A 144179-nucleotide genomic window follows, 5' to 3' on the forward strand; every position below is an offset into this window, starting at 1 on the left:
CTGCATGGTCGTACCACCATTCCAAGAGTCCCCCAGATGTCTCAGTCCATTCCAGAGGAACCTCTTTGCCCTGCACTGGCTCATCTTTCGCGCCGAGGATCGACTCACACCACGGTGGCACGTGGGACAGCCCTGTGGGAAAGCCTCGAGGGAAAGCCTCGAGGGAAAAACACAGATCCTTTGATCCACGCGACGGGAAGCGTGACATTGCTGCTACAGCCTGGAAGGAAAGCGCTCGTGCATGCCCCCACTCGAGACGAGGCCTGACTCCCCTGGGGAGACTCCAGAAGTACCCAAAGATCCATGTCAGCCCCTGAGAGGAATCCTCGGTTCTGGCCCTGACTCCACACAAGGTTTTTGGCCCCGGTATCGACGGGAGAGGAATCCCGAGAGGCCCCCTAGCAACTCGCATAGGGACTGGCCTCTCCTGAGGCCACCAGGGCGGGTCCCTGAGGTCCCCGTCGTAACTCGAAAACACCTGCCGCAACTCGAGAAAATCCAGGAAGTTCTCCCTTCCAGGCGAGATGAGGCCTATTTCCGATGAGGCGTCTGGAGACTAATGACACCTAACCTCTGGAACTTCGAAAGGGTCTTTCACACCCTTGCTGCAACTCAAGAAGTTTACCGCCATAACCGTCTCCACACGAGAGAAAGCACGATGGTCCCGCCCACATCCAGAGGAGCCCCGTTTCCCCCTCGTAGCTCGAGATGAGGGATCCTTTCCCTGCTTTCAACGGGAAAGAATTCCCGGCGTTCCCGTCACAACTCAAGAGGAGGCACTCTCAACAGGAAAGGCGAAAGGAACTCCATGGTCGTACCACCATTCCAAGAGTCCCCCAGATGTCTCAGTCCATTCCAGAGGAACCTCTTTGCCCTGCACTGGCTCATCTTTCACGCCGAGGATCGACTCACACCACGGTGGCACGTGGGACTGCCCTGTGGGAAAGCCTCGAGGGAAAGCCTCGAGGGAAAATCACAGATCCTTTGATCCACGCGACGGGAAGCGTGACATTGCTGCTACAGCCTGGAAGGAAAGCGCACGTGCATGCCCCCACTCGAGACGAGGCCTGACTCCCCTGGGGAGACTCCAGAAGTACACAAAGATCCATGTCAGCCCCTGAGAGGAATCCTCGGTTCTGGCCCTGACTCCACACAAGGTTTTTGGCCCCGGTATCGACGGGAGAGGAATCCCGAGAGGCCCCCTAGCAACTCCCATGGGGACTGGCCTCTCCTGAGGCCATCAGGGCGGGTCCCTGTGGTACCCGTCGTAACTCGAAAACACCTGCCGCACCTCGAGAAAATCCAGGAAGTTCTCCCTTCCAGGCGAGATGAGGCCTATTTCCGATGAGGCGTCTGGAGACTAATGACACCTAACCTCTGGAACTTCGAAAGGGTCTTTCACACCCTTGCTGCAACTCAAGAAGTTCACCGACATACCGGTGTCCACTCGAGAGGAAGCACGATGGTCCCGCCCACATCCCAAGGAGCCCCGTTTCCCCCTCGTAGCTCGAGATGAGGGATCCTTTCCCTGCTTTCAACGGGAAAGAATTCCCGGCGTTCCCGTCGCATCTCAAGAGGAGGCACTCTCAACAGGAAAGGCGAGAGGAACTCCATGGTCGTACCACCATTCCAAGAGTCCCCCAGATGTCTCAGTCCATTCCAGAGGAACCTCTTTGCCCTGCACTGGCTCATCTTTCGCGCCGAGGATCGACTCACACCACGGTGGCACGTGGGACAGCCCTGTGGGAAAGCCTCGAGGGAAAACCACAGATCCTTTGATCCACGCGACGGGAAGCGTGACATTGCTGCTACAGCCTGGAAGGAAAGCGCACGTGCATGCCCCCACTCGAGACGAGGCCTGACTCCCCTGGGGAGACTCCAGAAATACCCAAAGTTCCATGTCACCCCTGAGAGAAAACCTCGGTTCCGGCCCTGACTCCACACAAGGTTTTTGGCCCCGGTATCGACGGGAGAGGAATCCTGAGAGGCCCCCTAGCAACTCGCATGGGGACTGGCCTTTCCTGAGGCCACTATGGCGGGTCCCTGAGGTCCCCGTCGTAACTCGAGAACACCTGCCGCAACTCGAGAAAATCCAGGAAGTTCTCCCTTCCAGGCGAGATGAGGCCTATTTCCTATGAGGCGTCTGGAGACTAATGACACCTAACCTCTGGAACTTCGAAAGGGTCTTTCACACCCTTGCTGCAACTCAAGAAGTTCACCGCCATACCCGTCTCCACTCGAGAGGAAGCACGATGGTCCCGCCCACATCCAGAGGAGCCCCGTTTCCCCCTCGTTGCTCGAGATGAGGGATCCTTTCCCTGCTTTCAACGGGAAAGAATTCCCGGCATTCCCGTCGCATCTCAAGAGGAGGCACTCTCAACAGGAAAGGCGAGAGGAACTCTATGGTCGTACCACCATTCCAAGAATCCCCCAGATGTCTCAGTCCATTCCATAGGAACCTCTTTGCCCTGCACTGGCTCATCTTTCACGCCGAGGATCGACTCACACCACGGTGGCAAGTGGGACAGCCCTGTGGGAAAGCCTCGAGGGAAAGCCTCGAGGGAAAACCACAGATCCTCTGATCCACGCGAAGGTAAGCGTGACATTGCTGCTACAGCCTGGAAGAAAAGCGCTCGTGCATGCCCCCACTCGAAACGAGGCCTGACTCCATTGGGGAGACTCCAGAAGTACCCAAAGATCCATGTCAGCCCCTGAGAGGAATCCTCGGTTCCGGCCCTGACTCCAAACAAGGTTTTTGGCCCCGGTATCGACAGGAGAGGAATCCTGAGAGGCCCCCTAGCAACTCGCATGGGGACTGGCTTTTCCTGAGTCCACCAGGGCGGTTCCCTGAGGTCCCCGTCGTAACTCGAGAACACCTGCCGCAACTCGAGAAAATCCAGGAAGTTCTCCCTTCCAGGCGAGATGAGGCCTATTTCCAATGAGGCGTCTGGAGACTAATGACACCTAACCTCTGGAACTTCGAAAGGGTCTTTCACACCCTTGCTGCAACACAAGAAGTTCACCGCCATACCCGTCTCCACTCGAGAGGAAGCACGATGGTCCCGCCCACATCCAGAGGATCCCCGTTTCCCCTCGTAGCTCGAGATGAGGGATCCTTTCCCTGCTTTTAACGGGAAAGAATTCCCTGCATTTCTGTCGCATCTCAAGAGGAGGCACTCTCAACAGGAAAGGCGAGAGGAACTCCATGGTCGTACCACCATTCCAAGAGTCCCCCAGATGTCTCAGTCCATTCCAGAGGAACCTCTTTGCCCTGCACTGGCTAATCTTTCACGCCGAGGATCGACTCACACCACGGCGGCACGTGGGACAACCCTGTGGGAAAGCCTCGAGGGAAAGCCTCGAGGGAAAACCACAGATCCTTTGATCCACGCGACGAGACGCGTGACATTGCTGCTACAGCCTGGAAGGAAAGCGCACGTGCATGCCCCCACTCGAGACGAGGCCTCACTCCCCTGGGGACACTCCAGAAGTACCCAAAGATCCATGTCAGCCCCTGAGAGGAATCCCCGGTTCCGGCCCTGACTTCACAGAAGGTTTTTGGCCCCGGTATCGACGGGAGAGGAATCCTGAGAGGCCCCCTAGCAACTCGCATGGGGACTGGCCTTTCCTGAGGCCACCATGGCGGGTCCCTGAGGTCCCCGTCGTAACTCGAGAACACCTGCCGCAACTCGAGAAAATCCGGGAAGTTCTCCCTTCCAGGCGAGATGAGGCCTATTTCCGATGAGGCGTCTGGAGACTAATGACACCTAACCTCTGGAACTTCGAAAGGGTCTTTCACACCCTTGCTGCAACTCAAGAAGTTTACCGCCATACCCGTCTCCACACGAGAGAAAGCACGATGGTCCCGCCCACATCCAGAGGAGCCCCGTTTCCCCCTCGGAGTTCGAGATGAGGGATCCTTTCCCTGCTTTCAACGGGAAATAATTCCCGGCATTCCCGTCGCATCTCAAGAGGAGGCACTCTCAACAGGAAAGGCGAGAGGAACTCCATGGTCGTACCACCATTCCAAGAGTCCCCCAGATGTCTCAGTCCATTCCAGAGGAACCTCTTTGCCCTGCACTGGCTCATCTTTCACGCCGAGGATCGACTCACACCACGGTGGCACGTGGGACAGCCCTGTGGGAAAGCCTCGAGGGAAAGCCTCGAGGGAAAACCACAGATCCTTTGATCCACAAGACGGGAAGCGTGACATTGCTGCTACAGCCTGGAAGGAAAGCGCACGTGCATGCCCCCACTCGAGACGAGGCCTGACTCCCCTGGGGAGACTCTAGAAGTACCCAAAGATCCATGTCAGCACCTGAGAGGAATCCTCGGTTCCGGCCCTGACTCCACACAAGGTTTTTGGCCCCGGTATCGACGAGAGAGGAATCCCGAGAGGCCCCCTAGCAACTCGAATGGGGACTGGCCTCTCCTGAGGCCACCAGGGCGGGTCCCTGAGGTCCCCGTCGTAACTCGAGAACACCTGCCGCAACTCGAGAAAATCCAGGAAGTTCTCCCTTCCAGGCGAGATGAGGCCTATTTCCGATGAGGCGTCTGGAGACTAATGACACCTAACCTCTGGAACTTCGAAAGGGTCTTTCACACCCTTGCTGCAACTCAAGAAGTTCACCGCCATACCCGTCTCCACACGAGAGAAAGCACGATGGTCCCGCCCACATCCAGAGGAGCCCCGTTTCCCCCTCGTAGCTCGAGATGAGGGATCCTTTCCCTGCTTTCAACGGGAAAGAATTCCCGGCATTCCCGTCGCATCTCAAGAGGAGGCACTCTCAACAGGAAAGGCGAGAGGAACTCCATGGTCGTACCACCATTCCAAGAGTCCCCCAGATGTCTCAGTCCATTCCAGAGGAACCTCTTTGCCCTGCACTGGCTCATCTTTCACGCCGAGAATCGACTCACACCACGGTGGCACGTGGGACAGCCCTGTGGGAAAGCCTCGAGGGAAAGCCTAGAGGGAAAACCACAGATACTTTGATCCACGCGACGGGAAGCGTGACATTGCTGCTACAGCCTGGAAGGAAAGCGCACGTGCATGCCCCCACTCGAGACGAGGCCTGACTCCCCTGGGGAGACTCCAGAAGTACCCAAAGATCCATGTCAGCCCCTGAGAGGAATCCTCGGTTCCGGCCCTGACTCCACACAAGGTATTTGGCCCCAGTATCGACGGGAGAGGAATCCCGAGAGGCCCCCTAGCAACTCGCATGGGGACTGGCCTCTCCTGAGGCCATCAGGGCGGGTCCCTGTGGTACCAGTCGTAACTCGAGAACACCTGCCGCACCTCGAGAAAATCCAGGAAGTTCTCCCTTCCAGGCGAGATGAGGTCTATTTCCGATGAGACGTCTGGAGACTGACACGTAACCTCTGGAACTTCGAAAGGGTCTTTCACACCCTTGCTGCAACTCAAGAAGTTCACCGCCATACCCGTCTCCACTCGAGAGGAAGCACGATGGTCCCGCCCACATCCAGAGGAGCCCCGTTTCCCCCTCGTAGCTCGAGATGAGGGATCCTTTCCCTGCTTTCAACGGGAAAGAATTCCCAGCGTTCCCGTCGCATCTCAAGAGGAGGCACTCTCAACAGGAAAGGCGAGAGGAACTCCATGGTCGTACCACCATTCCAAGAGTCCCCCAGATGTCTCAGTCCATTCCAGAGGAACCTCTTTGCCCTGCACTGGCTCATCTTTCACTCCGAGGATCGACTCACACCACGGTGGCACATGGGACAGCCCTGTGGGAAAGCCTCGAGGGAAAGCCTCGAGGGAAAACCACAGATCATTTGATCCACGCGACGGGAAGCGTGACATTGCTGCTACAGCCTGGAAGGAAAGCGCACGTGCATGCCCCCACTCGAGACGAGGCCTGACTCCCCTGGGGAGACTCTAGAAGTACCCAAAGATCCATGTCAGCTCCTGAGAGGAATCCTCGGTTCTGGCCCTGACTCCACACAAGGTTTTTGGCCCCGGTATCGACTGGAGAGGAATCCCGGGAGGCCCCCTAGCAACTCGCATGGGGACTGGCCTCTCCTGAGGCCATAAGGGCGGGTCCCTGTGGTACCCGTCGTAACTCGAGAACACCTGCCGCACCTCGAGAAAATCCAGGAAGTTCTCCCTTCCAGGCTAGATGAGGCCTATTTCCGATGAGGCGTCTGGAGACTAATGACACCTACCCTCTGGAACTTCGAAAGTGTCTTTCACACCCTTGCTGCAACTCAAGAAGTTCACCGACAAACCCGTGTCCACTCGAGAGGAAGCACGATGGTCCCGCCCACATCCCGAGGAGCCCCGTTTCCCCCTCGTAGCTCGAGATGAGGGATCCTTTCCCTGCTTTCAACGGGAAAGAATTCCCGGCGTTCCCGTCACAACTCAAGAGGAGGCACTCTCAACAGGAAAGGCGAAAGGAACTCCATGGTCGTACCACCATTCCAAGAGTCCCCCAGATGTCTCAGTCCATTCCAGAGGAACCTCTTTGCCCTGCACTGGCTCATCTTTCACGCCGAGGATCGACTCACACCACGGTGGCACGTGGGACTGCCCTGTGGGAAAGCCTCGAGGGAAAGCCTCGAGGGAAAATCACAGATCCTTTGATCCACGCGACGGGAAGCGTGACATTGCTGCTACAGCCTGGAAGGAAAGCGCACGTGCATGCCCCCACTCGAGACGAGGCCTGACTCCCCTGGGGAGACTCCAGAAGTACACAAAGATCCATGTCAGCCCCTGAGAGGAATCCTCGGTTCTGGCCCTGACTCCACACAAGGTTTTTGGCCCCGGTATCGACGGGAGAGGAATCCCGAGAGGCCCCCTAGCAACTCCCATGGGGACTGGCCTCTCCTGAGGCCATCAGGGCGGGTCCCTGTGGTACCCGTCGTAACTCGAAAACACCTGCCGCACCTCGAGAAAATCCAGGAAGTTCTCCCTTCCAGGCGAGATGAGGCCTATTTCCGATGAGGCGTCTGGAGACTAATGACACCTAACCTCTGGAACTTCGAAAGGGTCTTTCACACCCTTGCTGCAACTCAAGAAGTTCACCGACATACCGGTGTCCACTCGAGAGGAAGCACGATGGTCCCGCCCACATCCCGAGGAGCCCCGTTTCCCCCTCGTAGCTCGAGATGAGGGATCCTTTCCCTGCTTTCAACGGGAAAGAATTCCCGGCGTTCCCGTCGCATCTCAAGAGGAGGCACTCTCAACAGGAAAGGCGAGAGGAACTCCATGGTCGTACCACCATTCCAAGAGTCCCCCAGATGTCTCAGTCCATTCCAGAGGAACCTCTTTGCCCTGCACTGGCTCATCTTTCACGCCGAGGATCGACTCACACCACGGTGGCACGTGGGACAGGCCTGTGGGAAAGCCTCGAGGGAAAGCCTCGAGGGAAAACCACAGATCCTTTGATCCACGCGACGGGAAGCGTGACATTGCTGCTACAGCCTGGAAGGAAAGCACACGTGCATGCCCCCACTCGAGACGAGGCCTGACTCCCCTGGGGAGACTCCAGAAGTACCCAAAGATCCATGTCAGCCCCTGAGAGGAATCCTCGGTTCCGGCCGTGACTCCACACAAGGTTTTTGGCCCCGGTATCGACGGGAGAGGAATCCCGAGAGGCCCCCTAGCAACTCGCATGGGGACTGGCCTCTCCTGAGGCCACCAGGGCGGGTCCCTGAGGTCCCCGTCGTAACTCGAGAACACCTGCCGCAACTCGAGAAAATCCAGGAAGTTCTCCCTTCCAGGCGAGATGAGGCCTATTTCCGATGAGGCGTCTGCAGACTAATGACACCTAAACTCTGGAACTTCGAAAGGGTCTTTCACACCCTTGCTGCAACTCAAGAAGTTCACCGCCATACGGGTGTCCACTCGGGAGGAACCACGATGGTCCCGCCCACATCCAGAGGAGCCCCATTTCCCCCTCGGAGCTCGAGATGAGGGATCCGTTCCCTGCTTTCAACGGGAAAGAATTCCCGGCGTTCCCGTCGCATCTCAAGAGGAGGCACTCTCAACAGGAAAGGCGAGAGGAACTCCATGGTCGTACCACCATTCCAAGAGTCCCCCAGATGTCTCAGTCCATTCCAGAGGAACCTCTTTGCCCTGCACTGGCTCATCTTTCACGCCGAGGATCGACTCACACCACGGTGGCACGTGGGACAGCCCTGTGGGAAAGCCTCGAGGGAAAACCACAGATCCTTTGATCCACGCGACGGGAAGCGTGACATTGCTGCTACAGCCTGGAAGGAAAGCACACGTGCATGCCCCTAATCGAGAAGAGGACTGACTCCCCTGGTGGGACTCCAGAAGTACCCAAAGATCCATGTCAGCTCCTGAGAGGAATCCTCGGTTCCAGCCCTGACTCCACACAAGGTTTTTGGCCCCGGTATCGACGGGAGAGGAATCCCGAGAGGCCCCCTAGCAACTCGCATGGGGACTGGCCTCTCCTGAGGCCACCAGGGCGGGTCCCTGAGGTCCCCGTCGTAACTCGAGAACACCGGCCGCACCTCGAGAAAATCCGGGAAGTTCTCCCTTCCAGGCGAGATGAGGCCTATTTCCGATGAGGCGTCTGGAGACTAATGACACCTAACCTCTGGAACTTCGAAAGGGTCTTTCACACCCTTGCTGCAACTCAAGAAGTTTACCGCCATACCCGTCTCCACACGAGAGAAAGCACGATGGTCCCGCCCACATCCAGAGGAGCCCCGTTTCCCCCTCGTAGCTAGAGATGAGGGATTCTTTCCCTGCTTTCAACGGGAAAGAATTCCCGGCATTCCCGTCGCATCTCAAGAGGAGGCACTCTCAACAGGAAAGGCGAGAGGAACTCCATGGTCGTACCACCATTCCAAGAGTCCCCCAGATGTCTCAGTCCATTCCAGAGGAACCTCTTTGCCCTGCACTGGCTCATCTTTCACGCCGAGGATCGACTCACACCACGGTGGCACGTGGGACAGCCCTGCGGGAAAGCCTCGAGGGAAAGCCTCGAGGGAAAACCACAGATCCTTTGATGCACGCGACGGGAAGCGTGACATTGCTGCTACAGCCTGGAAGGAAAGCGCACGTGCATGTCCCCACTCGAGACGAGGCCTGACTCCCCTGGGGAGACTCCAGAAGTGCCCAAAGATCCATGTCACCCCTGAGAGGAATCCTCGGTTCCGGCCCTGACTGCACACAAGGTTTTTGGCCCCGGTATCGACGGGAGAGGATTCCCGAGAGGCCCCCTAGCAACTCGCATGGGGACTGGCCTCTCCTGAGGCCACCAGGGCGGGTCCCTGAGGTCCCCGTCATAACTCGAGAACACCTGCCGCAAATTGAGAATATCCAGGAAGTTCTCCCTTCCAGGCGAGATGAGGCCTATTTCCGATGAGGCGTCTGGAGACTAATGACACCTAACCTCTGGAATTTCGAAAGGGTCTTTCACACCCTTGCTGCAACTCAAGAAGTTCACCGCCATACCCGTGTCCACTCGAGAGGAAGCACGATGGTCCCGCCCACATCCAGAGGAGCCCCGTTTCCCCCTCGTAGCTCGAGATGAGGGATCCTTTCCCTGCTTTCAACGGGAAAGAATTCCCGGCGTTCCCGTCGCATCCAAAGAGGAGGCACTCTCAACAGGAAAGGCGAGAGGAACTCCATGGTCGTACCACCATTCCAAGAGTCCCCCAGATGTCTCAGTCCATTCCAGAGGAACCTCTTTGCCCTGCACTGGCTCATCTTTCACGACGAGGATCGACTCACACCACGGTGGCACGTGGGACAGCCCTGTGGGAAAGCCTCGAGGGAAAGCCTCGAGGGAAAACCACAGATCCTTTGATGCACGCCACGGGAAGCGTGACATTGCTGCTACAGCCTGGAAGGAAAGCGCACGTGCATGCCCCCACTCGAGACGAGGCCTGACTCCCCTGGGGAGACTCCAGAAGTACCCAAAGATCCATGTCAGCCCCTGAGAGGAATCCTCGGTTCCGGCCCTGACTCCACACAAGGTTTTTGGCGCCGGTATCGACGGGAGAGGAATCCCGAGAGGCCCCCTAGCAATTCGCATGGGGACTGGCCTCTCCTGAGGCCACCAGGGCGGGTCCCTGAGGTCCCCGTCGTAACTCGGGAACACCTGCCGCAACTCGAGAAAATCCAGGAAGTTCTCCCTTCCTGGCGAGATGAGGTCTATTTCCGATGAGGCGTCTGGAGACTGACACGTAACCTCTGGAACTTCGAAAGGGTCTTTCACACCCTTGCTGCAACTCAAGAAGTTCACCGCCATACCCGTCTCCACTCGAGAGGAAGCACGATAGTCCCGCCCACATCCAGAGGAGCCCCGTTTCCCCCTCGTAGCTCGAGATGTGGGATCCTTTCCCTGCTTTCAACGGGAAAGTATTCCCAGCGATCCCGTCGCATCTCAAGAGGAGGCACTCTCAACAGGAAAGGCGAGAGTAACTCCATGGTCGTACCACCATTCCAAGAGTCCCTCAGATGTCTCAGTCCATTCCAGAGGAACCTCTTTGTCCTGCACTGGCTCATCTTTCACTCCGAGGATCGACTCACACCACGGTGGCACGTGGGACAGCCCTGTGGGAAAGCCTCGAGAGAAAACCACAGATCATTTGATCCACGCGACGGGAAGCGTGACATTGCTGCTATAGCCTGGAAGGAAAGCGCACGTCCATGCCCCCACTCGAGACCAGGCCTGACTCCCCTGGGGAGATTCTAGAAGTACCCAAAGATCCATGTCAGCCCCTGAGAGGAATCCTCGGTTCTGGCCCTGACTCCACACAAGGTTTTTGGCCCCGGTATGGACGGGAGAGGAATCCCGAGAGGCCCCCTAGCAACTCGCATGGGGACTGGCCTCTCCTGAGGCCATCAGGGCGGGTCCCTGTGGTACCCGTCGTAACTCGAGAACACCTGCCGCACCTCGAGAAAATCCAGGAAGTTCTCCCTTCCAGGCGAGATGAGGCCTATTTCCGATGAGGCGTCTTGAGACTAACGACACCTAACCTCTGGAACTTCGAATGGGTCTTTCACACCCTTGCTGCAACTCAAGAAGTTCACCGCCATACCCGTGTCCACTCGAGAGGAAGCACGATGGTCCCGCCCACATCCAGAGGAGCCCCGTTTCCCCCTCGTAGCTCGAGATGAGGGATCCTTTCCCTGCTTTCAACGGGAAAGAATTCCCGGCTTTCCCGTCGCATCTCAAGAGGAGGCACTCTCAACAGGTAAGGCGAGAGGAACTCCATGGTCGTACCACCATTCCAAGAGTCCCCCAGATGTCTCAGTCCATTCCAGAGGAACCTCTTTGCCCTGCACTGGCTCATCTTTCACGCCGAGGATCGACTCACACCACGGTGGCACGTGGGACAGCCCTGTGGGAAAGCCTCGAGGGAAAACCACAGATCCTTTGATCCACGCGACGGGAAGCGTGACATTGCTGCTACAGCCTGGAAGGAAAGCGCACGTGCATGCCCCCACTCGAGACGAGGCCTGACTCCCCTGGGGAGACTCCAGAAATACCCAAAGTTCCATGTCACCCCTGAGAGAAAACCTCGGTTCCGGCCCTGACTCCACACAAGGTTTTTGGCCCCGGTATCGACGGGAGAGGAATCCTGAGAGGCCCCCTAGCAACTCGCATGGGGACTGGCCTTTCCTGAGGCCACTATGGCGGGTCCCTGAGGTCCCCGTCGTAACTCGAGAACACCTGCCGCAACTCGAGAAAATCCAGGAAGTTCTCCCTTCCAGGCGAGATGAGGCCTATTTCCTATGAGGCGTCTGGAGACTAATGACACCTAACCTCTGGAACTTCGAAAGGGTCTTTCACACCCTTGCTGCAACTCAAGAAGTTCACCGCCATACCCGTCTCCACTCGAGAGGAAGCACGATGGTCCCGCCCACATCCAGAGGAGCCCCGTTTCCCCCTCGTTGCTCGAGATGAGGGATCCTTTCCCTGCTTTCAACGGGAAAGAATTCCCGGCATTCCCGTCGCATCTCAAGAGGAGGCACTCTCAACAGGAAAGGCGAGAGGAACTCTATGGTCGTACCACCATTCCAAGAATCCCCCAGATGTCTCAGTCCATTCCATAGGAACCTCTTTGCCCTGCACTGGCTCATCTTTCACGCCGAGGATCGACTCACACCACAGTGGCAAGTGGGACAGCCCTGTGGGAAAGCCTCGAGGGAAAGCCTCGAGGGAAAACCACAGATCCTCTGATCCACGCGAAGGTAATCGTGACATTGCTGCTACAGCCTGGAAGAAAAGCGCTCGTGCATGCCCCCACTCGAAACGAGGCCTGACTCCATTGGGGAGACTCCAGAAGTACCCAAAGATCCATGTCAGCCCCTGAGAGGAATCCTCGGTTCCGGCCCTGACTCCAAACAAGGTTTTTGGCCCCGGTATCGACAGGAGAGGAATCCTGAGAGGCCCCCTAGCAACTCGCATGGGGACTGGCTTTTCCTGAGTCCACCAGGGCGGTTCCCTGAGGTCCCCGTCGTAACTCGAGAACACCTGCCGCAACTCGAGAAAATCCAGGAAGTTCTCCCTTCCAGGCGAGATGAGGCCTATTTCCAATGAGGCGTCTGGAGACTAATGACACCTAACCTCTGGAACTTCGAAAGGGTCTTTCACACCCTTGCTGCAACACAAGAAGTTCACCGCCATACCCGTCTCCACTCGAGAGGAAGCACGATGGTCCCGCCCACATCCAGAGGATCCCCGTTTCCCCTCGTAGCTCGAGATGAGGGATCCTTTCCCTGCTTTTAACGGGAAAGAATTCCCTGCATTTCTGTCGCATCTCAAGAGGAGGCACTCTCAACAGGAAAGGCGAGAGGAACTCCATGGTCGTACCACCATTCCAAGAGTCCCCCAGATGTCTCAGTCCATTCCAGAGGAACCTCTTTGCCCTGCACTGGCTAATCTTTCACGCCGAGGATCGACTCACACCACGGCGGCACGTGGGACAACCCTGTGGGAAAGCCTCGAGGGAAAGCCTCGAGGGAAAACCACAGATCCTTTGATCCACGCGACGAGACGCGTGACATTGCTGCTACAGCCTGGAAGGAAAGCGCACGTGCATGCCCCCACTCGAGACGAGGCCTCACTCCCCTGGGGACACTCCAGAAGTACCCAAAGATCCATGTCAGCCCCTGAGAGGAATCCCCGGTTCCGGCCCTGACTTCACAGAAGGTTTTTGGCCCCGGTATCGACGGGAGAGGAATCCTGAGAGGCCCCCTAGCAACTCGCATGGGGACTGGCCTTTCCTGAGGCCACCATGGCGGGTCCCTGAGGTCCCCGTCGTAACTCGAGAACACCTGCCGCAACTCGAGAAAATCCAGGAAGTTCTCCCTTCCAGGCGAGATGAGGCCTACTTCCAATGAGACGTCTGGAGACTAATGACACCTAACCTCTGGAACTTCGAAAGGGTCTTTCACACCCTTGCTGCAACTCAAGAAGTTCACCGCCATACCCGTCTCCACTCGAGAGGAAGCACGATGGTCCCGCCCACATCCAGAGGAGCCCCGTTTCCCCCTCGTAGCTCGAGATGAGGGATCCTTTCCCTGCTTTCAACGGGAAAGAATTCCCGGCGTTCCCGTCGCATCTCAAGAGGAGGCACTCTCAACAGGAAAGGCGAGAGGAACTCCATGGTCCTACCACCATTCCAAGAGTCCCCCAGATGTCTCAGTCCATTCCAGAGGAACCTCTTTGCCCTGCACTGGCTCATCTTTCACGCCAAGGTTCGACTCACACCACGGTGGCACGTGGGACAGCCCTGTGGGAAAGCCCGAGGGAAAACCACAGATCCTTTGATCCACGCGACGGGAAGCGTGACATTGCTGCTACAGCCTGGAAGGAAAGCGCACGTGCATGCCCCCACTCGAGACGAGGCCTGACTCCCCTGGGGAGACTCCAGAAATACCCAAAGTTCCATGTCACCCCTGAGAGAAAACCTCGGTTCCGGCCCTGACTCCACACAAGGTTTTTGGCCCCGGTATCGACGGGAGAGAAATCCTGAGAGGCCCCCTAGCAACTCGCATGGGGACTGGCCTTTCCTGAGGCCACCATGGCGGGTCCTGAGGTCCCCGTCGTAACTCGAGAACTCCTGCCGCAACTCGAGAAAATCCAGGAAGTTCTCCCTTCCAGGCGAGATGAGGCCTATTTCCGATGAGGCGTCTGGAGACTAATGACACCTAACCTCTGGAACTTCGAAAGGGTCTTTCACACCCTTGCTGCAACTCAAGAAGTTCACCGCCATACCCGTCTCCACTCGAGAGGAAGCACGATGGTCCCGCCCACATACAGAGGAGCCCCGTTTCCCCCTCGGAGGTCGAGATGAGGAATCCTTTCCCTGCTTTCAACGGGAAAGAATTCCCGGCGTTCCCGTCGCATCTCAAGAGGAGGCACTCTCAACAGGAAAGGCGAGAGGAACTCCATGGTCGTACCACCATTCCAAGAGTCCCCCAGATGTCTCAGTCCATTCCAGAGGAACCTCTCTGCCCTGCACTGGCTCATTTTTCACGCCGAGGATCGACTCACACCACGGTGGCACGTGGGACAGCCCTGTGGGAAAGCCTCGAGGGAAAACCTCGAGGGAAAACCACAGATCCTTTGATCCACGCGACGGGAAGCGTGACATTGCTGCTACAGCCTGGAAGAAAAGCGCTCGTGCATGCCCCCACTCGAAACGAGGCCTGACTCCATTGGGGAGACTCCAGAAGTACCCAAAGATCCATGTCAGCCCCTGAGAGGAATCCTCGGTTCCGGCCCTGACTCCAAACAAGGTTTTTGGCCCCGGTATCGACAGGAGAGGAATCCTGAGAGGCCCCCTAGCAACTCGCATGGGGACTGGCTTTTCCTGAGTCCACCAGGGCGGTTCCCTGAGGTCCCCGTCGTAACTCGAGAACACCTGCCGCAACTCGAGAAAATCCAGGAAGTTCTCCCTTCCAGGCGAGATGAGGCCTATTTCCGATGAGGCGTCTGGAGACTAATGACACCTAACCTCTGGAACTTCGAAAGGGTCTTTCACACCCTTGCTGCAACTCAAGAAGTTCACCGCCATACCCGTCTCCACTCGAGAGGAAGCACGATGGTCCCGCCCACATCCAGAGGAGCCCCGTTTCCCCCTCGTAGCTCGAGATGAGGGATCCTTTCCCTGCTTTCAACGGGAAAGAATTCCCAGCGTTCCCGTCGCATCTCAAGAGGAAGCACTCTCAACAGGAAAGGCGAGAGGAACTCCATGGTCGTACCACCATTCCAAGAGTCCCCCAGATGTCTCAGTCCATTCCAGAGGAACCTCTTTGCCCTGCACTGGCTCATCTTTCACGCCGAGGATCGACTCACACCACGGTGGCACGTGGGACAGCCTTGTGGGAAAGCCTCGAGGGAAAGCCTCGAGGGAAAACCACAGATCCTCTGATCCACGCGAAGGTAAGCGTGACATTGCTGCTACAGCCTGGAAGAAAAGCGCTCGTGCATGCCCCCACTCGAAACGAGGCCTGACTCCATTGGGGAGACTCCAGAAGTACCCAAAGATCCATGTCAGCCCCTGAGAGGAATCCTCGGTTCCGGCCCTGACTCCAAACAAGGTTTTTGGCCCCGGTATCGACAGGAGAGGAATCCTGAGAGGCCCCCTAGCAACTCGCATGGGGACTGGCTTTTCCTGAGTCCACCAGGGCGGTTCCCTGAGGTCCCCGTCGTAACTCGAGAACACCTGCCGCAACTCGAGAAAATCCAGGAAGTTCTCCCTTCCAGGCGAGATGAGGCCTATTTCCAATGAGGCGTCTGGAGACTAATGACACCTAACCTCTGGAACTTCGAAAGGGTCTTTCACACCCTTGCTGCAACACAAGAAGTTCACCGCCATACCCGTCTCCACTCGAGAGGAAGCACGATGGTCCCGCCCACATCCAGAGGATCCCCGTTTCCCCTCGTAGCTCGAGATGAGGGATCCTTTCCCTGCTTTTAACGGGAAAGAATTCCCTGCATTTCTGTCGCATCTCAAGAGGAGGCACTCTCAACAGGAAAGGCGAGAGGAACTCCATGGTCGTACCACCATTCCAAGAGTCCCCCAGATGTCTCAGTCCATTCCAGAGGAACCTCTTTGCCCTGCACTGGCTAATCTTTCACGCCGAGGATCGACTCACACCACGGCGGCACGTGGGACAACCCTGTGGGAAAGCCTCGAGGGAAAGCCTCGAGGGAAAACCACAGATCCTTTGATCCACGCGACGAGACGCGTGACATTGCTGCTACAGCCTGGAAGGAAAGCGCACGTGCATGCCCCCACTCGAGACGAGGCCTCACTCCCCTGGGGACACTCCAGAAGTACCCAAAGATCCATGTCAGCCCCTGAGAGGAATCCCCGGTTCCGGCCCTGACTTCACAGAAGGTTTTTGGCCCCGGTATCGACGGGAGAGGAATCCTGAGAGGCCCCCTAGCAACTCGCATGGGGACTGGCCTTTCCTGAGGCCACCATGGCGGGTCCCTGAGGTCCCCGTCGTAACTCGAGAACACCTGCCACAACTCGAGAAAATCCAGGAAGTTCTCCCTTCCAGGCGAGATGAGGCCTACTTCCAATGAGACGTCTGGAGACTAATGACACCTAACCTCTGGAACTTCGAAAGGGTCTTTCACACCCTTGCTGCAACTCAAGAAGTTCACCGCCATACCCGTCTCCACTCGAGAGGAAGCACGATGGTCCCGCCCACATCCAGAGGAGCCCCGTTTCCCCCTCGTAGCTCGAGATGAGGGATCCTTTCCCTGCTTTCAACGGGAAAGAATTCCCGGCGTTCCCGTCGCATCTCAAGAGGAGGCACTCTCAACAGGAAAGGCGAGAGGAACTCCATGGTCCTACCACCATTCCAAGAGTCCCCCAGATGTCTCAGTCCATTCCAGAGGAACCTCTTTGCCCTGCACTGGCTCATCTTTCACGCCAAGGTTCGACTCACACCACGGTGGCACGTGGGACAGCCCTGTGGGAAAGCCCGAGGGAAAACCACTGATCCTTTGATCCACGCGACGGGAAGCGTGACATTGCTGCTACAGCCTGGAAGGAAAGCGCACGTGCATGCCCCCACTCGAGACGAGGCCTGACTCCCCTGGGGAGACTCCAGAAATACCCAAAGTTCCATGTCACCCCTGAGAGAAAACCTCGGTTCCGGCCCTGACTCCACACAAGGTTTTTGGCCCCGGTATCGACGGGAGAGAAATCCTGAGAGGCCCCCTAGCAACTCGCATGGGGACTGGCCTTTCCTGAGGCCACCATGGCGGGTCCTGAGGTCCCCGTCGTAACTCGAGAACTCCTGCCGCAACTCGAGAAAATCCAGGAAGTTCTCCCTTCCAGGCGAGATGAGGCCTATTTCCGATGAGGCGTCTGGAGACTAATGACACCTAACCTCTGGAACTTCGAAAGGGTCTTTCACACCCTTGCTGCAACTCAAGAAGTTCACCGCCATACCCGTCTCCACTCGAGAGGAAGCACGATGGTCCCGCCCACATACAGAGGAGCCCCGTTTCCCCCTCGGAGGTCGAGATGAGGAATCCTTTCCCTGCTTTCAACGGGAAAGAATTCCCGGCGTTCCCGTCGCATCTCAAGAGGAGGCACTCTCAACAGGAAAGGCGAGAGGAACTCCATGGTCGTACCACCATTCCAAGAGTCCCCCAGATGTCTCAGTCCATTCCAGAGGAACCTCTCTGCCCTGCACTGGCTCATTTTTCACGCCGAGGATCGACTCACACCACGGTGGCACGTGGGACAGCCCTGTGGGAAAGCCTCGAGGGAAAACCTCGAGGGAAAACCACAGATCCTTTGATCCACGCGACGGGAAGCGTGACATTGCTGCTACAGCCTGGAAGGAAAGCACACGTGCATGCCCCCACTCGAGACGAGGCCTGACTCCCCTGGGGAGACTCCAGAAGTACCCAAAGATACATGTCACCCCTGAGAGGAATCCTCGGTTCCGGCCCTGACTCCACACAAGGTTTTTGGCCCCGGTATCGACGGGAGAGGAATCCCGAGAGGCCCCCTAGCAACTCGCATGGGGACTGGCCTCTCCTGAGGCCACCAGGGCGGGTCCCTGAGGTCCCCGTCGTAACTCGAGAACACCTGCCGCAACTCGAGAAAATCCAGGAAGTTCTCCCTTCCAGGCGAGATGAGGCCTATTTCCGATGAGGCGTCTGGAGACTAATGACACCTAACCTCTGGAACTTCGAAAGGGTCTTTCACACCCTTGCTGCAACTCAAGAAGTTCACCGCCATACCCGTCTCCACTCGAGAGGAAGCACGATGGTCCCGCCCACATCCAGAGGAGCCCCGTTTCCCCCTCGGAGCTCGAGATGAGGAATCCTTTCCCTGCTTTCAACGGGAAAGAATTCCCGGCGTTCCCGTCGCATCTCAAGAGGAGGCACTCTCAACAGGAAAGGCGAGAGGAACTCCATGGTCGTACCACCATTCCAAGAGTCCCCCAGATGTCTCAGTCCATTCCAGAGGAACCTCTCTGCCCTGCACTGGCTCATTTTTCACGCCGAGGATCGACTCACACCACGGTGGCACGTGGGACAGCCCTGTGGGAAAGCCTCGAGGGAAAACCTCGAGGGAAAACCACAGATCCTTTGATCCACGCGACGGGAAGCGTGACATTGCTGCTACAGCCTGGAAGGAAAGCACACGTGCATGCCCCCACTCGAGACGAGGCCTGACTCCCCAGGGGAGACTCCAGAAGTACCCAAAGATCCATGTCAGCCCCTGAGAGGAATCCTCGGTTCGGGCCCTGACTCCACACAAGGTTCTTGGCCCCGGTATCGACGGGAGAGGAATCCCGAGAGGCCCCCTAGCAACTCGCATGGGGACTGGCCTCTCCTGAGGCCACCAGGGCGGGTCCCTGAGGTCCCCGTCGTAACTCGAGAACACCTGCCGCAACTCGAGAAAATCCAGGAAGTTCTCCCTTCCAGGTGAGATGAGGCCTATTTCCGATGAGGCGTCTGGAGACTAATGACACCTAACCTCTGGAATTTCGAAAGGGTCTTTCACACCCTTACTGCAACTCAAGAAGTACACCGCCATTCCCGTCTCCACTCGAGAGGAAGCACGATGGTCCCGCCCACATCCAGAGGAGCCCCGTTTCCTCCTCGTAGCTCGAGATGAGGGATCCTTTCCCTGCTTTCAACGGGAAAGAATTCCCAGCGTTCCCGTCGCATCTCAAGAGGAAGCACTCTCAACAGGAAAGGCGAGAGGAACTCCATGGTCGTACCACCATTCCAAGAGTCCCCCAGATGTCTCAGTCCATTCCAGAGGAACCTCTTTGCCCTGCACTGGCTCATCTTTCACGCCGAGGATCGACTCACACCACGGTGGCACGTGGGACAGCCTTGTGGGAAAGCCTCGAGGGAAAGCCTTGAGGGAAAACCACAGATCCTTTGATCCACTCGACGGGAAGCGTGACATTGCTGCTACAGCCTGGAAGGAAAGCGCACGTGCATGCCCCCACTCGAGACGAGGCCTGACTCCCCTGGGGAGACTCCAGAAGTACCCAAAGATACATGTCACCCCTGAGAGGAATCCTCGGTTCCGGCCCTGACTCCACACAAGGTTTTTGGCCCCGGTATCGACGGGAGAGGAATCCCGAGAGGCCCCCTAGCAACTCGCATGGGCCTGGCCTCTCCTGAGGCAACCAGGGCGGGTCCCTGTGGTCCCCGTCGTAACTCGAGAACACCTGCCGCAACTCGAGAAAATCCAGGAAGTTCTCCCTTCCAGGCGAGATGAGGCCTATTTCCGATGAGGCGTCTGGAGACTAATGACACCTAACCTCTGGAACTTCGAAAGGGTCTTTCACACCCTTGCTGCAACTCAAGAAGTTCACCGCCATACCCGTCTCCACTCGAGAGGAAGCACGATGGTCCCGCCCACATCCAGAGGAGCCCCGTTTCCCCCTCGGAGCTCGAGATGAGGAATCCTTTCCCTGCTTTCAACGGGAAAGAATTCCCGGCGTTCCCGTCGCATCTCAAGAGGAGGCACTCTCAACAGGAAAGGCGAGAGGAACTCCATGGTCGTACCACCATTCCAAGAGTCCCCCAGATGTCTCAGTCCATTCCAGAGGAACCTCTCTGCCCTGCACTGGCTCATTTTTCACGCCGAGGATCGACTCACACCACGGTGGCACGTGGGACAGCCCTGTGGGAAAGCCTCGAGGGAAAACCTCGAGGGAAAACCACAGATCCTTTGATCCACGCGACGGGAAGCGTGACATTGCTGCTACAGCCTGGAAGGAAAGCACACGTGCATGCCCCCACTCGAGACGAGGCCTGACTCCCCTGGGGAGACTCCAGAAGTACCCAAAGATCCATGTCAGCCCCTGAGAGGAATCCTCGGTTCGGGCCCTGACTCCACACAAGGTTCTTGGCCCCGGTATCGACGGGAGAGGAATCACGAGAGGCCCCCTAGCAACTCGCATGGGGACTGGCCTCTCCTGAGGCCACCAGGGCGGGTCCCTGAGGTCCCCGTCGTAACTCGAGAACACCTGCCGTAACTCGAGAAAATCCAGGAAGTTCTCCCTTCCAGGCGAAATGAGGCCTATTTCCGATGAGGCGTCTGGAGACTAATGACACCTAACCTCTGGAATTTAGAAAGGGTCTTTCACAACCTTGCTGCAACTCAAGAAGTTCACCGCCATACCCGTCTCCACTCGAGAGGAAGCACGATGGTCCCGCCCACATCCAGAGGAGCCCCGTTTCTCCCTCGTAGCTCGAGATGAGGGATCCTTTCCCTGCTTTCAACGGGAAAGAATTCCCGGCGTTCCCGTCGCATCTCAAGAGGAGGCACTCTCAACAGGAAAGGCGAGAGGAACTCCATGGTCGTACCACCATTCCAAGAGTCCCCCAGATGTCTCAGTCCATTCCAGAGGAACCTCTTTGCCCTGCACTGGCTCATCTTTCACGCCGAGGATCGACTCACACCACCGTGGCACGTGGGACAGCCCTGTGGGAAAGCCTCGAGGGAAAGCCTCGAGGGAAAACCACAGATCCTTTGATCCACGCGACGGGAAGTGTGACATTGCTGCTACAGCCTGGAAGGAAAGCGCACGTGCATGCCCCCACTCGAGACGAGGCCTGACTCCCCTGGGGAGACTCCAGAAGTACCCAAAGATACATGTCACCCCTGAGAGGAATCCTCGGTTCCGGCCCTGAATCCACACAAGGTTTTTGGCCCCGGTATCGACGGGAGAGGAATCCCGAGAGGCCCCCTAGCAACTCGCATGGGGACTGGCCTCTCCTGAGGCAACCAGGGCGGGTCCCTGAGGTCCCCGTCGTAACTCGAGAACACCTGCCGCAACTCGAGAAAATCCAGGAAGTTCTCCCTTCCAGGCGAGATGAGGCCTATTTCCGATGAGGCGTCTGGAGACTAATGACACCTAACCTCTGGAACTTCGAAAGGGTCTTTCACACCCTTGCTGCAACTCAAGAAGTTCACCGCCATACCCGTCTCCACTCGAGAGGAAGCACGATGGTCCCGCCCACATCCAGAGGAGCCCCGTTTCCCCCTCGGAGCTCGAGATGAGGAATCCTTTCCCTGCTTTCAACGGGAAAGAATTCCCGGCGTTCCCGTCGCATCTCAAGAGGAGGCACTCTCAACAGGAAAGGCGAGAGGAACTCCATGGTCGTACCACCATTCCAAGAGTCCCCCAGATGTCTCAGTCCATTCCAGAGGAACCTCTTTGCCCTGCACTGGCTCATCTTTCACGCCGAGGATCGACTCACACCACGGTGGCACGTGGGACAGCCTTGTGGGAAAGCCTCGAGGGAAAGCCTCGAGGGAAAACCACAGATCCTTTGATCCACTCGACGGGAAGCGTGACATTGCTGCTACAGCCTGGAAGGAAAGCGCACGTGCATGCCCCCACTCGAGACGAGGCCTGACTCCCCTGGGGAGACTCCAGAAGTACCCAAAGATACATGTCACCCCTGAGAGGAATCCTCGGTTCCGGCCCTGACTCCACACAAGGTTTTTGGCCCCGGTATCGACGGGAGAGGAATCCCGAGAGGCCCCCTAGCAACTCGCATGGGGACTGGCCTCTCCTGAGGCAACCAGGGCGGGTCCCTGAGGTCTCCGTCATAACTCGAGAACACCTGCCGCAACTCGAGAAAATCCAGGAAGTTCTCCCTTCCAGGCGAGATGAGGCCTATTTCCGATGAGGCGTCTGGAGATTAATGACACCTAACCTCTGGAACTTCGAAAGGGTCTTTCACACCCTTGCTGCAACTCAAGAAGTTCACCGCCATACCCGTCTCCACTCGAGAGGAAGCACGATGGTCCCGCCCACATCCAGAGGAGCCCCGTTTCCCCCTCGGAGCTCGAGATGAGGAATCCTTTCCCTGCTTTCAACGGGAAAGAATTCCCGGCGTTCCCGTCGCATCTCAAGAGGAGGCACTCTCAACAGGAAAGGCGAGAGGAACTCCATGGTCGTACCACCATTCCAAGAGTCCCCCAGATGTCTCAGTCCATTCCAGAGGAACCTCTTTGCCCTGCACTGGCTCATCTTTCACGCCGAGGATCGACTCACACCACGGTGGCACGTGGGACAGCCCTGTGGGAAAGCCTCGAGGGAAAGCCTCAAGGGAAAACCACAGATCCTTTGATCCACGCGACGGGAAGTGTGACATTGCTGCTACAGTCTGGAAGGAAAGCGCACGTGCATGCCCCCACTCGAGACGAGGCCTGACTCCCCTGGGGAGACTCCAGAAGTACTCAAAGATCCATGTCAGCCCCTGAGAGGAATCCTCGGTACGGGCCCTGACTCCACACAAGGTTATTGGCCCCGGTATCGACGGGAGAGGAATCCCGAGAGGCCCCCTAGCAACTCGCATGGGGACTGGCCTCTCCTGAGGCCACCAGGGCGGGTCCCTGAGGTCCCCGTCGTAACTCGAGAACACCTGCCGCAACTCGAGAAAATCCAGGAAGTTCTCCCTTCCAGGCGAGATGAGGCCTATTTCCGATGAGGCGTCTGGAGACTAATGACACCTAACCTCTGGAATTTCGAAAGGGTCTTTCACACCCTTGCTGCAACTCAAGAAGTACACCGCCATACCCGTCTCCACTCGAGAGGAAGCACGATGGTCCCGCCCACATCCAGAGGAGCCCCGTTTCCCCCTCGTAGCTCGAGATGAGGGATCCTTTCCCTGCTTTCAACGGGAAAGAATTCCCAGCGTTCCCGTCGCATCTCAAGAGGAGGCACTCTCAACAGGAAAGGCGAGAGGAACTCCATGGTCGTACCACCATTCCAAGAGTCCCCCAGATGTCTCAGTCCATTCAAGAGGAACCTCTTTGCCCTGCACTGGCTCATCTTTCACGCCGAGGATCGACTCACACCACGGTGGCACGTGGGACAGCCTTGTGGGAAAGCCTCGAGGGAAAACCACAGATCCTTTGATCCACTCGACGGGAAGCGTGACATTGCTGCTACAGCCTGGAAGGAAAGCGCACGTGCATGCCCCCACTCGAGACGAGGCCTGACTCCCCTGGGGAGACTCCAGAAGTACCCAAAGATACATGTCACCCCTGAGAGGAATCCTCGGTTCCGGCCCTGACTCCACACAAGGTTTTTGGCCCCGGTATCGACGGAAGAGGAATCCCGAGAGGCCGCCTAGCAACTCGCACGGGGAGTGGCCTCTCCTGAGGCCAGAAGGGCGGGTCCCTGACGTCCCCGTCGTAACTCGAGAACACCTGCCGCAACTCGAGAAAATCCAGGAAGTTCTCCCTTCCAGGCGAGATGAGGCCTATTTCCGATGAGGCGTCTGGAGTCTAATGACACCTAACCTCTGGAACTTCGAAAGGGTCTTTCACACCCTTGCTGCAACTCAAGAAGTTCACCGCCATACCCGTCTCCACTCTAGAGGAAGCACGATGGTCCCCCCACATCCAGAGGAGCCCCGTTTCCCCCTCGTAGCTCGAGATGAGGGATCCTTTCCCTGCTTTCAAAGGGAAAGAATTCCCGGCGTTCCCGTCGCATCTCAAGAGGAGGCACTCTCAACAGGAAAGGCGAGAGGAACTCCATGGTCGTACCACCATTCCAAGACTCCCCCAGATGTCTCAGTCCATTCCAGAGGAAACTCTTTGCCCTGCACTGGCTCATCTTTCACGCCGAGGATCGACTCACACCACGGTGGCACGTGGGACAGCCCTGTGGGAAAGCCTCGAGGGAAAACCTCGAGGGAAAACCACAGATCCTTTGATCCACGCGACGGGAAGCGTGACATTGCTGCTACAGCCTGGAAGGAAAGCACACGTGCATGCCCCCACTCGAGACGAGGCCTGACTCCCCTGGGGAGACTCCAGAAGTACCCAAAGATCCATGTCAGCCCCTGAGAGGAATCCTCGGTTCGGGCCCTGACTCCACACAAGGTTCTTGGCCCCGGTATCGACGGGAGAGGAATCCCGAGAGGCCCCCTAGCAACTAGCATGGGGACTGGCCTCTCCTGAGGCCACCAGGGCGGGTCCCTGAGGTCCCCGTCGTAACTCGAGAACACTTGCCGCAACTCGAGAAAATCCAGGAAGTTCTCCCTTCCAGGTGAGATGAGGCCTATTTCCGATGAGGCGTCTGGAGACTAATGACACCTAACCTCTGGAATTTCGAAAGGGTCTTTCACACCCTTACTGCAACTCAAGAAGTACACCGCCATTCCCGTCTCCACTCGAGAGGAAGCACGATGGTCCCGCCCACATCCAGAGGAGCCCCGTTTCCCCCTCGTAGCTCGAGATGAGGGATCCTTTCCCTGCTTTCAACGGGAAAGAATTCCCAGCGTTCCCGTCGCATCTCAAGAGGAAGCACTCTCAACAGGAAAGGCGAGAGGAACTCCATGGTCGTACCACCATTCCAAGAGTCCCCCAGATGTCTCAGTCCATTCCAGAGGAACCTCTTTGCCCTGCACTGGCTCATCTTTCACGCCGAGGATCGACTCACACCACGGTGGCACGTGGGACAGCCTTGTGGGAAAGCCTCGAGGGAAAGCCTCGAGGGAAAACCACAGATCCTTTGATCCACTCGACGGGAAGCGTGACATTGCTGCTACAGCCTGGAAGGAAAGCGCACGTGCATGCCCCCACTCGAGACGAGGCCTGACTCCCCTGGGGAGACTCCAGAAGTACCCAAAGATACATGTCACCCCTGAGAGGAATCCTCGGTTCCGGCCCTGACTCCACACAAGGTTTTTGGCCCCGGTATCGACGGGAGAGGAATCCCGAGAGGCCCCCTAGCAACTCGCATGGGGACTGGCCTCTCCTGAGGCAACCAGGGCGGGTCCCTGAGGTCCCCGTCGTAACTCGAGAACACCTGCCGCAACTCGAGAAAATCCAGGAAGTTCTGCCTTCCAGGCGAGATGAGGCCTATTTCCGATGAGGCGTCTGGAGACTAATGACACCTAACCTCTGGAACTTCGAAAGGGTCTTTCACACCCTTGCTGCAACTCAAGAAGTTCACCGCCATACCCGTCTCCACTCGAGAGGAAGCACGATGATCCCGCCCACATCCAGAGGAGCCCCGTTTCCCCCTCGGAGCTCGAGATGAGGAATCCTTTCCCTGCTTTCAACGGGAAAGAATTCCCGGCGTTCCCGTCGCATCTCAAGAGGAGGCACTCTCAACAGGAAAGGCGAGAGGAACTCCATGGTCGTACCACCATTCCAAGAGTCCCCCAGATGTCTCAGTCCATTCCAGAGGAACCTCTTTGCCCTGCACTGGCTCATCTTTCACGCCGAGGATCGACTCACACCACGGTGGCACGTGGGACAGCCCTGTGGGAAAGCCTCGAGGGAAAACCTCGAGGGAAAACCACAGATCCTTTGATCCACGCGACGGGAAGCGTGACATTGCTGCTACAGCCTGGAAGGAAAGCACACGTGCATGCCCCCACTCGAGACGAGGCCTGACTCCCCTGGGGAGACTCCAGAAGTACCCAAAGATCCATGTCAGCCCCTGAGAGGAATCCTCGGTTCGGGCCCTGACTCCACACAAAGTTTTTGGCCCCGGTATCGACGGGAGAGGAATCCCGAGAGGCCCCCTAGCAACTCGCATGGGGACTGGCCTCTCCTGAGGCCACCAGGGCGGGTCCCTGAGGTCCCCGTCGTAACTCGAGAACACCTGCCGCAACTCGAGAAAATCCAGGAAGTTCTCCCTTCCAGGTGAGATGAGGCCTATTTCCGATGAGGCGTCTGGAGACTAATGACACCTAACCTCTGGAATTTCGAAAGGGTCTTTCACACCCTTACTGCAACTCAAGAAGTACACCGCCATTCCCGTCTCCACTCGAGAGGAAGCACGATGGTCCCGCCCACATCCAGAGGAGCCCCGTTTCCCCCTCGTAGCTCGAGATGAGGGATCCTTTCCCTGCTTTCAACGGGAAAGAATTCCCAGCGTTCCCGTCGCATCTCAAGAGGAAGCACTCTCAACAGGAAAGGCGAGAGGAACTCCATGGTCGTACCACCATTCCAAGAGTCCCCCAGATGTCTCAGTCCATTCCAGAGGAACCTCTTTGCCCTGCACTGGCTCATCTTTCACGCCGAGGATCGACTCACACCACGGTGGCACGTGGGACAGCCTTGTGGGAAAGCCTCGAGGGAAAGCCTCGAGGGAAAACCACAGATCCTTTGATCCACTCGACGGGAAGCGTGACATTGCTGCTACAGCCTGGAAGGAAAGCGCACGTGCATGCCCCCACTCGAGACGAGGCCTGACTCCCCTGGGGAGACTCCAGAAATACCCAAAGATACATGTCACCCCTGAAAGGAATCCTCGGTTCCGGCCCTGACTCCACACAAGGTTTTTGGCCCCGGTATCGACGGGAGAGGAATCCCGAGAGGCCCCCTAGCAACTCGCATGGGGACTGGCCTCTCCTGAGGCAACCAGGGCGGGTCCCTGAGGTCCCCGTCGTAACTCGAGAACACCTGCCGCAACTCGAGAAAATCCAGGAGGTTCTGCCTTCCAGGCGAGATGAGGCCTATTTCCGATGAGGCGTCTGGAGACTAATGACACCTAACCTCTGGAACTTCGAAAGGGTCTTTCACACCCTTGCTGCAACTCAAGAAGTTCACCGCCATACCCGTCTCCACTCGAGAGGAAGCACGATGGTCCCGCCCACATCCAGAGGAGCCCCGTTTCCCCCTCGTAGCTCGAGATGAGGGATCCTTTCCCTGCTTTCAACGGGAAAGAATTCCCAGCATTCCCGTCGCATCTCAAGAGGAAGCACTCTCAACAGGAAAGGCGAGAGGAACTCCATGGTCGTACCACCATTCCAAGAGTCCCCCAGATGTCTCAGTCCATTCCAGAGGAACCTCTTTGCCCTGCACTGGCTCATCTTTCACGCCGAGGATCGACTCACACCACGGTGGCACGTGGGACAGCCTTGTGGGAAAGCCTCGAGGGAAAGCCTCGAGGGAAAACCACAGATCCTTTGATCCACTCGACGGGAAGCGTGACATTGCTGCTACAGCCTGGAAGGAAAGCGCACGTGCATGCCCCCACTCGAGACGAGGCCTGACTCCCCTGGGGAGACTCCAGAAGTACCCAAAGATACATGTCACCCCTGAGAGGAATCCTCGGTTCCGGCCCTGACTCCACACAAGGTTTTTGGCCCCGGTATCGACGGGAGAGGAATCCCGAGAGGCCCCCTAGCAACTCGCATGGGGACTGGCCTCTCCTGAGGCAACCAGGGCGGGTCCCTGAGGTCCCCGTCGTAACTCGAGAACACCTGCCGCAACTCGAGAAAATCCAGGAAGTTCTGCCTTCCAGGCGAGATGAGGCCTATTTCCGATGAGGCGTCTGGAGACTAATGACACCTAACCTCTGGAACTTCGAAAGGGTCTTTCACACCCTTGCTGCAACTCAAGAAGTTCACCGCCATACCCGTCTCCACTCGAGAGGAAGCACGATGATCCCGCCCACATCCAGAGGAGCCCCGTTTCCCCCTCGGAGCTCGAGATGAGGAATCCTTTCCCTGCTTTCAACGGGAAAGAATTCCCGGCGTTCCCGTCGCATCTCAAGAGGAGGCACTCTCAACAGGAAAGGCGAGAGGAACTCCATGGTCGTACCACCATTCCAAGAGTCCCCCAGATGTCTCAGTCCATTCCAGAGGAACCTCTTTGCCCTGCACTGGCTCATTTTTCACGCCGAGGATCGACTCACACCACGGTGGCACGTGGGACAGCCCTGTGGGAAAGCCTCGAGGGAAAACCTCGAGGGAAAACCACAGATCCTTTGATCCACGCGACGGGAAGCGTGACATTGCTGCTACAGCCTGGAAGGAAAGCACACGTGCATGCCCCCACTCGAGAGGAGGCCTGACTCCCCTGGGGAGACTCCAGAAGTACCCAAAGATCCATGTCAGCCCCTGAGAGGAATCCTCGGTTCGGGCCCTGACTCCACACAAGGTTCTTGGCCCCGGTATCGTCGGGAGAGGAATCCCGAGAGGCCCCCTAGCAACTCGCATGGGGACTGGCCTCTCCTGAGGCCACCAGGGCGGGTCCCTGAGGTCCCCGTCGTAACTCGAGAACACCTGCCGTAACTCGAGAAAATCCAGGAAGTTCTCCCTTCCAGGCGAGATGAGGCCTATTTCCGATGAGGCGTCTGGAGACTAATGACACCTAACCTCTGGAACTTCGAAAGGGTCTTTCACACCCTTGCTGCAACTCAAGAAGTTCACCGCCATACCCGTCTCCACTCGAGAGGAAGCACGATGGTCCCGCCCACATCCAGAGGAGCCCCGTTTCCCCCTCGTAGCTCGAGATGAGGGATCCTTTCCCTGCTTTCAACGGGAAAGAATTCCCAGCGTTCCCGTCGCATCTCAAGAGGAGGCACTCTCAACAGGAAAGGCGAGAGGAACTCCATGGTCGTACCACCATTCCAAGAGTCCCCCAGATGTCTCAGTCCATTCCAGAGGAACCTCTTTGCCCTGCACTGGCTCATCTTTCACGCCGAGGATCGACTCACACCACGGTGGCACGTGGGACAGCCCTGTGGGAAAGCCTCGAGGAAAAGCCTCGAGGGAAAACCACAGATCCTTTGATCCACGCGACGGGAAGTGTGACATTGCTGCTACAGTCTGGAAGGAAAGCGCACGTGCATGCCCCCACTCGAGACGAGGCCTGACTCCCCTGGGGAGACTCCAGAAGTACTCAAAGATCCATGTCAGCCCCTGAGAGGAATCCTCGGTTCGGGCCCTGACTCCACACAAGGTTATTGGCCCCGGTATCGACGGGAGAGGAATCCCGAGAGGCCCCCTAGCAACTCGCATGGGGACTGGCCTCTCCTGAGGCCACCAGGGCGGGTCCCTGAGGTCCCCGTCGTAACTCGAGAACACCTGCCGCAACTCGAGAAAATCCAGGAAGTTCTCCCTTCCAGGTGAGATGAGGCATATTTCCGATGAGGCGTCTGGAGACTAATGACACCTAACCTCTGGAATTTCGAAAGGGTCTTTCACACCCTTGCTGCAACTCAAGAAGTACACCGCCATACCCGTCTCCACTCGAGAGGAAGCACGATGGTCCCGCCCACATCCAGAGGAGCCCCGTTTCCCCCTCGTAGCTCGAGATGAGGGATCCTTTCCCTGCTTTCAACGGGAAAGAATTCCCAGCGTTCCCGTCGCATCTCAAGAGGAGGCACTCTCAACAGGAAAGGCGAGAGGAACTCCATGGTCGTACCACCATTCCAAGAGTCCCCCAGATGTCTCAGTCCATTCCAGAGGAACCTCTTTGCCCTGCACTGGCTCATCTTTCACGCCGAGGATCGACTCACACCACGGTGGCACGTGGGACAGCCTTGTGGGAAAGCCTCGAGGGAAAGCCTCGAGGGAAAAGCACAGATCCTTTGATCCACTCGACGGGAAGCGTGACATTGCTGCTACAGCCTGGAAGGAAAGCGCACGTGCATGCTCCCACTCGAGACGAGGCCTGACTCCCCTGCGGAGACTCCAGAAGTACCCAAAGATACATGTCACCCCTGAGAGGAATCCTCGGTTCCGGCCCTGACTCCACACAAGGTTTTTGGCCCCGGTATCGACGGGAGAGGAATCCCGAGAGGCCCCTTAGCAACTCGCATGGGGACTGGCCTCTCCTGAGGCAACCAGGGCGGGTCCCTGAGGTCCCCGTCGTAACTCGAGAACACCTGCCGCAACTCGAGAAAATCCAGGAAGTTCTCCCTTGCAGGCGAGATGAGGCCTATTTCCGATTAGGCGTCTGGAGACTAATGACACCTAACCTCTGGAACTTCGAAAGGGTCTTTCACACCCTTGCTGCAACTCAAGAAGTTCACCGCCATACCCGTCTCCACTCGAGAGGAAGCACGATGGTCCCGCCCACATCCAGAGGAGCCCCGTTTCCCCCTCGTACCTCGAGATGAGGGATCCTTTCCCTGCTTTCAACGGGAAAGAATTCCCGGCGTTCCCGTCGCATCTCAAGAGGAGGCACTCTCAACAGGAAAGGCGAGAGGAACTCCATGGTCGTACCACCATTCCAAGAGTCCCCCAGATGACTCAGTCCATTCCAGAGGAAACTCTTTGCCCTGCACTGGCTCATCTTTCACGCCGAGGATCGACTCACACCACCGTGGCACGTGGGACAGCCCTGTGGGAAAGCCTCGAGGGAAAGCCTCGAGGGAAAACCACAGATCCTTTGATCCACGCGACGGGAAGCGTGACATTGCTGCTACAGCCTGGAAGGAAAGCGCACGTGCATGCCCCCACTCGAGAGGAGGCCTGACTCCCCTGGGGAGACTCCAGAAGTACCCAAAGATCCTTGTCACCCCTGAGAGGAATCCTCGGTCCCGGCCCTGACACCACACAAGGTTTTTGGCCCCGGTATCGACGGGAGAGGAATCCAGAGAGGCCCCCTAGCAACTCGCATGGGGACTGGCCTCTCTTGAGGCCACCCGGGCGGGTCCCTGAGGTCCCCGTCGTAACTCGAGAACACCTGCCGCAACTCGAGAAAATCCAGGAAGTTCTCCCTTCCAGGCGAGATGAGGCCTATTTCCGATGAGGCGTCTGGAGACTAATGACACCTAACCTCTGGAACTTCGAAAGGGTCTTTCACACCCTTGCTGCAACTCAAGAAGTTCACCGCCATACCCGTCTCCACTCGAGAGGAAGTACGATGGTCCCGCCCACATCCAGAGGAGCCCCGTTTCCCCATCGGAGCTCGAGATGAGGGATCCTTTCCCTGCTTTCAACGGGAAAGAATTCCCGGCGTTCCCGTCGCATCTCAAGAGGAGGCACTCTCAACAGGAAAGGCGAGAGGAACTCCATGGTCGTATCACCATTCCAAGACTCCCCCAGATGTCTCAGTCCATTCCAGAGGAACCTCTTTGCCCTGCACTGGCTCATCTTTCACGCCGAGGATCGACTCACACCACGGTGGCACGTGGGACAGCCCTGTGGGAAAGCCTCGAGGGAAAGCCTCGAGGGAAAACCACAGATCCTTTGATTCACGCGACGGGAAGCGTGACATTGCTGCTACAGCCTGGAAGGAAAGCGCACGTGCATGCCCCCACTCGAGAGGAGGCCTGACTCCCCTGGGGAGACTCCAGAAGTACCCAAAGATCCATGTCACCCCTGAGAGGAATCCTCGGTCCCGGCCCTGACTACACACAAGGTTTTTGGCCCCGGTATCGACGGGAGAGGAATCCCGAGAGGCCCCCTAGCAACTCGCATGGGGACTGGCCTCACCTGAGGCCACCAGGGCGGGTCCCTGAGGTCCCCGTCGTAACTCGAGAACACCTGCCGCAACTCGAGTAAATCCAGGAAGTTCTCCCTTCCAGGCGAGATGAGGCCTATTTCCGATGAGGCGTCTGGAGACTAATGACACCTAACCTCTGGAACTTCGAAAGGGTCTTTCACACCCTTGCTGCAACTCAAGAAGTTCACCGCCATACCCGTCTCCACTCGAGAGGAAGCACGATGGTCCCGCCCACATCCAGAGGAGCCCCGTTTCCCCCTCGGAGCTCGAGATGAGGGATCCTTTCCCTGCTTTCAACGGGAAAGAATTCCCGGCGTTCCCGTCGCATCTCAAGAGGAGGCAGTCTCAACAGGAAAGGCGAGAGGAACTCCATGGTCGTACCACCATTCCAAGAGTCCCCCAGATGTCTCAGTCCATTCCAGAGGAACCTATTTGCCCTGCACTGGCTCATTTTTCACGCCGAGGATCGACTCACACCACGGTGGCACGTGGGACAGCCCTGTGGGAAAGCCTCGAGGGAAAGCCTCGAGGGAAAACCACAGATCCTTTGATCCACGCGACGGGAAGCGTGACATTGATGCTACAGCCTGGAAGGAAAGCACACGTGCATGCCCCCACTCGAGACGAGGCCTGACTCCCCTGGGGAGACTCCAGAAGTACCCAAAGATCCATGTCAGCCCCTGAGAGGAATCCTCGGTTCGGGCCCTGACTCCACACAAGGTTCTTGGCCCCGGTATCGACGGGAGAGGAATCCCGAGAGGCCCCCTAGCAACTCGCATGGGGACTGGCCTCTCCTGAGGCCAACAGGGCGGGTCCCTGAGGTCCCCGTCGTAACTCGAGAACACCTGCCGTAACTCGAGAAAATCCAGGAAGTTCTCCCTTCCAGGCGAGATGAGGCCTATTTCCGATGAGGCGTCTGGAGACTAATGACACCTAACCTCTGGAATTTCGAAAGGGTCTTTCACACCCTTGCTGCAACTCAAGAAGTTCACCGCCATACCCGTCTCCACTCGAGAGGAAGCACGATGGTCCCGCCCACATCCAGAGGAGCCCCGTTTCCCCCTCGGAGCTCGAGATGAGGGATCCTTTCCCTGCTTTCAACGGGAAAGAATTCCCGGCGTTCCCGTCGCATCTCAAGAGGAGGCACTCTCAACAGGAAAGGCGAGAGGAACTCCATGGTCGTACCACCATTCCAAGAGTCCCCCAGATGTCTCAGTCCATTCCAGAGTAACCTCTTTACCCTGCACTGGCTCATCTTTCACGCCGAGGATCGACTCACACCACGGTGGCACGTGGGACAGCCCTGTGGGAAAGCCTCGAGGGAAAGCCTCGAGGGAAAACCACAGATCCTTTGATCCACGCGACGGGAAGTGTGACATTGCTGCTACAGTCTGGAAGGAAAGCGCACGTGCATGCCCTCACTCGAGACGAGGCCTGACTCCCCTGGGGAGACTCCAGAAGTACTCAAAGATCCATGTCAGCCCCTGAGAGGAATCCTCGGTTCGGGCCCTGACTCCACACAAGGTTATTGGCCCCGGTATTGACGGGAGAGGAATCCCGAGAGGCCCCCTAGCAAATTGCATGGGGACTGGCCTCTCCTGAGGCCACCAGGGCGGGTCCCTAAGGTCCCCGTCGTAACTCGAGAACACCTGCCGCAACTCGAGAAAATCCAGGAAGTTCTCCCTTCCAGGTGAGATGAGGCCTATTTCCGATGAGGCGTCTGGAGACTAATGACACCTAACCTCTGGAATTTCGAAAGGGTCTTTCACACCCTTACTGCAACTCAAGAAGTACACCGCCATACCCGTCTCCACTCGAGAGGAAGCACGATGGTCCCGCCCACATCCAGAGGAGCCCCGTTTCCCCCTCGTAGCTCGAGATGAGGGATCCTTTCCCTGCTTTCAACGGGAAAGAATTCCCAGCGTTCCCGTCGCATCTCAAGAGGAGGCACTCTCAACAGGAAAGGCGAGAGGAACTCCATGGTCGTACCACCATTCCAAGAGTCCCCCAGATGTCTCAGTCCATTCCAGAGGAACCTCTTTGCCCTGCACTGGCTCATCTTTCACGCCGAGGATCGACTCACACCACGGTGGCACGTGGGACAGCCTTGTGGGAAAGCCTCGAGGGAAAGCCTCGAGGGAAAACCACAGATCCTTTGATCCACTCGACGGGAAGCGTGACATTGCTGCTACAGCCTGGAAGGAAAGCGCACGTGCATGCCCCCACTCGAGACGAGGCCTGACTCCCCTGGGGAGACTCCAGAAGTACCCAAAGATACATGTCACCCCTGAGAGGAATCCTCGGTTCCGGCCCTGACTCCACACAAGGTTTTTGGCCCCGGTATCGACGGAAGAGGAATCCCGAGAGGCCGCCTAGCAACTCGCACGGGGAGTGGCCTCTCCTGAGGCCAGAAGGGCGGGTCCCTGACGTCCCCGTCGTAACTCGAGAACACCTGCCACAACTCGAGAAAATCCAGGAAGTTCTCCCTTCCAGGCGAGATGAGGCCTATTTCCGATGAGGCGTCTGGAGTCTAATGACACCTAACCTCTGGAACTTCGAAAGGGTCTTTCACACCCTTGCTGCAACTCAAGAAGTTCACCGCCATACCCGTCTCCACTCTAGAGGAAGCACGAAGGTCCCCCCACATCCAGAGGAGCCCCGTTTCCCCCTCGGAGCTCGAGATGAGGGATCCTTTCCCTGCTTTCAACGGGAAAGAATTCCCGGCGTTCCCGTCGCATCTCAAGAGGAGGCACTCTCAACAGGAAAGGCGAGAGGAACTCCATGGTCGTACCACCATTCCAAGACTCCCCCAGATGTCTCAGTCCATTCCAGAGGAAACTCTTTGCCCTGCACTGGCTCATCTTTCACGCCGAGGATCGACTCACAACACGGTGGCACGTGGGACAGCCCTGTGGGAAAGCCTCGAGGGAAAGCCTCGAGGGAAAGCCACAGATCCTTTGATAAATGCGACGGGAATCGTGACATTGCTGCTACAGCCTGGAAGGAAAGCGCACGTGCATGCCCCCACTCGAGACGAGGCCTGACTCCCGTGGGGAGACTCCAGAAGTACCCAAAGATCCATGTCAGCCCCTGAGAGGAATCCTCGGTCCCGGCCCTGACTCCACACAAGGTTTTTGGCCCCGGTATCGACGGGAGAGGAATCCCGAGAGGCCCCCTAGCAACACGCATGGGGACTAGCCTCTCCTGAGGCCACCAGGGCGGGTCCCTGAGGTCCCCGTCGTAACTCGAGAACACCTGCCGCAACTCGAGAAAATCCAGGAAGTTCTCCCTTCCAGGCGAGATGAGGCCTATTTCCGATGAGGCGTCTGGAGCCTAATGACACCTAACCTCTGGAACTTCGAAAGGGTCTTTCACACCCTTGCTGCAACTCAAGAAGTTCACCGCCATACCCGTCTCCACTCGAGAGGAAGCACGATGGTCCCGCCCACATCCAGAGGAGCCCCGTTTCCCCCTCGTAGCTCGAGATGAGGGATCCTTTCCCTGCTTTCAACGGGAAAGAATTCCCGGCGTTCCCGTCGCATCTCAAGAGGAGGCACTCTCAACAGGAAAGGCGAGAGGAACTCCATGGTCGTACCACCATTCCAAGAGTCCCCCAGATGTCTCAGTCCATTCCAGAGGAACCTTTTGACCTGCACTGGCTCATCTTTCACGCCGAGGATCGACTCACACCACGGTGGCACGTGGGAAAGCCTTGTGGGAAAGCCTCGAGGGAAAGCCTCGAGGGAAAACCACAGATCCTTTGATCCACGCGACGGGAAGCGTGACATTGCTGCTGCAGCCTAGAAGGAAAGCGCACGTGCATGCCCCCACTCGAGACGAGTCCTGACTCCCCTGGGGAGACTCCAGAAGTACCCAAAGATACATGTCACCCCTGAGAGTAATCCTCGGTTCCGGCACTGACTCCACACAAGGTTTTTGGCCCCGGTATCGACGGGAGAGGAATCCCGAGAGGCCCCCTAGCAAATTGCATGGGGACTGGCCTCTCCTGAGGCCACCAGGGCGGTTCCCTGAGGTCCCCGTCGTAACTCGAGAACACCTGCCGCAACTCGAGAAAATCCAGGAAGTTCTCCCTTCCAGGCGACATGTGGCCTATTTCCGATGAGGCGTCTGGAGACTAATGACACCTAAACTCTGGAACTTCGAAAGGGTCTTTCACACCCTTGCTGCAACTCAAGAAGTTCACCGCCATACCCGTCTCCACTCGAGAGGAAGCACGATGGTCCCGCCCACATCCAGAGGAGCCCCGTTTCCCCCTCGTAGCTCGAGATGAGGGATCCTTTCCCTGCTTTCAACGGGAAAGAATTCCCAGTGTTCCCGTCGCATCTCAAGAGGAGGCACTCTCAACAGGAAAGGCGAGAGGAACTCCATGGTCGTACCACCATTCCAGGATTGCCCAGATGTCTCAGTCCATTCCAGAGGAACCTCTTTGCCCTGCACTGGCTCATCTTTCACGCCGAGGATCGACTCACACCACGGTGGCACGTGGGACAGCCCTGTGGGAAAGCCGCGAGGGAAAGACTCGAGGGAAAGCCACAGACCCTTTGATAAATGCGACGGGAATCGTGACATTGCTGCTACAGCCTGGAAGGAAAGCGCACGTGCATGCCCCCACTCGAGACGAGGCCTGACTCCCCTGGGGAGACTCCAGAAGTACCCAAAGATCCATGTCAGCCCCTGAAAGGAATCCTCGGTTCCGGCCCTGACTCCACACAAGGTTTCTGGCCCCGATATCGACGGGAGAGGAATCCCGAGAGGACGCCTAGCAACTCGCACGGGGAGTGGCCTCTCCTGAGACCACCAGGGCGGGTCCCTGACGTCCCCGTCGTAACTCGAGAACACCTGCCGCAACTCGAGAAAATCCAGGAAGTTCTCCCTTCCAGGCGAGATGAGGCCTATTTCCGATGAGGCGTCTGGAGACTAATGACACCTAACCTCTGGAACTTCGAAAGGGTCTTTCACACCCTTGCTGCAACTCAAGAAGTTCACCGCCATACCCGTCTCCACTCGAGAGGAAGCACGATGGTCCCGCCCACATCCAGAGGAGCCCCGTTTCCCCCTCGTAGCTCGAGATGAGGGATCCCTTCCCTGCTTTCAACGGGAAAGAATTCCCGGCGTTCCCGTCGCATCTCAAGAGGAGGCACTCACAACAGGAAAGGCGAGAGGAACTCCATGGTCGTACCACCATTCCAAGAGTCCCCCAGATGTCTCAGTCCATTCCAGAGGAACCTCTTTGCCCTGCACTGGCTCATCTTTCACGCCGAGGATCGACTCACACCACGGTGGCACGTGGGCCAGCCCTGTGGGAAAGCCTCGAGGGAAAGCCTCGAGGGAAAACCACAGATCCTTTGATCCACCCGACGGGAAGCGTGACATTGCTGCTACAGCCTGGAAGGAAAGCGCAAGTTCATGCCACCACTCGAGACGAGGCCTGACTCCCCTGGGGAGACTCCAGAAGTACCCAAAGATCCATGTCAGCCCCTGAGAGGAATCCTCGGTTCCGGCCCTGACTCCACACAAGGTTTTTGGCCCCGATATCAACGGGAGAGGAATCCCGAGAGGCCGCCTAGCAACTCGCACGGGGAGTGGCCTCTCCTGAGGCCACCAGGGCGGGTCCCTGACGTCCCCGTCGTAACTCGAGAACACCTGCCGCAACTCGAGAAAATCCAGGAAGTTCTCCCTTCCAGGCGAGATGAGGCCTATTTCCGATGAGGCGTCTGGAGTCTAATGACACCTAACCTCTGGAACTTCGAAAGGGTCTTTCACAGCCTTGCTGCAACTCAAGAAGTTCACCGCCATACCCGTCTCCACTCGAGAGGAAGCACGATGGTCCCGCCCACATCCAGAGGAGCCCCGTTTCCCCCTCGTAGCTCGAGACGAGGGATCCTTTCCCTGCTTTCAACGGGAAAGAATTCCTGGCGTTCCCGTCGCATCTCAAGAGGAGGCACTCTCAACAGGAAAGGCGAGAGGAACTCCATGGTCGTACCACCATTCCAGGACTCCCCCAGATGTCTCAGTCCATTCCAGAGGAAACTCTTTGCCCTGCACTGGCTCATCTTTCACGCCGAGGATCGACTCACAACACGGTGGCACGTGGGACAGCCCTGTGGGAAAGCCTCGAGGGAAAGCCTCGAGGGAAAGCCACAGATCCTTTGATAAATGCGACGGGAATCGTGACATTGCTGCTACAGCCTGGAAGGAAAGCGCACGTGCATGCCCCCACTCGAGACGAGGCCTGACTCCCGTGGGGAGACTCCAGAAGTACCCTAAGATCCATGTCAGCCCATGAGAGGAATCCTCGGTCCCGGCCCTGACTCCACACAAGGTTTTTGGCCCCGGTATCGACGGGAGAGGAATCCCGAGAGGCCCCCTAGCAACTCGCATGGGGACTGGCCTCTCCTGAGGCCACCAGGGCGGGTCCCTGAGGTCCCCGTCGTAACTCGAGAACACCTGCCGCAACTCGAGAAAATCCAGGAAGTTCTCCCTTCCAGGCGAGATGAGGCCTATTTCCGATGAGGCGTCTGGAGACTAATGACACCTAAACTCTGGAACTTCGAAAGGGTCTTTCACACCCTTGCTGCAACTCAAGAAGTTCACCGCCATACCCGTCTCCACTCGAGAGGAAGCACGATGGTCCCGCCCACATCCAGAGGAGCCCCGTTTCCCCCTCGTAGCTCGAGATGAGGGATCCTTTCCCTGCTTTCAACGGGAAAGAATTCCCAGCGTTCCCGTCGCATCTCAAGAGGAGGCACTCTCAACAGGAAAGGCGAGAGGAACTCCATGGTCGTACCACCATTCCAAGAGTCCCCCAGATGTCTCAGTCCATTCCAGAGGAACCTTTTGCCCTGCACTGGCTCATCTTTCACGACGAGGATCGACTCACACCACGGTGGCACGTGGGAAAGCCTTGTGGGAAAGCCTCGAGGGAAAGCCTCGAGGGAAAACCACAGATCCTTTGATCCACGCGACGGGAAGCGTGACATTGCTGCTGCAGCCTGGAAGGAAAGCGCACGTGCATGCCCCCACTCGAGACGAGTCCTGACTCCCCTGGGGAGACTCCAGAAGTACCCAAAGATACATGTCACCCCTGAGAGTAATCCTCGGTTCCGGCCCTGACTCCACACAAGGTTTTTGGCCCCGGTATCGACGGGAGAGGAATCCGAGAGGCCCCCTAGCAACTCGCATGGGGACTGGCCTCTCCTGAGGCAACCAGGGCGGGTCCCTGAGGTCCCCGTCGTAACTCAAGAACACCTGCCGCAACTCGAGAAAATCCAGGAAGTTCTCCCTTCCAGGCGAGATGAGGCCTATTTCCGATGAGGCGTCTGGAGACTAATGACACCTAACCTCTGGAACTTCGAAAGGGTCTTTCACACCCTTGCTGCAACTCAAGAAGTTCACCGCCATACCCGTCTCCACTCGAGAGGAAGCACGATGGTCCCGCCCACATCCAGAGGAGCCCCGTTTCCCCCTCATAGCTCGAGATGAGGGATCCTTTCCCTGCTTTCAACGGGAAAGAATTCCCGGCGTTCCCGTCGCATCTCAAGAGGAGGCACTCTCAACAGGAAAGGCGAGAGGAACTCCATGGTCGTACCACCATTCCAAGAGTCCCCCAGATGTCTCAGTCCATTCCAGAGGAACCTCTTTGCCCTGCACTGGCTCATCTTTCACGCCGAGGATCGACTCACACCACGGTGGCACGTGGGACAGCCCTGTGGGAAAGCCTCGAGGGAAAGCCTCGAGGGAAAACCACAGATCCTTTGATCCACGCGACGGGAAGCGTGACATTGCTGCTTCAGCCTGGAAGGAAAGCGCACGTGCATGCCGCCACTCGAGACGAGGCCTGACTCCCCTGGGGAGACTCCAGAAGTACCCAAAGATCCATGTCAGCCCCTGAGAGGAATCCTCGGTTCCGGGCCTGACTCCACACAAGGTTTTTGGCCCCGGTATCGACGGGAGAGGAATCCCGAGAGGCCCCCTATCAACTCGCATGGGGACTGGCCTCTCCTGAGGCCACCAGGGCGGTTCCCTGAGGTCCCCGTCGTAACTCGAGAACACCTGCCGCAACTCGAGAAAATCCAGGAAGTTCTCCCTTCCAGGCGACATGTGGCCTATTTCCGATGAGGCGTCTGGAGACTAATGACACCTAACCTCTGGAACTTCGAAAGGGTCTTTCACACCCTTGCTGCAACTCAAGAAGTTCACCGCCATACCCGTCTCCACTCGAGAGGAAGCACGATGGTCCCGCCCACATCCAGAGGAGCCCCGTTTCCCCCTCGTAGCTCGAGATGAGGGATCCTTTCCCTGCTTTCAACGGGAAAGAATTCCCAGTGTTCCCGTCGCATCTCAAGAGGAGGCATTCTCAACAGGAAAGGCGAGAGGAACTCCATGGTCGTACCACCATTCCAGGATTGCCCAGATGTCTCAGTCCATTCCAGAGGAACCTCTTTGCCCTGCACTGGCTCATCTTTCACGCCGAGGATCGATTCACACCACGGTGGCACGTGGGACAGCCCTGTGGGAAAGCCTCGAGGGAAAGACTCGAGGGAAAGCCACAGACCCTTTGATAAATGCGACGGGAATCGTGACATTGCTGCTACAGCCTGGAAGGAAAGCGCACGTGCATGCCCCCACTCGAGACGAGGCCTGACTCCCCTGGGGAGACTCCAGAAGTACCCAAAGATACATGTCACCCCTGAGAGGAATCCTCGGTTCCGGCCCTGACTCCACACAAGGTTTTTGTCCCCGGTATCGACGGCAGAGGAATCCCGAGAGGCCCCCTATCAACTCGCATGGGGACTGGCCTCTCCTGAGGCCACCAGGGCGGGTCCCTGAGGTCCCCGTCGTAACTCGAGAACACCTGCCGCAACTCGAGAAAATCCAGGAAGTTCTCCCTTCCAGGCGAGATGAGGCCTATTTCCGATGAGGCGTCTGGAGACTAATGACACCTAACCTCTGGAACTTCGAAAGGGTCTTTCACACCCTTGCTGCAACTCAAGAAGTTCACCGGCATACCCGTCTCCACTCGAGAGGAAGCACGATGGTCCCGCCCACATCCAGAGGAGCCCCGTTTCCCCCTCGCAGCTCGAGATGAGGGATCCTTTCCCTGCTTTCAACGGGAAAGAATTCCCGGCGTTCCTGTCGCATCTCAAGAAGAGGCACTCTCAACAGGAAAGGCGAGAGGAACTCAATGGTCGTACCACCATTCCTAGAGTCCCCTAGATGTCTCAGTCCATTCCAGAGGAACCTCTTTGACCTGCACTGGCTCATCTTTCACGCCGAGGATCGATTCACACCACGGTGGCACGTGGGACAGCCCTGTGGGAAAGCCTCGAGGGAAAGACTCGAGGGAAAGCCACAGATCCTTTGATAAATGCGACGGGAATCGTGACATTGATGCTACAGCCTGGAAGGAAAGCGCACGTGCATGCCCCCACTCGAGACGAGGCCTGACTCCCCTTTGGAGACTCCAGAAGTACCCAAAGATACATGTCACCCCTGAGAGGAATCCTCGGTTCCGGCCCTGACTCCACACAAGGTTTTTGGCCCCGGTATCGACGGGAGAGGAATCCCGAGAGGCCCCCTATCAACTCGCATGGGGACTGGCCTCTCCTGAGGCCACCAGGGCGGGTCCCTGAGGTCCCCGTCGTAACTCGAGAACACCTGCCGCAACTCGAGAAAATCCAGGAAGTTCTCCCTTGCAGGCGAGATGAGGCCTATTTCCGATGAGGCGTCTGGAAACTAATGACACCTAACCTCTGGAACTTCGAAAGGGTCTTTCACACCCTTGCTGCAACTCAAGAAGTTCACCGCCATACCCGTCTCCACTCGAGAGGAAGCACGATGGTCCCGCCCACATCCAGAGGAGCCCCGTTTCCCCCTCGTAGCTCGAGATGAGGGATCCTTTCCCTGCTTTCAACGGGAAAGAATTCCCAGTGTTCCCGTCGCATCTCAAGAGGAGGCATTCTCAACAGGAAAGGCGAGAGGAACTCCATGGTCGTACCACCATTCCAGGATTGCCCAGATGTCTCAGTCCATTCCAGAGGAACCTCTTTGCCCTGCACTGGCTCATCTTTCACGCCGAAGATCGACTCACACCACGGTGGCACGTGGGACAGCCCTGTGGGAAAGCCTCGAATGAAAGCCTCGAGGGAAAACCACAGATCCTTTGATCCACGCGACGGGAAGCGTGACATTGCTGCTACAGCCTGGAAGGAAAGCGCACGTGCATGCCCCCAATCGAGACGAGGCCTGACTCCCCTTTGGAGACTCCAGAAGTACCCAAAGATACATGTCACCCCTGAGAGGAATCCTCGGTTCCGGCCCTGACTCCACACAAGGTTTTTGTCCCCGGTATCGACGGGAGAGGAATCCCGAAAGGCCCCCTATCAACTCGCATGGGGACTGGCCTCTCCTGAGGCCACCAGGGCGGGTCCCTGAGGTCCCCGTCGTAACTCTAGAACACCTGCCGCAACTCGAGAAAATCCAGGAAGTTCTCCCTTGCAGGCGAGATGAGGCCTATTTCCGATGAGGCGTCTGGAGACTAATGACACCTAACCTCTGGAACTTCGAAAGGGTCTTTCACACCCTTGCTGCAACTCAAGAAGTTCACCGGCATACCCGTCTCCACTCGAGAGGAAGCACGATGGTCCCGCCCACATCCAGAGGAGCCCCGTTTCCCCCTCGTAGCTCGAGATGAGGGATCCTTTCCCTGCTTTCAACGGGAAAGAATTCCCGGCGTTCCTGTCGCATCTCAAGAAGAGGCACTCTCAACAGGAAAGGCGAGATGAACTCCATGGTCGTACCACCATTCCTAGAGTCCCCTAGATGTCTCAGTCCATTCCAGAGGAACCTCTTTGCCCTGCACTGGCTCATCTTTCACGCCGAGGATCGATTCACACCACGGTGGCACGTGGGACAGCCCTGTGGGAAAGCCTCGAGGGAAAGCCTCGAGGGAAAGCCACAGACCCTTTGATAAATGCGACGGGAATCGTGACATTGCTGCTACAGCCTGGAAGGAAAGCGCACGTGCATGCCCCCACTCGAGACGAGGCCTGACTCCCCTTTGGAGACTCCAGAAGTACCCAAAGATACATGTCACCCCTGAGAGGAATCCTCGGTTCCGGCCCTGACTCCACACAAGGTTTTTGTCCCCGGTATCGACGGGAGAGGAATCCCGAGAGGCCCCCTATCAACTCGCATGGGGACTGGCCTCTCCTGAGGCCACCAGGGCGGGTCCCTGAGGTCCCCGTCGTAACTCGAGAACACCTGCCGCAACTCGAGAAAATCCAGGAAGTTCTCCCTTCCAGGCGAGATGAGGCCTATTTCCGATGAGGCGTCTGGAGACTAATGACACCTAACCTCTGGAACTTCGAAAGGGTCTTTCACACCCTTGCTGCAACTCAAGAAGTTCACCGGCATACCCGTCTCCACTCGAGAGGAAGCACGATGGTCCCGCCCACATCCAGAGGAGCCCCGTTTCCCCCTCGTAGCTCGAGATGAGGGATCCTTTCCCTGCTTTCAAGGGGAAAGAATTCCCGGCGTTCCTGTCGCATCTCAAGAAGAGGCACTCTCAACAGGAAAGGCGAGAGGAACTCAATGGTCGTACCACCATTCCTAGAGTCCCCTAGATGTCTCAGTCCATTCCAGAGGAACCTCTTTGACCTGCACTGGCTCATCTTTCACGCTGAGGATCGATTCACACCACGGTGGCACGTGGGACAGCCCTGTGGGAAAGCCTCGAGGGAAAGACTCGAGGGAAAGCCACAGATCCTTTGATAAATGCGACGGGAATCGTGACATTGCTGCTACAGCCTGGAAGGAAAGCGCACGTGCATGCCCCCACTCGAGAGGAGGCCTGACTCCCCTTTGGAGACTCCAGAAGTACCCAAAGATACATGTCACCCCTGAGAGGAATCCTCGGTTCCGGCCCTGACTCCACACAAGGTTTTTGTCCCCGGTATCGACGGGAGAGGAATCCCGACAGGCCCCCTATCAACTCGCATGGGGACTGGCCTCTCCTGAGGCAACCAGGGCGGGTCCCTGAGGTCCCCGTCGTAACTCGAGAACACCTGCCGCAACTCGAGAAAATCCAGGAAGTTCTCCCTTGCAGGCGAGATGAGGCCTATTTCCGATGAGGCGTCTGGAGACTAATGACACCTAACCTCTGGAACTTCGAAAGGGTCTTTCACACCCTTGCTGCAACTCAAGAAGTTCACCGGCATACCCGTCTCCACTCGAGAGGAAGCACGATGGTCCCGCCCACATCCAGAGGAGCCCCGTTTCCCCCTCGTAGCTCGAGATGAGGGATCCTTTCCCTGCTTTCAACGGGAAAGAATTCCCGGCGTTCCTGTCGCATCTCAAGAAGAGGCACTCTCAACAGGAAAGGCGAGAGGAACTCCATGGTCGTACCACCATTCCTAGAGTCCCCTAGATGTCTCAGTCCATTCCAGAGGAACCTCTTTGACCTGCACTGGCTCATCTTTCACGCCGAGGATCGATTCACACCACGGTGGCACGTGGGACAGCCCTGTGGGAAAGCCTCGAGGGAAAGACTCGGGGGAAAGCCACAGACCCTTTGATAAATGCGACGGGAATCGTGACATTGCTGCTACAGCCTGGAAGGAAAGCGCACGTGCATGCCCCAACTCGAGACGAAGCCTGACTCCCCTTTGGAGACTCCAGAAGTACCCAAAGATACATGTCACCCCTGAGAGGAATCCTCGGTTCCGGCCCTGACTCCACACAAGGTTTTTGTCCCCGATATCGACGGGAGAGGAATCCCGAGAGGCCCCCTATCAACTCGTATGGGGACTGGCCTCTTCTGAGGCAACCAGGGCGGGTCCCTGAGGTCCCCGTCGTAACTCGAGAACACCTGCCGCAACTCGAGAAAATCCAGGAAGTTCTCCCTTGCAGGCGAGATGAGGCCTATTTCCGATCAGGCGTCTGGAGACTAATGACACCTAACCTCTGGAACTTCGAAAGGGTCTTTCACACCCTTGCTGCAACTCAAGAAGTTCACCGCCATGGCCGTCTCCACTCGAGAGGAAGCACGATGGTCCCGCCCACATCCAGAGGAGCCCCGTTTCCCCCTCGTAGCTCGAGATGAGGGATCCCTTCCCTGCTTTCAACGGGAAAGAATTCCCGGCGTTCCCGTCGCATCTCAAGAGGAGGCACTCTCAACAGGAAAGGCGAGAGGAACTCCATGGTCGTACCACCATTCCAAGAGTCCCCCAGATGTCTCAGTCCATTCCAGAGGAACCTCTTTGCCCTGCACTGGCTCATCTTTCACGCCGAGGATCGACTCACACCACGGTGGCACGTGGGCCAGCCCTGTGGGAAAGCCTCGAGGGAAAGCCTCGAGGGAAAACCACAGATCCTTTGATCCACCCGACGGGAAGCGTGACATTGCTGCTACAGCCTGGAAGGAAAGCGCAAGTTCATGCCCCCACTCGAGACGAGGCCTGACTCCCCTGGGGAGACTCCAGAAGTACCCAAAGATCCATGTCAGCCCCTGAGAGGAATCCTCGGTTCCGGCCCTGACTCCACACAAGGTTTTTGGCCCCGGTATCGACGGGAGAGGAATCCCGAGAGGCCGCCTAGCAACTCGCACGGGGAGTGGCCTCTCCTGAGGCCACCAGGGCGGGTCCCTGACGTCCCCGTCGTAACTCGAGAACACCTGCCGCAACTCGAGAAAATCCAGGAAGTTCTCCCTTCCAGGCGAGATGAGGCCTATTTCCGATGAGGCGTCTGGAGACTAATGACACCTAACCTCTGGAACTTCGAAAGGGTCTTTCACACCCTTGCTGCAACTCAAGAAGTTCACCGCCATACCCGTCTCCACTCGAGAGGAAGCACGATGGTCCCGCCCACATCCAGAGGAGCCCCGTTTCCCCCTCATAGCTCGAGATGAGGGATCCTTTCCCTGCTTTCAACGGGAAAGAATTCCCGGCGTTCCCGTCGCATCTCAAGAGGAGGCACTCTCAACAGGAAAGGCGAGAGGAACTCCATGGTCGTACCACCATTCCAAGAGTCCCCCAGATGTCTCAGTCCATTCCAGAGGAACCTCTTTGCCCTGCACTGGCTCATCTTTCACGCCGAGGATCGACTCACACCACGGTGGAACGTGGGACAGCCCTGTGGGAAAGCCTCGAGGGAAAGCCTCGAGGTAAAACCACAGATCCTTTGATCCACGCGACGGGAAGCGTGACATTGCTGCTACAGCCTGGAAGGAAAGCGCACGTGCATGCCCCCACTCGAGACGAGGCCTGACTCCCCTGGGGAGACTCCAGAAGTACCCAAAGATCCATGTCAGCCCCTGAGAGGAATCCTCGGTTCCGGGCCTGACTCCACACAAGGTTTTTGGCCCCGGTATCGACGGGAGAGGAATCCCGAGAGGCCCCCTATCAACTCGCATGGGGACTGGCCTCTCCTGAGGCCACCAGGGCGGTTCCCTGAGGTCCCCGTCGTAACTCGAGAACACCTGCCGCAACTCGAGAAAATCCAGGAAGTTCTCCCTTCCAGGCGACATGTGGCCTATTTCCGATGAGGCGTCTGGAGACTAATGACACCTAACCTCTGGAACTTCGAAAGGGTCTTTCACACCCTTGCTGCAACTCAAGAAGTTCACCGCCATACCCGTCTCCACTCGAGAGGAAGCACGATGGTCCCGCCCACATCCAGAGGAGCCCCGTTTCCCCCTCGTAGCTCGAGATGAGGGATCCTTTCCCTGCTTTCAACGGGAAAGAATTCCCAGTGTTCCCGTCGCATCTCAAGAGGAGGCATTCTCAACAGGAAAGGCGAGAGGAACTCCATGGTCGTACCACCATTCCAGGATTGCCCAGATGTCTCAGTCCATTCCAGAGGAACCTCTTTGCCCTGCACTGGCTCATCTTTCATGCCGAAGATCGACTCACACCACGGTGGCACGTGGGACAGCCCTGTGGGAAAGCCTCGAATGAAAGCCTCGAGGGAAAACCACAGATCCTTTGATCCACGCGACGGGAAGCGTGACATTGCTGCTACAGCCTGGAAGGAAAGCGCACGTGCATGCCCCCACTCGAGACGAGGCCTGACTCCCCTTTGGAGACTCCAGAAGTACCCAAAGATACATGTCACCCCTGAGAGGAATCCTCGGTTCCGGCCCTGACTCCACACAAGGTTTTTGTCCCCGGTATCGACGGGAGAGGAATCCCGAGAGGCCCCCTATCAACTCGCATGGGGACTGGCCTCTCCTGAGGCCACCAGGGCGGGTCCCTGAGGTCCCCGTCGTAACTCGAGAACACCTGCCGCAACTCGAGAAAATCCAGGAAGTTCTCCCTTCCAGGCGAGATGAGGCCTATTTCCGATGAGGCGTCTGGAGACTAATGACACCTAACCTCTGGAACTTCGAAAGGGTCTTTCACACCCTTGCTGCAACTCAAGAAGTTCACCGCCATACCCGTCTCCACTCGAGAGGAAGCACGATGGTCCCGCCCACATCCAGAGGAGCCCCGTTTCCCCCTCGCAGCTCGAGATGAGGGATCCTTTCCCTGCTTTCAACGGGAAAGAATTCCCGGCGTTCCTGTCGCATCTCAAGAAGAGGCACTCTCAACAGGAAAGGCGAGAGGAACTCAATGGTCGTACCACCATTCCTAGAGTCCCCTAGATGTCTCAGTCCATTCCAGAGGAACCTCTTTGACCTGCACTGGCTCATCTTTCACGCCGAGGATCGATTCACACCACGGTGGCACGTGGGACAGCCCTGTGGGAAAGCCTCGAGGGAAAGACTCGAGGGAAAGCCACAGATCCTTTGATAAATGCGACGGGAATCGTGACATTGATGCTACAGCCTGGAAGGAAAGCGCACGTGCATGCCCCCACTCGAGACGAGGCCTGACTCCCCTTTGGAGACTCCAGAAGTACCCAAAGATACATGTCACCCCTGAGAGGAATCCTCGGTTCCGGCCCTGACTCCACACAAGGTTTTTGGCCCCGGTATCGACGGGAGAGGAATCCCGAGAGGCCCCCTATCAACTCGCATGGGGACTGGCCTCTCCTGAGGCCACCAGGGCGGGTCCCTGAGGTCCCCGTCGTAACTCGAGAACACCTGCCGCAACTCGAGAAAATCCAGGAAGTTCTCCCTTGCAGGCGAGATGAGGCCTATTTCCGATGAGGCGTCTGGAATCTAATGACACCTAACCTCTGGAACTTCGAAAGGGTCTTTCACACCCTTGCTGCAACTCAAGAAGTTCACCGCCATACCCGTCTCCACTCGAGAGGAAGCACGATGGTCCCGCCCACATCCAGAGGAGCCCCGTTTCCCCCTCGTAGCTCGAGATGAGGGATCCTTTCCCTGCTTTCAACGGGAAAGAATTCCCAGTGTTCCCGTCGCATCTCAAGAGGAGGCATTCTCAACAGGAAAGGCGAGAGGAACTCCATGGTCGTACCACCATTCCAGGATTGCCCAGATGTCTCAGTCCATTCCAGAGGAACCTCTTTGCCCTGCACTGGCTCATCTTTCACGCCGAAGATCGACTCACACCACGGTGGCACGTGGGACAGCCCTGTGGGAAAGCCTCGAATGAAAGCCTCGAGGGAAAACCACAGATCCTTTGATCCACGCGACGGGAAGCGTGACATTGCTGCTACAGCCTGGAAGGAAAGCGCACGTGCATGCCCCCAATCGAGACGAGGCCTGACTCCCCTTTGGAGACTCCAGAAGTACCCAAAGATACATGTCACCCCTGAGAGGAATCCTCGGTTCCGGCCCTGACTCCACACAAGGTTTTTGTCCCCGGTATCGACGGGAGAGGAATCCCGAAAGGCCCCCTATCAACTCGCATGGGGACTGGCCTCTCCTGAGGCCACCAGGGCGGGTCCCTGAGGTCCCCGTCGTAACTCTAGAACACCTGCCGCAACTCGAGAAAATCCAGGAAGTTCTCCCTTGCAGGCGAGATGAGGCCTATTTCCGATGAGGCGTCTGGAGACTAATGACACCTAACCTCTGGAACTTCGAAAGGGTCTTTCACACCCTTGCTGCAACTCAAGAAGTTCACCGGCATACCCGTCTCCACTCGAGAGGAAGCACGATGGTCCCGCCCACATCCAGAGGAGCCCCGTTTCCCCCTCGTAGCTCGAGATGAGGGATCCTTTCCCTGCTTTCAACGGGAAAGAATTCCCGGCGTTCCTGTCGCATCTCAAGAAGAGGCACTCTCAACAGGAAAGGCGAGATGAACTCCATGGTCGTACCACCATTCCTAGAGTCCCCTAGATGTCTCAGTCCATTCCAGAGGAACCTCTTTGCCCTGCACTGGCTCATCTTTCACGCCGAGGATCGATTCACACCACGGTGGCACGTGGGACAGCCCTGTGGGAAAGCCTCGAGGGAAAGACTCGAGGGAAAGCCACAGACCCTTTGATAAATGCGACGGGAATCGTGACATTGCTGCTACAGCCTGGAAGGAAAGCGCACGTGCATGCCCCCACTCGAGACGAGGCCTGACTCCCCTTTGGAGACTCCAGAAGTACCCAAAGATACATGTCACCCCTGAGAGGAATCCTCGGTTCCGGCCCTGACTCCACACAAGGTTTTTGTCCCCGGTATCGACGGGAGAGGAATCCCGAGAGGCCCCCTATCAACTCGCATGGGGACTGGCCTCTCCTGAGGCCACCAGGGCGGGTCCCTGAGGTCCCCGTCGTAACTCGAGAACACCTGCCGCAACTCGAGAAAATCCAGGAAGTTCTCCCTTCCAGGCGAGATGAGGCCTATTTCCGATGAGGCGTCTGGAGACTAATGACACCTAACCTCTGGAACTTCGAAAGGGTCTTTCACACCCTTGCTGCAACTCAAGAAGTTCACCGGCATACCCGTCTCCACTCGAGAGGAAGCACGATGGTCCCGCCCACATCCAGAGGAGCCCCGTTTCCCCCTCGTAGCTCGAGATGAGGGATCCTTTCCCTGCTTTCAACGGGAAAGAATTCCCGGCGTTCCTGTCGCATCTCAAGAAGAGGCACTCTCAACAGGAAAGGCGAGAGGAACTCAATGGTCGTACCACCATTCCTAGAGTCCCCTAGATGTCTCAGTCCATTCCAGAGGAACCTCTTTGACCTGCACTGGCTCATCTTTCACGCTGAGGATCGATTCACACCACGGTGGCACGTGGGACAGCCCTGTGGGAAAGCCTCGAGGGAAAGACTCGAGGGAAAGCCACAGATCCTTTGATAAATGCGACGGGAATCGTGACATTGCTGCTACAGCCTGGAAGGAAAGCGCACGTGCATGCCCCCACTCGAGACGAGGCCTGACTCCCCTTTGGAGACTCCAGAAGTACCCAAAGATACATGTCACCCCTGAGAGGAATCCTCGGTTCCGGCCCTGACTCCACACAAGGTTTTTGGCCCCGGTATCGACGGGAGAGGAATCCCGAGAGGCCCCCTAGCAACTCGCATGGGGACTGGCCTCTCCTGAGGCAACCAGGGCGGGTCCCTGAGGTCCCCGTCGTAACTCTAGAACACCTGCCGCAACTCGAGAAAATCCAGGAAGTTCTCCCTTGCAGGCGAGATGAGGCCTATTTCCGATGAGGCGTCTGGAGACTAATGACACCTAACCTCTGGAACTTCGAAAGGGTCTTTCACACCCTTGCTGCAACTCAAGAAGTTCACCGGCATACCCGTCTCCACTCGAGAGGAAGCACGATGGTCCCGCCCACATCCAGAGGAGCCCCGTTTCCCCCTCGTAGCTCGAGATGAGGGATCCTTTCCCTGCTTTCAACGGGAAAGAATTCCCGGCGTTCCTGTCGCATCTCAAGAAGAGGCACTCTCAACAGGAAAGGCGAGAGGAACTCCATGGTCGTACCACCATTCCTAGAGTCCCCTAGATGTCTCAGTCCATTCCAGAGGAACCTCTTTGCCCTGCACTGGCTCATCTTTCACGCCGAGGATCGATTCACACCACGGTGGCACGTGGGACAGCCCTGTGGGAAAGCCTCGAGGGAAAGACTCGAGGGAAAGCCACAGACCCTTTGATAAATGCGACGGGAATCGTGACATTGCTGCTACAGCCTGGAAGGAAAGCGCACGTGCATGCCCCCACTCGAGACGAGGCCTGACTCCCCTTTGGAGACTCCAGAAGTACCCAAAGATACATGTCACCCCTGAGAGGAATCCTCGGTTCCGGCCCTGACTCCACACAAGGTTTTTGTCCCCGGTATCGACGGGAGAGGAATCCCGAGAGGCCCCCTATCAACTCGCATGGGGACTGGCCTCTCCTGAGGCCACCAGGGCGGGTCCCTGAGGTCCCCGTCGTAACTCGAGAACACCTGCCGCAACTCGAGAAAATCCAGGAAGTTCTCCCTTCCAGGCGAGATGAGGCCTATTTCCGATGAGGCGTCTGGAGACTAATGACACCTAACCTCTGGAACTTCGAAAGGGTCTTTCACACCCTTGCTGCAACTCAAGAAGTTCACCGGCATACCCGTCTCCACTCGAGAGGAAGCACGATGGTCCCGCCCACATCCAGAGGAGCCCCGTTTCCCCCTCGTAGCTCGAGATGAGGGATCCTTTCCCTGCTTTCAACGGGAAAGAATTCCCGGCGTTCCTGTCGCATCTCAAGAAGAGGCACTCTCAACAGGAAAGGCGAGAGGAACTCAATGGTCGTACCACCATTCCTAGAGTCCCCTAGATGTCTCAGTCCATTCCAGAGGAACCTCTTTGACCTGCACTGGCTCATCTTTCACGCCGAGGATCGATTCACACCACGGTGGCACGTGGGACAGCCCTGTGGGAAAGCCTCGAGGGAAAGACTCGAGGGAAAGCCACAGATCCTTTGATAAATGCGACGGGAATCGTGACATTGCTGCTACAGCCTGGAAGGAAAGCGCACGTGCATGCCCCCACTCGAGACGAGGCCTGACTCCCCTTTGGAGACTCCAGAAGTACCCAAAGATACATGTCACCCCTGAGAGGAATCCTCGGTTCCGGCCCTGACTCCACACAAGGTTTTTGTCCCCGGTATCGACGGGAGAGGAATCCCGAGAGGCCCCCTATCAACTCGCATGGGGACTGGCCTCTCCTGAGGCAACCAGGGCGGGTCCCTGAGGTCCCCGTCGTAACTCGAGAACACCTGCCGCAACTCGAGAAAATCCAGGAAGTTCTCCCTTGCAGGCGAGATGAGGCCTATTTCCGATGAGGCGTCTGGAAACTAATGACACCTAACCTCTGGAACTTCGAAAGGGTCTTTCACACCCTTGCTGCAACTCAAGAAGTTCACCGCCATACCCGTCTCCACCCGAGAGGAAGCACGATGGTCCCGCCCACATCCAGAGGAGCCCCGTTTACCCCTCGTAGCTCGAGATGAGGGATCCCTTCCCTGCTTTCAACGGGAAAGAATTCCCGGCGTTCCCGTCGCATCTCAAGAGGAGGCACTCTCAACAGGAAAGGCGAGAGGAACTCCATGGTCGTACCACCATTCCAAGAGTCCCCCAGTTGTCTCAGTCCATTCCAGAGGAACCTCTTTGCCCTGCACTGGCTCATCTTTCACGCCGAGGATCGACTCACACCACGGTGGCACGTGGGCCAGCCCTGTGGGAAAGCCTCGAGGGAAAGCCTCGAGGGAAAACCACAGATCCTTTGATCCACCCGACGGGAAGCGTGACATTGCTGCTACAGCCTGGAAGGAAAGCGCAAGTTCATGCCACCACTCGAGACGAGGCCTGACTCCCCTGGGGAGACTCCAGAAGTACCCAAAGATCCATGTCAGCCCCTGAGAGGAATCCTCGGTTCCGGCCCTGACTCCACACAAGGTTTTTGGCCCCGGTATCGACGGGAGAGGAATCCCGAGAGGCCGCCTAGCAACTCGCACGGGGAGTGGCCTCTCCTGAGGCCACCAGGGCGGGTCCCTGACGTCCCCGTCGTAACTCGAGAACACCTGCCGCAACTCGAGAAAATCCAGGAAGTTCTCCCTTCCAGGCGAGATGAGGCCTATTTCCGATGAGGCGTCTGGAGTCTAATGACACCTAACCTCTGGAACTTCGAAAGGGTCTTTCACACCCTTGCTGCAACTCAAGAAGTTCACCGCCATACCCGTCTCCACTCGAGAGGAAGCACGATGGTCCCGCCCACATCCAGAGGAGCCCCGTTTCCCCCTCGTAGCTCGTGATGAGGGATCCTTTCCCTGCTTTCAACGGGAAAGAATTCCCGGCGTTCCCGTCGCATCTCAAGAGGAGGCAGTCTCAACAGGAAAGGCGAGAGGAACTCCATGGTCGTACCACCATTCCAAGAGTCCCCCAGATGTCTCAGTCCATTCCAGAGGAACCTCTTTGCCCTGCACTGGCTCATCTTTCACGCCGAGGATCGACTCACACCACGGTGGCACGTGGGACAGCCCTGTGGGAAAGCCTCGAGGGAAAGCCTCGAGGGAAAACCACAGATCCTTTGATCCACGCGACGGGAAGCGTGACATTGCTGCTACAGCCTGGAAGGAAAGCGCACGTGCATGCCCCGACTCGAGACGAGGCCTGACTCCCCTGGGGAGACTCCAGAAGTACCCAAAGATCCATGTCAGCCCCTGAGAGGAATCCTCGGTTCCGGGCCTGACTCCACACAAGGTTTTTGGCCCCGGTATCGACGGGAGAGGAATCCCGAGAGGCCCCCTAGCAAATTGCATGGGGACTGGCCTCTCCTGAGGCCACCAGGGCGGTTCCCTGAGGTCCCCGTCGTAACTCGAGAACACCTGCCGCAACTCGAGAAAATCCAGGAAGTTCTCCCTTCCAGGCGACATGTGGCCTATTTCCGATGAGGCGTCTGGAGACTAATGACACCTAACCTCTGGAACTTCGAAAGGGTCTTTCACACCCTTGCTGCAACTCAAGAAGTTCACCGCCATACCCGTCTCCACTCGAGAGGAAGCACGATGGTCCCGCCCACATCCAGAGGAGCCCCGTTTCCCCCTCGTAGCTCGAGATGAGGGATCCTTTCCCTGCTTTCAACGGGAAAGAATTCCCAGTGTTCCCGTCGCATCTCAAGAGGAGGCATTCTCAACAGGAAAGGCGAGAGGAACTCCATGGTCGTACCACCATTCCAGGATTGCCCAGATGTCTTAGTCCATTCCAGAGGAACCTCTTTGCCCTGCACTGGCTCATCTTTCACGCCGAGGATCGACTCACACCACGGTGGCACGTGGGACAGCCCTGTGGGAAAGCCTCGAATGAAAGCCTCGAGGGAAAACCACAGATCCTTTGATCCACGCGACGGGAAGCGTGACATTGCTGCTACAGCCTGGAAGGAAAGCGCACGTGCATGCCCCCACTCGAGACGAGGCCTGACTCCCCTTTGGAGACTCCAGAAGTACCCAAAAATACATGTCACCCCTGAGAGGAATCCTCGGTTCCGGCCCTGACTCCACACAAGGTTTTAGTCCCCGGTATCGACGGGAGAGGAATCCCGAGAGGCCCCCTATCAACTCGCATGGGGACTGGCCTCTCCTGAGGCAACCAGGGCGGGTCCCTGAGGTCCCCGTCGTAACTCGAGAACACCTGCCGCAACTCGAGAAAATCCAGGAAGTTCTCCCTTGCAGGCGAGATGAGGCCTATTTCCGATGAGGCGTCTGGAGACTAATGACACCTAACCTCTGGAACTTCGAAAGGGTCTTTCACACCCTTGCTGTAACTCAAGAAGTTCACCGCCATACCCGTCTCCACTCGAGAGGAAGCACGATGGTCCCGCCCACATCCAGAGGAGCCCCGTTTCCCCCTCGTAGCTCGAGATGAGGGATCCCTTCCCTGCTTTCAACGGGAAAGAATTCCCGGCGTTCCCGTCGCATCTCAAGAGGAGGCACTCTCAACAGGAAAGGCGAGAGGAACTCCATGGTCGTACCACCATTCCAAGAGTCCCCCAGATGTCTCAGTCCATTCCAGAGGAACCGCTTTGCCCTGCACTGGCTCATCTTTCACGCCGAGGATCGACTCACACCACGGTGGCACGTGGGCCAGCCCTGTGGGAAAGCCTCGAGGGAAAGCCTCGAGGGAAAACCACAGATCCTTTGATCCACCCGACGGGAAGCGTGACATTGCTGCTACAGCCTGGAAGGAAAGCGCAAGTTCATGCCACCACTCGAGACGAGGCCTGACTCCCCTGGGGAGACTCCAGAAGTACCCAAAGATCCATGTCAGCCCCTGAGAGGAATCCTCGGTTCCGGCCCTGACTCCACACAAGGTTTTTGGCCCCGGTATCGACGGGAGAGGAATCCCGAGAGGCCGCCTAGCAACTCGCACGGGGAGTGGCCTCTCCTGAGGCCACCAGGGCGGGTCCCTGACGTCCCCGTCGTAACTCGAGAACACCTGCCGCAACTCGAGAAAATCCAGGAAGTTCTCCCTTCCAGGCGAGATGAGGCCTATTTCCGATGAGGCGTCTGGAGTCTAATGACACCTAACCTCTGGAACTTCGAAAGGGTCTTTCACACCCTTGCTGCAACTCAAGAAGTTCACCGCCATACCCGTCTCCACTCGAGAGGAAGCACGATGGTCCCACCCACATCCAGAGGAGCCCCGTTTCCCCCTCGTAGCTCGAGATGAGGGATCCTTTCCCTGCTTTCAACGGCAAAGAATTCCCGGCGTTCCCGTCGCATCTCAAGAGGAGGCACTCTCAACAGGAAAGGCGAGAGGAACTCCATGGTCGTACCACCATTCCAAGAGTCCCCCAGATGTCTCAGTCCATTCCAGAGGAACCTTTTGCCCTGCACTGGCTCATCTTTCACGCCGAGGATCGACTCACACCACGGTGGCACGTGGGAAAGCCTTGTGGGAAAGCCTCGAGGGAAAGCCTCGAGGGAAAACCACAGATCCTTTGATCCACGCGACGGGAAGCGTGACATTGCTGCTGCAGCCTGGAAGGAAGGCGCACGTGCATGCCCCCACTCGAGACGAGTCCTGACTCCCCTGGGGAGACTCCAGAAGTACCCAAAGATACATGTCACCCCTGAGAGTAATCCTCGGTTCCGGCCCTGACTCCACACAAGGTTTTTGGCCCCGGTATCGACGGGAGAGGAATCCCGAGAGGCCCCCTAGCAACTCGCATGGGGACTGGCCTCTCCTGAGGCAACCAGGGCGGGTCCCTGAGGTCCCCGTCGTAACTCGAGAACACCTGCCGCAACTCGAGAAAATCCAGGAAGTTCTCCCTTCCAGGCGAGATGAGGCCTATTTCCGATGAGGCCTCTGGAGACTAATGACACCTAACCTCTGGAACTTCGAAAGGGTCTTTCACACCCTTGCTGCAACTCAAGAAGTTCACCGCCATACCCGTCTCCACTCAAGAGGAAGCACGATGGTCCCGCCCACATCCAGAGGAGCCCCGTTTCCCCCTCGTAGCTCGTGATGAGGGATCCTTTCCCTGCTTTCAACGGGAAAGAATTCCCGGCGTTCCCGTCGCATCTCAAGAGGAGGCACTCTCAACAGGAAAGGCGAGAGGAACTCCATGGTCGTACCACCATTCCAAGAGTCCCCCAGATGTCTCAGTCCATTCCAGAGGAAACTCTTTGCCCTGCACTGGCTCATCTTTCACGCCGAGGATCGACTCACACCACGGTGGCACGTGGGACAGCCCTGTGGGAAAGCCTCGAGGGAAAGCCTCGAGGGAAAACCACAGATCCTTTGATCCACGCGACGGGAAGCGTGACATTGCTGCTACAGCCTGGAAGGAAAGCGCACGTGCATGCCCCGACTCGAGACGAGGCCTGACTCCCCTGGGGAGACTCCAGAAGTACCCAAAGATCCATGTCAGCCCCTGAGAGGAATCCTCGGTTCCGGGCCTGACTCCACACAAGGTTTTTGGCCCCGGTATCGACGGGAGAGGAATCCCGAGAGGCCCCCTAGCAAATTGCATGGGGACTGGCCTCTCCTGAGGCCACCAGGGCGGTTCCCTGAGGTCCCCGTCGTAACTCGAGAACACCTGCCGCAACTCGAGAAAATCCAGGAAGTTCTCCCTTCCAGGCGAGATGAGGCCTATTTCCGATGAGGCGTCTGGAGACTAATGACACCTAACCTCTGGAACTTCGAAAGGGTCTTTCACACCCTTGCTGCAACTCAAGAAGTTCACCGCCATACCCGTCTCCACTCGAGAGGAAGCACGATGGTCCCGCCCACATCCAGAGGAGCCCCGTTTCCCCCTCATAGCTCGAGATGAGGGATCCTTTCCCTGCTTTCAACGGGAAAGAATTCCCAGTGTTCCCGTCGCATCTCAAGAGGAGGCATTCTCAACAGGAAAGGCGAGAGGAACTCCATGGTCGTACCACCATTCCAGGATTGCCCAGATGTCTCAGTCCATTCCAGAGGAACCTCTTTGCCCTGCACTGGCTCATCTTTCACGCCGAGGATCGACTCACACCACGGTGGCACGTGGGACAGCCCTGTGGGAAAGCCTCGAGGGAAAGCCTCGAGGGAAAACCACAGATCCTTTGATCCACGCCACGGAAAGCGTGACATTGCTGCTACAGCCTGGAAGGAAAGCGCACGTGCATGCCCCCACTCGAGACGAGGCCTGACTCCCCTGGGGAGACTCCAGAAGTACCCAAAGATCCATGTCAGCCCCTGAGAGGAATCCTCGGTTCCGGCCCTGACTCCACACAATGTTTTTGGCCCCAGTATTGATGGGAGAGGAATCCCGAGAGGCCCCCTAGCAACTCGCATGGGGACTGGCCGTTCCTGAGGCCACCAGGGCGGGTCCCTGAGGTCCCCGTCGTAACTCGAGAACTCCTGCCGCAACTCGAGAAAATCCAGGAAGTTCTCCCTTCCAGGCGAGATGAGGCCTATTTCCGATGAGGCGTCTGGAGACTAATGACACCTAACCTCTGGAACTTCGAAAGGGTCTTTCACACCCTTGCTGCAACTCAAGAAGTTCACCGCCATACCCGTCTCCACTCGAGAGGAAGCACGATGGTCCCGCCCACATCCAGAGGAGCCCCGTTTCCCCCTCGGAGCTCGAGATGAGGGATCGTTTCCCTGCTTTCAACAGGAAAAAATTCCCAGCATTCCCGTCGCATCTCAAGAGGAGGCACTCTCAACAGGAAAGGCGAGAGGAACTCAATGGTCCTACCACCATTCCTAGAGTCCCCTAGATGTCTCAGTCCATTCCAGAGGAACCTCTTTGACCTGCACTGGCTCATCTTTCACGCCGAGGATCGACTCACACCACGGTGGCACGTGGGACAGCCCTGTGGGAAAGCCTCGAGGGAAAGCCTCGAGGGAAAGCCACAGATCCTTTGATAAATGCGACGGGAAGAATGACATTGCTGCTACAGCCTGGAAGGAAAGCGCACGTGCATGCCCCCACTCGAGACGAGGCCTGACTCCCCTGGGGAGACTCCAGAAGTACCCAAAGATCCATGTCAGCCCCTGAGAGGAATCCTCGGTTCCGGCCCTGACTCCACACAAGGTTTTTGGCCCCGGTATCGACGGGAGAGGAATCCTGAGTGGCCCCCTAGCAACTAGCATGGGGACTGGCCTCTCCTGAGGCCACCAGGGCGGGTCCCTGAGGTCCCCGTCGTAACTCGAGAACACCTGCCGCAACTCGAGCAAATCCAGGAAGTTCTCCCTTCCAGGCGAGATGAGGCCTATTTCCGATGAGGCGTCTGGAGCCTAATGACACCTAACCTCTGGAACTTCGAAAGGGTCATTCACAACCTTGCTGCAACTCAAGAATTTCACCGCCATACCCGTCTCCACTCGGGAGGAAGCACGATGGTCCCGCCCACATCCATAGGAGCCCCGTTTCCCCCTCGGAGCTCGAGATGAGGGATCCTTTCCCTGCTTTCAACGGAAAAGAATTCCTGGCGTTCCCGTTGCATCTCAAGAGCAGGCACTCTCAACAGGAAAGGCGAGAGGAACTCCATGGTCGTACCACCATTCAAAGAGTCCCCCAGATGTCTCAGTCCATTCCAGAGGAACCTCTTTGCCCTGCACTGGCTCATCTTTCACGCCGAGGATTGACTCACACCACAGTGGCACGTGGGACAGCCCTGTGGGAAAGCCTCGAGGGAAAGCCTCGAGGGAAAACCACAGATCCTTTAATCCACGCGACATGAAACGTGACATTGCTGCTACAGCCTGGAAGGAAAGCGCACGTGCATGCCCCCACTGGAGACGAGGCCTGACTCCCCTGGGGAGACTCCAGAAGTACCCAAAGATCCATGTCAGCCCCTGAGAGGAATCCTCGGTTCCGGCCCTGACTCCACACAAGGTTTTTGGCCCCAGTATCGATAGGAGAGGAATCCCGAGAGGACCCCTAGCAACTCGCATGGGGACTCTCCGTTCCTTAGGCCACCAGGGCGGGTCCCTGAGGTCCCCGTCGTAACTCGAGAACACCTGCCGCAACTCGAGAACATCCAGGAAGTTCTCCCTTCCAGGCGAGATGAGGCCTATTTCCGATGAGGCGTCTGGAGACTAATGACACCTAACCTCTGGAACTTCGAAAGGGTCTTTCACACCCTTGCTACAACTCAAGAAGTTCACCGCCATACCAGTCTCCACTCGAGAGGAAGCACGATGGTCCCGCCCACATCCAGAGGAGCCCCGTTTCCCCCTCGGAGCTCGAGATGAGGGATCGTTTCCCTGCTTTCAACGGGAAAAAATTCCCAGCATTCCCGTCGCATCTCAAGAGGAGGCAATCTCAACAGGAAAGGCGAGAGGAACTCCATGGTCGTACCACCATTCCTAGAGTCCCCTAGATGTCTCAGTCCATTCCAGAGGAACCTCTTTGACCTGCACTGGCTCATCTTTCACGCCGAGGATCGACTCACACCACGGTGCCACGTGGGACAGCCCTGTGGGAAAGCCTCGAGGGAAAGCCTCGAGGGAAAGCCACAGATCCTTTCATAAATGCGACGGGAAGAATGACATTGCTGCTACAGCCTGGAAGGAAAGCGCACGTGCATGCCCCCACTCGAGACGAGGCCTGACTCCCCTGGGGAGACTCCAGAAGTACCCAAAGATCCATGTCAGCCCCTGAGAGGAATCCTCGGTTCCGGCCCTGACTCCACACAAGTTTTTTGGCCCCGGTATCGACGGGAGAAGAATCACGAGAGGCCACCTAGCAAGACGCATGGGGACTGTTCTCTATTGAGGCCACCAGGGCGGGTCCCTGAGGTCCCCGTCTTAACTCTAGAACACCTCCCGCAACTCGAGAAAATCCAGAAAGTTCTCCCTTCCAGGCGAGATGAGGCCTATTTCCGATGAGGCGTCTGGAGACTAATGACACCTAACCTCTGGAACTTCGAAAGGGTCTTTCACACCCTTGCTGCAACTCAAGAAGTTCACCGCCATACCCGTCTCCACTCGAGAGGAAGCACGATGGTCCCGCCCACATCCAGAGGAGCCCCGTTTCCCCCTCGTAGCTCGAGATGAGGGATCCTTTCCCTGCTTTCAACGGGAAAGAATTCCCGGCGTTCCCGTCGCATCTCAAGAGGAGGCACTCTCAACAGAAAAGGCGAGAGGAACTCCATGGTCGTACCACCATTTCAAGAGTCCCCCAGATGTCTCAGTCCATTCAAGAGGAACCTCTTTGACCTGCACTGGCTCATCTTTCACGCCGAGGATCGATTCACACCACGGTGGCACGTGGGACAGCCCTGTGGGAAAGCCTCGAGGGAAAGACTCGAGGGAAAGCCACAGATCCTTTGATAAATGCGACGGGAATCGTGACATTGCTGCTACAGCCTGGAAGGAAAGCGCACGTGCATGCCCCCACTCGAGACGAGGCCTGACTCCCCTTTGGAGACTCCAGAAGTACCCAAAGATACATGTCACCCCTGAGAGGAATCCTCGGTTCCGGCCCTGACTCCACACAAGGTTTTTGTCCCCGGTATCGACGGGAGAGGAATCCCGAGAGGCCCCCTATCAACTCGCATGGGGACTGGCCTCTCCTGAGGCAACCAGGGCGGGTCCCTGAGGTCCCCGTCGTAACTCGAGAACACCTGCCGCAACTCGAGAAAATCCAGGAAGTTCTCCCTTGCAGGCGAGATGAGGCCTATTTCCGATGAGGCGTCTGGAAACTAATGACACCTAACCTCTGGAACTTCGAAAGGGTCTTTCACACCCTTGCTGCAACTCAAGAAGTTCACCGCCATACCCGTCTCCACCCGAGAGGAAGCACGATGGTCCCGCCCACATCCAGAGGAGCCCCGTTTACCCCTCGTAGCTCGAGATGAGGGATCCCTTCCCTGCTTTCAACGGGAAAGAATTCCCGGCGTTCCCGTCGCATCTCAAGAGGAGGCACTCTCAACAGGAAAGGCGAGAGGAACTCCATGGTCGTACCACCATTCCAAGAGTCCCCCAGTTGTCTCAGTCCATTCCAGAGGAACCTCTTTGCCCTGCACTGGCTCATCTTTCACGCCGAGGATCGACTCACACCACGGTGGCACGTGGGCCAGCCCTGTGGGAAAGCCTCGAGGGAAAGCCTCGAGGGAAAACCACAGATCCTTTGATCCACCCGACGGGAAGCGTGACATTGCTGCTACAGCCTGGAAGGAAAGCGCAAGTTCATGCCACCACTCGAGACGAGGCCTGACTCCCCTGGGGAGACTCCAGAAGTACCCAAAGATCCATGTCAGCCCCTGAGAGGAATCCTCGGTTCCGGCCCTGACTCCACACAAGGTTTTTGGCCCCGGTATCGACGGGAGAGGAATCCCGAGAGGCCGCCTAGCAACTCGCACGGGGAGTGGCCTCTCCTGAGGCCACCAGGGCGGGTCCCTGACGTCCCCGTCGTAACTCGAGAACACCTGCCGCAACTCGAGAAAATCCAGGAAGTTCTCCCTTCCAGGCGAGATGAGGCCTATTTCCGATGAGGCGTCTGGAGTCTAATGACACCTAACCTCTGGAACTTCGAAAGGGTCTTTCACACCCTTGCTGCAACTCAAGAAGTTCACCGCCATACCCGTCTCCACTCGAGAGGAAGCACGATGGTCCCGCCCACATCCAGAGGAGCCCCGTTTCCCCCTCGTAGCTCGTGATGAGGGATCCTTTCCCTGCTTTCAACGGGAAAGAATTCCCGGCGTTCCCGTCGCATCTCAAGAGGAGGCACTCTCAACAGGAAAGGCGAGAGGAACTCCATGGTCGTACCACCATTCCAAGAGTCCCCCAGATGTCTCAGTCCATTCCAGAGGAACCTCTTTGCCCTGCACTGGCTCATCTTTCACGCCGAGGATCGACTCACACCACGGTGGCACGTGGGACAGCCCTGTGGGAAAGCCTCGAGGGAAAGCCTCGAGGGAAAACCACAGATCCTTTGATCCACGCGACGGGAAGCGTGACATTGCTGCTACAGCCTGGAAGGAAAGCGCACGTGCATGCCCCGACTCGAGACGAGGCCTGACTCCCCTGGGGAGACTCCAGAAGTACCCAAAGATCCATGTCAGCCCCTGAGAGGAATCCTCGGTTCCGGGCCTGACTCCACACAAGGTTTTTGGCCCCGGTATCGACGGGAGAGGAATCCCGAGAGGCCCCCTAGCAAATTGCATGGGGACTGGCCTCTCCTGAGGCCACCAGGGCGGTTCCCTGAGGTCCCCGTCGTAACTCGAGAACACCTGCCGCAACTCGAGAAAATCCAGGAAGTTCTCCCTTCCAGGCGACATGTGGCCTATTTCCGATGAGGCGTCTGGAGACTAATGACACCTAACCTCTGGAACTTCGAAAGGGTCTTTCACACCCTTGCTGCAACTCAAGAAGTTCACCGCCATACCCGTCTCCACTCGAGAGGAAGCACGATGGTCCCGCCCACATCCAGAGGAGCCCCGTTTCCCCCTCGTAGCTCGAGATGAGGGATCCTTTCCCTGCTTTCAACGGGAAAGAATTCCCAGTGTTCCCGTCGCATCTCAAGAGGAGGCATTCTCAACAGGAAAGGCGAGAGGAACTCCATGGTCGTACCACCATTCCAGGATTGCCCAGATGTCTTAGTCCATTCCAGAGGAACCTCTTTGCCCTGCACTGGCTCATCTTTCACGCCGAGGATCGACTCACACCACGGTGGCACGTGGGACAGCCCTGTGGGAAAGCCTCGAATGAAAGCCTCGAGGGAAAACCACAGATCCTTTGATCCACGCGACGGGAAGCGTGACATTGCTGCTACAGCCTGGAAGGAAAGCGCACGTGCATGCCCCCACTCGAGACGAGGCCTGACTCCCCTTTGGAGACTCCAGAAGTACCCAAAAATACATGTCACCCCTGAGAGGAATCCTCGGTTCCGGCCCTGACTCCACACAAGGTTTTAGTCCCCGGTATCGACGGGAGAGGAATCCCGAGAGGCCCCCTATCAACTCGCATGGGGACTGGCCTCTCCTGAGGCAACCAGGGCGGGTCCCTGAGGTCCCCGTCGTAACTCGAGAACACCTGCCGCAACTCGAGAAAATCCAGGAAGTTCTCCCTTGCAGGCGAGATGAGGCCTATTTCCGATGAGGCGTCTGGAGACTAATGACACCTAACCTCTGGAACTTCGAAAGGGTCTTTCACACCCTTGCTGTAACTCAAGAAGTTCACCGCCATACCCGTCTCCACTCGAGAGGAAGCACGATGGTCCCGCCCACATCCAGAGGAGCCCCGTTTCCCCCTCGTAGCTCGAGATGAGGGATCCCTTCCCTGCTTTCAACGGGAAAGAATTCCCGGCGTTCCCGTCGCATCTCAAGAGGAGGCACTCTCAACAGGAAAGGCGAGAGGAACTCCATGGTCGTACCACCATTCCAAGAGTCCCCCAGATGTCTCAGTCCATTCCAGAGGAACCGCTTTGCCCTGCACTGGCTCATCTTTCACGCCGAGGATCGACTCACACCACGGTGGCACGTGGGCCAGCCCTGTGGGAAAGCCTCGAGGGAAAGCCTCGAGGGAAAACCACAGATCCTTTGATCCACCCGACGGGAAGCGTGACATTGCTGCTACAGCCTGGAAGGAAAGCGCAAGTTCATGCCACCACTCGAGACGAGGCCTGACTCCCCTGGGGAGACTCCAGAAGTACCCAAAGATCCATGTCAGCCCCTGAGAGGAATCCTCGGTTCCGGCCCTGACTCCACACAAGGTTTTTGGCCCCGGTATCGACGGGAGAGGAATCCCGAGAGGCCGCCTAGCAACTCGCACGGGGAGTGGCCTCTCCTGAGGCCACCAGGGCGGGTCCCTGACGTCCCCGTCGTAACTCGAGAACACCTGCCGCAACTCGAGAAAATCCAGGAAGTTCTCCCTTCCAGGCGAGATGAGGCCTATTTCCGATGAGGCGTCTGGAGTCTAATGACACCTAACCTCTGGAACTTCGAAAGGGTCTTTCACACCCTTGCTGCAACTCAAGAAGTTCACCGCCATACCCGTCTCCACTCGAGAGGAAGCACGATGGTCCCACCCACATCCAGAGGAGCCCCGTTTCCCCCTCGTAGCTCGAGATGAGGGATCCTTTCCCTGCTTTCAACGGCAAAGAATTCCCGGCGTTCCCGTCGCATCTCAAGAGGAGGCACTCTCAACAGGAAAGGCGAGAGGAACTCCATGGTCGTACCACCATTCCAAGAGTCCCCCAGATGTCTCAGTCCATTCCAGAGGAACCTTTTGCCCTGCACTGGCTCATCTTTCACGCCGAGGATCGACTCACACCACGGTGGCACGTGGGAAAGCCTTGTGGGAAAGCCTCGAGGGAAAGCCTCGAGGGAAAACCACAGATCCTTTGATCCACGCGACGGGAAGCGTGACATTGCTGCTGCAGCCTGGAAGGAAGGCGCACGTGCATGCCCCCACTCGAGACGAGTCCTGACTCCCCTGGGGAGACTCCAGAAGTACCCAAAGATACATGTCACCCCTGAGAGTAATCCTCGGTTCCGGCCCTGACTCCACACAAGGTTTTTGGCCCCGGTATCGACGGGAGAGGAATCCCGAGAGGCCCCCTAGCAACTCGCATGGGGACTGGCCTCTCCTGAGGCAACCAGGGCGGGTCCCTGAGGTCCCCGTCGTAACTCGAGAACACCTGCCGCAACTCGAGAAAATCCAGGAAGTTCTCCCTTCCAGGCGAGATGAGGCCTATTTCCGATGAGGCCTCTGGAGACTAATGACACCTAACCTCTGGAACTTCGAAAGGGTCTTTCACACCCTTGCTGCAACTCAAGAAGTTCACCGCCATACCCGTCTCCACTCAAGAGGAAGCACGATGGTCCCGCCCACATCCAGAGGAGCCCCGTTTCCCCCTCGTAGCTCGTGATGAGGGATCCTTTCCCTGCTTTCAACGGGAAAGAATTCCCGGCGTTCCCGTCGCATCTCAAGAGGAGGCACTCTCAACAGGAAAGGCGAGAGGAACTCCATGGTCGTACCACCATTCCAAGAGTCCCCCAGATGTCTCAGTCCATTCCAGAGGAAACTCTTTGCCCTGCACTGGCTCATCTTTCACGCCGAGGATCGACTCACACCACGGTGGCACGTGGGACAGCCCTGTGGGAAAGCCTCGAGGGAAAGCCTCGAGGGAAAACCACAGATCCTTTGATCCACGCGACGGGAAGCGTGACATTGCTGCTACAGCCTGGAAGGAAAGCGCACGTGCATGCCCCGACTCGAGACGAGGCCTGACTCCCCTGGGGAGACTCCAGAAGTACCCAAAGATCCATGTCAGCCCCTGAGAGGAATCCTCGGTTCCGGGCCTGACTCCACACAAGGTTTTTGGCCCCGGTATCGACGGGAGAGGAATCCCGAGAGGCCCCCTAGCAAATTGCATGGGGACTGGCCTCTCCTGAGGCCACCAGGGCGGTTCCCTGAGGTCCCCGTCGTAACTCGAGAACACCTGCCGCAACTCGAGAAAATCCAGGAAGTTCTCCCTTCCAGGCGAGATGAGGCCTATTTCCGATGAGGCGTCTGGAGACTAATGACACCTAACCTCTGGAACTTCGAAAGGGTCTTTCACACCCTTGCTGCAACTCAAGAAGTTCACCGCCATACCCGTCTCCACTCGAGAGGAAGCACGATGGTCCCGCCCACATCCAGAGGAGCCCCGTTTCCCCCTCATAGCTCGAGATGAGGGATCCTTTCCCTGCTTTCAACGGGAAAGAATTCCCAGTGTTCCCGTCGCATCTCAAGAGGAGGCATTCTCAACAGGAAAGGCGAGAGGAACTCCATGGTCGTACCACCATTCCAGGATTGCCCAGATGTCTCAGTCCATTCCAGAGGAACCTCTTTGCCCTGCACTGGCTCATCTTTCACGCCGAGGATCGACTCACACCACGGTGGCACGTGGGACAGCCCTGTGGGAAAGCCTCGAGGGAAAGCCTCGAGGGAAAACCACAGATCCTTTGATCCACGCCACGGAAAGCGTGACATTGCTGCTACAGCCTGGAAGGAAAGCGCACGTGCATGCCCCCACTCGAGACGAGGCCTGACTCCCCTGGGGAGACTCCAGAAGTACCCAAAGATCCATGTCAGCCCCTGAGAGGAATCCTCGGTTCCGGCCCTGACTCCACACAATGTTTTTGGCCCCAGTATTGATGGGAGAGGAATCCCGAGAGGCCCCCTAGCAACTCGCATGGGGACTGGCCGTTCCTGAGGCCACCAGGGCGGGTCCCTGAGGTCCCCGTCGTAACTCGAGAACTCCTGCCGCAACTCGAGAAAATCCAGGAAGTTCTCCCTTCCAGGCGAGATGAGGCCTATTTCCGATGAGGCGTCTGGAGACTAATGACACCTAACCTCTGGAACTTCGAAAGGGTCTTTCACACCCTTGCTGCAACTCAAGAAGTTCACCGCCATACCCGTCTCCACTCGAGAGGAAGCACGATGGTCCCGCCCACATCCAGAGGAGCCCCGTTTCCCCCTCGGAGCTCGAGATGAGGGATCGTTTCCCTGCTTTCAACAGGAAAAAATTCCCAGCATTCCCGTCGCATCTCAAGAGGAGGCACTCTCAACAGGAAAGGCGAGAGGAACTCAATGGTCCTACCACCATTCCTAGAGTCCCCTAGATGTCTCAGTCCATTCCAGAGGAACCTCTTTGACCTGCACTGGCTCATCTTTCACGCCGAGGATCGACTCACACCACGGTGGCACGTGGGACAGCCCTGTGGGAAAGCCTCGAGGGAAAGCCTCGAGGGAAAGCCACAGATCCTTTGATAAATGCGACGGGAAGAATGACATTGCTGCTACAGCCTGGAAGGAAAGCGCACGTGCATGCCCCCACTCGAGACGAGGCCTGACTCCCCTGGGGAGACTCCAGAAGTACCCAAAGATCCATGTCAGCCCCTGAGAGGAATCCTCGGTTCCGGCCCTGACTCCACACAAGGTTTTTGGCCCCGGTATCGACGGGAGAGGAATCCTGAGTGGCCCCCTAGCAACTAGCATGGGGACTGGCCTCTCCTGAGGCCACCAGGGCGGGTCCCTGAGGTCCCCGTCGTAACTCGAGAACACCTGCCGCAACTCGAGCAAATCCAGGAAGTTCTCCCTTCCAGGCGAGATGAGGCCTATTTCCGATGAGGCGTCTGGAGCCTAATGACACCTAACCTCTGGAACTTCGAAAGGGTCATTCACAACCTTGCTGCAACTCAAGAATTTCACCGCCATACCCGTCTCCACTCGGGAGGAAGCACGATGGTCCCGCCCACATCCATAGGAGCCCCGTTTCCCCCTCGGAGCTCGAGATGAGGGATCCTTTCCCTGCTTTCAACGGAAAAGAATTCCTGGCGTTCCCGTTGCATCTCAAGAGCAGGCACTCTCAACAGGAAAGGCGAGAGGAACTCCATGGTCGTACCACCATTCAAAGAGTCCCCCAGATGTCTCAGTCCATTCCAGAGGAACCTCTTTGCCCTGCACTGGCTCATCTTTCACGCCGAGGATTGACTCACACCACAGTGGCACGTGGGACAGCCCTGTGGGAAAGCCTCGAGGGAAAGCCTCGAGGGAAAACCACAGATCCTTTAATCCACGCGACATGAAACGTGACATTGCTGCTACAGCCTGGAAGGAAAGCGCACGTGCATGCCCCCACTGGAGACGAGGCCTGACTCCCCTGGGGAGACTCCAGAAGTACCCAAAGATCCATGTCAGCCCCTGAGAGGAATCCTCGGTTCCGGCCCTGACTCCACACAAGGTTTTTGGCCCCAGTATCGATAGGAGAGGAATCCCGAGAGGACCCCTAGCAACTCGCATGGGGACTCTCCGTTCCTTAGGCCACCAGGGCGGGTCCCTGAGGTCCCCGTCGTAACTCGAGAACACCTGCCGCAACTCGAGAACATCCAGGAAGTTCTCCCTTCCAGGCGAGATGAGGCCTATTTCCGATGAGGCGTCTGGAGACTAATGACACCTAACCTCTGGAACTTCGAAAGGGTCTTTCACACCCTTGCTACAACTCAAGAAGTTCACCGCCATACCAGTCTCCACTCGAGAGGAAGCACGATGGTCCCGCCCACATCCAGAGGAGCCCCGTTTCCCCCTCGGAGCTCGAGATGAGGGATCGTTTCCCTGCTTTCAACGGGAAAAAATTCCCAGCATTCCCGTCGCATCTCAAGAGGAGGCAATCTCAACAGGAAAGGCGAGAGGAACTCCATGGTCGTACCACCATTCCTAGAGTCCCCTAGATGTCTCAGTCCATTCCAGAGGAACCTCTTTGACCTGCACTGGCTCATCTTTCACGCCGAGGATCGACTCACACCACGGTGCCACGTGGGACAGCCCTGTGGGAAAGCCTCGAGGGAAAGCCTCGAGGGAAAGCCACAGATCCTTTCATAAATGCGACGGGAAGAATGACATTGCTGCTACAGCCTGGAAGGAAAGCGCACGTGCATGCCCCCACTCGAGACGAGGCCTGACTCCCCTGGGGAGACTCCAGAAGTACCCAAAGATCCATGTCAGCCCCTGAGAGGAATCCTCGGTTCCGGCCCTGACTCCACACAAGTTTTTTGGCCCCGGTATCGACGGGAGAAGAATCACGAGAGGCCACCTAGCAAGACGCATGGGGACTGTTCTCTATTGAGGCCACCAGGGCGGGTCCCTGAGGTCCCCGTCTTAACTCTAGAACACCTCCCGCAACTCGAGAAAATCCAGAAAGTTCTCCCTTCCAGGCGAGATGAGGCCTATTTCCGATGAGGCGTCTGGAGACTAATGACACCTAACCTCTGGAACTTCGAAAGGGTCTTTCACACCCTTGCTGCAACTCAAGAAGTTCACCGCCATACCCGTCTCCACTCGAGAGGAAGCACGATGGTCCCGCCCACATCCAGAGGAGCCCCGTTTCCCCCTCGTAGCTCGAGATGAGGGATCCTTTCCCTGCTTTCAACGGGAAAGAATTCCCGGCGTTCCCGTCGCATCTCAAGAGGAGGCACTCTCAACAGAAAAGGCGAGAGGAACTCCATGGTCGTACCACCATTTCAAGAGTCCCCCAGATGTCTCAGTCCATTCAAGAGGAACCTCTTTGACCTGCACTGGCTCATCTTTCACGCCGAGGATCGACTCACACCACGGTGGCACGTGGGACAGTCCTGTGGGAAAGCCTCGAGGGAAAGCCTCGAGGGAAAACCACAGATCCTTTGATCCACGCGACGGGAAGCGTGACATTGCTGCTACAGCCTGGAAGGAAAGCGCACGTGCATGCCCCCACTCGAGACGAGGCCTGACTCCCCTGGGGAGTCTCCAGAAGTACCCAAAGAACCATGTCACCCCTGAGAGGAATCCTCGGTTCCGGCCCTGACTCCACACAAGGTTTTTGGCCCCGGTATCGACGGGAGAGGAATCCCGAGAGGCCCCCTAGCAACTCGCATGGGGACTGGCCTTTGCTGAGGCCACCAGGACGGGTCCCTGAGGTCCCCGTCTTAACTCGAGAACACCTCCCGCAACTCGAGAAAATCCAGGAAGTTCTCCCTTCCAGGCAAGATGAGGCCTATTTCCGATGAGGCGTCTGGAGACTAATGACACCTAACCTCTGGAACTTCGAAAGGGTCTTTCACACCCTTGCTGCAACTCAAGAAGTTCACCGCCATAACCGTCTCCACTCGAGAGGAAGCACGATGGTCTCGCCCACATCCAGAGGAGCCCCGTTTCCCCCTCGGAGCTCGAGATGAGGGATCCTTTCCCTGCTTTTAACGGGAAAGAATTCCCGGCGTTCCCGTCGCATCTCAAGAGGAGGCACTCTCAACAGGAAAGGCGAGAGGAACTCAATGGTCGTACCACCATTCCTAGAGTCCCCTAGATGTCTCAGTCCATTCCAGAGGAACCTCTTTGACCTGCACTGGCTCATTTTTCACGCCGAGGATCGACTCACTCCACGGTGGCACGTGGGACAGCCCTGTGGGAAAGCCTCGAGGGAAAGCCTCGAGGGAAAGCCACAGATCCTTTGATAAATGCGACGGGAAGCGTGACATTGCTGCTACAGACTGGAAGGAAAGCGCACGTGCATGCCCCCACTCGAGACGAGGCCTGACTCCCCTGGGGAGACTCCAGAAGTACCCAAAGATCCATGTCACCCTTGAGAGGAATCTTCGGTTCCGTCCCTGACTCCACACAAGGTTTTTGGCCCCGGTATCGACAGGAGAGGAATCCCGAGAGGCCCCCTAGCAACTCGCATGGGGAATGGCCTCTCCTGAGGCCACCAGGGCGGGTCCCTGAGGTCCCCGTCGTAACTCGAGAACACCTGCCGCAACTCGAGAAAATCCAGGAATTTCTCCCTTCCAGGCGAGATGAGGCCTATTTCCGATGAGGCATCTGGAGACTAATGACACCTAACCTCTGGAACTTCGAAAGGGTCTTTCACACCCTAGCTGCAACTAAAGAAGTTCACCGCCATACCCGTCTTAACTCCAGAGGAAGCACGATGGTCCCGCCCACATCCAGAGGAGCCCCGTTTCCCCCTCGTAGCTCGAGATGAGGGATCCTTTCCCTACTTTCAACGGGAAAGAGTTCCCGGCGTTCCCGTCGCATCTCAAGAGGAGGCACTCTCAACAGGAAAGGCGAGAGGAACTCCATGGTCGTACCACCATTCCAAGAGTCCCCCAGATGTCTCAGTCCATTCCAGAGGAACCTCTTTGCCCTGCACTGGCTCATCTTTCACGCCGAGGATCGACTCACACCACGGTCGCACGTGGGACAGCCCTGAGGGAAAGCCTCGAGGGAAAGCCTCGAGGGAAAACCACATATCCTTTGATCCACGCGACGGGAAGCGTGACATTGCTGCTACAGCCTGGAAGGAAAGCGCAAGTGCATGCCACCACTCCAGACGAGGCCTGACTCCCCTGGGGAGACTCCAGAAGTACCCAAAGATCCATGTCAGCCCCTGAGAGGAATCCTCGGTTCCGGCCCTGACTCCACACAAGGTTTTTGGCCCCGGTATCAACGGGAGAGGAATCCCGAGAGGACGCCTAGCAACTCGCATGGGGAGTGGCCTCTCCTGAGGCCACCAGGGCGGGTCCCTAACGTCCCCGTCGTAACTCGAGAACACCTGCGGCAACTCGAGAAAATCCAGGAAGTTCTCCCTTCCAGGCGAGATGAGGCCTATTTCCGATGAGGCGTCTGGAGACTAATGACACCTAACCTCTGGAACTTCGAAAGGGTCTTTCACACAATTGCTGCAACTCAAGGAGTTCACCGCCATACCCGTCTCCACTCGAGAGGAAGCACGATGGTCCCGCCCACATCCAGAGGAGCCCCGTTTCCCCCTCGTAGCTCGAGATGAGGGATCCTTTCCCTGCTTTCAACGGGAAAGAATTCCCAGCGTTCCCGTCGCATCTCAAGAGGAGGCACTCTCAACAGGAAAGGCGAGAGGAACTCCATGGTCGTACCACCATTCCAAGAGTCCCCCAGATGTCTCAGTCCATTCCAGAGGAACCTCTTTGCCCTGCACTGGCTCATCTTTCACGCCGAGGATCGACTCACACCACGGTGGCACGTGGGACAGCCCTGTGGGAAAGCCTCGAGGGAAAGCCTCGAGGGAAAACCACAGATCCTTTGATCCACCCGACGGGAAGCGTGACATTGCTGCTACAGCCTGGAAGGAAAGCGCTAGTTCATGCCACCACTCGAGACGAGGCCTGACTCCCCTGGGGAGACTCCAGAAGTACCCTAAGATCCATGTCAGCCCCTGAGAGGAATCCTCGGTTCCGGCCCTGACTCCACACAAGGTTTTTGGCCCCGGTATCGACGGGAGAGGAATCCCGAGAGGCCGCCTAGCAACTCGCACGGGGAGTGGCCTCTCCTGAGGCCACCAGGGCGGGTCCCTGACGTCCCCGTCGTAACTCGAGAACACCTGCCGCAACTCGAGAAAATCCAGGAAGTTCTCCCTTCCAGGCGAGATGAGGCCTATTTCCGATGAGGCGTCTGGAGTCTAATGACACCTAACCTCTGGAGCTTCGAAAGGGTCTTTCACACCCTTGCTGCAACTCAAGAAGTTCATCGCCATACCCGTCTCCACTCGAGAGGAAGCACGATGTTCCCACCCACATCCAGAGGAGCCCCGTTTCCCCCTCGTAGCTCGAGATGAGGGATCCTTTCCCTGCTTTCAACGGGAAAGAATTCCCGGCGTTCCCGTCGCATCTCAAGAGGAGGCACTCTCAACAGGAAAGGCGAGAGGAACTCCATGGTCGTACCACCATTCCAAGACTCCCCCAGATGTCTCAGTCCATTCCAGAGGAAACTCTTTGCCCTGCACTGGCTCATCTTTCATGCCGAGGATCGACTCACAACACGGTGGCACGTGGGACAGCCCTGTGGGAAAGCCTCGAGGGAAAGCCTCGAGGGAAAGCCACAGATCCTTTGATAAATGCGACGGGAATCGTGACATTGCTGCTACAGCCTGGAAGGAAAGCGCACGTGCATGCCCCCACTCAAGACGAGGCCTGACTGCCGTGGGGAGACTCCAGAAGTACCCAAAGATCCATGTCAGCCCCTGAGAGGAATCCTCGGTCCCGGCCCTGACTCCACACAAGGTTTTTGGCCCCGGTATCGACGGGAGAGGAATCCCGAGAGGCCGCCTAGCAACTCGCATGGGGACTGGCCTCTCCTGAGGCCACCAGGGCGGGTCCCTGAGGTCCCCGTCGTAACTCGAGAACACCTGCCGCAACACGAGAAAATCCAGGAAGTTCTCCCTTCCAGGCGAGATGAGGCCTATTTCCGATGAGGCGTCTGGAGACTAATGACACCTAACCTCTGGAACTTCGAAAGGGTCTTTCACACCCTTGCTGCAACTCAAGAAGTTCACTGCCATACCCGTCTCCACTCGAGAGGAAGCACGATGGTCCCGCCCACATCCAGAGGAGACCCGTTTCCCCCTCGTAGCTCGAGATGAGGGATCCTTTCCCTGCTTTCAACGGGAAAGAATTCCCGGCGTTCCCGTCGCATCTCAAGAGGAGGCACTCTCAACAGGAAAGGCGAGAGGAACTCCATGGTCGTACCACCATTCCAAGAGTCCCCCAGATGTCTCAGTCCATTCCAGAGGAACCTCTTTGCCCTGCACTGGCTCATCTTTCATGCCGAGGATCGACTCACACCACGGTGGCACGTGGGACAGCCCTGTGGGAAAGCCTCGAGGGAAAGCCTCGAGGGAAAACCACAGATCCTTTGATGCACGCGACGGGAAGCGTGACATTGCTGCTAGAGCCTGGAAGGAAAGCGCACGTGCATGCCCCCACTCGAGACGAGGCCTGACTCCCCTGGGGAGACTCCAGAAGTACCCAAAGATCCATGTCAGCCCCTGAGAGGAATCCTCGGTTCCGGCCCTGACTCCACACAAGGTTTTTGGCCCCGGTATCGACGGGAGAGGAATCCCGACGGGCCCCCTAGCAACTAGCTAGGGGACTGGCCTCTCCTGAGGCCACCAGGGCGGGTCCCTGAGGTCCCCGTCGTAACTCGAGAACACCTGCCCCAACTCGAGAAAATCCAGGAAGTTCTCCCTTCCAGGCGAGATGAGGCCTATTTCCGATGAGGCGTCTGGAGACTAATGACACCTAACCTCTGGAACTTCGAAAGGGTCTTTCACACCCTTGCTGCAACTCAAGAAGTTCACCGCCATACCCGTCTCCACTCGGGAGGAAGCACGATGGTCCCGCCCACATCCAGAGGAGCCCCGTTTCCCCCTCGGAGCTCGAGATGAGGGATCCTTTCCCTGCTTTCAACTGAAAAGAATTCCTGGCGTTCCCGTCGCATGTCAAGAGGAGGCACTCTCAACAGGAAAGGCGAGAGGAACACCATGGTCGTACCACCATTCCAAGAGTCCCCCAGATGTCTCAGTCCATTCCAGAGGAACCTCTTTGCCCTGCACTGGCTCATCTTTCACGCCGAGGATCGACTCACACCACGGTCGCACGTGGGACAGCCCTGAGGGAAAGCCTCGAGGGAAAGCCTCGAGGGAAAACCACATATCCTTTGATCCACGCGACGGGAAGCGTGACATTGCTGCTACAGCCTGGAAGGAAAGCGCAAGTGCATGCCACCACTCCAGACGAGGCCTGACTCCCCTGGGGAGACTCCAGAAGTACCCAAAGATCCATGTCAGCCCCTGAGAGGAATCCTCGGTTCCGGCCCTGACTCCACACAAGGTTTTTGGCCCCGGTATCAACGGGAGAGGAATCCCGAGAGGACGCCTAGCAACTCGCATGGGGAGTGGCCTCTCCTGAGGCCACCAGGGCGGGTCCCTAACGTCCCCGTCGTAACTCGAGAACACCTGCGGCAACTCGAGAAAATCCAGGAAGTTCTCCCTTCCAGGCGAGATGAGGCCTATTTCCGATGAGGCGTCTGGAGACTAATGACACCTAACCTCTGGAACTTCGAAAGGGTCTTTCACACAATTGCTGCAACTCAAGGAGTTCACCGCCATACCCGTCTCCACTCGAGAGGAAGCACGATGGTCCCGCCCACATCCAGAGGAGCCCCGTTTCCCCCTCGTAGCTCGAGATGAGGGATCCTTTCCCTGCTTTCAACGGGAAAGAATTCCCAGCGTTCCCGTCGCATCTCAAGAGGAGGCACTCTCAACAGGAAAGGCGAGAGGAACTCCATGGTCGTACCACCATTCCAAGAGTCCCCCAGATGTCTCAGTCCATTCCAGAGGAACCTCTTTGCCCTGCACTGGCTCATCTTTCACGCCGAGGATCGACTCACACCACGGTGGCACGTGGGACAGCCCTGTGGGAAAGCCTCGAGGGAAAGCCTCGAGGGAAAACCACAGATCCTTTGATCCACCCGACGGGAAGCGTGACATTGCTGCTACAGCCTGGAAGGAAAGCGCTAGTTCATGCCACCACTCGAGACGAGGCCTGACTCCCCTGGGGAGACTCCAGAAGTACCCAAAGATCCATGTCAGCCCCTGAGAGGAATCCTCGTTTCCGGCCCTGACTCCACACAAGGTTTTTGGCCCCGGTATCGACGGGAGAGGAATCCCGACGGGCCCCCTAGCAACTAGCATGGGGACTGGCCTCTCCTGAGGCCACCAGGGCGGGTCCCTGAGGTCCCCGTCGTAACTCGAGAACACCTGCCCCAACTCGAGAAAATCCAGGAAGTTCTCCCTTCCAGGCGAGATGAGGCCTATTTCCGATGAGGCGTCTGGAGACTAATGACACCTAACCTCTGGAACTTCGAAAGGGTCTTTCACACCCTTGCTGCAACTCAAGAAGTTCACCGCCATACCCGTCTCCACTCGGGAGGAAGCACGATGGTCCCGCCCACATCCAGAGGAGCCCCGTTTCCCCCTCGGAGCTCGAGATGAGGGATCCTTTCCCTGCTTTCAACTGAAAAGAATTCCTGGCGTTCCCGTCGCATGTCAAGAGGAGGCACTCTCAACAGGAAAGGCGAGAGGAACACCATGGTCGTACCACCATTCCAAGAGTCCCCCAGATGTCTCAGTCCATTCCAGAGGAACCTCTTTGCCCTGCACTGGCTCATCTTTCACGCCGAGGATCGACTCACACCACGGTGGCACGTGGGACAGCCCTGTGGGAAAGCCTCGAGGGAAAGCCTCGATGGAAAACCACAGATCCTTTGATCCACGCAACGGAAAGCGTGACATTGCTGCTACAGCCTGGAAGGAAAGCGCACGTGCATGTCCCCACTCGAGACGAGGCCTGACTCCCCTGGGGAGACTCCAGAAGTACCCAAAGATCCATGTCAGCCCCTGAGAGGAATCCTCGGTTCCGGCCCTGACTCCACACAATGTTTTTGGCCCCAGTATTGATGGGAGAGGAATCCCGAGAGGCCCCCTAGCAACTCGCATGGGGACTGGACTTTCCTGAGGCCACCAGGGCGGGTCCCTGAGGTCCCCGTCGTAACTCGAGAACTCCTGCCGCAACTCGAGAAAATCCAGGAAGTTCTCCCTTCCAGGCGAGATGAGGCCTATTTCCGATGAGGCGTCTGGAGACTAATGACACCTAACCTCTGGAACTTCGAAAGGGTCTTTCACACCCTTGCTGCAACTCAAGAAGTTCACCGCCATACCCGTCTCCACTCGAGAGGAAGCACGATGGTCCCGCCCACATCCAGAGGAGCCCCGTTTCCCCCTCGGAGCTCGAGATGAGGGATCGTTTCCCTGCTTTCAACAGGAAAAAATTCCCAGCATTCCCGTCGCATCTCAAGAGGAGGCACTCTCAACAGGAAAGGCGAGAGGAACTCAATGGTCGTACCACCATTCCTAGAGTCCCCTAGATATCTCAGTCCATTCCAGAGGAACCTCTTTGACCTGCACTGGCTCATCTTTCACGCCGAGGATCGACTCACACCACGGTGGCACGTGGGACAGCCCTGTGGGAAAGCCTCGAGGGAAAGCCTCGAGGGAAAGCCACAGATCCTTTGATAAATGCGACGGGAAGAATGACATTGCTGCTACAGCCTGGAAGGAAAGCGCACGTGCATGCCCCCACTCGAGACGAGGCCTGACTCCCCTGGGGAGACTCCAGAAGTACCCAAAGATCCATGTCAGCCCCTGAGAGGAATCCTCGGTTCCGGCCCTGACTCCACACAAGGTTTTTGGCCCCGGTATCGACGGGAGAGGAATCCCGAGTGCCCCCCTAGCAACTAGCATGGGGACTGGCCTCTCCTGAGGCCACCAGGGCGGGTCCCTGAGGTCCCCGTCGTAACTCGAGAACACCTGCCGCAACTCGAGCAAATCCAGGAAGTTCTCCCTTCCAGGCGAGATGAGGCCTATTTCCGATGAGGCGTCTGGAGCCTAATGACACCTAACCTCTGGAACTTCGAAAGGGTCATTCACAACCTTGCTGCAACTCAAGAATTTCACCGCCATACCCGTCTCCACTCGGGAGGAAGCACGATGGTCCCGCCCACATCCAGAGGAGCCCCGTTTCCCCCTCGGAGCTCGAGATGAGGGATCCTTTCCCTGCTTTCAACGGAAAAGAATTCCTGGCGTTCCCGTTGCATCTCAAGAGCAGGCACTCTCAACAGGAAAGGCGAGAGGAACTCCATGGTCGTACCACCATTCAAAGAGTCCCCCAGATGTCTCAGTCCATTCCAGAGGAACCTCTTTGCCCTGCACTGGCTCATCTTTCACGCCGAGGATTGACTCACACCACAGTGGCACGTGGGACAGCCCTGTGGGAAAGCCTCGAGGGAAAGCCTCGAGGGAAAACCACAGATCCTTGATCCACGCGACAGGAAACGTGACATTGCTGCTACAGCCTGGAAGGAAAGCGCACGTGCATGCCCCCACTCGAGACGAGGCCTGACTCCCCTGGGGAGACTCCAGAAGTACCCAAAGATCCATGTCAGCCCCTGAGAGGAATCCTCGGTTCCGTCCCTGACTCCACACAAGGTTTTTGGCCCCAGTATCGATGGGAGAGGAATCCCGAGAGGACCCCTAGCAACTCGCATGGGGACTCTCCGTTCCTTAGGCCACGAGGGCGGGTCCCTGAGGTCCCCGTCGTAACTCGAGAACACCTGCCGCAACTCGAGAAAATCCAGGAAGTTCTCCCTTCCAGGCGAGATGAGGCCTATTTCCGATGAGGCGTCTGGAGACTAATGACACCTAAACTCTGGAACTTCGAAAGGGTCTTTCACACCCTTGCTGCAACTCAAGAAGTTCACCGCCATACCCGTCTCCACTCGAGAGGAAGCACGATGGTCCCGCCCACATCCAGAGGAGACCCGTTTCCCCCTCGGAGCTCGAGATGAGGGATCCATTCCCTGCTTTCAACGGGAAAGAATTCCCGGCGTTCCCGTCGCATCTCAAGAGGAGGCACTCTCAACAGGAAAGGCGAGAGGAACTCCATGGTCGTACCACCATTCCAAGAGTCCCCCAGATGTCTCAGTCCATTCCAGAGGAGCCTCTTTGCCCTGCACTGGCTCATCTTTCACGCCGAGGATCGACTCACACCACGGTGGCACGTGGGACAGCCCTGTGGGAAAGCCTCGAGGGAAAGCCTCGAGGGAAAACCACAGATCCTTTGATCCACGCGACGGGAAGCGTGACATTGCTGCTACAGCCTGGAAGGAAAGCGCACGTGCATGCCCCCACTCGAGACGAGGCCTGACTCCCCTGGAGAGACTCCAGAAGTACCCAAAGATCCATGTCAGCCCCTGAGAGGAATCCTTGGTTCCGGCCCTGACTCCACTCACGGTTTTTGGCCCTGGTATCGACGGGAGAGGAATCCCGAGAGGCCCCCTAGCAACTCGCATGGGGACTGGCCTCTCCTGAGGCCACCAGGGCGGGTCCCTGAGGTCCCCGTCGTAACTCGAGAACACCTGCCGCAACTCGAGAAAATCCAGGAAGTTCTCCCTTCCAGGCGAGATGAGGCCTATTTCCGATGAGGCGTCTGGAGACTAATGACACCTAAACTCTGGAACTTCGAAAGGGTCTTTCACACCCTTGCTGCAACTCAAGAAGTTCACCGCCATACCCGTCTCCACTCGAGAGGAAGCACGATGGTCCCGCCCACATCCAGAGGAGACCCGTTTCCCCCTTGGAGCTCGAGATGAGGGATCCATTCCCTGCTTTCAACGGGAAAGAATTCCCGGCGTTCCCGTCGCATCTCAAGAGGAGGCACTCTCAACAGGAAAGGCGAGAGGAACTCCCTGGTCGTACCACCATTCCAAGAGTCCCCCAGATGTCTCAGTCCATTCCAGAGGAGCCTCTTTGCCCTGCACTGGCTCATCTTTCACGCCGAGGATCGACTCACACCACGGTTGCATGTGGGACAGCCCTGTGGGAAAGCCTCGAGGGAAAGCCTCGAGGGAAAACCACAGATCCTTTGATCCACGCGACGGGAAGCGTGACATTGCTGCTACAGCCTGGAAGGAAAGCGCACGTGCATGCCCCCACTCGAGACGAGGCCTGACTCCCCTGGGGAGACTCCAGAAGTACCCAAAGATCCATGTCAGCCCCTGAGAGGAATCCTCGGTTCCGGCCCTGACTCCACACAAGGTTTTTGGCCCCGGTATCGACGGGAGAGGAATCCCGAGAGGCCCCCTAGCAACTCGCATGGGGACTGGCCTCTCCTGAGGCCAACAGGGCGGGTCCCTGAGGTCCCCGTCGTAACTCGAGAACACCTGCCGCAACTCGAGAAAATCCAGGAAGTTCTCCCTTCCAGGCGAGATGAGGCCTATTTCCGATGAGGCCTCTGGAGACAAATGACACCTAACCTCTGGAACTTCGAAAGGGTCTTTCACACCCTTGCTGCAACTCAATAAGTTCACCGCCGTACCCGTCTCCACTCGAGAGGAAGCACGATGGTCCCGCCCACATCCAGAGGAGCCCCGTTTCCCCCTCGTAGCTCGAGATGAGGGATCCTTTCCCTGCTTTCAACGGGAAAGAATTCCCGGCGTTCCCGTCGCATCTCAAGAGGAGGCACTCTCAACAGGAAAGGCGAGAGGAACTCCAAGGTCGTACCACCATTCCAAGAGTCCCCCAGATGTCTCAGTCCATTCCAGAGGAGCCTCTTTGCCCTGCACTGGCTCATCTTTCACGCCGAGGATCGACTCACACCACGGTGGCACGTGGGACAGCCCTGTGGGAAAGCCTCGAAGGAAAGCCTCGAGGGAAAACCACAGATCCTTTGATCCACGCGACGGGAAGCGTGACATTGCTGCTACAGCCTGGAAGGAAAGCGCACGTGCATGCCCCCACTCGAGACGAGGCCTGACTCCCCTGGGGAGACTCCAGAAGTACCCAAAGATCCATGTCAGCCCCTGAGAGGAATCCTCGGTTCCGGCCCTGACTCCACACAAGGTTTTTGCCCCGATATCGACGGGAGAGGAATCCCGAGAGGCCCCCTAGCATCTCGCATGGGGACTGGCCTCTCCTGAGGCCACCAGGGCGGGTCCCTGAGGTCCCCGTCGTAACTCGAGAACACCTGCCCCAACTCGAGAAAATCCAGGAAGTTCTCCCTTCCAGGCGAGATGAGGCCTATTTCCGATGAGGCGTCTGGAGACTAATGACACCTAAACTCTGGAACTTCGAAAGGGTCTTTCACACCCTTTCTGCAACTCAAGAAGTTCACCGCCATACCCGTCTCCACTCGGGAGGAAGCACGATGGTCCCGCCCACATCCAGAGGAGCCCTGTTTCCCCCTCGGAGCTCGAGATGAGGGATCCTTTCCCTGCTTTCAACTGAAAAGAATTCCTGGCGTTCCCGTCGCATGTCAAGAGGAGGCACTCTCAACAGGAAAGGCGAGAGGAACACCATGGTCGTACCACCATTCCAAGAGTCCCCCAGATGTCTCAGTCCATTCCAGAGGAACCTCTTTGCCCTGCACTGGCTCATCTTTCACGCCGAGGATCGACTCACACCACGGTGGCACGTGGGACAGCCCTGTGGGAAAGCCTCGAGGGAAAGCCTCGATGGAAAACCACAGATCCTTTGATCCACGCCACGGAAAGCGTGACATTGCTGCTACAGCCTGGAAGGAAAGCGCACGTGCATGTCCCCACTCGAGACGAGGCCTGACTCCCCTGGGGAGACTCCAGAAGTACCCAAAGATCCATGTCAGCCCCTGAGAGGAATCCTCGGTTCCGGCCCTGACTCCACACAATGTTTTTGGCCCCAGTATTGATGGGAGAGGAATCCCGAGAGGCCCCCTAGCAACTCGCATGGGGACTGGCCGTTCCTGAGGCCACCAGGGCGGGTCCCTGAGGTCCCCGTCGTAACTCGAGAACTCCTGCCGCAACTCGAGAAAATCCAGGAAGTTCTCCCTTCCAGGCGAGATGAGGCCTATTTCCGATGAGGCGTCTGGAGACTAATGACACCTAACCTCTGGAACTTCGAAAGGGTCTTTCACACCCTTGCTGCAACTCAAGAAGTTCACCGCCATACCCGTCTCCACTCGAGAGGAAGCACGATGGTCCCGCCCACATCCAGAGGAGCCCCGTTTCCCCCTCGGAGCTCGAGATGAGGGATCGTTTCCCTGCTTTCAACAGGAAAAAATTCCCAGCATTCCCGTCGCATCTCAAGAGGAGGCACTCTCAACAGGAAAGGCGAGAGGAACTCAATGGTCGTACCACCATTCCTAGAGTCCCCTAGATATCTCAGTCCATTCCAGAGGAACCTCTTTGCCCTGCACTGGCTCATCTTTCACGCCGAGGATCGACTCACACCACGGTGGCACGTGGGACAGCCCTGTGGGAAAGCCTCGAGGGAAAGCCTCGAGGGAAAACCACAGATCCTTTGATCCACGCGACGGGAACCATGACATTGCTGCTACAGCCTGTAAGGAAAGCGCACGAGCATGCCCCCACTCGAGACGAGGCCTGACTCCCCTGGGGAGACTCCAGAAGTACCCAAAGATCCATGTCAGCCCCTGAGAGGAATCCTCGGTTCCGGCCCTGACTCCACACAAGTATTTTGGCCCCGGTATCGACGGGAGAGGAATCCCGAGAGGCCCCCTAGGAACTCGCATGGGGACTGACCTTTCCTGAGGCCACCAGGGCGGGTCCCTGAGGTCCCCGTCATAACTCGAGAACACCTGCCGCAACTCGAGAAAATCCAGGAAGTTCTCCCTTCCAGGCGAGATGAGGCCTATTTACGATGAGGCGTCTGGAGACTAATGACACGGAACCTCTGGAACTTCGAAAGGGTCTTTCACACCCTTGCTGCAACTCAAGAAGTTCACCGCCATAACCGTCTGTACTCGAGAGGAAACATGATGGTCCCGCCCACATCCAGAGGAGCCCCGTTTGCCCCTCGGAGCTCGAGATGAGGGATCCTTTCCCTGCTATCAACGGGAAAGTATTTTCGGCGTTCCCGTCGCATCTCAAGAGGAGGCACTCTCAACAGGAAAGACGAGAGGAACTCCATGGTCGTACCACCATTCCAAGAGTCCCCAGATTTCTCAGTCCATTCCAGAGGAACCTCTTTGCCCTGCACTGGCTCATCTTTCACGCCGAGGATCGACTCACAGTACGGTGGCACGTGGGACAGCCCAGTGGGAAAGCCTCGAGGGAAAACCACAGATCCTTTGATCCACGCGACGGGAATCGTGACATTGCTGCTACAGCCTGGAAGGAAAGCGCACGTGCATGCCCCCACTCGAGACGAGGCCTGACTCCCTTGGGGAGACTCCAGAAGTACCCAAAGATCCATGTCATCCCCTGAGAGGAATCCTCGGTTCCGGCCCTGACTCCACACAAAGTTTTTGGCCCCGGTATCGACGGGAGAGGAATCCCGAGTGGCCCCCGAGCAACTCGCATGGGGACTGGCCTTTCCTGAGGACACCAGGGCGGGTCCCTGAGGTCCCCGTCGTAACTCGAGAACACCTGCCGCAACTCGAGAAAATCCAGGAAGTTCTCCCTTCCAGGCGAGATGAGGCCTATTTCCGATGAGACGTCTGGAGACTAATGACACCGAACCTCTGGAACTTCGAAAGGGTCTTTCACACCCTTGCTGCAACTCAAGAAGTTCACCGCCATACCCGTCTCCACTCGAGAGGAAACACGATGGTCCCGCCCACATCCAGAGGAGCCCCGTTTCCCCCTCGTAGCTCGAGATGAGGGATCCTTTCCCTGCTATCAACGGGAAAGAATTCCTGGCGTTCCCGTCGCATCTCAAGAGGAGGCACTCTCAACAGGAAAGATGAGAGGAACTCCATGGTCGTACCACCATTCCAAGAGTCCCCGAGATTTCTCAGTCCATTCCAGAGGAAACTCTTTGCCCTGCACTGGCTCATCTTTCACGCCGAGGATCGACTCACACCACGGTGGCACGTGGGACAGCCCTGTGGGAAAGCCTCGAGGGAAAGCCTCGAGGGAAAACCACAGATCCTTTGAATCACGCGACGGGGAGAATGACATTGCTGCTACAGCCTGGAAGGAAAGCGCAGGTGCATGCCCCCACTCGAGACGAGGCCTGACTCCCCTGGGGAGACTCCAGAAGTACCCAAAGATCCATGTCAGCCCCTGAGAGGAATCCTCGGTTTCGGCCCTGACTCCACACAAGGTTTTTGGCCCCGGTATCGACGGGAGAGGAATCCCGAGAGGCCCCCTAGCAACTAGCATGGGGACTGGCCGTTCCTGAGGCCACCAGGGCGGGTCCCTGAGGTCCCCGTCGTAACTCGAGAACACCTGCCGCAACTCGAGAAAATCCAGGAAGTTCTCCTTTCCAGGCGAAATGAGGCCTATTTCTGATGAGGCGTCTGGAGACTAATGACACCTAACCTCTGGAACTTCGAAAGCGTCTTTCACACCCTTGCTGCAACTCAAGAATTTCACCGCAATACCCGTCTCCACTCGAGAGGAAGCACGATGGTCCCGCCCACATCCATAGGAGCCCCGTTTCCCCCTCGTAGCTCGAGATGAGGGATCCTTTCCCTGCTTTCAACGGGAAAGAATTCCCGGCGTTCCCGTCGCATCTCAAGAGGAGGCACTCTCAACAGGAAAGGCGAGAGGAACTCCATGGTCGTACTACCATTCCAAGAGTCCCCCAGATGTCTCAGTCCAATCCAGAGGAACCTCTTTGCCCTGCACTGGCTCATCTTTCACGCCGAAAATCGACTCACACAACGGTGGCACGTGGGACAGCCCTGTGGGAAAGCCTCGAGGGAAAACCACAGACCCTTTGATCCACGAGACGGGAAGCGTGACATTGCTGCTACAGCCTGGAAGGAAGGCGCACGTGCATGCCCACACTCGAGACGAGGCCTGACCACCCTGGGGAGACTCCAGAAGTACCCAAAGACCCATGTCAGCCCCTGAGAGGAAACCTCGGTTCCAGCCCTGACTCCACACAAGGATTTTGGCCCCGGAATCGACGGGAGAGGAATCCCGAAAGGCCCCCTAGGAACTCCCATGGGACTGGCCTTTCCTGAGGCCACCAGGGCGGATCCCTGAGGTCCCCGTCGTAACTCGAGAACACCTGACGCAACTCGAGAAAATCCAGGAAGTTCTCCCTTCCAGGCGAGATGAGGCCTATTTCCGATGAGGCGTCTTGAGACTAATGACACCGAACCTCTGGAACTTCGAAAGGGTCTTTCACACCCTTGCTGCAACTCAGGAAGTTCACCGCCTTACCCGTCTCCACTCGAGAGGAAGCACGATGGTCCCGCCCACATCCAGAGGAGCCCCGTTTCCCCCTCGTAGCTCGAGAGGAGGGATCCTTTCCCTGCTATCAACGGGAAATAATTCCCGGCGTTCCCGTCACATCTCAAGAGGAGGAACTCTCAACAGGAAAGGCGAGAGGAACTCCATGGTCGTACCACCATTCCAAGAGTCCCCCAGATGTCTCAGTCCATTCCAGAGGAACCTCTTTCCCCTGCACTGGCTCATCTTTCACGCCGAGGATCGACTCACACCACGGTGGCACGTGGGACAGCCCTGTGGGATAGCCTCGAGGGAAAACCACAGATCCTTTGATCCACGCGACGGGAAGCATGACATTGCTGCTACAGCCTGGAAGGAAAGCCCACGTGCATGCCCCCACTCGAGACGAGGCCTGACTCCCCTGGGGAGACTCCACAAGTACCCAAAGATCCATGTCAGCCCCTGAGAGGAATCCTCGGTTCCGGCCCTGACTCCACACAAGGTTTTTGCCCCGGTATCGACGGGAGAGGAATCCCGAGAGGCCCCCTAGCATCTCGCATGGGGACTGGCCTCTCCTGAGGCCACCAGGGCGGGTCCCTGAGGTCCCCGTCGTAACTCGAGAACACCTGCCGCAACTCGAGAAAATCCAGGAAGTTCTCCCTTCCAGGCGAGATGAGGCCTATTTCCGATGAGGCGTCTGGAGACAAATGACAACAAACCTCTGGAACTTCGAAAGGGTCTTTCACACCCTTGATGCAACTCAAGAAGTTCACCTCCATACCCGTCTCCACTCGAGAGGAAGCACGATGGTCCCGCCCACATCCAGAGGAGCCCCGTTTCCCCCTCGTAGCTCGAGATGAGGGATCCTTTCCCTGCTTTCAACGGGAAAGAAATCCCGGCGTTCCCGTCGCATCTCAAGAGGAGGCACTCTCAACAGGAAAGGCGAGAGGAACTCCATGGTCGTACCACCATTCCAAGAGTCCCCCAGATGTCTCAGTCCATTCCAGAGGAGCCTCTTTGCCCTGCACTGGCTCATCTTTCACGCCGAGGATCGACTCACACCACGGTGGTACGTGGGACAGCCCTGTGGGAAAGCCTCGAGGGAAAGCCTCGAGGGAAAACCACAGATCCTTTGATCCACGCGACGGGAAGCGTGACATTGCTGCTACAGCCTGGAAGGAAAGCGCACGTGCATGCCCCCACTCGAGACGAGGCCTGACTCCCCTGGGGAGACTCCAGAAGTACCCAAAGATCCATGTCAGCCCCTGAGAGGAATCCTCGGTTCCGGCCCTGACTCCACACAAGGTTTTTGGCCCCGGTATCGACGGGAGAGGAATCCCGAGAGGCCCCCTAGCAACTCGCATGGGGACTGGCCTCTCCTGAGGCCACCAGGGCGGGTCCCTGAGGTCCCCGTCGTAACTCGAGAACACCTGCCGCAACTCGAGAAAATCCAGGAAGTTCTCCCTTCCAGGCGAGATGAGGCCTATTTCCGATGAGGCCTCTGGAGACAAATGACACCTAACCTCTGGAACTTCGAAGGGGTCTTTCACACCCTTGCTGCAACTCAAGAAGTTCACCGCCATACCCGTCTCCACTCGAGAGGAAGCACGATGGTCCCGCCCACATCCAGAGGAGCCCCGTTTCCCCCTCGTAGCTCGAGATGAGGGATCCATTCCCTGCTGTCAACGGGAAAGAATTCCCGGCGTTCCCGTCGCATCTCAAGAGGAGGCACTCTCAACAGGAAAGGCGAGAGGAACTCCATGGTCGTACCACCATTCCAAGAGTCCCCCAGTTGTCTCAGTCCATTCCAGAGGAGCCTCTTTGCCCTGCACTGGCTCATCTTTCACGCCGAGGATCGACTCACACCACGGTGGCACGTGGGACAGCCCTGTGGGAAAGCCTCGAGGGAAAGCCTCGAGAGAAAACCACAGATCTTTTGATCCACGCGACGGGAAGCGTGACATTGCTGCTACAGCCTGGAAGGAAAGCGCACGTGCATGCCCCCACTCGCGACGAGGCCTGACTCCCCTGGGGAGACTCCAGAAGTACCCAAAGATCCATGTCAGCCCCTGAGAGGAATCCTCGTTTCCGGCCCTGACTCCACACAAGGTTTTTGGCCCTGGTATCGACGGGAGAGGAATCCCGAGAGGCCCCCTAGCAACTCGCATGGGGACTGGCCTCTCCTGAGGCCACCAGGGCGGGTCCCTGAGGTCCCCGTCGTAACTCGAGAACACCTGCCGCAACTCGAGAAAATCCAGGAAGTTCTCCCTTCCAGGCGAGATGAGGCCTATTTCCGATGAGGCGTCTGGAGACTAATGACACCTAAACTCTGGAACTTCGAAAGGGTCTTTCACACCCTTGCTGCAACTCAAGAAGTTCACCGCCATACCCGTCTCCACTCGAGAGGAAGCACGATGGTCCCGCCCACATCCAGAGCAGACCCGTTTCCCCCTTGGAGCTCGAGATGAGGGATCCATTCCCTGCTTTCAACGGGAAAGAATTCCCGGCGTTCCCGTCGCATCTCAAGAGGAGGCACTCTCAACAGGAAAGGCGAGAGGAACTCCCTGGACGTACCACCATTCCAAGAGTCCCCCAGATGTCTCAGTCCATTCCAGAGGAGCCTCTTTGCCCTGCACTGGCTCATCTTTCACGCCGAGGATCGACTCACACCACGGTTGCATGTGGGACAGCCCTGTGGGAAAGCCTCGAGGGAAAGCCTCGAGGGAAAACCACAGATCCTTTGATCCACGCGACGGGAAGCGTGACATTGCTGCTACAGCCTGGAAGGAAAGCGCACGTGCATGCCCCCACACGAGACGAGGCCTGACTCCGCTGGGGAGTCTCCACAAGTACCCAAAGATCCATGTAAGCCCCTGAGAGGAATCCTCGGTTCTGGCCCTGACTCCACACAAGGTTTTTGGCCCCGGTATCGACGGGAGAGGAATCCCGAGAGCCCCCTAGCAACTCGCATGGGGACTGGCCTCTCCTGAGGCCACCAGTGCGGGTCCCTGAGGTCCCCATCGTAACTCGACAACACCTGCCGCAACTCGAGAAAATCCAGGAAGTTCTACATTCCAGGCGAGATGAGGCCTATTTCCGATGAGGCGTCTGGAGACGAATGACACCTAACCTCTGGAACTTTGAAAGGGTTTTTCACATCCTTGCTGCAACTCAAGAAGTTCACCGCCATACCCGTGTCCACTCGAGACGAAGCACGATGGTCCCGCCCACATCCAGAGGAACCTCGTTTCCCCCTCGTAGCTCGAGATGAGGGATCCTTTCCCTGCTTTCAACGGGAAAGAATTCCCGGCGTTCCCGTCGCATCTCAAGAGGAGACACTCTCAACAGGAAAGGCGAGAGGAACTCCATGGTCGTACCACCATTCCAAGAGTCCCCCAGATGTCTCAGTCCATTCCAGAGGAATCTCTTTGCCCTGCACTGGCTCATCTTTCACGCCGAGGATCGACTCACACCACGGTGGCACGTGGGACAGCCCTGTGGGAAAGCCTCGAGGGAAAGCCTCGAGGGAAAACCACAGATCCTTTGATCCACGCGACGGGAAGCATGACATTGCTGCTACAGCCTGGAAGGAAAGCGCACGTGCATGCCCCCACTCGAGACGAGTCCTGACTCCCCTGGGGAGACTCCAGAAGTACCCAAAGATCCATGTCATCCCCTGAGAGGAATCCTCGGTTCCGACCCTGACTCCACACAAGGTTTTTGGCCCCGGTATCGACGGGAGAGGAATCCCGAGAGGCCCCCTAGCAACTAGCATGGGGACTGGCCGTTCCTGAGGCCACCAGGGCGGGTCCCTGAGGTCCCCGTCCTAAATCGAGAACACCTGCCGCAACTCGAGAAAATCCAGGAAGTTCTCCTTTCCAGGCGAAATGAGGCCTATTTCCGATGAGGCGTCTGGAGACTAATGACACCTAACCTCTGGAACTTCGAAAGGGTCTTTCACACCCTTGCTGCAACTCAAGAATTTCACCGCCATACCCGTCTCTACTCGAAAGGAAGCACGATGGTCCCGCCCACATCCAGAGGAGCCCCGTTTCCCCCTCGTAGCTCGAGATGAGGGATCCTTTCCCTGCTTTCAACGGGAAAGATTTCCCGGCGTTCCCGTCGCATCTCAAGAGGAGGCACTCTCAACAGGAAAGGCGAGAGGAACTCCATGGTCGTACCACCATTCCAAGAGTCCCCCAGATGTCTCAGTCCATTCCAGAGGAACCTTTTTGCCCTGCACTGGCTCATCTTTCACGCCGAGGATCGACTCACACCACGGTGGCACGTGAGACAGCCCTGTGGGAAAGCCTCGAGGGAAAGCCTCGAGGGAAAACCACAGATCCTTTGATCCACGCGACGGGAAGCATGACATTGCTGCTACAGCCTGGAAGGAAAGCGCACGTGCATGCCCCCACTCGAGACGAGTCCTGACTCCCCTGGGGAGACTCCAGAAGTACCCAAAGATCCATGTCAGCCCCTGAGAGGAATCCTCGGTTCCGGCCCTGACTCCACACAAGGTTTCTGGCCCCGGTATCGACGGGAGAGGAATCCCTAGAGGCCCCCTAGCAACTAGCATGGGGACTGGCCGTACCTGAGGCCACCAGGCCGGTCCCTGAGGTCCCCGTCGTAACTGGAGAACACCTGCCGCAACTCGAGAAAATCCAGGAAGTTCTCCCTTCCAGGCGAGATGAGGCCTATTTCTGATGAGGCGTCTGGAGACTAATGACACCTAACCTCTGGAACTTCGAAAGGGTCTTTCACACCCTTGCTGCAACTCAAGTAGTTCACCGCCATACCCGTCTCCACTCGAGAGGAAGCACGATGGTCCCGCCCACATCCAGAGGAGCCCCGTTTCCCCCTCGTAGCTCAGATGAGGGATTCTTTCCCTGCTTTCAACGGGAAAGAATTCCCGGCGTTTCCGTCGCATCTCAAGAGGAGGCACTCTCAACAGGAAAGGCGAGAGGAGCTCCATGGTCGTACCACCATTCCAAGAGTCCCGCAGATGTCTCAGTCCATTCCAGGGGAACCTCTTTGCCCTGTACTGGCTCATCTTTCACGCCGAGGATCGACTCACACCTCGGTGGCACGTGGGACAGCCCTGTGGGAAAGCCTCGAGGGAAAGCCTGGAGGGAAAACCACAGATCCTTTGATCCACGCGTCGGGAAGCATGACATTGCTGCTACAGCCTGGAAGGAAAGCGCACGTGCATGCCCCCACTCGAGACGAGGCCTGACTCCCCTGGGGAGACTCCAGAAGTACCCAAAGATCCATGTCAGCCCCTGAGAGGAATCCTCGGTTCCGGCCCTGACTCCACACAAGGTTTTTGGCCCCGGTATCGACGGGAGAGGAATCCCGAGAGGCCCCCTAGCAACTCGCATGGGGACTGGCCGTTCCTGAGGCCACCAGGGCGGGTCCCTGAGGTCCCAGTCGTAACTCGAGAACACCTGCCGCAACTCGAGAAAATCCAGGAAGTTCTCCTTTCCAGGCGAAATGAGGCCTATTTCCTATGAGGCGTCTGGAGACTAATGACACCTAACCTCTGGAACTTCGAAAGGGTCTTTCACACCCTTGCTGCGACTCAAGAAGTTCACCGCCATACCCGTCTCCACTCGAGAGGAAGCACGATGGTCCCGCCCACATCCAGAAGAGCCCCGTTTCCCCCTCGTAGCTCGAGATGAGGGATCCTTTCCCTGCTTTCAACGGGAAAGAATTCCCGGCGTTCCCGTCGCATCTCAAGAGGAGGCACTCTCAACAGGAAAGGCGAGAGGAACTCCATGGTCGTACCACCATTCCAAGAGTCCCCCAGATGTCTCAGTCCATTCCAGAGGAACCTCTTTGCCCTGCACTGGCTCATCTTTCACGCCGAGGATCGACTCACACCACGGTGGCACGTGGGACAGCCCTGTGGGAAAGCCTCGAGGGAAAGCCTCGAGGGAAAACCACAGATCCTTTGATCCACGCGACGGGAAGCGTGACATTGCTGCTACAGCCTGGAAGGAAAGTGCACGTGCATGCCCCCTCACGAAACGAGGCCTGTCTCCCCTGGCGAGACTCCAGAAGTATCCAAAGATCCATATCAGCCCCTGAGAGGAATCCTCGGTTCCGGCCCTGACTCCACACAAGGTTTTTGGCCCCGGTATCGACGGGAGAGGAATTCCGAGAGGCCCCCTAGCAACTCGCATGGGGACTGGCCTCTCCTGAGGCCACCAGGGCCGGTCCCTGAGGTCCCCGTCTTAACTCGAGAACACCTGCCGCAACTCGAGAAAATCCAGGAAGTTCTCCCTTCCAGGCGAGATGAGGCCTATTTCCGATGAGGCGTCTGGAGACTAATGACACCTAACCTCTGGAACTTCGAAAGGGTCTTTCACACCCTTGCTGTAACTCAAGAAGTTCACCACCATACCCGTCTCCACTCGAGAGGAAGCACGATGGTCCCGACAACATCCTAAGGAGCCCCGTTTCCCCCTCGTAGCTCGAGATGAGGGATCCTTTCCCTGCTTTCAACGGGAAAGAATTCCCTGCGTTCCCGTCGCATCTCAAGAGGAGGCACTCTCAACAGGAAAGGCGAGAGGAACTCCATGGTCGTACCACCATTCCAAGAGTCCCCCAGATGTCTCAGTCCATTCCAGAGGAACCTCTTTGCCCTGCACTGGCTCATCTTTCACGCCGAGGATCGACTCACACCACGGTGGCACGTGGGACAGCCCTGTGGGAAAGCCTCGAGGGAAAGCCTCGAGGGAAAACCACAGATCCTTTGATCCACGCGACGGGAAGCGTGACATTGCTGCTACAGCCTGGAAGGAAAGCGCACGTGCATGCCCCTACTCGAGACGAGGCCTGACTCCCCTGGGGAGACTCCAGGAGTACCCAAAGATCCATGTCAGCCCCTGAGAGGAATCCTCGGTTCCGGCCCTGACTCCACACAAGGTTTTTGGCCCCGGTATCGACGGGAGAGGAATCCCGAGAGGCCCCCTAGCAACTCGCATGGGGACTGGCCTCTCCTGAGGCCACCAGGGCGGGTCCCTGAGGTCCCCGTCGTAACTCGAGAACACCTGAAGCAACTCGAGAAAATCCAGGAAGTTCTCCCTTCCAGGCGAGATGAGGCCTATTTCCGATGAGGCCTCTGGAGACTAATGACACCAAACCTCTGGAACTTCGAAAGGGTCTTTCACACCGTTGCTGCAACTCAAGAAGTTCACCGCCTTACCCGTCTCCACTCGAGAGGAAGCACGATGGTCCCGCCCACATCCAGAGGAGCCCCGTTTCCCCCTCGTAGCTCGAGATGAGGGATCCTTTCCCTGCTTTCAACGGGAAAGAATTCCCGGCTTTCCCGTCGCATCTCAAGAGGAGGCACTCTCAACAGGAAAGGCGAGAGGAACTCCATGGTCGTACCACCATTCCAAGAGTCCCCCAGATGTCTCAGTCCATTCCAGAGGAACCTCTTTGCCCTGCACTGGCTCATCTTTCACGCCGAGGATCGACTCACAACACGGTGGCACGTGGGACAGCCCTGTGGGAAAGCCTCGAGGGAAAGCCTCGAGGGAAAACCACAGATCCTTTGATCCACGCGACGGGAAGCGTGACATTGCTGCTACAGCCTGGAAGGAAAGCGCACGAGCATGCCCCCACTCGAGACGTGGCCTGACTCCCCTGGGGAGACTCCAGAAGTACCCAAAGATCCATGTCAGCCCCTGAGAGGAATCCTCGGTTCCGGCCCTGACTCCACACAAGCTTTTTGGCCCCGGTATCGACGGGAGAGGAATCCCGAGAGGCCCCCTAGCAACTCGCATGGGGACTGGCCTCTCCTGAGGCCACCAGGGCGGGTCCCTGAGGTCCCCGTCGTAACTCGAGAACACCTGCCGCAACTCGAGAAAATCCAGGAAGTTCTCCCTTCCAGGCGAGATGAGGCCTATTTCCGATGAGGCCTCTGGAGACAAATGACACCTAACCTCTGGAACTTCGAAGGGGTCTTTCACACCCTTGCTGCAACTCAAGAAGTTCACCGCCATACCCGTCTCCACTCGAGAGGAAGCACGATGGTCCCGCCCACATCCAGAGGAGCCCCGTTTCCCCCTCGTAGCTCGAGATGAGGGATCCATTCCCTGCTGTCAACGGGAAAGAATTCCCGGCGTTCCCGTCGCATGTCAAGAGGAGGCACTCTCAACAGGAAAGGCGAGAGGAACTCCATGGTCGTACCACCATTCCAAGAGTCCCCCAGATGTCTCAGTCCATTCCAGAGGAGCCTCTTTGCCCTGCACTGGCTCATCTTTCACGCCGAGGATCGACTCACACCACGGTGGCACGTGGGACAGCCCTGTGGGAAAGCCTCGAGGGAAAGCCTCGAGGGAAAACCACAGATCCTTTGATCCACGCGACGGGAAGCGTGACATTGCTGCTACAGCCTGGAAGGAAAGCGCACGTGCATGCCCCCACTCGCGACGAGGCCTGACTCCCCTGGGGAGACTCCAGAAGTACCCAAAGATCCATGTCAGCCCCTGAGAGGAATCCTCGGTTCCGGCCCTGACTCCACACAAGGTTTTTGGCCCTGGTATCGACGGGAGAGGAATCCCGAGAGGCCCCCTAGCAACTCGCATGGGGACTGGCCTCTCCTGAGGCCACCAGGGCGGGTCCCTGAGGTCCCCGTCGTAACTCGAGAACACCTGCCGCAACTCGAGAAAATCCAGGAAGTTCTCCCTTCCAGGCGAGATGAGGCCTATTTCCGATGAGGCGTCTGGAGACTAATGACACCTAAACTCTGGAACTTCGAAAGGGTCTTTCACACCCTTGCTGCAACTCAAGAAGTTCACCGCCATACCCGTCTCCACTCGAGAGGAAGCACGATGGTCCCGCCCACATCCAGAGGAGACCCGTTTCCCCCTTGGAGCTCGAGATGAGGGATCCATTCCCTGCTTTCAACGGGAAAGAATTCCCGGCGTTCCCGTCGCATCTCAAGAGGAGGCACTCTCAACAGGAAAGGCGAGAGGAACTCCCTGGACGTACCACCATTCCAAGAGTCCCCCAGATGTCTCAGTCCATTCCAGAGGAGCCTCTTTGCCCTGCAGTGGCTCATCTTTCACACCGAGGATCGACTCACACCACGGTTGCATGTGGGACAGCCCTGTGGGAAAGCCTCGAGGGAAAGCCTCGAGGGAAAACCACAGATCCTTTGATCCACGCGACGGGAAGCGTGACATTGCTGCTACAGCCTGGAAGGAAAGCGCACGTGCATGCCCCCACACGAGACGAGGCCTGACTCCGCTGGGGAGTCTCCACAAGTACCCAAAGATCCATGTCAGCCCCTGAGCGGAATCCTCGGTTCTGGCCCTGACTCCACACAAGGTTTTTGGCCCCGGTATCGACGGGAGAGAAATCCCGAGAGCCCCCTAGCAACTCGCATGGGGACTGGCCTCTCCTGAGGCCACCAGTGCGGGTCCCTGAGGTCCCCGTCGTAACTCGACAACACCTGCCGCAACTCGAGAAAATCCAGGAAGTTCTACCTTCCAGGCGAGATGAGGCCTATTTCCGATGAGGCGTCTGGAGACGAATGACACCTAACCTCTGGAACTTTGAAAGGGTTTTTCACATCCTTGCTGCAACTCAAGAAGTTCACCGCCATACCCGTGTCCACTCGAGAGGAAGCACGATGGTCCCGCCCACATCCAGAGGAACCCCGTTTCCCCCTCGTAGCTCGAGATGAGGGATCCTTTCCCTGCTTTCAACGGGAAAGAATTCCCGGCGTTCCCGTCGCATCTCAAGAGGAGGCACTCTCAACAGGAAAGGCGAGAGGAACTCCATGGTCGTACCACCATTCCAAGAGTCCCCCAGATGTCTCAGTCCATTCCAGAGGAACCTCTTTGCCCTGCACTGGCTCATCTTTCACGCCGAGGATCGACTCACACCACGGTGGCACGTGGGACAGCCCTGTGGGAAAGCCTCGAGGGAAAGCCTCGAGGGAAAACCACAGATCCTTTGATCCACGCGACGGGAAGCATGACATTGCTGCTACAGCCTGGAAGGAAAGCGCACGTGCATGCCCCCACTCGAGACGAGTCCTGACTCCCCTGGGGAGACTCCAGAAGTACCCAAAGATCCATGTCATCCCCTGAGAGGAATCCTCGGTTCCGACCCTGACTCCACACAAGGTTTTTGGCCCCGGTATCGACGGGAGAGGAATCCCGAGAGGCCCCCTAGCAACTAGCATGGGGACTGGCCGTTCCTGAGGCCACCAGGGCGGGTCCCTGAGGTCCCCGTCCTAAATCGAGAACACCTGCCGCAACTCGAGAAAATCCAGGAAGTTCTCCTTTCCAGGCGAAATGAGGCCTATTTCCGATGAGGCGTCTGGAGACTAATGACACCTAACCTCTGGAACTTCGAAAGGGTCTTTCACACCCTTGCTGCAACTCAAGAATTTCACCGCCATACCCGTCTCTACTCGAAAGGAAGCACGATGGTCCCGCCCACATCCAGAGGAGCCCCGTTTCCCCCTCGTAGCTCGAGATGAGGGATCCTTTCCCTGCTTTCAACGGGAAAGATTTCCCGGCGTTCCCGTCGCATCTCAAGAGGAGGCACTCTCAACAGGAAAGGCGAGAGGAACTCCATGGTCGTACCACCATTCCAAGAGTCCCCCAGATGTCTCAGTCCATTCCAGAGGAACCTTTTTGCCCTGCACTGGCTCATCTTTCACGCCGAGGATCGACTCACACCACGGTGGCACGTGAGACAGCCCTGTGGGAAAGCCTCGAGGGAAAGCCTCGAGGGAAAACCACAGATCCTTTGATCCACGCGACGGGAAGCATGACATTGCTGCTACAGCCTTGAAGGAAAGCGCACGTGCATGCCCCCACTCGAGACGAGTCCTGACTCCCCTGGGGAGACTCCAGAAGTACCCAAAGATCCATGTCAGCCCCTGAGAGGAATCCTCGGTTCCGGCCCTGACTCCACACAAGGTTTCTGGCCCCGGTATCGACGGGAGAGGAATCCCTAGAGGCCCCCTAGCAACTAGCATGGGGACTGGCCGTACCTGAGGCCACCAGGGCGGGTCCCTGAGGTCCCCGTCGTAAATCGAGAACACCTGCCGCAACTCGAGAAAATCCAGGAAGTTCTCCTTTCCAGGCGAAATGAGGCCTATTTCCGATGAGGCGTCTGGAGACTAATGACACCTAACCTCTGGAACTTCGAAAGGGTCTTTCACACCCTTGCTGCAACTCAAGAATTTCACCGCCATACCCGTCTCCACTCGAGAGGAAGCACGATGGTCCCGCCCACATCCAGAGGAGCCCCGTTTCCCCCTCGTAGCTCGAGATGAGGGATCCTTTCCCTGCTTTCAACGGGAAAGAATTCCCGGCGTTCCCGTCGCATCTCAAGAGGAGCCACTCTCAACAGGAAAGGCGAGAGGAACTCCATGGTCGTACCACCATTCCAAGAGTCCCCCAGATGTCTCAGTCCAATCCAGAGGAACCTCTTTGCCCTGCACTGTCTCATCTTTCACGCCGAGAATCGACTCACACCACGGTGGCACGTGAGACAGCCCTGTGGGAAAGCCTCGAGCGAAAGCCTCGAGGGAAAACCACAGATCCTTTGATCCACGCGACCGGGAGCGTGACATTGCTGCTACAGCCTGGAAGGAAAGCGCACGTGCATGCCCCCTCTCGAGACGAGGCCTGACTCCCCTGGGGAGACTCCACAAGTACCCAAAGATCCATGTCAGCCCCTGAGAGGAATCCTCGGTTCCGGCCCTGACTCCACACAAGGGTTTTGGCCCCGGTATCGACGGGAGAGGAATCCCGAGAGGCCCCCTAGCAACTCGCATGGGTACTGGCCTCTCCTGAGGCCACCAGGGCGGGTCCCTGAGGTCCCCGTCGTAACTCGAGAACACCTGCCGCAACTCGAGAAAATCCAGGAAGTTCTCCCTTCCAGGCAAGATGAGGCCTATTTCCGATGAGGCGTCTGGAGACTAATGACACCTAAACTCTGGAACTTCGAAAGGGTCTTTCACACCCTTGCTGCAACTCAAGAAGTTCACCGCCATACCCGTCTCCACTCGAGAGGAAGCACGATGGTCCCGCCCACATCCAGAGGAGACCCGTTTCCCACTCGGAGCTCGAGATGAGGGATCCATTCCCTGCTTTCAACGGGAAAGAATTCCCGGCGTTCCCGTCGCATCTCAAGAGGAGGCACTCTCAAAAGGAAAGGCGAGAGGAACTCCATGGTCGTACCACCATTCCAAGAGTCCCCCAGATGTCTCAGTCCATTCCAGAGGAACCTCTTTGCCCTGCACTGGCTCATCTTTCACGCCGAGGATCGACTCACACCACGGTGGCACGTGGGACAGCCCTGTGGGAAAGCCTCGAGGGAAAGCCTCGAGGGAAAACCACAGATCCTTTGATCCACGCGACGGGAAGTGTGACATTGCTGCTACAGCCTGGAAGGAAAGCGCACGTGCATGCCCCCACTCGAGACGAGGCCTGACTCCCCTGGGGAGACTCCAGAAGTACCCAAAGATCCATGTCAGCACCTGAGAGGAATCCTCGGTTCCGGCCCTGACTCCACACAAGGTTTTTGGCCCCGGTATCGACGGGAGAGGAATCCCGAGAGGCCCCCTAGCAACTAGCATGGGGACTGGCCGTTCCTGAGGCCACCAGGGCGGGTCCCTGAGGTCCCCGTCTTAACTCGAGAACACCTGCCGCAACTCGAGAAAATCCAGGAAGTTCTCCTTTCCAGGCGACATGAGGCCTATTTCCGATGAGGCGTCTGGAGACTAATGACACCTAACCTCTGGAACTTCGAAAGTGTCTTTCACACCCTTGCTGCAACTCAAGTAGTTCACCGCCATACCCGTCTCCACTCGAGAGGAAGCACGATAGTCCCACCCACAACCAGAGGAGCCCCGTTTCCCCCTCGAGCTCAAGATGAGGGATCCTTTCCCTGCTTTAAATGGGAAAGAATTCCGGGGTTCCTGTCGCATCTCAAGAGGAGGCAGTCTCAACAGGAAAGGCGAGAGGAACTCCATGGTCGTACCACCATTCCAAGAGTCCCCCAGATGACTCAGTCCATTCCAGAGGAACCTCTTTGCCCTGCACTGGCTCATCTTTCACGCCGAGGATCGACTCACACCACGGTGGCACGTGGGACAGCCCTGTGGGAAAGCCTCGAGGGAAAGCCTCGAGGGAAAACCACAGATCCCTTGATCCACGCGACGGGAAGCGTGACATTGCTGCTACAGCCTGGAAGGAAAGCGCACGTGCATGCCCCCACTCGAAACGTGGCCTGACTCCCCTGGGGAGACTCCTGAAGTACCCAAAGATCCATGTCAGCCCCTGAGAGGAATCCTCGGTTCCGGCCCTGAATCCACACAAGGTTTTTGGCCCCGGTATCTACGGGAGAGGAATCCCGAGAGGCCCCCTAGCAACTAGCATGGGGACTGGCCGTTCTTGAGGCCACCAGGGCGGGTCCCTGAGGTCCCCGTCGTAACTCGAGAACACCTGCCGCAACTCGAGAAAATCCAGGAAGTTCTCCCTTCCAGGCGAGATGAGGCCTATTTCCGATGAGGCGTCTGGAGACTAATGACACCTAACCTCTGGAACTTCGAAAGGGTCTTTCACACCCTTGCTGCAACTCAAGAAGTTCACCGCCATACCCGTCTCCACTCGAGAGGAAGCACGATGGTCCCGCCCACATCCAGAGGAGCCCCGTTTCCACCTCGTAGCTCGAGATGAGGGATCCTTTCCCTGCTTTCAATGGGAAAGAATTCCCGGCGTTTCCGTCGCATCTCAAGAGGAGGCACTCTCAACAGGAAAGGCGAGAGGAGCTCCATGGTCGTACCACCATTCCAAGAGTCCCCCAGATGTCTCAGTCCATTCCAGAGGAACCTCTTTGCCCTGTACTGGCTCATCTTTCACGCCGAGGATCGACTCACACCTCGGTGGCACGTGGGACAGCCCTGTGGGAAAGCCTCGAGGGAAAGCCTCGAGGGAAAACCACAGATCCTTTGATCCACGCCACGGGAAGCATGACATTGCTGCTACAGCCTGGAAGGAAAGCGCACGTGCATGCCCCCACTCGAGACGAGGCCTGACTCTCCTGGGGAGACTCCAGAAGTACCCAAAGATCCATGTCAGCCCCTGAGAGGAATCCTCGGTTCCGGCCCTGACTCCACACAAGGTTTTTGGCCCCGGTATCGACGGAAGAGGAATCCCGAGAGGCCCCCTAGCAACTAGCATGGGGACTGGCCGTTCTTGGGGCCACCAGGACGGGTCCCTGAGTTCCCCGTCGTAAATCGAGAACACCTGCCGCAACTCGAGAAAATCCAGGAAGTTCTCCCTTCCAGGCGAGATGAGGCCTATTTCCGATGAGGCGTCTGGAGACTAATGACACCTAACCTCTGGAACTTCGAAAGGGTCTTTCACACCCTTGCTGCAACTCAAGAAGTTCACCGCCATACCCGTCTCCACTCGAGAGGAAGCACGATGGTCCCGCCCACTTCCAGAGGAGCCCCGTTTCCCCCTCGTAGCTCAAGATGAGGGATCCTTTCCCTGCTTTCAACGGGAAAGAATTCCCGGCGTTTCCGTCGCATCTCAAGAGGAGGCACTCTCAACAGGAAAGGCGAGAGGAGCTCCATGGTCGTACCACCATTCCAAGAGTCCCCCAGATGTCTCAGTCCATTCCAGAGGAACCTCTTTGCCCTGTACTGGCTCATCTTTCAGGCCGAGGATCGACTCACACCACGGTGGCACGTGGGACAGCCCTGTGGGAAAGCCTCGAGGGAAAGCCTCGAGGGAAAACCACAGATCCTTTGATCCACGCGACGGGAAGCATGACATTGCTGCTACAGCCTGGAAGGAAAGCGCACGTGCATGCCCCCACTCGAGACGAGGCCTGACTCCCCTGGGGAGACTCCAGAAGTACCCAAAGATCCATGTCAGCCCCTGAGAGGAATCCTCGGTTCCGGCCCTGACTCCACACAAGGTTTTTGGCCCCGGTATCGACGGGAGAGGAATCCCGAGAGGCCCCCTAGCAACTAGCATGGGGACTGGCCTCTCCTGAGGCCACCAGGGCGGGTCCCTGTGGTCCCCGTCTTAACTCGAGAACACCTGCCGCAACTCGAGAAAATCCAGGAAGTTCTCCCTTCCAGGCGAGATGAGGCCTATTTCCGATGAGGCGTCTGGAGACTAATGACACCTAACCTCTGGAACTTCGAAAGGGTCTTTCACACCCTTGCTGCAACTCAAGAAGTTCACCGCCATACCCGTCTCCACTCGAGAGGAAGCACGATGGTCCCGCCCACATCCAGAGGTGCCCCGTTTCCCCCTCGGAGCTCGAGATGTGGGATCCTTTCCCTGCTTTCAACGGGAAAGTATTCCCGGCGTTCCCGTCACATCTCAAGAGGAGGCACTCTCAACAGGAAAGGCGAGAGGAACTCCATGGTCGTACCACCATTCCAAGAGTCCCCCAGATGTCTCAGTCCACTCCAGAGGAACCTCTTTGCCCTGCACTGGCTCATCTTTCACGACGAGGATCGACTCACACCACGGTGTCACGTGGGAAAGCCCTGTGGGAAAGCCTCGTGGGAAAGCCTCGAGGGAAAACCACAGATCCTTTGATCCACGCGACGGGAAGCGTGACATTGCTGCTACAGCCTGGAAGGAAAGCGCACGTGCATGCCCCCACTCGAGACGAGTCCTGACTACCCTAGGGAGACTCCAGAAGTACCCAAAGATCCATGTCACCCCTGAGAGGAAACCTCGGTTCCGGCCCTGACTCCACACAAGGTTTTTGGCCCCGGTATCGACGGGAGAGGAATCCCGAGAGGCCCCCTAGCAACTCGCATGGGGACTGGCCTCTCCTGAGGCCACCAGGGCGGGTCCCTGAGGTCCCCGTCGTAACTCGAGAACACCTCCCGCAACTCGAGAAAATCCAGGAAGTTCTCCCTTCCAGGCCAGATGAGGCCTATTTCCAATGAGGCGTCTGGAGACTAATGACCCCTAACCTCTGGAACTTCGAAAGGGTCTTTCACACCCTTGCTGCTACTCAAGAAGTTCACCGCCATACCCGTCTCCACTCGAGAGGAAGCACGATGGTCCCGCCCACATCCAGAGGAGCCCCGTTTCCCCCTCGTAGCTCGAGATGAGGGATCCTTTCCCTGCTTTCAACGGGAAAGAATTCCCGGCGTTCCCGTCGCATCTCAAGAGGAGGCACTCTCAACAGGAAAGGCGAGAGGATCTCCATGGTCGTACCACCATTCCAAGAGTCCCCCAGATGTCTCAGTCCATTCCAGAGGAACCTCTTTGCCCTGCACTGGCTCATCTTTCACGCCGAGGATCGACTCACACCACGGTGGAACGTGGGAAAGCCCTGTGGGAAAGCCTCGAGGGAAAGCCTCGAGGGAAAACCACAGATCCTTTGATCCACGCGACGGGAAGCGTGACATTGCTGCTACAGCCTGGAAGGAAAGCGCACGTGCATGCCCCCACTCGAGACGAGGCCTGACTCCCCTAGGGAGACTCCAGAAGTACCCAAAGATCCATGTCACCCCTGAGAGGAAACCTCGTTTCCGGCCCTGACTCCACACAAGGTTGTTGGCCCCGGTATCGACGGGAGAGGAATCCTGAGAGGCCCCCTAGCAACTCGCATGGGGACTGGCCTTTCCTGAGGCCACCATGGCGGGTCCCTGAGGTCCCCGTCGTAACTCGAGAACACCTGCCGCAACTCGAGAAAATCCAGAAAGTTCTCCCTTCCAGCCGAGATGAGGCCTATTTCCGATGAGGCGTCTGGAGACTAATGACACCTAACCTCTGGAACTTCGAAAGGGTCTTTCACACCCTTGCTGCGACTCAAGAAGTTGACCGCCATACCCGTCTCCACTCGAGAGGAAGCACGATGGTCCCGCCCACATCCAGAGGAGCCCCGTTTCCCCCTCGTAGCTCGAGATGAGGGATCCTTTCCCTGCTTTCAACGGGAAAGAATTCCAGGCGTTCCCGTCGCATCTCAAGAGGAGGCACTCTCAACAGGAAAGGCGAGAGGAACTCCATGGTCGTACCACCATTCCAAGAGTCCCCCAGATGTCTCAGTCCATTCCAGAGGAACCTCTTTGCCCTGCACTGGCTCATCATTCACGCCGAGGATCGACTCACACCACGGTGGCACGTGGGACAGCCCTGTGGCAAAGCCTCGAGGGAAAGCCTCGAGGGAAAACCACAGATCCTTTGATCCACGCAACGGGAAGCGTGACATTGCTGCTACAGCCTGGAAGAAAAGCGCTCGTGCATGCCCCCACTCGAAACGAGGCCTGACTCCAGTGGGGAGACTCCAGAAGTACCCAAAGATCCATGTCAGCCCCTGAGAGGAATCCTCGGTTCGGGCCCTGACTCCACACAAGGTTCTTGGCCCCGGTATCGACGGGAGAGGAATCCCGAGAGGCCCCCTAGCAACTCGCATGGGGACTGGCCTCTCCTGAGGCCACCACGGCGGGTCCCTGAGGTCCCCGTCGTAACTCGAGAACACCTGCCGCAACTCGAGAAAATCCAGGAAGTTCTCCCTTTCAGGTCAGATGAGGCCTATTTCCAATGAGGCGTCTGGAGACTAATGACACCTAACCTCTGGAACTTCGAAAGGGTCTTTCACACCCTTGCTGCTACTCAAGAAGTTCACCGCCATACCCGTCTCCACTCGAGAGGAAGCACGATGGTCCCGCCCACATCCAGAGGAGCCCCGTTTCCCCCTCGTAGCTCGAGATGAGGGATCCTTTCCCTGCTTTCAACGGGAAAGAATTCCCGGCGTTCCCGTCGCATCTCAAGAGGAGGCACTCTCAACAGGAAAGGCGAGAGGATCTCCATGGTCGTACCACCATTCCAAGAGTCCCCCAGATGTCTCAGTCCATTCCAAAGGAACCTCTTTGCCCTGCACTGGCTCATCTTTCACGCCGAGGATCGACTCACACCACGGTGGCACGTGGGACAGCCCTGTGGGAAAGCCTCGAGGGAAAACCACAGATCCTTTGATCCACGCGACGGGAAGCGTGACATTGCTGCTGCAGCCTGGAAGGAAAGCGCACGTGCATGCCCCCACTCGAGACGAGGCCTCACTCCCCTGGGGAGACTCCAGAAGTACCCAAAGATCCATGTCAGCCCCTGAGAGGAATCCTCCGTTCCGGCCCTGACTCCACACAAGCTTTTTGGCCCCGGTATCGACGGGAGAGGAATCCCGAGAGGCCCCCTAGCAACTCGCATGGGGACTGGCCTCTCCTGAGGCCACCAGGGCGGGTCCCTGAGGTCCCCGTCGTAACTCGAGAACACCTGCCGCAACTCGAGAAAATCCAGGAAGTTCTCCCTTCCAGGCGAGATGAGGCCTATTTCCGATGAGGCCTCTGGAGACTAATGACACCTAACCTCTGGAACTTCGAAAGGGTCTTTCACACCCTTGCTGCAACTCAAGAAGTTCACCGCCATACCCGTCTCCACTCGAGAGGAAGCACGATGGTCCCGCCCACATCCAGAGGAGCCCCGTTTCCCCCTCGTAGCTCGAGATGAGGGATCCTTTCCCTGCTTTCAACGGGAAAGAATTCCCGGCGTTCCCGTCGCATCTCAAGAGGAGGCACTCTCAACAGGAAAGGCGAGAGGAACTCCATGGTCGTACCACCATTCCAAGAGTCCCCCAGATGTCTCAGTCCATTCCAGAGGAACCTCTTTGCCCTGCACTGGCTCATCTTTCACGCCGAGGATCGACTCACACCACGGTGGCACGTGGGACAGCCCTGTGGGAAAGCCTCGAGGGAAAGCCTCGAGGGAAAACCACAGATCCTTTGATCCACGCGAAGGTAAGTGTGACATTGCTGCTACAGCCTGGAAGAAAAGCGCTCGTGCATGCCCCCACTTGAAACGAGGCCTGACTCCAGTGGGGAGACTCCAGAAGTACCCAAAGATCCATGTCAGCCCCTGAGAGGAATCCTCGGTTCCGGCCCTGATTCCAAACAAGGTTTTTGGCCCCGGTATCGACAGGAGAGGAATCCTGACAGGCCCCCTAGCAACTCGCATGGGGACTGGCTTTTCCTGAGGCCACCAGGGCGGTTCCCTGAGGTCCCCGTCGTAACTCGAGAACACCTGCCGCAACTCGAGAAAATCCAGGATGTTCTCCCTTCCAGGCGAGATGAGGCCTATTTCCAATGAGGCGTCTGGAGACTAATGACACCTAACCTCTGGAACTTCGAAAGGGTCTTCACACCCTTGCTGCAACACAAGAAGTTCACCGCCATACCCGTCTCCACTCGAGAGGAAGCACGATGGTCCCGCCCACAACCAGAGGAGCCCCGTTTCCCCTCGTAGCTCGAGATGAGGGATCCTTTCCCTGCTTTTAACGGGAAAGAATTCCCGGCATTTCCGTCGCATCTCAAGAGGAGGCACTCTCAACAGGAAAGGCGAGAAGAACTCCATGGTCGTACCACCATTCCAAGAGTCCCCCAGATGTCTCAGTCCATTCCAGAGGAACCTCTTTGCCCTGCACTGGCTAATCTTTCACGCCGAGGATCGACTCACACCACGGCGGCACGTGGGACAACCCTGTGGGAAAGCCTCGAGGGAAAGCCTAGAGGGAAAACCACAGATCCTTTGATCCACGCGACGAGAAGCGTGACATTGCTGCTACAGCCTGGAAGGAAAGCGCACGTGCATGCCCCCACTCGAGACGAGGCCTCACTCCCCTGGGGAGACTCCAGAAGTACCCAAAGATCCATGTCAGCCCCTGAGAGGAATCCTCCGTTCCGGCCCTGACTCCACACAAGCTTTTTGGCCCCGGTATCGACGGGAGAGGAATCCCGAGAGGCCCCCTAGCAACTCGCATGGGGACTGGCCTCTCCTGAGGCCACCAGGGCGGGTCCCTGAGGTCCCCGTCGTAACTCGAGAACACCTCCCGCAACTCGAGAAAATCCAGGAAGTTCTCCCTTCCAGGCGAGATGAGGCCTATTTCCGATGAGGCCTCTGGAGACTAATGACACCTAACCTCTGGAACTTCGAAAGGGTCTTTCACACCCTTGCTGCAACTCAAGAAGTTCACCGCCATACCCGTCTCCACTCGAGAGGAAGCACGATGGTCCCGCCCACATCCAGAGGAGCCCCGTTTCCCCCTCGTAGCTCGAGATGAGGGATCCTTTCCCTGCTTTCAACGGGAAAGAATTCCCGGCGTTCCCGTCGCATCTCAAGAGGAGGCACTCTCAACAGGAAAGGCGAGAGGATCTCCATGGTCGTACCACCATTCCAAGAGTCCCCCAGATGTCTCAGTCCATTCCAGAGGAACCTCTTTGCCCTGCACTGGCTCATCTTTCACGCCGAGGATCGACTCACACCACGGTGGAACGTGGGAAAGCCCTGTGGGAAAGCCTCGAGGGAAAGCCTCGAGGGAAAACCACAGATCCTTTGATCCACGCGACGGGAAGCGTGACATTGCTGCTACAGCCTGGAAGGAAAGCGCACGTGCATGCCCCCACTCGAGACGAGGCCTGACTCCCCTAGGGAGACTCCAGAAGTACCCAAAGATCCATGTCACCCCTGAGAGGAAACCTCGTTTCCGGCCCTGACTCCACACAAGGTTGTTGGCCCCGGTATCGATGGGAGAGGAATCCTGAGAGGCCCCCTAGCAACTCGCATGGGGACTGGCCTTTCCTGAGGCCACCATGGCGGGTCCCTGAGGTCCCCGTCGTAACTCGAGAACACCTGCCGCAACTCGAGAAAATCCAGAAAGTTCTCCCTTCCAGCCGAGATGAGGCCTATTTCCGATGAGGCGTCTGGAGACTAATGACACCTAACCTCTGGAACTTCGAAAGGGTCTTTCACACCCTTGCTGCGACTCAAGAAGTTGACCGCCATACCCGTCTCCACTCGAGAGGAAGCACGATGGTCCCGCCCACATCCAGAGGAGCCCCGTTTCCCCCTCGTAGCTCGAGATGAGGGATCCTTTCCCTGCTTTCAACGGGAAAGAATTCCTGGCGTTCCCGTCGCATCTCAAGAGGAGGCACTCTCAACAGGAAAGGCGAGAGGAACTCCATGGTCGTACCACCATTCCAAGAGTCCCCCAGATGTCTCAGTCCATTCCAGAGGAACCTCTTTGCCCTGCACTGGCTCATCATTCACGCCGAGGATCGACTCACACCACGGTGGCACGTGGGACAGCCCTGTGGCAAAGCCTCGAGGGAAAGCCTCGAGGGAAAACCACAGATCCTTTGATCCACGCAACGGGAAGCGTGACATTGCTGCTACAGCCTGGAAGAAAAGCGCTCGTGCATGCCCCCACTCGAAACGAGGCCTGACTCCAGTGGGGAGACTCCAGAAGTACCCAAAGATCCATGTCAGCCCCTGAGAGGAATCCTCGGTTCGGGCCCTGACTCCACACAAGGTTCTTGGCCCCGGTATCGACGGGAGAGGAATCCCGAGAGGCCCCCTAGCAACTCGCATGGGGACTGGCCTCTCCTGAGGCCACCACGGCGGGTCCCTGAGGTCCCCGTCGTAACTCGAGAACACCTGCCGCAACTCGAGAAAATCCAGGAAGTTCTCCCTTTCAGGTCAGATGAGGCCTATTTCCAATGAGGCGTCTGGAGACTAATGACACCTAACCTCTGGAACTTCGAAAGGGTCTTTCACACCCTTGCTGCTACTCAAGAAGTTCACCGCCATACCCGTCTCCACTCGAGAGGAAGCACGATGGTCCCGCCCACATCCAGAGGAGCCCCGTTTCCCCCTCGTAGCTCGAGATGAGGGATCCTTTCCCTGCTTTCAACGGGAAAGAATTCCCGGCGTTCCCGTCGCATCTCAAGAGGAGGCACTCTCAACAGGAAAGGCGAGAGGATCTCCATGGTCGTACCACCATTCCAAGAGTCCCCCAGATGTCTCAGTCCATTCCAGAGGAACCTCTTTGCCCTGCACTGGCTCATCTTTCACGCCGAGGATCGACTCACACCACGGTGGCACGTGGGACAGCCCTGTGGGAAAGCCTCGAGGGAAAACCACAGATCCTTTGATCCACGCGACGGGAAGCGTGACATTGCTGCTACAGCCTGGAAGGAAAGCGCACGTGCATGCCCCCACTCGAGACGAGGCCTGACTCCCCTGGGGAGACTCCAGAAATACCCAAAGTTCCATGTCACCCCTGAGAGAAAACCTCGGTTCCGGCCCTTACTCCACACAAGGTTTTTGGCCCCGGTATCGACGGGAGAGGAATCCTGAGAGGCCCCCTAGCAACTCGCATGGGGACTGGCCTTTCCTGAGGCCACCATGGCGGGTCCCTGAGGTCCCCGTCGTAACTCGAGAACACCTGCCGCAACTCGAGAAAATCCAGGAAGTTCTCCCTTCCAGGCGAGATGAGGCCTATTTCCTATGAGGCGTCTGGAGACTAATGACACCTAACCTCTGGAACTTCGAAAGGGTCTTTCACACCCTTGCTGCTACTCAAGAAGTTCACCGCCATACCCGTCTCCACTCGAGAGGAAGCACGATGGTCCCGCCCACATCCAGAGGAGCCCCGTTTCCCCCTCGTAGCTCGAGATGAGGGATCCTTTCCCTGCTTTCAACGGGAAAGAATTCCCGGCGTTCCCGTCGCATCTCAAGAGGAGGCACTCTCAACAGGAAAGGCGAGAGGAACTCCATGGTCGTACCACCATTCCAAGAGTCCCCCAGATGTCTCAGTCCATTCCAGAGGAACCTCTTTGCCCTGCACTGGCTCATCTTTCACGCCGAGGATCGACTCACACCACGGTGGCACGTGGGACAGCCCTGTGGGAAAGCCTCGAGGGAAAGCCTCGAGGGAAAACCACAGATCCTTTGATCCACGCGAAGGTAAGTGTGACATTGTTGCTACAGCCTGGAAGAAAAGCGCTCGTGCATGCCCCCACTTGAAACGAGGCCTGACTCCAGTGGGGAGACTCCAGAAGTACCCAAAGATCCATGTCAGCCCCTAAGAGGAATCCTCGGTTCCAGCCCTGATTCCAAACAAGGTTTTTGGCCCCGGTATCGACAGGAGAGGAATCCTGACAGGCCCCCTAGCAACTCGCATGGGGACTGGCTTTTCCTGAGGCCACCAGGGCGGTTCCCTGAGGTCCCCGTCGTAACTCGAGAACACCTGCCGCAACTCGAGAAAATCCAGGATGTTCTCCCTTCCAGGCGAGATGAGGCCTATTTCCAATGAGGCGTCTGGAGACTAATGACACCTAACCTCTGGAACTTCGAAAGGGTCTTCACACCCTTGCTGCAACACAAGAAGTTCACCGCCATACCCGTCTCCACTCGAGAGGAAGCACGATGGTCCCGCCCACATCCAGAGGAGCCCCGTTTCCCCTCGTAGCTCGAGATGAGGGATCCTTTCCCTGCTTTTAACGGGAAAGAATTCCCGGCATTTCCGTCGCATCTCAAGAGGAGGCACTCTCAACAGGAAAGGCGAGAAGAACTCCATGGTCGTACCACCATTCGAAGAGTCCCCCAGATGTCTCAGTCCATTCCAGAGGAACCTCTTTGCCCTGCACTGGCTAATCTTTCACGCCGAGGATCGACTCACACCACGGCGGCACGTGGGACAACCCTGTGGGAAAGCCTCGAGGGAAAGCCTAGAGGGAAAACCACAGATCCTTTGATCCACGCGACGAGAAGCGTGACATTGCTGCTACAGCCTGGAAGGAAAGCGCACGTGCATGCCCCCACTCGAGACGAGGCCTCACTCCCCTGGGGAGACTCCAGAAGTACCCAAAGATCCATGTCAGCCCCTGAGAGGAATCCTCCGTTCCGGCCCTGACTCCACACAAGCTTTTTGGCCCCGGTATCGACGGGAGAGGAATCCCGAGAGGCCCCCTAGCAACTCGCATGGGGACTGGCCTCTCCTGAGGCCACCAGGGCGGGTCCCTGAGGTCCCCGTCGTAACTCGAGAACACCTGCCGCAACTCGAGAAAATCCAGGAAGTTCTCCCTTCCAGGCGAGATGAGGCCTATTTCCGATGAGGCCTCTGGAGACTAATGACACCTAACCTCTGGAACTTCGAAAGGGTCTTTCACACCCTTGCTGCAACTCAAGAAGTTCACCGCCATACCCGTCTCCACTCGAGAGGAAGCACGATGGTCCCGCCCACATCCAGAGGAGCCCCGTTTCCCCCTCGTAGCTCGAGATGAGGGATCCTTTCCCTGCTTTCAACGGGAAAGAATTCCCGGCGTTCCCGTCGCATCTCAAGAGGAGGCACTCTCAACAGGAAAGGCGAGAGGAACTCCATGGTCGTACCACCATTCCAAGAGTCCCCCAGATGTCTCAGTCCATTCCAGAGGAACCTCTTTGCCCTGCACTGGCACATCTTTCACGCCGAGGATCGACTCACACCACGGTGGCACGTGGGACAGCCCTGTGGGAAAGCCTCGAGGGAAAGCCTCGAGGGAAAACCACAGATCCTTTGATCCACGCGAAGGTAAGTGTGACATTGCTGCTACAGCCTGGAAGAAAAGCGCTCGTGCATGCCCCCACTTGAAACGAGGCCTGACTCCAGTGGGGAGACTCCAGAAGTACCCAAAGATCCATGTCAGCCCCTGAGAGGAATCCTCGGTTCCGGCCCTGATTCCAAACAAGGTTTTTGGCCCCGGTATCGACAGGAGAGGAATCCTGACAGGCCCCCTAGCAACTCGCATGGGGACTGGCTTTTCCTGAGGCCACCAGGGCGGTTCCCTGAGGTCCCCGTCGTAACTCGAGAACACCTGCCGCAACTCGAGAAAATCCAGGATGTTCTCCCTTCCAGGCGAGATGAGGCCTATTTCCAATGAGGCGTCTGGAGACTAATGACACCTAACCTCTGGAACTTCGAAAGGGTCTTCACACCCTTGCTGCAACACAAGAAGTTCACCGCCATACCCGTCTCCACTCGAGAGGAAGCACGATGGTCCCGCCCACATCCAGAGGAGCCCCGTTTCACCTCGTAGCTCGAGATGAGGGATCCTTTCCCTGCTTTTAACGGGAAAGAATTCCCGGCATTTCCGTCGCATCTCAAGAGGAGGCACTCTCAACAGGAAAGGCGAGAAGAACTCCATGGTCGTACCACCATTCCAAGAGTCCCCCAGATGTCTCAGTCCATTCCAGAGGAACCTCTTTGCCCTGCACTGGCTAATCTTTCACGCCGAGGATCGACTCACACCACGGCGGCACGTGGGACAACCCTATGGGAAAGCCTCGAGGGAAAGCCTAGAGGGAAAACCACAGATCCTTTGATCCACGCGACGAGAAGCGTGACATTGCTGCTACAGCCTGGAAGGAAAGCGCACGTGCATGCCCCCACTCGAGACGAGGCCTCACTCCCCTGGGGAGACTCCAGAAGTACCCAAAGATCCATGTCAGCCCCTGAGAGGAATCCTCCGTTCCGGCCCTGACTCCACACAAGCTTTTTGGCCCCGGTATCGACGGGAGAGGAATCCCGAGAGGCCCCCTAGCAACTCGCATGGGGACTGGCCTCTCCTGAGGCCACCAGGGCGGGTCCCTGAGGTCCCCGTCGTAACTCGAGAACACCTGCCGCAACTCGAGAAAATCCAGGAAGTTCTCCCTTCCAGGCGAGATGAGGCCTATTTCCGATGAGGCCTCTGGAGACTAATGACACCTAACCTCTGGAACTTCGAAAGGGTCTTTCACACCCTTGCTACAACTCAAGAAGTTCACCGCCATACCCGTCTCCACTAGAGAGGAAGCACGATGGTCCCGCCCACATCCAGAGGAGCCCCGTTTCCCCCTCGTAGCTCGAGATGAGGGATCCTTTCCCTGCTTTCAACGGGAAAGTATTCCCGGCGTTCCCGTCGCATCTCAAGAGGAGGCACTCTCAACAGGAAAGGCGAGAGGAACTCCATGGTCGTACCACCATTCCAAGAGTCCCCCAGATGTCTCAGTCCATTCCAGAGGAACCTCTTTGCCCTGCACTGGCTCATCTTTCACGCCGAGGATCGACTCACACCACGGTGGCACGTGGGACAGCCCTGTGGGAAAGCCTCGAGGGAAAGCCTCGAGGGAAAACCACAGATCTTTTGATCCACGCGACGGGAAGCGTGACATTGCTACTACAGCCTGGAAGGAAAGCGCACGTGCATGCCCCCACTCGAGACGAGGTCTGACTCCACTGGGGAGACTCCAGAAGTACCCACAGATCCATGTCAGCCCCTGAGAGGAATCCTCGGTTCCGGCCCTGACTCCACACAAGGTTCTTGGCCCCGGTATCGACGGGAAAGGAATCCCGAGAGGCCCCCTAGCAACTCGCATGGGGACTGGCCTCTCCTGAGGCCACCAGGGCGGGTCCCTGAGGTCCCCGTCGTAACTCGAGAACACCTGCCGCAACTCGAGAAAATCCAGGAAGTTCTCCCTTCCAGGCGAGATGAGGCCTATTTCCGATGAGGCCTCTGGAGACTAATGACACCAAACCTCTGGAACTTCGAAAGGGTCTTTCACACCCTTGCTGCAACTCAAGAAGTTCACCGCCATACCCGTTTCCACTCGAGAGGAAGCACGATGGTCCCGCCCACATCCAGAGGAGCCCCGATTCCCCCTCGTAGCTCGAGATGAGGAATCCTTTCCCTGCTTTCAACGGGAAAGAATTCCCGGCGTTCCCGTCGCATCTCAAGAGGAGGCACTCTCAACAGGAAAGGCGAGAGGAACTCCATGGTCGTACCACCATTCCAAGAGTCCCCCAGATGTCTCAGTCCATTTCAGAGGAAACTCTTTGCCCTGCACTGGCTCATCTTTCACGCCGAGGATCGACTCACAACACGGTGGCACGTGGGACAGCCCTGTGGGAAAGCCTCGAGGGAAAGCCTCGAGGGAAAACCACAGATCCTTTGATCCACGCGACGGGAAGCGTGACATTGCTGCTACAGCCTGGAAGGAAAGCGAACATGCATGCCCCCACTCGAGACGAGGCCTGACTCCCCTGGGGAGACTCCAGAAGTACCCAAAGATCCATGTCAGCCCCTGAGAAGAATCCTCGGTTCCGGCCCTGACTCCACACAAGGTTTTTGGCCCCGGTATCGACGGGAGAGGAATCCCGAGAGACCCCCTAGCAACTCGCATGGGGACTGGCCTCTCCTGAGGCCACCAGGGCGGGTCCCTGAGGTCCCCGTCGTAACTCGAGAACACCTGCCGCAACTCGAGAAAATCCAGGAAGTTCTCCCTTCCAGGCGAGATGAGGCCTATTTCCGATGAGGCCTCTGGAGACTATTGACACCAAACCTCTGGAACTTCGAAAGGGTCTTTCACACCCTTGCTGCAACTCAAGAAGTTCACCGCCATACCCGTCTCCACTCGAGAGGAAGCACGATGGTCCCGCCCACATCCAGAGGAGCCCCGTTTCCCCCTCGTAGCTCGAGATGAGGGATCCTTTCCCTGGTTTCAACGGGAAAGAATTCCCGGCGTTCCCGTCGCATCTCAAGAGGAGGCACTCTCAACAGGAAAGGCGAGAGGAACTCCATGGTCGTACCACCATTCCAAGAGTCCCCCAGATGTCTCAGTCCATTCCAGAGGAACCTCTTTGCCCTGCACTGGCTCATCTTTCACGCCGAGGATCGACTCACACCACGGTGGCACGTGGGACAGCCCTGTGGGAAAGCCTCGAGGGAAAGCCTCGAGGGAAAACCACAGATCCTTTGATCCACGCAACGGGAAGCGTGACATTGCTGCTACAGCCTGGAAGAAAAGCGCTCGTGCATGCCCCCACTCGAAACGAGGCCTGACTCCAGTGGGGAGACTCCAGAAGTACCCAAAGATCCATGTCAGCCCCTGAGAGGAATCCTCGGTTCGGGCCCTGACTCCACACAAGGTTCTTGGCCCCGGTATCGACGGGAGAGGAATCCCGAGAGGCCCCCTAGCAACTCGCATGGGGACTGGCCTCTCCTGAGGCCACCACGGCGGGTCCCTGAGGTCCCCGTCGTAACTCGAGAACACCTGCCGCAACTCGAGAAAATCCAGGAAGTTCTCCCTTTCAGGTCAGATGAGGCCTATTTCCAATGAGGCGTCTGGAGACTAATGACACCTAACCTCTGGAACTTCGAAAGGGTCTTTCACACCCTTGCTGCTACTCAAGAAGTTCACCGCCATACCCGTCTCCACTCGAGAGGAAGCACGATGGTCCCGCCCACATCCAGAGGAGCCCCGTTTCCCCCTCGTAGCTCGAGATGAGGGATCCTTTCCCTGCTTTCAACGGGAAAGAATTCCCGGCGTTCCCGTCGCATCTCAAGAGGAGGCACTCTCAACAGGAAAGGCGAGAGGATCTCCATGGTCGTACCACCATTCCAAGAGTCCCCCAGATGTCTCAGTCCATTCCAGAGGAACCTCTTTGCCCTGCACTGGCTCATCTTTCACGCCGAGGATCGACTCACACCACGGTGGCACGTGGGACAGCCCTGTGGGAAAGCCTCGAGGGAAAACCACAGATCCTTTGATCCACGCGACGGGAAGCGTGACATTGCTGCTACAGCCTGGAAGGAAAGCGCACGTGCATGCCCCCACTCGAGACGAGGCCTGACTCCCCTGGGGAGACTCCAGAAATACCCAAAGATCCATGTCACCCCTGAGAGAAAACCTCGGTTCCGGCCCTTACTCCACACAAGGTTTTTGGCCCCGGTATCGACGGGAGAGGAATCCTGAGAGGCCCCCTAGCAACTCGCATGGGGACTGGCCTTTCCTGAGGCCACCACGGCGGGTCCCTGAGGTCCCCGTCTTAACTCGAGAACACCTGCCGCAACTCGAGAAAATCCAGGAAGTTCTCCTTTCCAGGCGAAATGAGGCCTATTTCCGATGAGGCGTCTGGAGACTAATGACACCTAACCTCTGGAACTTCGAAAGGGTCTTTCACACCCTTGCTGCAACTCAAGTAGTTCACCGCCATACCCGTCTCCACTCGAGAGGAAGCACGATAGTCCCACCCACAACCAGAGGAGCCCCGTTTCCCCCTCGAGCTTAAGATGAGGGATCCTTTCCCTGCTTTAAATGGGAAAGAATTCCGGGGTTCCTGTCGCATCTCAAGAGGAGGCACTCTCAACAGGAAAGGCGAGAGGAACTCCATGGTCGTACCACCATTCCAAGAGACCCCAGATGTCTCAGTCCATTCCAGAGGAACCTCTTTGCCCTGCACTGGCTCATCTTTCACGCCGAGGATCGACTCACACCACGGTGGCACGTGGGACAGCCCTGTGGGAAAGCCTCGAGGGAAAGCCTCGAGGGAAAACCACAGATCCCTTGATCCACGCGACGGGAAGCGTGACATTGCTGCTACAGCCTGGAAGGAAAGCGCACGTGCATGCCCCCACTCGAAACGTGGCCTGACTCCCCTGGGGAGACTCCTGAAGTACCCAAAGATCCATGTCAGCCCCTGAGAGGAATCCTCGGTTCCGGCCCTGAATCCACACAAGGTTTTTGGCCCCGGTATCTACGGGAGAGGAATCCCGAGAGGCCCCCTAGTAACTAGCATGGGGACTGGCCGTTCTTGAGGCCACCAGGGCGGGTCCCTGAGGTCCCCGTCGTAACTCGAGAACACCTGCCGCAACTCGAGAAAATCCAGGAAGTTCTCCCTTCCAGGCGAGATGAGGCCTATTTCCGATGAGGCGTCTGGAGACTAATGACACCTAACCTCTGGAACTTCGAAAGGGTCTTTCACACCCTTGCTGCAACTCAAGAAGTTCACCGCCATACCCGTTTCCACTCGAGAGGAAGCACGATGGTCCCGCCCACATTCAGAGGAGCCCCGTTTCCACCTCGTAGCTCGAGATGAGGGATCCTTTCCCTGCTTTCAATGGGAAAGAATTCCCGGCGTTTCCGTCGCATCTCAAGAGGAGGCACTCTCAACAGGAAAGGCGAGAGGAGCTCCATGGTCGTACCACCATTCCAAGAGTCCCCCAGATGTCTCAGTCCAATCCAGAGGAACCTCTTTGCCCTGCACTGGCTCATCTTTCACGCCGAGAATCGACTCACACCACGGTGGCACGTGGGACAGCCCTGTGGGAAAGCCTCGAGGGAAAGCCTCGAGGGAAAACCACAGATCCTTTGATCCACGCCACGGGAAGCGTGACATTGCTGCTACAGCCTGGAAGGAAAGCACACGTGCATGCTCCCACTCGAGACGAGGCCTGACTCCCCTGGGGAGACTCCAGAAGTACCCAAAGATCCATGTCAGCCCCTGAGAGGAATGCTCGGTTCCGGCCCTGACTCCACACAAGGTTTTTGGCCCCGGTATCGACGGGAGAGGAGTCCCGAGAGGCCCCCTAGCAAATCGCATGGGGACTGGCCTCTCCTGAGGCCACCAGGGCGGGTCCCTGAGGTCCCCGTCTTAACTCGAGAACACCTGCCGCAACTCGAGAAAATCAAGGAAGTTCTCCCTTCCAGGCGAGATGAGGCCTATTTCCGATGAGGCGTCTGGAGACTAATGACACCTAACCTCTGGAACTTCGAAAGGGTCTTTCACACCCTTGCTGCAACTCAAGAAGTTCACCGCCATACCCGTCTCCACTCGAGAGGAAGCACGATGGTCCCGCCCACATCCAGAGGTGCCCCGTTTCCCCCTCGGAGCTCGAGATGTGGGATCCTTTCCCTGCTTTCAACGGGAAAGAATTCCCGGCGTTCCCGTCACATCTCAAGAGGAGGCACTCTCAACAGGAAAGGCGAGAGGAACTCCATGGTCGTACCACCATTCCAAGAGTCCCCCAGATGTCTCAGTCCACTCCAGAGGAACCTCTTTGCCCTGCACTGGCTCATCTTTCACGACGAGGATCGACTCACACCACGGTGTCACGTGGGACAGCCCTGTGGGAAAGCCTCAAGGGAAAGCCTCGATGGAAAACCACAGATCCTTTGATCCACGCGACGGGAAGCGTGACATTGCTGCTACAGCCTGGATGGAAAGCGCACGTGCATGCCCCCACTCGAGACGAGGCCTGATACCCCTCGGGAGACTCCAGAAAGACCCAAAGATCCATGTCAGCCCCTGAGAGGAATCCTCGGTTCCGGCCCTGACTCCACACAAGGATTTTGGTCCTGGTATCGACGGGAGAGAACTACCGAGAGGCACCCTAGCAACTCGCATGGGGACTGGCCTCTCCGGAGGCCACCAGGGCGGGTCCCTGAGGTCCCCGTCGTAATTCGAGAACACCTGCCGCAACTCGAGAAAATCCAGGAAGTTCTCCCTTCCAGGCGAGATGAGGCCTATTTCCGATGAGGCCTCGGGAGACTAATGACACCAAACCTCTGGAACTTCGAAAGGGTCTTTCACACCCTTGCTGCAACTCAAGAAGTTCACCGCCATACCCGTCTCCACTCGAGAGGAAGCACGATGGTCCCGCCCACATCCAGAGGAGCCCCGTTTCCCCCTCGTAGCTCGAGATGCGGGATCCTTTCCCTGGTTTCAACGGGAAAGAATTCCCGGCGTTCCCGTCGCATCTCAAGAGGAGGCACTCTCAACAGGAAAGGCGAGAGGAACTCCATGGTCGTACCACCATTGCAAGAGTCCCCCAGATGTCTCAGTCCATTCCAGAGGAACCTCTTTGCCCTGCACTGGCTCATCTTTCACGCCGAGGATCGACTCACAACACGGTGGCACGTGGGACAGCCCTGTGGGAAAGCCTCGAGGGAAAGCCTCGAGGGAAAACCACAGATCCTTTGATCCAAGCGACGGGAAGCGTGACATTGCTGCTACAGCCTGGAAGGAAAGCACACGTGCATGCCCCCACTCGAGACGAGGCCTGACTCCCCTGGGGAGACTCCAGAAGTACCCAAAGATCCATGTCAGCCCCTGAGAGGAATCCTCGGTTCCGGCCCTGACTCCACACAAGCTTTTTGGCCCCGGTATCAACGGGAGAGGAATCCCGAGAGGCCCCCTAGCAACTCGCATGGGGACTGGCCTCTCCTGAGGCCACCAGGGCGGGTCCCTGAGGTCCCCGTCGTAACTCGAGAACACCTGCCGCAACTCGAGAAAATCCAGGAAGTTCTCCCTTCCAGGCGAGATGAGGCCTATTTCCGATGAGGCCTCTGGAGACTAATGACACCTAACCTCTGGAACTTCGAAAGGGTCTTTCACACCCTTGCTGCAACTCAAGAAGTTCACCGCCATACCCGTCTCCACTAGAGAGGAAGCACGATGGTCCCGCCCACATCCAGAGGAGCCCCGTTTCCCCCTCGTAGCTCGAGATGAGGGATCCTTTCCCTGCTTTCAACGGGAAAGAATTCCCGGCGTTCCCGTCGCATCTCAAGAGGAGGCACTCTCAACAGGAAAGGCGAGAGGAACTCCATGGTCGTACCACCATTCCAAGAGTCCCCCAGATGTCTCAGTCCATTCCAGAGGAACCTCTTTGCCCTGCACTGGCTCATCTTTCACGCCGAGGATCGACTCACACCACGGTGGCACGTGGGACAGCCCTGTGGGAAAGCCTCGAGGGAAAACCACAGATCCTTTGATCCACGCGACGGGAAGCGTGACATTGCTGCTACAGACTGGAAGGAAAGTGCACGTGCATGCCCCCACTCGAGACGAGGCCTGACTCCCCTGGGGAGACTCCAGAAGTACCCAAAGATCCATGTCAGCCCCTGAGAGGAATCCTCGGTTCCGGCCCTGAATCCACACAAGGTTTTTGGCCCCGGTATCGACGGGAGAGGAATCCCGAGAGGCCCCCTAGCAACTCGCATGGGGACTGGCCTCTCCTGAGGCCACCAGGGCGGGTCCCTGAGGTCCCCGTCGTAACTCGAGAACACCTGCCGCAACTCGAGAAAATCCAGGAAGTTCTCCCTTCCAGGCGAGATGAGGCCTATTTCCGATGAGGCGTCTGGAGACTAATGACACCTAACCTCTGGAACTTCGAAAGGGTCTTTCACACCCTTGCTGCAACTCAAGAAGTTCACCGCCATACCCGTCTCCACTCGAGAGGAAGCACGATGGTCCCGCCCACATCCAGAGGAGCCCCGTTTCCCCCTCGTAGCTCGAGATGAGGGATCCTTTCCCTGCTTTCAACGGGAAAGAATTCCCGGCATTCCCGTCGCATCTCAAGAGGAGGCACTCTCAACAGGAAAGGCGAGAGGAACTCCATGGTCGTACCACCATTCCAAGAGTCCCCCAGATGTCTCAGTCCATTCCAGAGGAAACTCTTTGCCCTGCACTGGCTCATCTTTCACGCCGAGGATCGACTCACACCACGGTGGCACGTGGGACAGCCCTGTGGGAAAGGCTCGAGGGAAAGCCTCGAGGGAAAACCACAGATCCTTTGATCCACGCGACGGGAAGTGTGACATTGCTGCTACAGCCTGGAAGGAAAGCGCACGTGCATGCCCCCACTCGAGACGAGGCCTGACTCCCCTGGGGAGACTCCAGAAGTACCCAAAGATCCATGTCAGCCCCTGAGAGGAATCCTCGGTTCCGGCCCTGACTCCACACAAGGTTTTTGGCCCCGGTATCGACGGGAGAGGAATCCCGAGAGGCCCCCTAGCAACTAGCATGGGGACTGGCCGTTCCTGAGGCCACCAGGGCGGGTCCCTGAGGTCCCCGTCTTAACTCGAGAACACCTGCCGCAACTCGAGAAAATCCAGGAAGTTCTCCTTTCCAGGCGAAATGAGGCCTATTTCCGATGAGGCGTCTGGAGACTAATGACACCTAACCTCTGGAACTTCGAAAGGGTCTTTCACACCCTTGCTGCAACTCAAGTAGTTCACCGCCATACCCGTCTCCACTCGAGAGGAAGCACGATAGTCCCACCCACAACCAGAGGAGCCCCGTTTCCCCCTCGAGCTTAAGATGAGGGATCCTTTCCCTGCTTTAAATGGGAAAGAATTCCGGGGTTCCTGTCGCATCTCAAGAGGAGGCACTCTCAACAGGAAAGGCGAGAGGAACTCCATGGTCGTACCACCATTCCAAGAGACCCCAGATGTCTCAGTCCATTCCAGAGGAACCTCTTTGCCCTGCACTGGCTCATCTTTCACGCCGAGGATCGACTCACACCACGGTGGCACGTGGGACAGCCCTGTGGGAAAGCCTCGAGGGAAAGCCTCGAGGGAAAACCACAGATCCCTTGATCCACGCGACGGGAAGCGTGACATTGCTGCTACAGCCTGGAAGGAAAGCGCACGTGCATGCCCCCACTCGAAACGTGGCCTGACTCCCCTGGGGAGACTCCTGAAGTACCCAAAGATCCATGTCAGCCCCTGAGAGGAATCCTCGGTTCCGGCCCTGAATCCACACAAGGTTTTTGGCCCCGGTATCTACGGGAGAGGAATCCCGAGAGGCCCCCTAGTAACTAGCATGGGGACTGGCCGTTCTTGAGGCCACCAGGGCGGGTCCCTGAGGTCCCCGTCGTAACTCGAGAACACCTGCCGCAACTCGAGAAAATCCAGGAAGTTCTCCCTTCCAGGCGAGATGAGGCCTATTTCCGATGAGGCGTCTGGAGACTAATGACACCTAACCTCTGGAACTTCGAAAGGGTCTTTCACACCCTTGCTGCAACTCAAGAAGTTCACCGCCATACCCGTTTCCACTCGAGAGGAAGCACGATGGTCCCGCCCACATTCAGAGGAGCCCCGTTTCCACCTCGTAGCTCGAGATGAGGGATCCTTTCCCTGCTTTCAATGGGAAAGAATTCCCGGCGTTTCCGTCGCATCTCAAGAGGAGGCACTCTCAACAGGAAAGGCGAGAGGAGCTCCATGGTCGTACCACCATTCCAAGAGTCCCCCAGATGTCTCAGTCCAATCCAGAGGAACCTCTTTGCCCTGCACTGGCTCATCTTTCACGCCGAGAATCGACTCACACCACGGTGGCACGTGGGACAGCCCTGTGGGAAAGCCTCGAGGGAAAGCCTCGAGGGAAAACCACAGATCCTTTGATCCACGCCACGGGAAGCGTGACATTGCTGCTACAGCCTGGAAGGAAAGCACACGTGCATGCTCCCACTCGAGACGAGGCCTGACTCCCCTGGGGAGACTCCAGAAGTACCCAAAGATCCATGTCAGCCCCTGAGAGGAATGCTCGGTTCCGGCCCTGACTCCACACAAGGTTTTTGGCCCCGGTATCGACGGGAGAGGAGTCCCGAGAGGCCCCCTAGCAAATCGCATGGGGACTGGCCTCTCCTGAGGCCACCAGGGCGGGTCCCTGAGGTCCCCGTCTTAACTCGAGAACACCTGCCGCAACTCGAGAAAATCAAGGAAGTTCTCCCTTCCAGGCGAGATGAGGCCTATTTCCGATGAGGCGTCTGGAGACTAATGACACCTAACCTCTGGAACTTCGAAAGGGTCTTTCACACCCTTGCTGCAACTCAAGAAGTTCACCGCCATACCCGTCTCCACTCGAGAGGAAGCACGATGGTCCCGCCCACATCCAGAGGTGCCCCGTTTCCCCCTCGGAGCTCGAGATGTGGGATCCTTTCCCTGCTTTCAACGGGAAAGAATTCCCGGCGTTCCCGTCACATCTCAAGAGGAGGCACTCTCAACAGGAAAGGCGAGAGGAACTCCATGGTCGTACCACCATTCCAAGAGTCCCCCAGATGTCTCAGTCCACTCCAGAGGAACCTCTTTGCCCTGCACTGGCTCATCTTTCACGACGAGGATCGACTCACACCACGGTGTCACGTGGGACAGCCCTGTGGGAAAGCCTCAAGGGAAAGCCTCGATGGAAAACCACAGATCCTTTGATCCACGCGACGGGAAGCGTGACATTGCTGCTACAGCCTGGATGGAAAGCGCACGTGCATGCCCCCACTCGAGACGAGGCCTGATACCCCTCGGGAGACTCCAGAAAGACCCAAAGATCCATGTCAGCCCCTGAGAGGAATCCTCGGTTCCGGCCCTGACTCCACACAAGGATTTTGGTCCTGGTATCGACGGGAGAGAACTACCGAGAGGCACCCTAGCAACTCGCATGGGGACTGGCCTCTCCGGAGGCCACCAGGGCGGGTCCCTGAGGTCCCCGTCGTAATTCGAGAACACCTGCCGCAACTCGAGAAAATCCAGGAAGTTCTCCCTTCCAGGCGAGATGAGGCCTATTTCCGATGAGGCCTCGGGAGACTAATGACACCAAACCTCTGGAACTTCGAAAGGGTCTTTCACACCCTTGCTGCAACTCAAGAAGTTCACCGCCATACCCGTCTCCACTCGAGAGGAAGCACGATGGTCCCGCCCACATCCAGAGGAGCCCCGTTTCCCCCTCGTAGCTCGAGATGCGGGATCCTTTCCCTGGTTTCAACGGGAAAGAATTCCCGGCGTTCCCGTCGCATCTCAAGAGGAGGCACTCTCAACAGGAAAGGCGAGAGGAACTCCATGGTCGTACCACCATTGCAAGAGTCCCCCAGATGTCTCAGTCCATTCCAGAGGAACCTCTTTGCCCTGCACTGGCTCATCTTTCACGCCGAGGATCGACTCACAACACGGTGGCACGTGGGACAGCCCTGTGGGAAAGCCTCGAGGGAAAGCCTCGAGGGAAAACCACAGATCCTTTGATCCAAGCGACGGGAAGCGTGACATTGCTGCTACAGCCTGGAAGGAAAGCACACGTGCATGCCCCCACTCGAGACGAGGCCTGACTCCCCTGGGGAGACTCCAGAAGTACCCAAAGATCCATGTCAGCCCCTGAGAGGAATCCTCGGTTCCGGCCCTGACTCCACACAAGCTTTTTGGCCCCGGTATCAACGGGAGAGGAATCCTGAGAGGCCCCCTAGCAACTCGCATGGGGACTGGCCTCTCCTGAGGCCACCAGGGCGGGTCCCTGAGGTCCCCGTCGTAACTCGAGAACACCTGCCGCAACTCGAGAAAATCCAGGAAGTTCTCCCTTCCAGGCGAGATGAGGCCTATTTCCGATGAGGCCTCTGGAGACTAATGACACCTAACCTCTGGAACTTCGAAAGGGTCTTTCACACCCTTGCTGCAACTCAAGAAGTTCACCGCCATACCCGTCTCCACTAGAGAGGAAGCACGATGGTCCCGCCCACATCCAGAGGAGCCCCGTTTCCCCCTCGTAGCTCGAGATGAGGGATCCTTTCCCTGCTTTCAACGGGAAAGAATTCCCGGCGTTCCCGTCGCATCTCAAGAGGAGGCACTCTCAACAGGAAAGGCGAGAGGAACTCCATGGTCGTACCACCATTCCAAGAGTCCCCCAGATGTCTCAGTCCATTCCAGAGGAACCTCTTTGCCCTGCACTGGCTCATCTTTCACGCCGAGGATCGACTCACACCACGGTGGCACGTGGGACAGCCCTGTGGGAAAGCCTCGAGGGAAAACCACAGATCCTTTGATCCACGCGACGGGAAGCGTGACATTGCTGCTACAGCCTGGAAGGAAAGTGCACGTGCATGCCCCCACTCGAGACGAGGCCTGACTCCCCTGGGGAGACTCCAGAAGTACCCAAAGATCCATGTCAGCCCCTGAGAGGAATCCTCGGTTCCGGCCCTGAATCCACACAAGGTTTTTGGCCCCGGTATCGACGGGAGAGGAATCCCGAGAGGCCCCCTAGCAACTCGCATGGGGACTGGCCTCTCCTGAGGCCACCAGGGCGGGTCCCTGAGGTCCCCGTCGTAACTCGAGAACACCTGCCGCAACTCGAGAAAATCCAGGAAGTTCTCCCTTCCAGGCGAGATGAGGCCTATTTCCGATGAGGCGTCTGGAGACTAATGACACCTAACCTCTGGAACTTCGAAAGGGTCTTTCACACCCTTGCTGCAACTCAAGAAGTTCACCGCCATACCCGTCTCCACTCGAGAGGAAGCACGATGGTCCCGCCCACATCCAGAGGAGCCCCGTTTCCCCCTCGTAGCTCGAGATGAGGGATCCTTTCCCTGCTTTCAACGGGAAAGAATTCCCGGCATTCCCGTCGCATCTCAAGAGGAGGCACTCTCAACAGGAAAGGCGAGAGGAACTCCATGGTCGTACCACCATTCCAAGAGTCCCCCAGATGTCTCAGTCCATTCCAGAGGAAACTCTTTGCCCTGCACTGGCTCATCTTTCACGCCGAGGATCGACTCACACCACGGTGGCACGTGGGACAGCCCTGTGGGAAAGGCTCGAGGGAAAGCCTCGAGGGAAAACCACAGATCCTTTGATCCACGCGACGGGAAGCGTGACATTGCTGCTACAGCCTGGAAGGAAAGCGCACGTGCATGCCCCCACTCGAGACGAGGCCTGACTCCCCTGGGGAGACTCCACAAGTACCCAAAGATCCATGTCAGCCCCTGTGAGGAATCCTCGGTTCCGGCCTTGACTCCACACAAGGTTTTTGGCCCCGGTATCAACGGGAGAGGAATCCCGAGAGGCCCCCTAGCAACTCGCCTAGGGACTGGCCTCTCCTGAGGCCACCAGGGCGGGTCCGTGAGGTCCCCGTCGTAACTTGAGAACACCTGCCGCAACTCGAGAAAATCCAGGAAGTTCTCCCTTCCAGGCGAGATGAGGCCTATTTCCGATGAGGCCTCTGGAGACTAATGACACCTAACCTCTGGAACTTCGAAAGGGTCTTTCACACCCTTGCTGCAACTCAAGAAGTTCACCGCCATACCCGTCTCCACTAGAGAGGAAGCACGATGGTCCCGCCCACATCCAGAGGAGCCCCGTTTCCCCCTCGTAGCTCGAGATGAGGGATCCTTTCCCTGGTTTCAACGGGAAAGAATTCCCGGCGTTCCCGTCGCATCTCAAGAGGAGGCACTCTCAACAGGAAAGGCGAGAGGAACTCCATGGTCGTACCACCATTCCAAGAGTCCCCCAGATGTCTCAGTCCATTCCAGAGGAACCTCTTTGCCCTGCACTGGCTCATCTTTCACGCCGAGGATCGACTCACACCACGGTGGCACGTGGGACAGCCCTGTGGGAAAGCCTCGAGGGAAAGCCTCGAGGGAAAACCACAGATCCTTTGATCCACGTGACGGGAAGCGTGACATTGCTGCTACAGCCTGAAAGGAAAGCGCACGTGCATGCCCCTACTCGAGACGAGGCCTGACTCCACTGGGGTGACTCCAGAAGTACCCAAAGATCCATGTCAGCCCCTGAGAGGAATCCTCGGTTCCGGCCCTGACTCCACACAAGGTTTTTGGCCCCGGTATCGACGGGAGAGGAATCCCGAGAGGCCCCCTAGCAACTCGCATGGGGACTGGCCTCTCCGGAGGCCACCAGGGCGGGTCCCTGAGGTCCCCGTTGTAATTCGAGAACACCTGCCGCAACTCGAGAAAATCCAGGAAGTTCTCCCTTCCAGGCGAGATGAGGCCTATTTCCGATGAGGCCTCTGGAGACTAATGACACCAAACCTCTGGAACTTCGAAAGGGTCTTTCACACCCTTGCTGCAACTCAAGAAGTTCACCGCCATACCCGTCTCCACTCGAGAGGAAGCACGATGGTCCCGCCCACATCCAGAGGAGCCCCGTTTCCCCCTCGTAGCTCGAGATGCGGGATCCTTTCCCTGGTTTCAACGGGAAAGAATTCCCGGCGTTCCCGTCGCATCTCAAGAGGAGGCACTCTCAACAGGAAAGGCGAGAGGAACTCCATGGTCGTACCACCATTCCAAGAGTCCCCCAGATGTCTCAGTCCATTCCAGAGGAACCTCTTTGCCCTGCACTGGCTCATCTTTCACGCCGAGGATCGACTCACAACACGGTGGCACGTGGGACAGCCCTGTGGGAAAGCCTCGAGGGAAAGCCTCGAGGGAAAACCACAGATCCTTTGATCCACGCGACGGGAAGCGTGACATTGCTGCTACAGCCTGGAAGGAAAGCGCACGTGCATGCCCCCACTCGAGACGAGGCCTGACTCCCCTGGGGAGACTCCAGAAGTACCCAAAGATCCATGTCAGCCCCTGAGAGGAATCCTCGGTTCCGGCCCTGACTCCACACAAGCTTTTTGGCCCCGGTATCGACGGGAGAGGAATCCCGAGAGGCCCCCTAGCAACTCGCATGGGGACTGGCCTCTCCTGAGGCCACCAGGGCGGGTCCCTGAGGTCCCCGTCGTAACTCGAGAACACCTGCCGCAACTCGAGAAAATCTAGGAATTTCTCCCTTCCAGGCGAGATGAGGCCTATTTCCGATGAGGCCTCTGGAGACTAATGACACCAAACCTCTGGAACTTCGAAAGGGTCTTTCACACCCTTGCTGCAACTCAAGAAGTTCACCGCCATACCCGTCTCCACTCGAGAGGAAGCACGATGGTCCCGCCCACATCCAGAGGAGCCCCGTTTCCCCCTCGTACCTCGAGATGAGGGATCCTTTCCCTGCTTTCAACGGGAAAAAATTCCCGGCGTTCCCGTCGCATCTCAAGAGGAGGCACTCTCAACAGGAAAGGCGAGAGGAACTCCATGGTCGTACCACCATTCCAAGAGTCCCCCAGATGTCTCAGTCCATTCCAGAGGAACCTCTTTGCCCTGCACTGGCTCATCTTTCACGCCGAGGATCGACTCACACCACGGTGGCACGTGGGACAGCCCTGTGGGAAAGCCTCGAGGGAAAGCCTCGAGGGAAAACCACAGATCCTTTGATCCACGTGACGGGAAGCGTGACATTGCTGCTACAGCCTGGAAGGAAAGCGCACGTGCATGCCCCCACTCGAGACGAGGCCTGACTCCCCTGGGGAGACTCCAGAAGTACCCAAAGATCCATGTCAGCCCCTGAGAGGAATCCTCGGTTCCGGCCCTGACTCCACACAAGGTTTTTGGCCCCGGTATCGACGGGAGAGGAATCCCGAGAGGCCCCCTAGCAACTCGCATGGGGACTGGCCTCTCCTGAGGCCACCAGGGCGGGTCCCTGAGTTCCCCGTCGTAACTTAAGAACACCTGCCGCAACTCGAGAAAATCCAGGAAGTTCTCCCTTCCAGGCGAGATGAGGCCTATTTCCGATGAGGCGTCTGGAGACTAATGACACCTAACCTCTGGAACTTTGAAAGGGTCTTTCACACCCTTGCTGCAACTCAAGAAGTTCTCCGCCATACCCGTCTCCACTCGAGAGGAAGCACGATGGTCCCGCCCACATCCAGAGGAGCCCCGTTTTCCCCTCGGTGCTCGAGATGAGGGATCCTTTCCCTGCTTTCAACGGGAAAGAATTCCCGGCGTTCCCGTCGCATCTCAAGAGGAGGCACTCTCAACAGGAAAGGCGAGAGGATCTCCATGGTCGTACCACCATTCCAAGAGTCCCCCAGATGTCTCAGTCCATTCCAGAGGAACCTCTTTGCCCTGCACTGGCTCATCTATCACGCCGAGGATCGACTCACACCACGGTGGCACGTGGGACAGCCCTGTGGGAAAGCCTCGAGGGAAAGCCTCGAGGGAAAACCACAGATCCTTTGATCCACGCGACGGGAAGCGTGACATTGCTGCTACAGCCTGGAAGGAAAGCGCACGTGCATGCCCCCACTCGAGACGAGGTCTGACTCCACTGGGGAGACTCCAGAAGTACCCAAAGATCCATGTCAGCCCCTGAGAGGAATCCTCGGTTCCGGCCCTGACTCCACACAAGGTTTTTGGCCCCGGTATCGACGGGAGAGGAATCCCGAGAGGCCCCCTAGCAACTCTCATGGGGACTGGCCTCTCCGGAGGCCACCAGGGCGGGTCCCTGAGGTCCCCGTCGTAACTCGAGAACACCTGCCGCAACTCGAGAAAATCCAGGAAGTTCTCCCTTCCAGGCGAGATGAGGCCTATTTCCGATGAGGCCTCTGGAGACTAATGACACCAAACCTCTTGAACTTCGAAAGGGTCTTTCACACCCTTGGTGCAACTCAAGAAGTTCACCGCCATACCCGTGTCCACTCGAGAGGAAGCACGATGGTCCCGCCCACATCCAGAGGAGCCCCGTTTCCCCCTCGTAGCTCGAGATGAGGGATCCTTTCCCTGCTTTCAACGTGAAAGAATTCCCGGCGTTCCCGTCGCATCTCAAGAGGAGGCACTCTCAACAGGAAAGGCGAGAGGAACTCCATGGTCGTACCACCATTCCAAGAGTCCCCCAGATGTCTCAGTCCATTTCAGAGGAACCTCTTTGCCCTGCACTGGCTCATCTTTCACGCCGAGGATCGACTCACAACACGGTGGCACGTGGGACAGCCCTGTGGGAAAGCCTCGAGGGAAAGCCTCGGGGGAAAACCACAGATCCTTTGATCCACGCGACGGGAAGCATGACATTGCTGGAACAGCCTGGAAGGAAAGCGCACATGCATGCCCCCACTCGAGACGAGGCCTGACTCCCCTGGGGAGACTCCAGAAGTACCCAAAGATCCATTTCAGCCCCTGAGAAGAATCCTCGGTTCCGGCCCTGACTCCACACAAGCTTTTTGGCCCCGGTATCGACGGGATAGGAATCCCGAGAGACCCCCTAGCAACTCGCATGGGGACTGGCCTCTCCTGAGGCCACCAGGGCGGGTCCCTGAGGTCCCCGTCGTAACTCGAGAACACCTGCCGCAACTCGAGAAAATCCAGGAAGTTCTCCCTTCCAGGCGAGATGAGGCCTATTTCCGATGAGGCCTCTGGAGACTAATGACACCAAACCTCTGGAACTTCGAAAGGGTCTTTCACACCCTTGCTGCAACTCAAGAAGTTCACCGCCATACCCGTCTCCACTCGAGAGGAAGCACGATGGTCCCGCCCACATCCAGAGGAGCCCCGTTTTCCCCTCGGTGCTCCAGATGAGGGATCCTTTCCCTGGTTTCAACGGGAAAGAATTCCCGGCGTTCCCGTCGCATCTCAAGAGGAGGCACTCTCAACAGGAAAGGCGAGAGGAACTCCATGGTCGTACCACCATTCCAAGAGTCCCCCAGATGTCTCAGTCCATTCCAGAGGAACCTCTTTGCCCTGCACTGGCTCATCTTTCACGCCGAGGATCGACTCACACCACGGTGGCACGTGGGACAGCCCTGTGGGAAAGCCTCGAGGGAAAGCCTCGAGGGAAAACCACAGATCCTTTGATCCACGCGACGGGAAGCGTGACATTGCTGCTACAGGCTGGAAGGAAAGCGCACGTGCATGCCCCCACTCGAGACGAGGCCTGACTCCCCTGGGGAGACTCCAGAAGTACCCAAAGATCCATGTCAGCCCCTGAGAGGAATCCTCGGTTCCGGCCCTGACTGCACACAAGGTTTTTGGCCCCGGTATCGACGGGAGAGGAATCCCGAGAGGCCCCCTAGCAACTCGCATGGGGACTGGCCTCTCCTGAGGCCACCAGGGCGGGTCCCTGAGGTCCCCGTCGTAACTCGAGAACACCTGCCGCAACTCGAGAAAATCCAGGAAGTTCTCCCTTCCAGGCGAGATGAGGCCTATTTCCGATGAGGCCTCTGGAGACTAATGACACCTAACCTCTGGAACTTCGAAAGGGTCTTTCACACCCTTGCTGCAACTCAAGAAGTTCACCGCCATACCCGTCTCCACTCGAGAGGAAGCACGATGGTCCCGCCCACATCCAGAGGAGCCCCGTTTCCCCCTCGTAGCTCGAGATGAGGGATCCTTTCCCTGCTTTCAACGGGAAAGTATTCCCGGCGTTCCCGTCGCATCTCAAGAGGAGGCACTCTCAACAGGAAAGGCGAGAGGAACTCCATGGTCGTACCACCATTCCAAGAGTCCCCCAGATGTCTCAGTCCATTCCAGAGGAACCTCTTTGCCCTGCACTGGCTCATCTTTCACGCCGAGGATCGACTCACACCACGGTGGCACGTGGGACAGCCCTGTGGGAAAGCCTCGAGGGAAAGCCTCGAGGGAAAACCACAGATCCTTTGATCCACGCGACGGGAAGCGTGACATTGCTGCTACAGCCTGGAAGGAAAGCGAACGTGCATGCCCCCACTCGAGACGAGGCCTGACTCCACTGGGGAGACTCCAGAAGTACCCAAAGATCCATGTCAGCCCCTGAGAGGAATCCTCGGTTCCGGCCCTGACTCCACACAAGGTTTTTGGCCCCGGTATCGACGGGAGAGGAATCCCGAGAGGCCCCCTAGCAACTCGCATGGGGACTGGCCTCTCCGGAGGCCACCAGGGCGGGTCCCTGAGGTCCCCGTCGTAACTCGAGAACACCTGCCGCAACTCGAGAAAATCCAGGAAGTTCTCCCTTCCAGGCGAGATGAGGCCTATTTCCGATGAGGCCTCTGGAGACTAATGACACCAAACCTCTGGAACTTCGAAAGGGTCTTTCACACCCTTGCTGCAACTCAAGAAGTTCACCGCCATACCCGTCTCCACTCGAGAGGAAGCACGATGGTCCCGCCCACATCCAGAGGAGCCCCGTTTTCCCCTCGGTGCTCCAGATGAGGGATCCTTTCCCTGGTTTCAACGGGAAAGAATTCCCGGCGTTCCCGTCGCATCTCAAGAGGAGGCACTCTCAACAGGAAAGGCGAGAGGAACTCCATGGTCGTACCACCATTCCAAGAGTCCCCCAGATGTCTCAGTCCATTCCAGAGGAACCTCTTTGCCCTGCACTGGCTCATCTTTCACGCCGAGGATCGACTCACACCACGGTGGCACGTGGGACAGCCCTGTGGGAAAGCCTCGAGGGAAAGCCTCGAGGGAAAACCACAGATCCTTTGATCCACGCGACGGGAAGCGTGACATTGCTGCTACAGGCTGGAAGGAAAGCGCACGTGCATGCCCCCACTCGAGACGAGGCCTGACTCCCCTGGGGAGACTCCAGAAGTACCCAAAGATCCATGTCAGCCCCTGAGAGGAATCCTCGGTTCCGGCCCTGACTGCACACAAGGTTTTTGGCCCCGGTATCGACGGGAGAGGAATCCCGAGAGGCCCCCTAGCAACTCGCATGGGGACTGGCCTCTCCTGAGGCCACCAGGGCGGGTCCCTGAGGTCCCCGTCGTAACTCGAGAACACCTGCCGCAACTCGAGAAAATCCAGGAAGTTCTCCCTTCCAGGCGAGATGAGGCCTATTTCCGATGAGGCCTCTGGAGACTAATGACACCTAACCTCTGGAACTTCGAAAGGGTCTTTCACACCCTTGCTGCAACTCAAGAAGTTCACCGCCATACCCGTCTCCACTCGAGAGGAAGCACGATGGTCCCGCCCACATCCAGAGGAGCCACGTTTCCCCCTCGTAGCTCGAGATGAGGGATCCTTTCCCTGCTTTCAACGGGAAAGTATTCCCGGCGTTCCCGTCGCATCTGAAGAGGAGGCACTCTCAACAGGAAAGGCGAGAGGAACTCCATGGTCGTACCACCATTCCAAGAGTCCCCCAGATGTCTCAGTCCATTCCAGAGGAACCTCTTTGCCCTGCACTGGCTCATCTTTCACGCCGAGGATCGACTCACACCACGGTGGAACGTGGGACAGCCCTGTGGGAAAGCCTCGAGGGAAAGCCTCGAGGGAAAACCACAGATCCTTTGATCCACGCGACGGGAAGCGTGACATTGCTGCTACAGCCTGGAAGGAAAGCGCACGTGCATGCCCCCACTCGAGACGAGGCCTGACTCCCCTGGGGAGACTCCAGAAGTACCCAAAGATCCATGTCAGCCCCTGAGAGGAATCCTCGGTTCCAGCCCTGTCTCCACACAAGGTTTTTGGCCCCGGTATCGACGGGAGAGGAATCCCGAGGGGCCCCCTAGCAACACGCATAGGGACTGGCCTCTCCTGAGGCCAACAGGGCGGGTCCCTGAGGTCCCCGTCGTAACTCGAGAACACCTGCCGCAACTCGAGAAAATCAAGGAAGTTCTCCCTTCCAGGCGAGATGAGGCCTATTTCCGATGAGGCGTCTGGAGACTAATGACACCTAACCTCTGGAACTTCGAAAGGGTCTTTCACACCCTTGCTGCAACTCAAGAAGTTCACCGCCATACCCGTCTCCACTCGAGAGAAAGCACGATGGTCCCGCCCACATCCAGAGGAGCCCCGTTTCCCCCTCGTAGCTCGAGATGAGGGATCCTTTCCCTGCTTTCAACGGGAAAATATTCCCGGCGTTCCCGTCGCATCTCAAGAGGAGGCACTCTCAACAGGAAAGGCGAGAGGAACTCCATGGTCGTACCACCATTCCAAGAGTCCCCCAGATGTCTCAGTCCATTCCAGAGGAACCTCTTTGCCCTGCACTGGCTCATCTTTCACGCCGAGGATCGACTCACACCACGGTGGCACGTGGGACAGCCCTGTGGGAAAGCCTCGAGGGAAAACCACAGATCATTTGATCCACGCAACAGGTAGCGTGACATTGCTGCTACAGCCTGGAAGGAAAGTGCACGTGCATGCCCCCACTCGAGACGAGGCCTGACTCCCCTGGGGAGACTCCAGAAGTACCCAAAGATCCATGTCAGCCCCTGAGAGGAATCCTCGGTTCCGGCCCTGACTCCACACAAGGTTTTTGGCCCCGGTATCGACGGGAGAGGAATCCCGAGAGGCCCCCTAGCAACTCGCATAGGGACTGGCCTCTCCTGAGGCCACCAGGGCGGGTCCCTGAGGTCCCCGTCGTAACTCGAGAACACCTGCCGCAACTCGAGAAAATCCAGGAAGTTCTCCCTTCCAGGCGAGATGAGGCCTATTTCCGATGAGGCGTCTGGAGACTAATGACACCTAACCTCTGGAACTTCGAAAGGGTCTTTCACAGCCTTGCTGCAACTCAAGAAGTTCACCACCATACCCTGCCGGAAGCCAGTGTGAGGAATCCCGCCCGTGACAAGGTCATGAGGAAGGAAGCTGACATACGCAAGGCGTGCTCAGACTTCAGGGACCCCTCTGGATATTCCTAAGCATGTACCCCAGCAAAAATCTGCTGGCTTTTGTGCTCTGCTTTTCCACTTTTCTGATATTCTCTGGAAAAAAGTCAATTCAGGGTTTTAGTCTTTTGCATTTGAAAGGGATGTTTCAGTTAAACCCCTCTGATAGCTCTCTATTCTGCCTAACAGGTTCCCCAGACCTCTTACAGCTTGTGAATTGCTTACAGCCCCCCAACCGCGAGAGGCACAAAGCTTACAGCTTGTGAATTGCTTACAGCCCCCCAACCGCGGAAGGCACAAAGCTTAAAAGCATCTTAAAGATACAGAGCCTTTTCTAAAGAGTTAAAAATTATATTGGTAGAGGGTTTTCACTGTTGACTCAAGGATTGCTGCCAGACCTCCTTATTCTTTATCTTTTAGGCACCTGGAAGGATGTTAATGTAAGCAGGATGTAGAAAAAGATACATAGTAGTTTTGATGTTAGCAACACTAGACTTTTGAGTTAATTGCTTCTCTTTTGCTATAAATCACTGCACTCCCTCTACTTGTTATAAGTTGCTGTATCCTTGCTGTCTAAGAATGTAACTTTCTTTAGTGCTTTCCGAGAGTGGCACCAGACCTTGGGAAGATCAACACAAATAAGTCTTGTGGTTGACAAACCCTTATCAGAAAAAAGGCTGTAAAATGTTAATTGGCCCTTTTGGTTGGAAGATGATGTAAATTACCTAAGACTTGTGTATACAATTAGGTATGCAGAGAGAAAAGCCTGGTTTTGATAAGAGTCTGGACTGCTAACGCTGCATAACTTTGTGTTACCCATTGATCTCCATGTTTTATCAAAAGTATAAAAGGCCTTCTGAACAATAAAGGACGGGACCAGATTCTCAGACCAGTTTCTCGGACTAGTCTCGGCCTGGTTTCTTGGGAATCTGGCTCCCCCCCTGTCTCTCTCTCTCTCTCTCTTTTTCTCTCCCTTTTCTTCCCTCTGCTCTTTACTTTAATTTCAGGCTGAATTTCCATCTGGGGCGCGGAGGCTCGCCAGGTCTACTTATTTGCCCTGGTTATTAAGATCCGCGAGAAAGGGAGCTTAAGGCGAGGCACCCTTAGATATTCAAGCGGGCACCGGTGGCCCAACGTAGATGGTGCAAATTCCTTGTCTGGAATTTTATTGGTCTTCCGCGTAAACCAAGCTATTCAGCCCTCTTTCTCCACTTAATCTTCCTACTGCACTACAGTTTCTTAATCTAATCTTATATTAATAAATAAACAAGTCTTTCCACGCCAACGCCGTCCACCCTTCGAATTCCCTGGATCCACCGGGGCTGGACCCCGGCAAGTGGCGCCCGGAACAGGCTATTCGAAGGTAGGTTCCTCGGAGCAAAAGCTCCCCCCGGAGCACTCTCTGTAGCTCCCCCCGGAGCACTCTCTGTTGCTCCCCCCGGAGCACTCTCTGTTGCTCCCCCCCGGAGTGACTTAATCACTCCCCCCGGAGTACTTTCGGGTACTCCCCCAGTGTTGAGTGTTCGGGACGGCTAGGACCCCACTCAGGGTGCCGCGGACCCCCCTGTAGGATAGACAGGGTGAGGAGGAGTGGGAAGTGTTCAAGGGTTTAAGAGAAACCTGGTGCTCTAGAGGTTGAAAAGAAACCTGCTATCTTAGGGTTGAAAACAAAACCCCCCTCGCCAAAGGTAAAACCTTTTTGTTGAGGTAGACTTTTCTATAAGACTTAATTTTCTGACATGGGTAACAGTGAATCAAAAGAAAGACAGCTTTTTACAGGAGTAATCTTGCAGTTACTAACTAAACGAGGAATTAAAGTTAAAAAATCCAATATTCATTCATTTTTTTCCTTTGTACAAGAACAGTGTCCCTGGTTTCCAGAAGAAGGCACTGTTAACTTAGACACCTGGGAGAGAGTAGGAAAACAACTAAAAACTTACCATGCTGAACATGGCTCACAAAAGGTGCCTACTGACGCCTTTTCCTTATGGAATATAATTAGGGACGCTCTAGACCCTGCCCCTGAATCTGAAAAGGTACATCTTAAAGAGGAAAGTGCAGAGAAAAAGGTATCTATCGAAGAGGAGAGTGATGAAAAGGAGGCTACACCTAACTATCGGCAGTTGAGTCAAATGATAGCTGCAATGACTGCCCAAGAAAAGGTAATAGATAGAGATGACAAAAAAGAGCAGCTTTCAGATGAGGAAGATTTGGAAGAGGAAGTAAGTCAAGATCATTCTGATGAGGACTGGTCTTTATTAAATAAAGATGCTCCAAGGAGTTTAAGAGAAACTTCTCCAATTAGATTATCTGCTCCAAAGAGCTTAATAAAAACTTCCCCAACCAGACCACCTGCTTCCACAAATTCAAGAGAAATTTCCTTAATTAAGCCTTCTGCTTCCAGAGGCTCAAGACAAATGTCCCCCATCAGATTATATGCACCTGAGAGTTTAAGGCCAGATTCCCCAGATAAAACATCCGTAAGACCTAAACACAGAACGGATAAAAAATTCCCAAAGTACGAAGAAAGTGACATAGGACACCCCTTGCCCCCCCCTCCCTATAAGGGTGAGGGGCCTCCACTAGAAGCTCCCCGAAGAAGAGTTTTCTCTAGCCCAGATGATGAACTTGATCCCCACCTTGAGGCTTGTTTCCCCATAATATTTGGTGGAAGTGGTGGGAGAACAGCCCCCCACTGGGAACCCATTCCAATGAAAATGATTAAAGAACTCAAACAGGCTTGTGCTTTGTATGGGCCTAAAGCCCCGTACACTGTATCATTGGTGGAAGCTTTAGCGGGCAGATGGATGACACCCCATGACTGGAAGACAGTCGCTAAAGCTTGTCTGTCTGGAGGTCAATATGTACTTTGGAGAACTGAATATGAAGATCTAGCCCAAAAACAGGCTGATGCTAACCAAAAATATGGCCCAAGATATATTATAAAAAATATGTTGGCAGGGACTAATGATTTTGGAACACTTAGAGATCAAATGGGATTAGATAAAACCACTTTAGATCAAGTAACCGCCTGCGCCCTTGGGGCTTGGCGTTTGTTGCCTGAAGGGAAAGAATCTACCTCTTCCTTCTCAAATGTTAAACAAAAACCAGAAGAGCCATATGAAGACTTTATATCAAGACTTGCAGAGGCAGTCAACAGAGTAATTTCCAACACTGAGGCAGCTAGTATATTGATAAAACAACTGGCATTTGAAAATGCTAATTCTACCTGCCAGGCCATTTTACGTCCTATTAAAAAAACTGGGGAAATAATAGATTATATCAGGCAATGTGCAGATGTAGGACCAGCGATGATGCAGGGCGTTGCCATAGCTGCAGCCATAAAGGGAAATTCTTACCAGCAGGCAGTACAGTCCTTTTTTACAAATAGAAATAACCCGTCAAAGAGTCATTCCAGTAGTCCAGGCCAGAATATTGGTTTATCCAAGGCCTGCTTCTCTTGCGGACGGGAAGGGCACCTTATGCGAGCTTGTCCCCAAAAAGCAGCCGGTTCTTCTCTGCCGAATTCTCCCTCCCCGGCTGTGCCTACTAATCTCCCTAGATCTCTCTGCCCTCGTTGTCAAAAAGGATATCACTGGGCAAAAGAATGTAGGTCACAATTCCATAGAAATGGAGCCTTTTTGGGCCCCGACCAGCAGTCGGGAAACGGATTGAGGGGCCAGCCTCAGGCCCCGACAACAATTGGGGCAGCCTCACTGAACCCATTCATTCCCTTCGTCCCATCGCAGAACTCATCAGAGCAACCCCAGGCAGCGCAGGACTGGACCTCAGTTCCACCACCTCAGCAATATTAACACCAGATAGCCCCACTGTAAAAATACCTACAGGAGTTAAAGGCCCATTACCAACAGGTTTAGTAGGAATTATACTAGGCAGAAGTTCCTTAGCTATGCAAGGTCTCACAATCATCCCTGGAGTAATTGACTCAGATTATACAGGAGAAATCCAGATAATGATTTCACCCCCAACTAAAACTTTCCAAATACATCAGGGACAAAGAATAGCCCAACTTTTGCTTTTGCCTTACCACACTGCAATTGGGCGCACAGCTACTCAAAATGAAAGGCAGGATAAAGGATTTGGGTCTAGTGATATGGTTTTTTGGATAACAGAAATTACTCAGAAACGTCCTATGAAGACTATCCTGATTAATGGCAAGTCTATTGTGGGGTTATTAGACACAGGAGCAGATGTTTCTTGCATTTCAGGAAAAGACTGGCCCAGCTCCTGGCCCACACATACTACTGAAAATAACTTGGTGGGGATAGGAAGAGCCCCCACAATAGCCAAAAGTGCAAAAATTTTAGATTGGCAATTTGAGGATACCCGTGGAACTTTCCAACCTTATGTCGTTCCTTCGCTCCCCCTTACCCTGTGGGGGAGGGACGTGCTATCTCAAATGGGAGTGTTACTTTTTAGCCCTGATGATAAAGTGACCTCTCAGATGTTGCAGATGGGCTATGATCCATCAAAAGGATTGGGTAAACAACAGACAGGAATAATTGAGCCAATTTGCCCAACTCCTCGCAAGCTACGTGCTGGATTGGGATATCCAAATTTATAATTGAGGCCATTGTTTTTGCTGCCGACCCCATCACATGGAAATCTCAAGATCCGGTGTGGGTAGAACAGTGGCCTCTGCATAAGGAAAAATTATTGGCAGCTAAAGCATTAATCTTTGAACAATTAGAATTGGGACATATTGAGCCCTCCAATAGCCCCTGGAACACTCCTATTTTTGTCATTAAGAAAAAATCTGGTAAATGGCGACTTTTACAGGATTTGAGAGCTATTAATGCCACCATGGAGGACATGGGGGCCTTACAGCCTGGGCTCCCTTCCCCAGTAGCCGTTCCAGAGGGATATAATATAATTGTTATTGATTTACAAGATTGTTTTTTCACTATTCCCTTAAATCCTGAGGATAAAAAGCGATTTGCCTTTAGTCTGCCATCAGAAAATCTTAAACAGCCTTATTTACGGTTTCAGTGGAAGGTTCTGCCTCAGGGAATGAAAAATAGCCCTACTTTATGCCAAAAATTTGTTAATGCCGCTCTAGAAGATACTAGGGCTAAATATGAACACGTGTATATGATTCACTATATGGATGATATTTTAATAGCTCATCCTGATAGAGTTCACCTGCAGACTGTGCTCCAGGACCTGACCCAGGCATTGACAGACAGAGGCCTAAAAATTGCCCCAGAAAAAATTCAAATCAATCCGCCCATAACTTACTTAGGAAGAGTCATAAATTCGGAAACGGTGACTCATACCCCGCTGCAATTGAGAAAAGACCATCTTATTACTTTAAATGATTATCAAAAACTCTTAGGTGATATTAATTGGATTAGACCATATTTAAAATTAACCACTGCCGAATTAAAACCTCTTTTTAACACTTTACGCGGGGATCCTGATCCAACCTCAAAAAGACAATTAACAGCTGAGGCTCAAGAAGCCCTAGGCAAAGTAGAAGCAGCCTTATCAAATAGCTATGTAAAAAGAATTGATTTGACGATGACGTGGCAGTTCCTTTGCCTAGCTACTCCAACGGCGCCTACGGGAGTTCTGTGGCAACGCGGCCCTTTAGAATGGATCCATCTTCCTACCCAAGCTAAAAAAGTCGTGGCTTCTTATCCTGGTTTAATTGCCACATTAATGCTAAAAGGAAGGAAGCGGAGCATTGAATTGTTTGGTAAAGAGCCATCAGAGATTGTAATTCCATATAATAAGGAGCAGCTTGATGCTCTTTTAATGTTTGATGAAGACTGGCAGATTGCCATAGGGAATTACTGTGGTCAAATTTTGCATCATTTACCCTCGCATGTTTTACTAAATTTTATGTCTAACCATCCAGTTATTTTTCCTGTCCGGTGTAAACAGTTCCCTATTTCAGATGCTCAGGTAGTCTTTACTGATGGATCGGCTAACGGTAGAGCCTCTATAGTCACAAGAGATCATCAAAAACTTTTGGAAACACAAGAAACTTCAGCTCAAAGGGCTGAAATCACAGCTGTTATTGAGGCCTTTGTTATGTTTGCGGAGAAAGAATTTAACCTTTATTCTGACTCTCAGTATGTGGTCAGGCTGTTTCCACACATTGAGACTGCAGTTTTGCCTGAAAACAAAACTGCTATCTTCCATTTGTTAACTAAACTGCAGCAGCAAATATGGAAAAGAAATCGGGCGTTCTTTATCGGCCACATTCGGGCTCATTCCGGCCTGCCTGGCCCTTTAAATGCTCTCAATGAATTGGCAGATTCGTTAACCAGGATTTCAGTGGCTTCTGTTTTTGAAGAAGCTCGAGCTTCTCACTCACTTCATCACCAAAATGCCACTGCCTTACGATACCAGTTTCAAATTCCTCGAGAATCTGCCCGAGAGATTGTTCGTTCTTGTTCACATTGTCCTACTACCGTGAATGCTTTGCCTCTGGGAGTTAACCCTCGCGGTCTCAAACCTAATGCACTCTGGCAAATGGATGTAACCCATGTCTCTTCATTTGGAAAACTGTCTTTTGTTCATGTAACTGTAGATACCTTCTCTCATGTTATTATTGCCACTGCTCGTACAGGGGAAGCAGTTAAAGATGTAATACAACATCTTTTTACATGCTTTTCCTATCTGGGCTTGCCAAAAGCTTTAAAAACTGATAATGCTCCTGCTTACACTTCTAAATCTTTTCAGCAATTCTGTACAAGATTTCAAATTAAACATAACACCGGCATCCCTTATAACCCACAAGGACAAGCCATTGTGGAAAGAGCACATCAAACACTGAAAATCCATATTCAAAAACTAAAAGAAGGGGAATTTAAATATAGTTCCCCCCATCAGATTTTGCAACATGCTCTTTTCGTAATAAATAACTTAAATGCTGATTCATCCGGAAACACTGCAATGCTTCGCCATTGGTGCCCAGAGCAATTGAATGCAAAACCATTAGTAAAATGGAGGGACCTTCTTTCCGGACAATGGAAAGGTCCTGACCCCTTATTAACCAATGGGCGAGGGTATGCTTGTGTTTTTCCACAGGACGCGGACGCTCCGATTTGGGTTCCAGACAGACTAATTCGCCATGTCTCAGCTCCCCGGATACCAGAATCCCCCGCCACCGCGATCTCTAAAAAGGAAGAAACTCCCTCTTCCCCCGCTCCCTCCGCCAGCACGGGAAACGCCGCTGACCCCAGGACAGCTGACATTGGAGATCCCGGATAGGCGCGGATCGGAGCCACCCACTGGACAGATGTCACGACTTCAGATACAGGATATTGCACCCCCTGATTTTTTGCCTCGCAGGAATCCATTAGGACGCCCAGCTCAGTCAACCCAACAAGCCTCCTTGCCCACCTGGGGACAGATTAAAGCTCTCTGTCGCCAGGCACAGGGGATAGCTACCCTACAGGGATCGTCAGTCTCTCCTGAAAAGGTGTTTATTGCCATGCTTGCCTTGCTCTCTTGCCAGGTAAGCGCTGCTCCCATTCCAACCAAATATTGGGCGTTTCTCCCGGATCCTCCAACTTTCCAAGTTGTTACTTGGAACAGTGACCCCATACGAGTTAGTACAGACCAGCCTCGCCTTTTGGGAGGATCTTATACTTCCTATACAAAAGACCAATACCCTATTAATTTCAATTATACCTTTAAAGGACTAGCAGATGATTTTCCTGTCTGCTTTAATTTTCCTCCTGGCCTTACAGGAGACTTCTTTACCAAGACAGGATGCGTTGGAGCCTCCACAAAAGCAGTTATGACAGATTCCCCAACCTCTAAATTTGCATCTATAGGGGATCGGTCTGCTTGGATATTACGAGCCCGTATGCCTGGGGTCCTTGGCCCCTATAAGTCTTTGTCTCTCAAAACTCCATCAGAATATCCAAATTGTGATGATGTTGCTCCCTCAGATGTTATTTGGAAAACTATAGATGATCATTCAGGATATCCGATTTGGAAATCTTGTATTTATAATTCGAGAGTAGATTACAATATGCCGGGAGGAAGAAATTGTGCGATTCAGGACTGGAGCAACCCAAATCCAGGTCAAGACCCTGAGTCTGACGATGACTTTATCAATAGATTGGATAATTGGAAAGAATATTCAATTTCTTGGCCGTTAGTTGCCACCAGACGGCATCATAACCAATTTGTTCCCCCTATGCTGTCTTATATAACTAGAGGTAAAACCTTTTGGCAGCCAGAAATTTGGAGAGCCCTTGCGGCTACCGCCCCTATTATTTTAATCCGACCAAAAAATACCTCTATTTACTCTATTTTAGCTTGTCTACCCTCTCCTTATGTTTTTCTTTTCACTAATGATTCTGAAAGACTTAACATACAATTGAATTATACAGGTGGACCCCATGTAGTGTCTTGTGAACAATGTATGCTTTCATCCTGTTTAACTCCTCAATATAAAGTTTGCTCTTTCATGGTTTTAAAACGTCCGCCCTATCTCATGGTACCTGTAACTGTAGCCACGTATTGGTATGATAACCATGGCCTAGCTGTACTGCAACAGCTACAAGATTTAATGCGAACACGACGGTTTGTGGGCTTACTTGTTTTGGGAATATCAGCTTTGATAACCGCAATTACTTCTGTTACTGTGGCGGCATTATCATTGTCTCAACAAGTGTATACTGCCCAATATGTTGACACCGTATCCAAAAATGTTTCTCTAACGCTGGCAACCCAGGAAATTATAGATAGGAAGCTAGAAATAAGGATTGATGCCTTAGAAGAAGCAGTAATGCATATTGGGAATGAATTACAGAGTCTGAAAATGAAATTGGCTCTTTCATGTCATGCCGATTACCGGTGGATATGTGTTACATCCCTGAAAGTAAATGAGACAGATTTTAAATGGGAGAGGGTCAAAAATCATATTTTAGGTGTCTGGAACAGCTCAGATATTAGTTTAGATTTAGGGAAACTTCATAATCAGATTCAGACCTTGGAACACTCCCGATTAGATTTTACCGCCGCAGGAGAAGCCAATGACTTTTTCCACACCTTCTCTGACTTCATTTCTGGAAAAACTCTTCTGACTACTGTCTCTAGCTATGCTGCTGTGGGTGCCATAATCCTGCTCCTTGTAATCGTGCTTCCTTGTGTTGTCAGGACTCTTCGGCAGAGCATTCGGAATCTCGCGACTGAACTGCACCTAATTTTTTTAAAAAACTAATAAAGAAGGGGGAGTTGCCGGAAGCCAGTGTGAGGAATCCCGCCCGTGACAAGGTCATGAGGAAGGAAGCTGACATACGCAAGGCGTGCTCAGACTTCAGGGACCCCTCTGGATATTCCTAAGCATGTACCCCAGCAAAAATCTGCCGGCTTTTGTGCTCTGCTTTTCCACTTTTCTGATATTCTCTGGAAAAAAGTCAATTCAGGGTTTTAGTCTTCTGCATTTGAAAGGGATGTTTCAGTTAAACCCCTCTGATAGCTCTCTAGTCTGCCTAACAGGTTCCCCAGACCTCTTACAGCTTGTGAATTGCTTACAGCCCCCCAACCGCGAGAGGCACAAAGCTTACAGCTTGTGAATTGCTTACAGCCCCCCAACCGCGGGAGGCACAAAGCTTAAAAGCATCTTAAAGATACAGAGCCTTTTCTAAAGAGTTAAAAATTATATTGGTAGAGGGTTTTCACTGTTGACTCAAGGATTGCTGCCAGACCTCCTTATTCTTTATCTTTTAGGCACCTGGAGGGATGTTAATGTAAGCAGGATGTAGAAAAAGATACATAGTAGTTTTGATGTTAGCAACACTAGACTTTTGAGTTAATTGCTTCTCTTTTGCTATAAATCACTGCACTCCCTCTACTTGTTATAAGTTGCTGTATCCTTGCTGTCTAAGAATGTAACTTTCTTTAGTGCTTTCCGAGAGTGGCACCAGACCTTGGGAAGATCAACACAAATAAGTCTTGTGGTTGACAAACCCTTATCAGAAAAAAGGCTGTAAAATGTTAATTGGCCCTTTTGGTTGGAAGATGATGTAAATTACCTAAGACTTGTGTATACAATTAGGTATGCAGAGAGAAAAGCCTGGTTTTGATAAGAGTCTGGACTGCTAACGCTGCATAACTTTGTGTTACCCATTGATCTCCATGTTTTATCAAAAGTATAAAAGGCCTTCTGAACAATAAAGGACGGGACCAGATTCTCAGACCAGTTTCTCGGACTAGTCTCGGCCTGGTGTCTTGGGAATATGGCTCCCCCCGTGTCTCTCTCTCTCTCTCTTTTTCTCTCCCTTTTCTTCCCTCTGCTCTTTACTTTAATTTCAGGCTGAATTTCCTTCTGGGGCGCGGAGGCTCGCCAGGTCTACATATTTGCCCTGGTTATTAAGATCCGCGAGAAAGGGAGCTTAAGGCGAGGCACCCTTAGATATTCAAGCGGGCACCGGTGGCCCAACGTAGATGGTGCAAATTCCTTGTCTGGAATTTTATTGGTCTTCCGCGTAAACCAAGCTATTCAGCCCTCTTTCTCCACTTAATCTTCCTACTGCACTACAGTTTCTTAATCTAATCTTATATTAATAAAAAAACAAGTCTTTCCACGCCAACGCCGTCCACCCTTCGAATTCCCTGGATCCACCGGGGCTGGACCCAGGCAATACCCGTCTCCACTAGAGAGGAAGCACGATGGTCCCGCCCACATCCAGAGGAGCCCCGTTTCCCCCTCGTAGCTCGAGATGAGGGATCCTTTCCCTGCTTTCAACGGGAAAGAATTCCCGGCGTTCCCGTCGCATCTCAAGAGGAGGCACTCTCAACAGGAAAGGCGAGAGGAACTCCATGGTCGTACCACCATTCCAAGAGTCCCCCAGATGTCTCAGTCCATTCCAGAGGAACCTCTGTGCCCTGCACTGGCTCATTTTTCACGCCGAGGATCGACTCACACCACGGTGGAACGTGGGACAGCCCTGTGGGAAAGCCTCGAGGGAAAACCACAGATCCTTTGATCCACGCGACGGGAAGCGTGACATTGCTGCTACAGACTGGAAAGAAAACGCACGTGCATGCCCCCACTCGAGACGAGGCCTGACTCCCCTGCGGAGACTCCAGAAGTACCCAAAGATCCATGTCAGCCCCTGAGAGGAATCCTCGTTTCCGGCCCTGACTCCACACAAGGTTTTTGGCCCCGGTATCGACGGGAGAGGAATCCCGCGAGGCCCCCTAGCAACTCGCATGTGGACTGGCCTCTCCTGAGGCCACCAGGGCGGGTCCCTGAGGTCCCCGTCGTAACTCGAGAACACCTGCCGCATCTCGAGAAAATCCAGGAAGTTCTCCCTTCCAGGCGAGATGAGGCCTATTTCCGATGAGGCGTCTGGAGACTAATGACACCTAACCTCTGGAACTTCGAAAGGGTCTTTCACACCCTTGCTGCAACTCAAGAAGTTCACCGCCATACCCGTCTCCACTCGAGAGGAAGCAGGATGGTCCCGCCCACATCCAGAGGAGCCCCGTTTCCCCCTCGTAGCTCGAGATGAGGGATCCTTTGCCTGCTTTCAACGGGAAAGAATTCCCGGCGCTCCCGTCGCATCTCAAGAGGAGGCACTCTCAACAGGAAAGGCGAGAGGAACTCCATGGTCGTACCACCATTCCAAGAGTCCCCCAGATGTCTCAGTCCATTCCAGAGGAAGCTCTTTGCCCTGCACTGGCTCATCTTTCACGCCGAGGATCGACTCACACCACGGTGGCACGTGGGACAGCCCTGTGGGAAAGCCTCGAGGGAAAGCCTCGAGGGAAAACCACAGATCCTATGATCCACGCGACGGGAAGCGTGACATTGCTGCTACAGCCTGGAAGGAAAGCGCACGTGCATGCCCCCACTCGAGACGAGGCCTGACTCCCCTGGGGAGACTCCAGAAGTACCCAAAGATCCATGTCAGCCCCTGAGAGGAATCCTCGGTTCCGGCCCTGATTCCACACAAGGTTTTTGGCCCCGGTATCGACGGGAGAGGAATCCCGAGAGGCCCCCTAGCAACTCGCATAGGGACTGGCCTCTCCTGAGGCCACCAGGGCGGGTCCCAGAGGTCCCCGTCGTAACTCGAGAATACCTGCCGCAACTCGAGAAAATCCAGGAAGTTCTCCCTTCCAGGCGAGATGAGGCCTATTTCTGATGAGGCGACTGGAGACTAATGACACCTAACCTCTGGAACTTCGAAAGGGTCTTTCACACCCTTGCTGCAACTCAAGAAGTTCACCGCCATACCCGTCTCCACTCGAGAGGAAGCACGAGGGTCCCGCCCACATCCAGAGGAGCCCCGTTTCCCCCTCGTAGCTCGAGATGAGGGATCCTTTTCCTGCTTTCAACGGGAAAAAATTCCCGGCGTTCCCGTCGCATCTCAAGAGGAGGCACTCTCAACAGGAAAGGCGAGAGGAACTCCATGGTCGTACCACCATTCCAAGAGTCCCCCAGATGTCTCAGTCCATTCCAGAGGAAACTCTTTGCCCTGCACTGGCTCATATTTCACGCCGAGGATCGACTCACACCACGGTGGCACGTGGGACAGCCCTGTGGGAAAGCCTCGAGGGAAAGCCTCGAGGGAAAACCACAGATCCTTTGATCCACGCGACGGGAAGCGTGACATTGCTGCTACAGCCTGGAAGGAAAGTGCACGTGCATGCCCCCTCACGAGACGAGGCCTGTCTCCCCTGGCGAGACTCCAGAAGTACCCAAAGATCCATGTCAGCCCCTGAGAGGAATCCTCGGTTCTGGCCCTGACTCCACACAAGGTTTTTGGCCCCGGAATCGACGGGAGAGGAATCCCGAGAGGCCCCCTAGCAACTCGCATGGTGACTGGCCACTCCTGAGGCCACCAGGGCGGGTCCCTGAGGTCCCCGTCGTAACTCGAGAACACCTGCCGCAACTCGAGAAAATCCAGGAAGTTCTCCCTTCCAGGCGAGATGAGGCCTATTTCCGATGAGGCGTCTGGAGACTAATGACACCTAACCTCTGGAACTTCGAAAGGGTCTTTCACACCCTTGCTGCAACTCAAGAAGTTCACCGCCATACCCGTCTCCACTCGAGAGGAAGCACGATGGTCCCGCCCACATCCAGAGGAGCCCCGTTTCCCCCTCGTAGCTCGAGATGAGGGATCCTATGCCTGCTTTCAACGGGAAAGAATTCCCGGAGTTCCCGTCGCATCTCAAGAGGAGGCACTCTCAACAGGAAAGGCGAGAGGAACTCCATGGTCCTACCACCATTCCAAGAGTCCCCCAGATGTCTCAGTCCATTCCAGAGGAACCTCTTTGCCCTGCACTGGCTCATCTTTCACGCCGAGGATCGACTCACACCACGGTGGCACGTGGGACAGCCCTGTGGGAAAGCCTCGAGGGAAAACCACAGATCCTTTGATCCACGCGAAGGGAAACGTGACATTGCTGCTACAGCCTGGAAAGAAAACGCACGTGCATGCCCCCACTCGAGACGAGGCCTGACTCCCCTGCGGAGACTCCAGAAGTACCCAAAGATCCATGTCAGCCCCTGAGAGGAATCCTCGTTTCCGG

This window comes from Capricornis sumatraensis, chromosome 6, assembly GCF_032405125.1.
Source record: "Capricornis sumatraensis isolate serow.1 chromosome 6, serow.2, whole genome shotgun sequence".
NCBI lineage: Eukaryota > Metazoa > Chordata > Mammalia > Artiodactyla > Bovidae > Capricornis > Capricornis sumatraensis.